The sequence below is a fragment of the Mesoplodon densirostris genome, chromosome 2 (genome assembly GCF_025265405.1).
Source record: "Mesoplodon densirostris isolate mMesDen1 chromosome 2, mMesDen1 primary haplotype, whole genome shotgun sequence".
Taxonomy (NCBI): Eukaryota; Metazoa; Chordata; class Mammalia; order Artiodactyla; family Ziphiidae; genus Mesoplodon; species Mesoplodon densirostris.
Window position 1 is genome coordinate 141,885,144 of NC_082662.1, and position 142,775 is coordinate 142,027,918.

The following is a 142,775-nucleotide window of genomic DNA, read 5'->3' on the forward strand; positions in this document are numbered from 1 at the left end:
ATTGGTTGATGATCCTGAGTTTTATTTGGCAGTGTATAACAGGTACCTGGCCCACGGTTGAAACATTCTGGGGTGTGTGGGGGTGGGCTGGCTGAAAAACAATGGGGTTTGCTCAGTTTAAAGACACTGAGCGGTCTGGGCTGAGTAGTTTGGTAAGAAGCTGATCTGACTCCTTTCCTCAGTTTGGCTGCCTTCATAGAATTTGTCAGGATAAAAGTGAAGATGTTACATGAGAGCTTTGCTCCAAAGAAGAGGGACAAGACTCCTCCTGGTCAGTTAGAGCTTTCTCAGGCAACTGAGATATGTATGGGAGTGGTGGAGGCAGAGTCCTCATACCGTGCAATGGTCCCACAGGGCAATCCACACATTAATTAAAAGACTTGTTCATCCAGGAATCATGTATAAGAATTGTCCATTCAGTGATCCGAGCACTCACAGTGGTCTTAGACCACTGAAGGGTGAAACTGAGCCACATAAGAGGGCTGAAACGACTCTAGGGTGATGCCTGGAGGAGTTAAGCTCACAAGCCGCACACTGGCCCATCACACAATTTCATTAGTAAGTTTTACCCCTGACAAATTCAACTTTAAAATGGGATATAGAGCCCCTCAAACAGAGACACGAGGAGCATCAGAAAGCCAGCCTCTGACTAACACCCCTGCCAGGTTTATGTATGTACAAAACTTATATTTACAAGTACTTACTTATTTGGAATTAAAGGGAAACTTTGCCCTGAAAATAGCCAATATGGGCTCTTTTATTTTGTATGCAGTTGTTAGAGAAAGCTGGCTTAATAAAACATCTTTTCAGAATTCTGACCCTTGAGGGAACAGGTCCTTCTAGGAGAACATGCTTTTCTCTCCCTGTGCCTTGAGACCAGGGCTCTCAGGAACAGTTATCTAGACCATCTCTAATTCCAGAGACTGAGGAGAAAAACAGGGAGGAAAGAGGCCTTTTGAAATTTGACTTATTCTAACTGTTACAAAGTAGTGAGTTTTATATTGTAACACCTGATTCATGACTAAGTTTTAAAATAAAATGATGAGATCTCTGATTGTGTCTGTCTATATGTCCATGTGTGCACATATATCTTTACCTTTGGATGGTATTATCAAAATTAATTTGCAAATGAGCTCTACTTAATTGGCTTAAAGTAAATTAAGCATTTATAAAAATTCTCAGAAATAAAAAAGGAAACTATCCAGAATGAATTTCAAGTTCATGTCAACTGGGAAATATTCAGCATTCAATTAATACCTGGTATTAAGGTTTGTCTGTAGATTTAATTAATACAGACATGTCTTAGAGTCATCAACATTAAGTATACTTTTATTGTACCTAGGTTTAATAAAAGTCAAATAAGATCTTATTATATCTGTTGCAAATTTGTCCACAAGAAAAATAACTTGGTATAATGAAATGTTTTATTACTAAATTAAATGTAAATGAGAAAAGAGGTTTTGGGTGAACTCTTTAGGAAAATTGTTTTAGGAATATCTACTTAAAAATATTCTCTCCAGATACTTGGCAACTTTAAATTTTAGAGTTGTTCTAAATTAAGCTAAATGATGGAAGTTTATTGAATGACTAGGTCATTCCCAAATAAAATAAGATAATGAAACCTTAGGTACTGAACACTGGCCTCCTTTTACAGGGAAACTAAAGGCATTAAGTACTATTAATAAACATGTCTGGGGCCACACTGAGATATTTTCTATTAAAAAACATGTTTTTCAGAAATTATTACTGGTATTTATGTTTGCCAATCTATGGAATGAAAATGTAAACAACAGTTCATAATTGCATACTTCTTAGTCTTCACTAGAAAGTAAGGTTTTAAGAGTTGTGAATTCTAATTTAAATATGTAATTAAAGCTACTAGAAATAATAAAGGAAACATTTCAGCATATAGTAGCAAAGTAGGATGTGTTTCTTCAGTAAAAGAAGGTATGAGGAATGAAATTGCATTTTATTAAGGGAAAAAAAGTAATTTTGTTCTACAGCTGGTTGTTTATGGATGGGAAAAATAAGGGACAAACTAGTATGCATACAGAAAGTTACAGAAGGTTTATGGAAAAGGAATCCTGAGAAAAGAGTTCTGTGCATGGTCAGGATTGGCTAAGTATAGAATAAATTTAATTGAGTAAATGAATTTTAGAAATAAGCTGGTGCAAAACCTGAATTTGGTTTTTCTCTCTGTTAAGATGACACAGTTTTCTTAGAATATTGATCCACATTTGATAACAGATTGTAAAGTTTCTTTTACCTTTAACTGGTAATATGTTATAACTGTGTGTAATTGCCTTTGAAATCTTTTTGTCACTTTGGTTAAGTGGATAAGCATTGTTTCACAGTGACCTATGATCCTATTTGACCAAGAGTTTTAAAACCTTTTTGATATTTTTTGACAAAGTTCCCAAATCAAATTCTAAAGATGTTCCTTTGACCTCTAGCTAACTTGACCTATAGCTAGCTTCAAAGGGCTCCTTGAAACATCCCAAAGAGAGGTATTAAACTAATTAGGTTCATTTAGTATGTTAAATTACATGGGAACTATTGTCAAATGAGTAATAAATCTTCTTAGGTTGTATTGTATGGGTAAATATCATTAATATACATAGTCTAGAAATTATCTAAAATTCCTAAAAATCTGGTATGTCCTGGTAAAATTTATCCGTCATAATTCTGGTTATTATCCTAAAATGTCACAGCAGTAACCAAGTTTCTTTGTCAATAGCATTGTAATCAGGTCTTTAACTGTGCCTTAATAAGTCTTTTGTCATTCATAGACAGTTATTGTCTTACACTTATGCCTTTGCAAAAATGCTTCCTCTTGGGCTTCCCTGGTGGCGCAGTGGTTGAGAGTCCGCCTGCCGATGCAGGGGACACGGGTTCGTGCCCCGGTCTGGGAAGATCCCACATGCCGTGGAGCGGCTGGGCCCGTGAGCCATGGCTGCTGAGCCTGTGCGTCCGGAGCCTGTGCTCCGCAACGGGAGAGGCCACAACAGTGAGAGGCCCGGGTACCACAAAAATAAAATAAAATAATATAAAAAATGCTTCCTCTTCAAGAAGATTCATAGCAAGGACTTTTGGACAAGTACAGATTTCTGATAACTTTTAGAGCATTTTGCTGAACTGGGTAAGAAATTTAAAAATTCTAGTGGAAAACCGGATGGCTTCATGAAACTATTAACAGAAACGAGTAGTTACATAGGACTGAGTGAACTGATGAATGTGGTTATAATTTTTATGGTTTCTGTCTAAAACATTACTGGCTTTTAATCTGTGTTTTCCAGACATAAGCAGACCCTTCCCTCAAGCTAGTTATGACTTACAGCAATTTGGTAAGTTGTACCTCTGTAAACAGAATTGAAACATTTATCTTTTCTGTCTACCTGATTCCTTCAGAAATTGGAAACTCATAGGTTCCCAGTAGCCTTATCAGGTAAATAAGGAAGGCAACCTCCTGGCTGGTGATATTGTGGGGATCTTGAAAAGGGAGTAATTCACCCAAATCTGTAAGGCAAAATCTGTGACAAGCCTTTGGCATTGCTTTCCTTGACCTTGAGGTCTTTTGTTTTTTTAATATTCATTTACTTTATTTTATTTATTTATTTTCTTCATTTTTTTGGCTGTGCTGGGTCTTCGTTGCAGCACGCAGGCTTCTCTCTAGTTGTGGTGCGTGGGCTTTCTCTCTCTAGTTGTGGTGCTCAGGCTCAGTAGTTTTGGTGCACAGGCTTAGTTGCCCTGTGGCATGTGGGACCTTAGTTCCCCAACCAGGGATCAAACCCGTGTCCCCTGCATTGGAAGGCAGATTTCGTACCACTGGACCACCAGGGAAGTCCCTGAGAGGGCTTTTTTAAAGAAATCTTCAGTCCGAGACTCCTAATGAAAAGTTCCCCACGGCCAATATAAAAGACCCTATATGATCAATTACACTTACCTAAGTAATCAGGCCAAGGTTACTGAAATTAGACTTAATATGCAAACAAATTAATCTTAATTTGTCTATATTTGGTAAAAATGAGGGTAATTTTAGAGAGAAAAATTTATGTTTTAGTGGATATCAAATTCTAGTTTTGTTAATTGAGGTCTGTATTTACTGCTTAAGCCTCACTTCCGATTCAGCTCCTTGCTATTATGTTATATTATTGTAAAGTTTAATTGAATTATTAAAAGGACACTCTAATTTGTTTCTGAAGTTTATCTCAGTAATCTATCTTTGGATGAAGATCAGATGCCTCATGACCTGTAGCCAGGGATTATGCATACTGGAAAATACATCATTTAAAGGACTATCTCCAACCTAGATGGAAAGACCCTTATCAGGTACTCTTAACTAGCTCATGCACAGCGAAACTGAAAGGAATTGACTCTTGGATTAATGTTTCCAAAAGTGTCCCTGCACTGGACTGGCCTAGAGAGAGGATTGCTGACCTTAAAATCACCTTAAAACAAGACTCAAACAGAGGAGAAACTTTCAGACTAGGATGAGAAGACGACATCTGAAATAGACATCTGACCCAAGATGCTGGACCAGGCCTGTCTACCAATTACTTTGATAATTGCTCACAACTTTGCTTATGAACCGAATGTATTTCACAATCTTATACTGCGTTTAAAGTTAATCCAATTGTTGGCTTTATGGCTATTTACCTATATCCAGTTCTTCTGGATTACTTTGGTGGATTTCTCCACTCCAAGGCTCTAATTGGATAGCCCTTAGGAAATTTATTCTAGAAGAAAGAAATTATAGTTCTCTTTAGGCCACTATTGATATTACTAGGTGATATCCCTCACCTGGCCAATTAATAATACCTGCTCCGACTCTGACCATAAATATGAATTTTCTTGTAGGGTCACTCAAGCTCAGTCAGAACACCAAGCGGAATCACAGTCAAAAACCATAACCTCCTGTTTCTGACAAGGAAACCTCACACAGTTCTGGTATGTATCTATGTGGCTAACACCAGGCTATGCTCAAGTTTAAAGGCTCCTTTAGTATATTAAATCATACAAAGGATAACCAGCTAGTAACAGTAGGAAATTGGGTCGGGCGCCTTATAAACAATACCAATATATAATTTCCTTTAAAGATAAGAACTGGTATAGAACAGGCTAAGTCAGATGACCTGGGGATATACTGGGCTGCACCTAATAGAAGTTCTAGGCTTAAATTCTTATTTATAACCTTACTAATACTACTAGCTATATCATTTGTATTTTGCCTGTTTTACAAAATCTTTTTTGTAATAAATTTATTTATTTAATTTATTTATTTTTGGCTGTGTTGGGTCTTCGTCACTGCTCGCAGGCTTTCTCTAGTTGCGGCGAGCAGGGGCTACTCTTCGTTGCGGTGCACAGGTTTCTCATTGCAGTGGCTTCCCTTGTTGAGGTGCACAGGCTTTAGTAGCTGTGGCACGTGGGCTCAGTAGTTGTGGCTAGCGGGCTCTAGAGTGCAGGCTCAGTAGTTGTGGTGCACAGGCTTAGTTGCTCCGTGGCATGGGGGATCTTCCCAGACCAGGGCTCGAACCCATGTCACCTGCATTGGCAGGCAGAGTCTTAACCACTGTGCCACCAGGGAAGCCCTAAAATTGTTGTTTTTTGCATTATCAAATGTGTGACTGAGACTTTGATAAAATGATGACTAGGTGAACTTGAAACAGTTGACCAGATACATAGTTCTATATCACATCAATGACCATAATCGTGTAACTCTAGATATGGGAAAAGGTAACAAGAGGGAATCATTTGCTGTACCATAACAGACTAGTGAGACTGTCTTGTGGTCCAGAGACTTTGGCTACTGTTAATAGGGCCTAGCCCAGTAACAGCACATTGAGTTGCCTATCGACGAAACCCTCACCTGGCACAGGAATGTCTTAGCACTCTGGGACAAAATGATCACGAAGTGCCTCCCAAACCATGGTCAAATTTATGACCGTGATCGGGCACTGCCAACTAAAAATTGTCACTTGCCATCTGGTACCACAAGAATGAAGTCACTGGCCACTGCAGTGGCTGACCTTCAACACACCCTGAAAGGAGTTCGGGGGAGAGATCAGGGATGAGGCATTCTGTGCTCTGGGAAAAACTGGCAGAACAGGCCTTCAGAAAGATATTTTTAGGGTAAGATTTTACGAGCCCCATTTCTTGCATCTTCTCAAATCTAGAAAAACACTAAAATCATTAGTGGAGACATTTGTTCCTTGTGACTAGCAGCAACCCTCTACCAAAATGTGTGCTTGATTGCATGTATCCTCCTTCACCAAAATCACATATATACTGACCTCCCCCCTTACTTCTTCAGAGCAGTTCCTCAGAGTTATCTCAGAGGCTGTCTCTTGGGATATAGTCTTCATTTTGCCCCCAATAAAACTTAATCACAACTCTCACGTTGTGTACTTTTTTTCAGTTGACAGTGGTGAACTGGAATTCAAACCTTGGTCTGCTTGAATCTAAAGCCCAGTCCTGGGGCTTCCCTGGTGGTCCAGTGGTTAAGACTCCATGCTCCCAGTGCAGGGGCCTGGGTTCAATCCCTGGTCAGGGAACTAGATCCCACATGCTGCAACTAAAAGATCCTGCACACCACAATGAAGATCCTGCATGCGGCAACGAAGATCCCACGTGTCACAACTAAGACCTGGTGCAGCCAAATAAACAAATAAATATTAAAAAAAAAAAATGGAGCCCAGTCCTTTGACTGCCTGTACGCTGCCTGAGCATGCAGAGCCTGTCAGGGTAACCCAGACTAGATCACTGGATCCTTTGAATTATGTGACAGTTTCCCTTGATCTAAGATTCCCAAATGTGGTAACAGAATAATCATCCTCCAAAGATGTCCGTGTCCTAATCTCCAGAACCTGTCAGTATGTCACCTTAAATGGCGAAAGGGACTTTGCAGTGTGATTAAGGATCTTAAATTCGGGAGATTATCTTAAATTATCAGGATGGGCCCAGTGTAACCATAAGCGTCTTTATAAAATGGAAGAGGGAGGCAGGAGGGTCAGAGAAGAAGATGTGACAATGGAAGCAGAAGTCGGGGAGGTGGGGAGATCTGATGCTTGGTTTTGGTCTTAAAGCTTGAGGAGGGGGCTGCAAAACAAGGAATGAAGGTGGCTTCTAGAAGCTGAAAAAAGTAAGGAAACAGATTCTCCCCTAGCGCCTCCAGAAAGAACACAGCTCTGCCAACAAATTGATTTTAGGACTTCTGACTTCCAGAATTGTAAGATATTAAATCTGTGTTGTTTTACTCCATTAAGTTTGTGGTATTTGTTACATTAAAGCTTAAGAAGCTTGGGTACTATGGTAGATTAGACACGGCCACATATTCTTTGCAGCTTCTCCTATTAGGTGGTGGAGATTAGTTTCCCAGTTCCTGACTTTGGCTAGCCATGTGACTTGCTTTGACCAGTAGAATGGGATGGAATTGGCCTTGTGTGATCATGAGTTTAGGCCTCAGAGACCTTACAGTTTCTCTCTCTCTCTCTCTCTTATCTGCTGCCACCATATGGACAAGTTGCAGCTAGATTGGTGGAGAATCCTCAGCCAACATCAACTGCTAGCACTTGAGACAGGAGATGAGTTGCCACATGACAGCAGCCACATGAGGGTCCCAAGCAAATCTAACAGAAGAACCAAGTCAGCAGCCCCTTGAGAACTGTGAGCAAATAGGTATTGTTATTTTAAGCCATTAAGGTTTGGGGTGCTGCAATAGATAAATGATACGGGTGCTTTTGAAAAATATCCATTTCTGCCTATCCTCCATTTCACCAGATAGAGTGATCAAGAATTCCTTGGTAAGGAGCTCCACTGATATTTTTGTTGTGTCTGTTGGTCATCAATAAGGTTTGGAACTCACTAGTGTGGACCTTGGAGACTAAGTTCTACTGGGTCACCTGTACTTTGGAAGCCTACTAAGTCTGCTCTACTCATGGCGCGTGGGCCAAGGAAACCAATTCTCTATCACCTAGTGTACAGGTCAGGACTTTTTCTATTGCAAGTATCAAAAAACCCAACTAAAACTGCTTAAAGAAGATGTATTATAAACTTTTTTCTTTTTTTTTTTACAATTTTTAAAAGCAGTAGGGCTTAATTCAGGTATGGTGTATGTTCTGTTCTCTCCCCATCGCTTGTCTCACACTGGCTTCATTCTCAGGCTTCTTCTGTGCAAACAAGATGCGTACCAGCGGTTCCAGGATCAACTCCGTGGAAAAGCTGTCTCAGTGGTTTCCACAAAGTCTCACGATATATTGTGGGCTTTGATTGGGTCGATCCTTGAAACAGATCTCTGGCCAGGAAAATGCAGTACTCTGATTGGTCAGGCTAGAGCCACCTGGAGCAAAAAGCAGTGTCATCTGAAGTACATTAGACAAGGAGTTAGGGAGACAGCAATTCTCCAGAGAAAAATTGCTATAGTAGATTCCAGAAAAGGGATGAATGGATGTTGGGCAGCAAAACTCGCTGATATTTACTAGCTGGACGTTGGAGATCAGCTTTACTGGTGTCACTTAAATCCTGATAATCCACATTGAGTCACCTGGCTACTGGAAATCTTCACCTTCCCAATCTCAAATGCCTGGACACCAGGCTTTGAAATGCATCTCACCTGTCACCTGAATGAGGGAAGCAGGTTGCCCTCTCCATCAGAAATGCCCCCTATGCTCTGTAAAACAACTCGTGAAGTACTTCTCATGTGAGATAATTTAATCCCAACTCTAAGGGCCCTACCAATATGTCTCAATGTTCATAACCCTCTAATTTCATGTACCTCTTTGTATTACACTAAAAGCTGGATTAAGGGATGTTGTAGTCAAACATTTTCCCAGGGAGTTAGTCCATTAGGAGGGTTAAAATTAACCAGAAATGTACAAAGATGGAGAATATTGTTTTTATCTGGATTTCTCTTATGGAGACAACCATACGTGCCTGGAAGAAATTCTTGGATAAGTGCCTTGTGGGGACAGTTGGGGGACAAAGGTAGGACTCCCAAGAGACCTTCAGAAAACCGTGATGTCGAAACTGCCTTCTGTGGAGGGTGGGTTCAGTGGTCTGCAGGGATTTTAGGTCTGAAAGCTGTTCTTCTCTGCCCTTTTCCCTGACCAGCTCAGTCCCTCTCTCCTCTAAACAAATAAGCACATATCTGGGTTTGAGGAAAATCCGGGTATTTCCACTGGCCCTGATCATAATGATGTGTGCATGGGTCTGTCTCACTCCCTGAGACGGGCACTTTGTTTTATTGATAATCTTCATATTCCCCACATCAAGTACAGTGCCTGGCATATAGCAGGCTCTCAGCAAAGATGTCAATGTCACCAGAATTTTAGAAACCACTCCCTGAAAGATGGAAATCTGTCTTAATATCCACTACTCCCTTCAAAATAGTACTTGCTGGTCACCCTGATGCTGGGGAGTCTTCACTTTTGTTTGTTTGCTTGCTTTTTTTAAAAAATTAATTAATTAATTAATTTTTGGCTGTGTTGGGTCTTCGAATGTGTGCAAGGGCTTTCTCAAGTTGCAGCAAGCGGGGGCCAGTCTTCATCACGGTGCGCAGGCCTCTCACTGTCGCGGCCTGTCTTGTTGCGGAGCACAGGCTCCAGACGCACAGGCTCAGTAGTTGCGGCTCATGGGACCAGTTGTACCACGACATGTGGGATCTTCCCAGACCAGGGCTCGAACCTGTGTCCCCTGCATAGGCAGGCAGACTCTCAACCACTGCGCCACCAGGGAAGCCCCTGTGTACGGATCTTTTTGTGAGCATATGTTTTTACTCCTCTTGTATTAGTTTCACAGGGCTTGTATTAGTTTCTCTTGTATTTGTTTGCGGTTAACAAATTACCACAAATTGGGTGGCTGAAAACAACAGAAATTTATTCTCTCACAGTTCAGGAGGCCAGAAGTCTAAACTCAAAGTGTCAGCAGGGTTGGTTCCTTCTGGAGGCTCTGAGGGAGGCTATGTTCCATGTCTCTCTCCTAGCTTCTGGTGGCTGCTGGCAACCCTTGACATTCCTTGGCTGGTGGCTGCATTCCTCCAGTCTCTGCCTCCATTGTCACACGGTGTTCTTCCCTGTCATTAATCCTGTGTAGCCTGAGGGACAGTGGAGTTGGTAGATAAGCAGGGCAATGGGGCATTGTGACTAGTTGTAAGGGATACTTTTGGGTCAAATCCTGTCCCCACCCTTAATGTACAGGCTCTCTGAAGGCTGGACCTGAACCCTAGGCTGGGCTGACATCACTGACCCGAGCAAAGATGTTCATCTGCTTCTTTCCAAAGCAAAGGAAGCAGACATCAGCGCTTGCAGACGTGAAGCCCATGTTCCTGCCCTTCCTCCCCAGAGTTGCCCCTCTCTGGATATCCACCCCTAAACATCCAGCCTTCCCATACTCCAGAAGTGTTGCCCAATCCCAGATTCTAGAAATTCTCTTGCCTTCAAGTCCTCTAGAAATGAAATGATAGACAAAACCCAGCCTGTCTGGGCTTGGCTTGGCCGTGGACAGCACAGAACCAGAGGAACTGTGACATTCAGCAATATACCTGCAGCACTTGTCCCCTGAGCCTCTTTCATCTACAGCCTCTGCTGTGTGATCTGGGCAGTTCTAGCTCTAGGTTTGATCACAGGATCCAGAAGTACATTAGGCATCAGTTACAAAGGAACATTTCTCTAAGGGTCTGGTACTATGTGAAATCCTGACTTTGAAGTTAAGGAAGCATCTTGACTCAGCCCCAGGGCTTTGCCTCTAGACTTTGCCTGTGCCCTGCCTGGTCTTCCCTCTTACAGCCACAATAAGAAGCCCACAGCTGGCTGCAGGGCTTCCATTCCTCCTCAGTCAACCCATGCCCTTGGCTTTTCCTTCCTCCTCACCACAGACATCCAGCTCCGAGCTCAAAGGTCCCTGGGAATGCAGGTCATCTGTGGTGTTTTCCCAGAGTCTATTAGGTTCTGAGAGTTTCCAACGACAGGTTTCTGCAACAGAAACCTTAGATCAGTCCCTTCCAGATCTATCCCAGGCAAGGAAATAACTGTAACTTTCTGAGATGTAAAAGATTTTACTTCTGAGCAGCTATACAACTCTTGTTTTGCCCAATTGCCAGTGTCTGACGGTTCCTACAGGCCTCACCTGGGATCGCGCAGGTTCATTAGCTTTTGGGTGTGTGAGTTTGGGGGAGGCAATGAAGAGGAAAGGGGATTTTCAAAAGCCCAGCTGAATATCTAGCTTGAGCAGTCCCAAGAAAAGAGAAAGGACAGGTGGGCATCAAACTCACAAAGAAAGTCCTCACCCTGCTGAAGCAGGGGGCAGCTAAGGGCTCCCAGGGCATGTGTGGCAGGCTGGCTGGGAAGTGGATGCAGCTGTTCTCAGACTGGGTGCTCTGGTCTTGGCTGGCACCCACCTATCCCTGAATACCAGGCAACATATCAGTGCTGAGCTGGGCAAAGTGGAACTCTGCCTTCTTCAAATTTGCCTTGTGGTTTTATTTTGCAAGTGCAAGCATCCGATGTGCATATCTTTGCCTCCTGTGTCCCCCTTTTATATTGTGAGTTCAACATCTTAGGCTTTTAGGTTTTCAATTTCCACATCGTAAGCAAAAGAGCCAGTGGAGGATGATTTCCTGGGAGAACAGCTGCACTGTACACAGTTGTGGCTTCAATCACAGTGACATGAACCAACTGGCTATCTCAGGATGCACTGGGAGTGAGAAATGCTTGGGTTCCTGTATTAGTTATCCAGTGCATCATAACAAACCATCCCCAAACTTAATGACTTAAAACAGCAATTATTTACCATCTCATGACTTCTGTGGATCAGGACTTCAGACAGGGCATAGTGGAATGGCTAGTCTCTGATCCCTGGTGGCTGGGGCCTCAGCTGGAAGGCTTGAAAGCATGTGGGATGGGACGACTTGCCCAGGGCTGGAGGCTGTGCTTCCAAGGTGGCTCAATCACATGGCTGGCAAGTTGGTGCTAGGAGACGGGTTTCTCTCCACACGGACCTTTTGACAGGGCTTCCTGAGTGTCCTTTCAAGATGGTGGGGGGTTTCCCCCAGAGCAAGAAATCTAGGAGACCAAGGTAGAAATGGCAATGACTTAGCCATAAGGAGTCACACAATATCACTTTGGCCATATGCTAATGGTCTCAGAAGTCAGCCCTGGTCTCATGTGGGAGGGGACCACATAAGCACATGAAGACCACTGAGAGCCCTCTTGGAGTCTGGCTACCATCATCTACCCTCTGCCCTTCAATGACGCATGTGCCTCTTAAATGCAAAACATATTAACTTCTTCCCCAGGTCCCCTCAAATTTCACTCCTTTATCTGTTCAAAATGAAGGATCTCATCATCTAAATCAGGTCCAGCTGTGGCTAACGAGCCTCAGGTGTATTTCCTTGAGTATAGCTGCTTGAGTACAGTTCTTGATCTGAAGATCTGTGAACAAAAGACACAAGCTTTCTGCCCCAAACAAATTCGACATACAGTGTTGGGACAGGCATATTATAACCACCTCTAACCATTGTAGACACTCCTCAAAGGGGAGAAAAATGGGAGGCACACAGGAGTCACTGATTATAGCTAATATGAAATCCATCAAGGCATGTTTTGCCGGTTCCTTGATTATGGCTGAAGTCTTGTGAATGACAGTTCTTGGCTCTACCCTCTGGACTCTAACTTCTACCTTTCCTTTTATACAAATCATAAATCAAAGAGGGCCTGTGTTTGCAGCTTACCCAAGAGTGGGCAGCAGGTTGGTAGCCCTGTGAGGCTGTACTGGAGCCACAAAGGGAAAGTTAAAGAATCTAGGCTTGCTGGACTCAGGGTTCAGCCAGCTTGCCTAGCAACAGGGCCACCGGCAGGGAGCACACAGGTCCCTGATGCAGGCAGAGAAGTTGGGATGGCACCCTCCTGGGGAAAGGGAGATCTTGCTCTGCCAATAGGGAGGCAGGATGCTGTGTACAGCATCCCCTTGGGTCTTGGCTCCTACTTGTCAACCATGAATTAATTTTTAGGCTGCTAATCTGTGCCTTCTTAGCCAGGACATATGGTGTGTACAATAGTTTTCACAGCTTGAAATTTCTAGTATGCCCTTGAATAACCTTCCTCGGCTCCTTGGTCAGAGACAGATTGCACCATGGCTGTACTGCAACAGGCCTGGTCAACAGCTCAGAGTCTGGCATCACACCCCCCCGAGTGTGGCTGGGTGGGGGCCCAAGCGGAGAAGGATCTGTGGCACTCTCCTCCTCTGGGCTCCTCTGACGTTGGCTTTATGGCTGGGGTGGTTCAGAATAAAGGCATGGTGGGTCAGAAGTGCAGGAGGAGATGGAGCTGTGGCTGACCTCAGATTAAGGGCAGAGATGGTGGTGGACAGAGACTGTGCAAGGCCTCATCTTTGTTATAGCCCAGATGGACTTCTCCTCTGTGTGACTATATCACCAAATTAAAGCAATCAGGATTTTTTTTTTTCTTGGTGGATGGACACTCTGCTCTGAAATTTTCATTAGCAAAATTAAGTTTAGTAGGGGCCAGGACCCCAGGTAATTAAATCCTTGTCTCCAGGGTACACAGCAGTCCCTTTCAGGGAAACCCAATCCCTCAACCCTGCCTGAGACTGTTTTTTGTTTGTTTGTTTTGGACTAATATCTACCATTTATGGGAAAATTTCAAAGCACCCTGCAATATATCACATGCGTTATCTCAGTGGTTTCTCACAGAAGCCCAGTGAAGTAGGTATTACCTCCACATCTTACAGAGAATGTAAGAGTTTCAGAAAGGATAAGGCATTGGCCCAAGATCAAACTGCTAGGGAGAAGCCAAACCATAATTTGATTTCACTATGCCTCAAAATTATTTTTTTATAAGCACTCTGAGTTTTTAAAATTGCTTTGGAAACAAAATCCCCTCAAATAATGCCTGAATGCAAAAGGAACCTTAAAATGTCCCAAAATGTGTGGATTTTTAACCAGAAGTGTTTTAGGGCTTCCCTGGTGGTGCAGTGGTTGAGCGTCTGCCTGCTGATGGAGAGAACACAGGTTCGTGCCCCGGTCCGAGAAGATCCCACATGCCGCGGAGCGTCTGGGCCGCTGAGCCTGAGTCATGGCCGCTGAGCCTGCGCGTCCGGAGCCTGTGCTCCGCAACGGGAGAGGCCACAGCAGTGAGAGGCCCGCATACCGCAAAAAAAAAAAAAAAAAAAAAAAGTTTTAAATAACACATTTGAAGCTCATTTGTATAGTTTCTTCCTCTTAACAGGAGGTCAAACCTCGGACTAAAGTGGATTCCTTGTTATTGTTATTATCACCTCATGTAAATTAAAAAACAGGAAGGAGAAAATCTCGGAAAGAATTCTAGCTGAGGCCCCAAGTGTGCAATAAAATGTAAAGATCTTAATAAACAAAAGCCCTGAAGAAAACCATTCAAGAGGCCTGCAAGTTTAAGAAAACACGAGTTCAATTAATTTTGTGCAGCTGAACTAAACTGCATGGAATGAGAGCTGGCAGAGCTCCTACTCAACACACTAGAACGCTGATGGAGTAAAAATGAACGGAATCGCTGTTGGCCCCAGAGATACTACAGACGCGCCCGCTCAAGCCACTCGCCTCGGCGCAGAGCCCGGCAGAAGGGGTGAGGCGAAAGGGTGCACCGCTCCGCGCAGGGATCCGCCCCGCCTTCTCCGGCCCCGCCCCCCATGCTTCAGTTCCCAGCCTTGCCACTAGGGGTGGCCGCGAAGCTGCGCGGCCCCGGTTTCCAGCCGGGCCCTTTTCCCAGCCGGGCCCAAGCATGGCTGCCCCCAGGGCTGCGGGTTGGGAAGCTGCCGTGCTCGCGCTTTCCTAACAGTCCCTGGCTGCTGTGGTCTCCTTCTCTTCCCCAGGCCCCTCCAGCAGACATGTTTGCCAAGGCCTTTCGGGTCAAGTCCAACACGGCCATCAAGGGGTCGGAGAGGTGAGGGAGAGAAGAGCCTGCTCTGCCCACCAGGGCACCCGGACATCTCTCAAGCTCGGCTGGCTCACAGCCTTTTGTGGGCTGCGTCAGCCGACTTGGGGTGGAGGCCGAGGGGTACAGCCGGAGAAGGGACCCCGGGGGGCGGGCAAGGGTGAGTGAGACGTGTTTTGAGAGTGAAGATGGAGAGGAGGCCTGATTTATCTCCCAGGCTGTCTTTTAGATATTTTAGTGAGTTTACGAGAAAGCGTATAATTCAATCAGCGCGTATTGACTGCAGTCTGTTTAAGGTGTCGTGGAGGCTGCCAAACTGTAGGAAAACGGGGTCCCTGCCCTACCAAGAGCTTTGAGTCCCTTGGGAGAGATTAGATGGGGCACAGAGAACTACAAGTAAACGAGAAGAAGTGTCTAGTGATTACCACTGGCAGGAGAGACAGGTGGAGGGTGAGGTGAGAGGGGATAAGGCATATGTGGTAAGAACTGTATCTGTTCAGTTTTGCAAATGAAGGTGTCACCTTGGGAATTTTGGAGGCAGTGTTCTATAGTTGTCATTCTTGGTGCCCTAGCAGAGCTGTTTAATCATAAGTTGACAGATTTGGCAAGCATAGATGAGAAAGGAGTGGGTCCAGGAGCTATGTGTGGAGTCAGGAAGGCAGGGCTTAGTTTCCAGTGGCAGGCTAACTTGGGTCGCTTACCGGATCTCAGTTTTTTCCTCTCTTTGTGAAATGGAAAGACACGCCCCAGGAACATGTGAAAATAGATGAGACATTGGATGAGAAAGAGAATGGGATGTTTTGGAAGAGTGAGAATAAGGCATCGTCAACCAGTCTTTTTCTTGGGCCTCGTGATTTTATAGTAAGTCTTGAGTCCTCAATATTTATTAAAATCCATCCAGGCAGCATACATACCAGGTATGTGTGCTCTCTGCAGGAGGAAGCTTCGGGCCGATGTGACAGCTGTTTTCCCCACTCTTGGAACGGATCAGGTCTCTGAGGTAGTACCTGGAAAGGAAGAACTCAACATTGTGAAGTTGTATGCTCACAGAGGGGATGCAGTGACTGTGTACGTGAGTGGTGGTAACCCCATCCTATTTGAACTGGAGAAAAATCTATATCCGACAGGTATGGCAATGGGATGGAGATGGCCATTACTATGGTCCTTGCCTAACATCTGTTTCTTCCATTAATCTGTCTTCCTTAAAACAAATAAATGCAAAATCTCCCTAAGAATCTTTTTGGATTTAGTGTCCCTAGAATTGGGTCTTTCAAGATCAGAAACTGCTATAGAAGTGAGGGGAGAAAAGGGTTAACACAAAAGGAGGGTGGTTGCCAAGGGAAATTCTGAGGTGAAGAAACACTGGTTTCTAGTGGGTTAAGTCGGGATTGGAGCCGAGGTCGTGAAAAGGGTGGAGTTTCAGGGCATGTAAAAAATGCTTCTTAAAACTTCCACGAGTGGAATTTTCTTAAGATACTGAAGAGATACTGTGATGGGAAAGAAGCTGGGTTAGTTAAACTCCATACCCAGCTGTCTTAGTGGTGGACTTTGGTTGCGATGTCTCACAGGGATTCTTTCTTAGGCTCTTGTCTGGCTCTCAGGATACTTTGCTTGCTTTCTTTGTCACAGATCTCAGAGAGGCAGTGTCCTTTTCTCTTTTCCATGGCTGCTGACACCGACTTTGTCATTTGGGGGCTTTTCTTCCTCCCAGCTTGGCTGCAGCAGTGCAGTGCAGTCTCCTACCCCAGGCCACCCCTACCCCCACCCTGCTTTGCTGCTGTACACATACAAGCCCTTTTTGATCTAAGGGTTTTACTGCTAATCCCTGTGGAAACAGAGAGAATAAAAATAATAAACATGGGAAAGTTTCAGAATTTCTTACAGGCTGGTGCCCTGGTTTCGGATTACTTGCTTCTGAGGACATAAAAGGAATCCTCGTTGGGGCTCTGTCCCTACTTTTATCCACTATGGCCATGTTTGGCTGCTGCCGTCCAGGTGGAACAATAGGTGCCTCCAAGTCTCAAGTGACACCCAGTTTCTTAAGTCTCCGCCTTCTTCAAGACTGCAGCCTCTTTGAGAAGGGAGTCAGCCTGATGTAAACTATATGGAATGTGTTTCCCACAGGAAAAGGGGCACTCAGTTCCCAGAGAGGGGAAAAGGGATACTGGACAGGCAAAAGCAGATGTTCACTTCATCACTTGTTTTAGCCTTACACATAAATATCCAACTTTGGCAGCTAAACAGACTCTTAGAGCTGTAGCTCACTTCATGTGTCTTCCGACCAGTAAAAGTGATAACTTCTCAAGATCATAGATTGAGAGAAACTACTGCAAAGAGCTCAGTATAAATATGTAAAGAATGCAGGTCTCTAAGGCTAAAGGAAGCAAGGATTCTCAAGTAAATAGCATATAACATATAAACCGCTTCACAAACTTGGGGTAACCTAATAAAAAAAAAAGAATGCAGCTTTTTTGGGCATCCCCTTACAACCTTCTCTCTAGCTTTGACTTGAGTTTCTTTTCTACATGTTGATTAATGTGGCCTTAGTGCTTGGCTTTGCCATCCCCCAGGGGGTTGACTTTTGGGCAGTAAGTGTTTTCTGGCTCTCTTCTTGGACAGTGTACACCCTGTGGTCTTATCCTGATCTTCTAGCAACATTTACAACATGGCCCCTGGTGCTTGAAAAACTGGTGGGGGGGAGCAGGTAAGAGTATTTTCCTATATTCTGGATAGTGGCTGAAACCTACTTAGTAAAGGCCAACTACTTTAATAAATGTACCCATTTTGTGCATTCATATGATTGAAAAATAGAATTTTCCCCTCATGTCTGTTGCATCTCTTACTTGGCTGCTTCCATAAGCTCTCTGACCCTGCTGTAAGGCTTAAATAAGATAAGTGACATGAAAGTGCTTTTTGAACTGCCATATGCTATACTTTAGATTAATAAACTGAATTTAGGAAACCAGAATAAGATAAATCATGGAACTGGACCCTCAGCTTGGTGCTTCAGTTTGACCACTAGTCTCCCAGAAGGAAAAGGTCTGATCCTCAGTTTGCCACTTTTTATTTTCATTATGAATAATGTAGTTGATGCTTAACAAATGTATGTTTGTTGAGCAAATGAGTAAATGATGAAGTAAACTGTGGAGTTAGTTGCAATGCTTTTGTTTCCTGCAGATTTGATGCCGCCAGGGCTAGTGGTGCCCCCTGCTGGTCTGCCTCAGGTACAGAAGGGTGACCTCTGTGCCATTGCCTTGGTGGGGAACAGGTACTGTGCCAGTCAGCTGTGCCTATGGGGAAAAAACTTAGGGAAAACTTGGGAGGGGTGGGAATGACAACTTCACAGCATATGGATAAAGGATTAAAAGAAAAAACATATTCTTCCTGAGCAATCAGAGAGTGGGGAATGGCAGTGAGCCTGTGGGGTGTCCATACATCTGGGCCAAGTGTATTTGCTCCTGCTGCTGCTTCTTCCTTTTTAAAATTTATTTGTTTTTTTTCTCCTTTAAAAATTTTTTTCTTAGATTTACAGAAGAGTTGCAAGTATAGTACAGAGTCCTGAAATACTCCTTACCCAGCTTCCTGTAATGATAACATCTTGTATAACCTCGGTACAGTTATCAACACTAAGGAATTAACATTGGTACAGTCCTTGTGACACTATTACAGACTTTATGCGTATTTCCCCAGTTTTCCCACGATGTCTTTTTTTTCTTTTTTTGTGTTCAAGAATCCAGTCCAGGGTACCACATTGCATTTAGTTGTCATGTCTTCTTAGTCTCCTGTCTGTGACATTTTCTTGGTCTTTCCTGCCTTGCATGACTTCAACATTATTTTTGTCGAACATCCACATCATCATCCTCATCTTTTAATTATTTTTAATAGATTTATTGAGATATAGTTTTCATACTATAAAATTCACCTGTTTCAAATGTACGACTCAGTGATTTTTTTTAGTATATTTACAGGGTTGTTCAGCCATCACCACAGTGTCTCTTTTTTAAAATAAATTAGGAAGTAATGGTATGAACAGTTGTGAAAAATCAAAACCCTCTCACCCCATAATCCTTTTCTCCTAGAAGTAACCATTATCATTCTGATGCATGTCCTTGTCAGCCTTCTTCAATGCATATATACACGTGCATATAAAATGTATGGTTTGGGGTGTGTATGTTTAAAAATACAAATAAACAAACTTTATCCCTATTACTTTTTCACTTCAGGTAGTGGGGACATGTTCCATGTCAGCAAGCACAGATAAGCTGAATCTTTTTACCCACTGTGGGGTGATGGGAAAAGTCCTCTTCTAGTGGACATTGTGGTTGCCTCTACTTCGTCTCTATCACAGACAAGATCTTCCTGAGGCCTCTAGGGACACTAGTGCCAAGATTTTTCTAAAGTAGATACTAGGGAGCAGAACTGTTTGGCTGAAGATCGTGCATATTTTCTGTTGCCCTATAAAAATGCTGTGTCAGTTTTCCCTCCTACCTACAGGGTATATGGAGCCTGTTTCCTTACATGCTCACCGACACTGGATATGATGGGTCATTTTCATTTGTATCATCCTGAATGAAAAATGACATCTTATTATTTTACTCATTGCTTCTTTGAGAGGGAAACATGGTAGGCATGGGAGGGGTCAGTGTTTAAAGATCTTATTTTTGTTGCTCATATTCTCCCATTTTCCTTGAACCTTTGGGAACCAAGCACCTAGAAATGTTTCCTTCCTTGTTTACCTGTAGCAAAACTTGAAGTTGAAAAGAATGGTGAAATTATTGTTTTTTCCCCCCAGTATTCTATCCAAGATAGGAGAAAACTACATAAATGTGTATTTGGCCTCTGAGTTTGGCATTTAGAATGTATGTGGGAATGAATCCTAGGTGGTTTATGGAAGGGGGTGAGGGTACAAGGGAGTTTACTAAAACTACAAGACAGGTTCGAGACCGAAGTTCTTGAGCTATTGACGATTCCAAGGGTGGAAGACAAAGACCCGTCTTTTAGGAACTGGGAAAGAAGCCAAATTCAAAGATTCTGTGGCAGGAACTGACCCATGGGCACAGGAAGTGGAGCCACCGGATTAGCAAACGTTTTTTTTTGAAGTTCAGGTGTTGGGAAATCTGCCCTTGAATCGTCTCCCTTGGGTCCAGGCAACGTTGCCAGGCTTGTATATTCCCCTCCTGTTAGCCAGCTGGACACCAATCCTTACAGGCAATGTGTGAGCATTGCTAAGTAACAGTGGGCTGACAGAGATTTCCCATTTGGGCTTTGGAAGTTTTTTGTAGTTATTGTAAATGTGGTTGTTTCTGATATTTTGGACACATCCAGTTCTTAGACAGATGTTATACAGAGCAAGGCCTGTTATAAAGAACCAACTCAGAAGGAACCTTTCGTTGGTACCACTGTATCTCTCTTCTCTCTTCCCTCTGGCATCCCTCAGCCTAATTTATGGCATATGAATGGCCTCCCTTCTGAATTTCCATATAGGATGGCTATGCCTTTTTTAAGATAGGGGAGATAATTTATATTTTTGAAATTAAAGAAAGGGAACTTTAAATATCCTTCTGAGTCCTGGCTGGGTTTGGTTCATAATAAGAATATAAGAATGATAACATCAGTAGAGGAGTTACTTACACAGAAGGGAATATTTGGTCAAGGAATTTTTTTTTTTTTTTTTTTTTTTTAATTTATGGCTGGCTGGCTGGCTGTGTTGGGTCTTCGTTTCTGTGCGAGGGCTTTCTCTAGTCGCGGCAAGCGGGGGCCACTCCTCATCGCGGTGCACGGGCCTCTCACTATCGTGGCCTCTCTTGTTGCAGAGCACAGGCTCCAGACGCGCAGGCTCAGTAATTGTGGCTCACGGGGCTAGTTGCTCCGTGGCATGTGGGATCTTCCCGGACCGGGGCACGAACCCGTGTCCCCTGCATCGGCAGGCAGACTCTCAACCACTGTGCCACCAGGGAAGCCCTGGTCAAGGAATTTTTGAAAGTCATATGTGTAGGTAATTTGAATAAGATTGAGACTGCACCGAGTTTTAGCTCTGTGATACAAGTGGATGCTTCAGATTTGCAACCGTGGTGCTTTGAACACATGTGTAGAAACCTGGTCCTGACATGTGCCCTCCTGGAAGACTTTCCCTGACCCTCGTCTCTGACCTCCTCCTTCTCAGAGCCCCCATTGCCATCGGAGTTGCTGCCATGTCACAGCCGAGATGCTGACCTCAGGTCTGAAGGGAAGGGGCTTCTCTGTGCTCCACACCTACCAGGACCACTTGTGGTGGGTTCCATGCTTTTTCTGTTTTATAGGGAGCTGGGTGGGCGGAGGGAGCACAGGGCCTGGATTGAGAAGCGAGAGTTTTGATCCCTGCTGTGTCCTTAGTCAAGTTGCTGACCCTAGACATTAATTTCCTTGCAAAATGTGGAGAAAAGATTTTTTTTTTTTGGCCTGTTTAGAAAAGAAATTACAGAGAACTTTATTTATTTAGGTGAATTATAGAATCCTAGGGCTGGAAGAAGGCCTTAGGGATTGTCTTCTCTGCCTCTCAGTACAGTGATATTCTTTATTTTTATGGCACTGGTCGATCTGGCCTTTTCTGCCGTGTACATTTAGGCATTTTCTGACCCCATGATGAGTGCTCGGGAATTCTCACATCTGAATCCAAATCAAAGTAGAGTAGGTCCTCAGGCACCAGGGTGACAACCTGATGACTTTCCTGTTGTTCAAGTTCCACATTTAGGATCTCCTCCTCATTACGGAACTTGCGCTTTCTCACTGTGACGGGTGCTCTCTGGAACTGTATGTGAGTTTATTTTCTGGTTATTTTCTTGTCATTTAACCAAAATAGTAAGTAGTGCTTTTCTCGAAAGCAGTATACCTGGTCTTCTGGCCAAGTGTTGTGTGGCCTGTTGGTATAGATTTACCCTTACGTTTTTAGTCAGTCTTGGAGTTACTTATTTTACAAGTATTGGCCAAGCCCTGCTTTGCTGGAGGTACAGCCTCATCAGTGTGGGTTTCAGCAGGCATTTGAGGGCTGCTTACTCACGTACTCCCAGCACCTTGTTTTCTGACTGTTAGTCTGGGCAGTTAAGGTCCTGTTGTCTAAATTGTTTTATCAGTGGCTGCCTCAGTCTCCCGTCCTCCCGCCCTTTGAAAACACTTATGGTATTTACCTGATCAGAATAGCCTAAACATACGCTCTGGCCTCACTAGTAGCCATACTTAATAAGCCTTGCTGCGGCTGTTAGTAAAACTTTGTTTGACTTGCATAATCTTAGTTAACATAATGCTTTTTGTTTTTACCGCTCTTGCTATGTGGCGTCCCTTTTCTTCCTGTCTTCATAAGGCTTAGTGGCATAAAGCCATTGTAATCTCTACTCTGCAGGTTAGATTGCATTCTTTTTTTTCAGTTGAGGTATAGTTGATGTACAATGTTGTGTTAGTTTCAGGTGTACAGCCAAGTGATTCTAGTGACCAATAGTATATCTAGTGATTCTAGATATAGATATATACATATATGTTCTTTCTCGGATTCTTTTCCATTAAAGGTTATTACAAGGTATTGAATATAGTTCCCTGTGCTATACAGTTGGTCCTTGTCATTTATCTATTTTAGATTGCATTCTGATTTAACACAGAAGCAGTCTTGAGCAGTCTTGAGCAGTCCAGGTGTTTGTAATTTGTTCCATACGCTCAACCTTGGGTTTGTATTTCACCAACCTGGTACTACAGATGTGTTTGCAATCTTCATTTGGTTATTTAATTCAAAATGGTTTTATTTTTAATTTCTATGAAGGGAATACTTTGGAAGGGGAGCTCCACTTTAACTATGTTGTCTTTAATTTTTCTCTGTCCCTGAATTTCTGTTTGGGTTAAGGAGGAGGCAAGAATTACTCTCCCCATTTCAAAGATGAGGAAACTGAGGCATGGGACTTCTCTGGGCCCAGAATTGGAAACAGAGTTGAGAGGCACACCCAGGTTCTCTGGCCTCTCCTGGACACCCCTGCCTGTGGGTCTTACTCTCTCTGGACCCCCGCTGACCCCCTGACCGGGGCTGGAGAGTGTTGTGGCTGCTGCTCAGTGTTTCTGACATGAGGTTTTTGCAGGTGATCTGGAGACAAGTCCTCTCCACCATCCATTGCTCCACTGGCCCTGGATCCCCCAGATCTCAGTGAAGAGAAGGGGTCTGTCCAGGCAGACACCACCTTGCAGGGAGACATGAGGCGCCTGACCCTGGAGGGAGAGGAGGAGGAGGGGGAGGTTCAGCAGAGGTGTGGGGAGAAGTCCCCGTCGGAAGCTACAGAAGACCCCAGTGTCGGGGGCCTGAGCCCAGAGCTCACGGACAGCAAGACCCTTCAAGGTACAGCTCTGGCAGGAGCAGGGCGCTCGCCTCTCAGTGTGGGGACTGAAGCGCTCGGCTCTGCTTCCGCCCAGAGCGGCGCCACGGCTCCGGGAGGGGCGGGGAAAGGCCTTAGTGTTGGTGAGGGTGGTGCCACAGCCCTTTGCCATCTTACCTGGGAGTCTTGCGCATATGTCGCGTTTCCCTGGATACCCGTCGACTCTGCTATTTGGACTGTTCCCAGCTACACGGCCCTCTTAGTTTTCTTCTGGCTCTGACTTCTCTATCAGAGAAGCATCTGCGCCTGTCTGGGTGGGACTTTGTGGCCTGACCCCCTCTGTGGGGTCAGACCTCTGTAAAGGCTCAGTGTTCTAGAGAGTCTGGGAGCTTTGGTGCCTGGGAATGGGCTCCTTCAGAGCTGAGGGGTGAGGTACGGATGTCACCGTGCGGGGAGTTATCTTGTGCTGCGCGGGCCTTCTGCGGCCCTCAGGAAGGATGTGATTCTTGTCTTCTCCTTGCAGAGCAAATGGACGAACTGTTGCAGAGATGCTTCTTGCGTGCTTTGAAGTACTGCGTCAAAAAAGCTGACCTCCCTTTACTCACCAGCACTCTCCTGGGCAGCCACATGTTCTCCTGCTGGTATGGAATGCATGGTGTGGGCTGGGGGCCGGGCAGTGGGTCTGTCTCCTGCTCTTTGGTGGTAGAATGGGACAAGGCTGATGGGGGAATTGTTTTAGGGACATGATGTGGAAAGAGCGAAGTGGAGGGTTGATCTAGCAAATACTGAGTTTTAAAGACTTAAGTTTTAGCCAGTGAAAGGATGTTGAGGAAATGAAGGTTAAAATGCGCAAGGCGCTTTGAGCACTACCTCTGCTGTGGTGATTCTGGGCTCTTTTACGGATTGGGCAGCATGTCCGGCCCCGGAAGGGCCCTGGGGCAGCCTGTTTGTTCTGGAGGCTTCAGTCCCCTCACATCTTTCTGAAGAGTAGGTGTGCCAGATTAGGTTGTGTCAGCAGGAAGAATCGGTGTGAACCCCCCCACCTGACCCGCACACACAGCCACCAGCAGAGGGAGTGTTACATGTGGGTTGAACCTGGACTTTGAAGACTGAGCCATCTGGGCTCAAAAGCCAGCTCCCCAGGGTGTTGGAGCAAAGGTGTATTTGAGCCCATTACCAGGCTTCTCTGAGCCCTGATTTCTAACACTTGTAAGATTGCTGTCAAGATCGAATAACCTGACATTTAATAAGCACCCAGTAGATATTATCATGTCAGGAGATTTGCTTATTGATTTTCACCTCAAGTCTGAACTTCTTTCTTTTTGAGAATTTTGCTCTGTTTTTTAAAAAAGTGGTTTTAATGTAATTCTCTTCCTCTACATGTGAGCTTCTTTAAGGCATTCTATACACATGTGGGGTCTGGAGTGCACAGCAGATCTAGTTTTCAGTCTCATCTCTAACTACGGCCATGTCCCAAATTAAGCCTCTGGAACAGATGCCGAGGGAGACTAGAAGTGAATGTTCAGGATATACTTTCTGGTATATCGTCTACCTTGAGAGAAAAGGATTTAAACCCACAGAATAATACACAGGTTGGTGAACACCTGACAATAAGAACAAAAGATGCACTGACTTATAAAAAGTCTTTTACTATGTATCCCAGGATGGCCAATACAAGCTGGTTAGGTAATTAGCCCTTCAAGAGTTCTTTTACAGTCATATAAAAATGCTTTGCCTTGTTAAAAAAAGATATCTAGTCTACCAAAAACATATCCATTAATGGGCTTGGTGTTGTTTCTTTTTTTCCATTTTCAGGTTTGCAAGATAATTAAAAATACCTACATATCATCTCTGAGCACACCAGCTGTCCATTAGCTAATCAGTTTTGGCAATACAGTGCACAGAGGTATACCACCACTGGTTTCTGACATTAAGTTAGCTTTAAGCTTATTGGCTATTCGTACAATTGGAGGCAGCTTGGAACCCAGGCCCTGGAAAGCATTTGCAGGGTTTACTACCCTTTTGCCTGACACCTTTTCAATGGTGAGAGGTCTGGGCACAGACTTGCTAATCCAAGGGTGTCTTAGTGCTTGAGCTGGGGTCAGGCGGGCAGAGGGGTCCCAGGTAAGACACCTTTTCAAAAAGTCTATGAAGAAGTAATCATCACACCCCTTCAGTGCTGTCCGCCAGTCTTTGCTGCCTGGGGGACCCCGCTTCTTACCCCTCCGTGAACGACCGCCCACAAACACAACCCTCCCATCTGCCTGACTGGTCACAAAACAGTAGCGAGGTAGGCCCCTGGAGTTAATAAAGTACTTGGCACGTTTGGATTGCTCCAGGAGTTTTGGTGGTGGCATCCCTAGAAGCTCCATCATACAGGCCAGCTGGTCTCCTTCATCCTCTCCAGGGAAGAGAGGATGTCCTGTTAAAAGTTCTGCAAGGATGCAGCCAAAACTCCACATGTCAATGGACGTGCTGTAGCGGCTTCCTAAGATGATCTCTGGAGCTCTGTAGAACCGAGACTGGATATAGGTGTAAAGCTTCCGGTACTCAAAACAGCTGGACCCAAAGTCAATGACCTTAGTCGCACTGTGCCCATAGTGTTTCAGGAGAATGTTTTCTGGCTTCAGGTCACAGTGAATGATCTTGTTTCTGTGGAGAGCATCCAAGGATTGCAAGATGGATTGAGCAAACTTGCGAACCAACTGGATACTAAAACCCTGGAACTTGTTTTTTTTCATGAGCTCATAAAGGTCTACGCTCAGTAACTCAAAGGCCATGCAAACATGGTTCCGGAACGTGAAACTTTCCAGCATATGAATAACGTTCATGCTACCGGTTTTATCCCGCTTTTTAAGATGCTCCAAAATCCGGATCTCCTCGGCTGCTTGGCGATGGAAGTGCTTTTCATTGCGTACCATCTTCAGGGCCACGTACTGTCGAAGTTTGTGATCATAGACCCGGGCTACCTGCCCAAAACTGCCCTTGCCAATAATTTTCAGCACCTCGTATCGATAAGCTAGATGGTCTCGAGGCACGTGAATGTAGGCCCCATCTGCATCATCATAACCCCCATTATTGGGACCACCGATAACTCCATGTCTTTTTTTGGCATTTGGACCCACAAAGTAAATTTCTGGATAATTGATGATTTCCAGCTTCTCATAAGCAGTGAGGTGGTGTTTATACTGCTTCAGTGCTTGTTCTGGAGTCAGAGGCAACACTTTGGATGCTTTGGATGAACTGCTGGATTTTACTGTATTCACACGATCTGAACTTTTACCCTGAGAAACTGTAGGAGAGCATTTTTCAGAGTCGTTGATGCCATCTGACTGAAAAGTATCAGATCTTCTGTTGCCAAATTCTTGAAATAGTTGTTCTACCTTCATCTCACCTCCATTCAGGAAGCACTGAGTAGGATCTCTTGTTAAATGCTCAGTGGTGATCTACGGCAAAGAGAAGTGAATCTATGTTAAAGTCACTAAAAACGGTGGAAGAACGAAAGAATCGTCCCCCTGACTGAACAAAAGAACAAAACATGCCAGTTGTGTAGTTAAAAGGCCCAAAAGTGAGATAAGAAAAGCAGGAGTCTCTAGAAACTCATGTTATGTTAATCCTTAGGTTCCCTGACTGCTGTGGCCACCCCAGCCCCACTACGTAGGCCTCCCTTTGTTCAAAACAAGACGGTCATTTTACCATACCCGAAACATGCTAGATTCCTTCTAACTGGTATGTCTTCCTACCGAGAATCTTTTCACCCCATCCACTCAAATCCTACGCTCTTTCAAAGCCCAATGCTAGTCCTCCCTCTTCCACTTAGAACTACTCCAAGCCCATACTAACTACGGCTCCACTCACATCTTAGCTGCAGCTTTTCGAGTCTACCACGTAATCTGGCCCTTGTTATATATATACTGTCCTATATTGTTCACAAACTGTTTCAAGTATCTTCCCAAATCTTAAGGGCATGTACCAGGAGCAAATGAATACATATTAAAGTGTTCTGTAAATGATAAAGGGACAGAGGCAGGATGTGATCCCCAGGTCTTCTGAATCTGGGTCCAGAACATTAACATAACCTGGTACCAGCTTCTCCTAGTGCCTGTACTATTCTCCAGTAGGGCTGAATGTTGACCTTGGCCTGGAATCAACCAAGGCCTCATCATCTACTCCTGGGTCCCCAAATAAATGATCGCATCTTTCTATCTCAGTTCATTGAATCACAAAATTTCTAATCCAGAGAACTCTTGAGATCACCAAGGCCAATTCTTTATGTATCTGGTGAGTAGCAGTGAGAATCTAAGGCCCCAGGGTGCTTCTTGTAAAACTCTCCTAAAGACAGAGAGTCTCCTTTCTCTCTCCTTCCCTTGCTCATAGACACATACACTAGTCTCCCTCAGCAAACGCCTACGTGACAAAGGCATACAACTCTTTTTACTTGATTTGGCATCACCTTTTCCTGCAAGGAACAATAACCCACAAAAGAAAACTCTGCTTATTAAATACCTCTGAAATGAAATAAGATTCTTTGAAACTCGATGGAGGGAAAGACAATGAAAAAGCCAAATGCTAAAAAAAATACTAAGAAAAATATAAGAATGTGCTAGAAGGAAAGAAGAAAAAAAGTGCTAAATCTGTTGTTTAAAAAAAAAGTCTGGGATACTTCAAAGAACAACTATTTTTCTTAACAGACCCTGAAGAACTTTACCCCCGATCTGTATGATTGAGAGCCTCTATGATCAGGGGTAGATAATTCCAGAGAAGCTCTGAGCTATCTTTATGATCTCTTAAAATATAACGCAAATTATAAGGTAATGATCCAAAGTGGCCAACCATTTAAAAAAGAGAATTTTAATATAACCTAAGCAAACAACACCTGACCCATCACCTATATAAATAAAAATATAAAAGATGTGAATATAAAAAACAAAAAAGGGATGAAAAAAAAATTAAGTGTTGGCATACTTTAGACAGCCCCTAATTTAGTTATAAAAGCACGACATTAGTTCCTGCCTGCTTCTTTTAGGTCATTTAATCAATTTAAACATTTATATAGTACTACAGTTACAAAAATGAGGCACTGCACCATCTTACATATAAGCGAAGCAGCCAGTACAACGGTAGCCATACTTTGGCATTGAGTTTCTAAATAAAGAGGCAAGATACGGACCAGGAGAGATCTCTGATACCAAAATAGAGAACTATCACTAGTCAAGAAAATAAAACAGGCTGGCAGACAGAACCTAAATACCTTGCTAAGATGTAAATATAATGCAACGTTTTGTTTATCAGCAATTAAGTCAAATAACCATTCCTGTTTTTAGGGATGGAAAAAAAAAGGTCTCATCCATCCATCTAACATTCACATGAGCACTAATTGTTCACAATTATAAAAGTGCCAAAAAACAGGTTACCTCAAGGCACTACAATCTATTAGGAGATAGGTTTGGCTGAACTAGGGAATTACAATTATTTGGTTTTAGGTAGATTTACATAACAAAACCAAATATTTGCATGCATCTAAACCAGTTTTCCTTAAGTTTTTACTACCTAACCTAAATGCATCTAAATATTTACTGCTAAAATCTTGGGGACACGTTCTGAAGAAATGTGAAGTCAGAAGGCCTAGGTTGGGGTCCTGGCTACACTGCTCAAAAACTGTAGGTCCCAGGGTAGGCTTAACCTTTAGCCCAGTTTCTTAGCCTCAATTTCTTTATCTTTAAAGTGTGGATAATAATACCTCCTTGCAGGATGTTGTGTGAATCAAATTATAATTAATAATATATGTGAAAGACCCTCAGAAACTATAAAACATGTTAAAAACACTGGTAACAATTAGGCAAAATTCTCAATATATTGTTTAAACTCCAATACACCCTCCCTTTCCCCTTTCAGCTTATCTTTTCTCTCCGTGGTGCCTTCCTCTGCAGTTCCAGACTCCCTCCACCAGACATCTGGCATTAACTATGCCTTCTGCTCCGTGAAGGCCTGCACAATCAGCCTTCCCTTAGGATGCATGGAAACACCTCACCCACTTTCTCCCCCACATAAAACCTCCTTTCAACTTGCCATGCAATTTAATGGGTTATCTCTCCAGACATATTTGACCTTTAAAAAGAGCAATGCCTTAACCCAAGGGAATGACTCTCTAGGACCCGCGGTCATCAATGACAAGCTGGTAGGAAAGGTATTTGTGGTCCAGGGTCTACCCCTGGGCATTTCACCTACTCTACCTACATGTAAGGCTGTGCTGGCTCTGGAGGTATTCATTTCTGTTTGTGGTAAAGAGAGGGTCTCAGGTACAGACTGTTAATAAGAACAGAGATTTAACTTCCACAGAACTATTACAATAAGATTAAGGATGTCATTTGGATTTCCTGACTCATGGTTTTTCCTTAAAGTGAGCCTAAATCTCTCTCTCTGCAAATTAAGTCTTATTTTGCCCTCCGGAACTACACAGGAGTGTCCAAATTTCCATGTTAAAGCCCTTCAGATACCTAAAAGGGGCTGTCCTGCCTTCACCATTTTTTCTCGAGGCTCATCATCCCCATCACATCCTCCACCTCACACAGCCTGGGTCAGGCTGCCTTACTATATCCTATTCACGTTCTCAACACGTTATGGGCTGCACGTTATATCTCTCTGCAAGTGTGGCTTCCAGAACAGAACAAGACACTTCAGGTCTAGTCCCCTGTAGACTGTCAAGGTTTGAACCTGCAATGAATCTGAAGAATTCCAGAAAGAAATTTTTCCACACAGGGAGGGGTTCTCGCCTTAGCTTTCTTTCCTTTCCTGTAATAACTCAAATACTGGTCTGAATCAATTATGTATCAAGTCTGCTGTGCTATAAATAAAATCTTCCTTCCATTGTTCTAGGAGAATCTAGAATTTTCACACATATTAAAGTAGTTACAAAACACTATATATTTCTAGTCTAGGGTTATAATCACAATAACTGACTAATGTCTGCAATCGACTTCAAATATTTTAACTATGTAATTATATCCAGAGAGTCAAATAATGCCAGATTAATCATGTTTTATTTAAGAATGCTTCATGTACATTGTTAATTTGGAGAGCTCTTTTTTTTTTTTTTTAACACCCTTGTATTGGAGTATAATTGCTTTACAATGGTGTGTTAGTTTCTGCTTTATAACAAAGCGAATCAGCCATACATATACATATGTCCCCATATCTCCTCCCTCTTGCGTCTCCCATCCTCCCTATCCCACCCCTCTAGGTGGTCACAAAGCACCGAGCTGATCAATTTGGAGCACTCTTGACATTTCAAATAGAATCTTCAACTGCGTTAATCAAGTCTTAAACATCGTGTTGAGAAATTCAGAAAAGGAACATCCTTCTCGTCCAGATATAAAACACCCCCCCTCCATCGTTCTCGACCCTAAATCTCTGCAACACAAGGCTAACCCAATAAAAGCCTATGAGCAGATGATTTATAGTTTACAACAAGAATGTAAGGGCATCTTGGATAAACAATGAAGCCAAAGCACTTTGTGAAATGAGCAATAGCGTCTCGCAATGGAGTCATGGCATAATGAACTATAAGTGTTACTAAGAGGTCAAAAGCACTTTTTTCAGCAAAATTTGCAAAGACACCATTGTTTTAGAATCTAAAATCTTGTGTTTTGCAAGCTGTGTTACTCTGAATACCATACAGTAAAAAAATTCATTTTGATCCTGAAACATACAATTTAATTGCCCTACTATATGGTGATTAACATTGGTCAACTCTGAAGTAAAGTTAAAATAGACTTTAAGTCACATGATGACGGACTGTAAAAGTTTCCCAGAGAGATGTGCTAATTGTCAGCAAGTAACCACGAAATCTGAGAGTCAACACACGAGTATATAGGTGGTTCTGGAGCTCTTAGAGGTTTTTACATATTAAAAACAATAAGCTTGTGGAGAATGGAAACTTACTGCACTTTAGAATGGAGATTAAAAATTGGGTGACCATACTTCCAAATATATGTAGCCCGTATTTTGTAATATTATTAGCCTTGAAAGTAGTGAAGGGGTTGATTTTTAATGGCAAAAGCTGACAAACCGTTGGGAAGGACTATGAAAAATGCAAGCAGTGTTTTACATAGAAATAATTTTAGGTCTTAAACAGAAATATGAAGGAGAATTATTGATAAATTAGTCTACTCAATTATTCAGTTTGTTTGTTGATGATATATGCAGCAAATTTTAAAGTCACAGGATAGATTCTCCCTGTCATGGAACTTGTCCAAAACCCTGCTCTCCCTACCACTCTATGAGTGCTGAGGGAATGGGAATTAATTTATTCTCTTAAACATAAAACTGTGTCAAAAGCTAAATGTCTGCAAGCTCCAAAATGATTAAATGCATCGAAACCAAAATGTATTGCTCAAGTTTCATTTATGATCTCTAAAATGGTTCTCTTAAGCATACTAATAAGCTAGGACTGCATTTCTACCGTGCAGGAAAAATCTGCAGATCTGTAAGTTCAGAGGTATTTTCTGTTTCTTGTTCTTGTTAAAATGAGCCATCATAATATACTGTACATATCATTCTATCAAAAAAAAATAACTACTATCTAGGGCTTCCCTGGTGGCGCAGTGGTTGAGAGTCCGCCTGCCGATGCAGGGGACACGGGTTCGTGTCCCGGTCCGGGAAGATCGCACATGCCGCGGAGTGGCTGGGCCCGTCAGCCGTGGCCGCTGAGCCTGCGCTCCGCAACGGGAGAGGCCACAACGGTGAGAGGCCCGCGTACCGCAGAAAAAAAAAACAAAACAAACACTATCTAGATAAAAGTAGCATGTCGTTTTTTTCCCTATTTACCCCAGTGATTGAAAGGGATAGGTGGGCTCCAAATCAAAATCATTCTGAAAAGCTGAACTTGGACCACAGAAATTGTTATTTCAAAGTCAAGAGAAACCAAAAGTGAATAAAAAAGAGCCTGGGTTACCAGTGACATGTAACTGTACCTTGACCATTTAAAGTAGCACTTCCTCCTTTCCAGGCCCATTAGAGCTCAAAGAATTACTTCATTTACTTACATTTAGTCTTCTGGGTAGAGGTGGTTCAGGAGGATTGCAGAGTGCATTTGAACAGGGTGAGCCTTTGGTTTCATCTATTATCACGACACTGTCATAGACAAAATCATCCAATCTAGTTGAAAGGATTACAGATAAAATCTGTCAGTAACTGAAGTATATAAATTTGTATTTCCAAAACACCCTTTAACTGCTTCATATCTGCTACAAAGAATAATTAATACAAACAAATGTCCACACTACATTTTGGCACTGAATACACACCACAGGGGTATTTGGCAGAGGAAGGGAGGAAACCCAACTTTTCCTCCTTTTTTTTATTTTTAAAGAAAGGACAGCATTTCTAGGTTTATAGTTTGAAATTGTTAAAATAAGTCTTACTTTCTGAATGTTGTTAACAATAGGGACCATCAAAAGAATCTCATTTAACCTACTACTTGAAAACGAAGGCTAGTTGAAATCTGAAGCCTAAAAGCTAACCAGAACAAACAAACAAGACAGAGAACTGTATTTTCAAGTCGGAGACTTGGATTCTAATCTCAGCTCTACCACTGGCTACTCTACCTTCCTCTCTGAGCCGTTGGCCACATGTTGTAAAGGGAAGAATAGTTCCAGTCTACGCACTTCTGGGTCTCACAAGCAAGAAATAAAAGGCCTTCTTAGGGCTTTCTCTATATTTATTTATTTACTTTCCTACTTAACATCTATCTAACTTGTAGAAAACTACAGTGAATTCTACAGCAAATACTATAGGGATTCTCTAAATTACAAAACGTACTGGATTTCACATCTTTACCCACTTAATTTTCGGGTGGATGGTGGAAGCTAAATGCCAAATGATAATTTCTCTGCTCTTTAACGCTGTGCCTCCCTCCACCGCTGTAAGGGAACACAAAAGACGGAGAGGATTTATTTAATCCACAAGATGGCTCTGAATAATGTATTTCATCTGCCACCAAGAACATGGATTTGCCAGTAACACACATCAGCATTTCATTGTATCATTGTTACATGATATACTATGAATACAATGATAATGAGCCAGCTGCAAGGGAAGAATTTTTTTTAATCTTTAAAACTATGCTGGAATATTTTAGTGGCTTATAAAAACTGTTTTGTAAAATTCTAGAGTTTTCTTAATCGATGTGTTATAGGAGTACAAAGAGAAAAAAAAAACGAAAAACAAAAACCAAACAGAAAACCCACTACAAATTATTTTTGGAATGTTCTCTTTTTAAAAAACATGCTTACATTCTGATAAAATTATACCTTTAGATGCATGGGGGAGGGGATGTGGGAACAGATGTATATGTATGACTGATTCACTTTGTTATAAAGCAGAAACTAATAAAAAAAATAGAAAAAAAATTATACCTTTAACGGGAACTGCTTCATTGACAAGAACCAAAAATTCTGGATGTGACTGATTCTTTGCCAACAGCACGAATAAAACAAACAAAATGGGACAGACGTCCACATTTACAAAGAAAAAGACAGACTGAAGACCTACAAGATTTCCTATAAAGAGCCAAAGGAAATTACCCAAAGGTAGTCTCCATGCAAATGAGGTGGGCAGGTGGTCCCTACTCTCCGTTAAGGTGTAAAATCCTATGAAAGGTGGAGAATCTCTCAAAACACGATCCACAAAAAGTCCTACTCGGCAGAGCCCCTCACCTACACCCCTCACGGCAAAGCCCTTGGTTATCTGCTCTGAGCAACAGGGCTTATTTGAAAAGGTATTGCTCCCTGACTCCCCCAGTTTGCTAAAAAGCCCCACCAAAAAATCCCAGCTTCTCAGAGTTCCTACCATATACCCCTGATGTAGGACTTCAGAAATAATCCCCAGGGTTGGAATTCTTCTTTCCCTAACTCCTTTCTAGCCCACTCCCGCGCTGGGCTGGGAGCAGGGGAGCTGATGGAGAGGAAGAGGGTGGGCCAGTCCCGGAGAGGGAGTCAGACCCCTTCCCTAGTCCTTACTGCTTGGGGGCTCGCTCAACCTGCAGCCCAGTCCATCCACGCCCCCCGACCTCGCCTGCCAGCTGCAGCGGCTCCTTCGGGAGCCCCAGCGCGTTATCCCCCGGCGCCGTTACCTCCGCGGCTGGGGCGGGAGTCCGACTCCTGGCGGCCCCGCATCTTTCCGCCCGGGCCCGCGAGCTGTGCCTCCCATCCGTTAGCTCCGGACCCCCCGGAGGGAGGGGCGGCGTTTGGACGGTCAGGCGAGCAGCGTCCACCTGAGCTGGGGCGGCTGCCTCCCAGGCCGCGACGTTTCCTCGTTAACTGTCTTCCACACAGTGCAGCTCCGAGCGCGTCCGCTCGGGACTGGCTGGGGTCGACAACTGCCGGAGGAGCAGCAGGGGCGTGGTGTGGTCGCCTAGCAACCGCGACACGCCCCTTGAAACGCCTCGGAGCAACAATGTGGCCACGCACAGGGGCGGGGCCGAGGCCACTCCCCACTGAGCGGCGCGTGTCTCGGAAGCTCTCGCTGGCCCCGGAAGGTGGGAGGCGGGAGGCTGGGAACCCGCCGCCTGAGGTTTTCTGGTCGCTGGCTGAGGCCTGAGGGCCGCGGCTGTGGAGGTAGAAGGGCCCTGACGGAGGGTTTGTGAAATAGCAGCCCCCGATTTCTGCCTCAGAAGTGGCAGCCGGCACCTCACGGTCAGCTAGCTATCTCTTAGCAAGTTGCAGCCTAGAGTTCTAACACCTCCCTTGATTATGAATAAAATGAGAACGAAAGACGTGGGTAATTTCTCAGACTTCTCCACTGAGGGGCGTCCCTCCGGAGGGTAATGAGTTAACAAAGGAAACCAATAATAATAAACCCATTTTGTGACACCACCGGCGCCACGAATCTTTTCATTTAACCTCGGTAACCATACTAGATGACATCCCTCTTTTATATAGATTTAACTAGGATCCGGAATTTACGCTGAGGTATGTCTGACTCCCCTGCAATGGGATGCCACGGATGGTAGGGCTCAGAGCCATTTTAAGGATGAGGAAAGTGAGGCCAGAGGAGATCTGTGGTTGGCAAAGCCTGAACTAAATGTCTCCAAATTCCCAGCCTTCGTCCTGCTGCACCAGACCCCCTGGAAAGAAGGCTCTTCCTGTCTTCTTCCTTGGAATGGGTGGGGGTTTTCCCTTTACTTTTCTGAAAAGTTAAGATGCCTCGGCAACACCAAGGGTAAGCGGATTTGGATAGTTGGAACGAAAGTGAAAGGGAAGGAGGTTAAAACAGAAGAACACAAGTGTTGTTTTCTTGAGCGTAACAGCCAGTCGGATTATCTAAACCTACAAAACACGAGGCAGGCTGTCTGACCCTTGAGGAGAGAACGAAACGTTATGGAAATGCCGAACACGGGCGCCACCTGGTGAGGCTTGGAGACTCATTGCCCCAAGCCTGCAGAGCATAGTCCAGAAACCTGAACATTTGCATCCAAGGCTCATTTCCGTGAGACTAAAAGTCAGAGTCCCTGTTCTCATGTCTTTAGTAAAAATGCCCTTAAAATCCAAAGGCTCTTCACTTTATAAATTACTAATGTGTCAGTTTGGGGAACTTTACACTCAATGTTTTCTTTAGCGTATGATAAAAATATAAATTCAAAGATTTTCTTCCATGATGATTTAAAATTTTTTTCTAATCTTATGAATAAGCTTTTTTTTCCTAACCTCGCCCAGCCCCTCCCCCACCCTTCCCCAACCAGAACAATCCTGCTTTCATGTGGGTTTGTATTTAGACTCCTATGGAAGATTTTGTTTGAAGGAAGAGTTCCATGGCAGCGAAAGGTTTGGACTAGATTGTTGCTGAGGTCCTTTCCAGCTCTAAGGTTGCAAAATTGTATTAAATAATCATTGTTCTTAGTACTTATGTGGACCCCTCAGACCACTTTACTGCACTAAACGTTTCGATAGGACTTGCCCCCCCAAGTTTTCTTACCTCCTTCTGAATCACTGCTCTCTCCAAGTCTGCTTTAAGACATAGCTATGTAAGCCACCTTGAAGCATTCTGCTCCCCTTCCTGCCCCTGAGATAGGAAGCACAGAGGCCTCCTTTGTCTTTAGGCTATTGATCCCAAGGTCACGGGAGGGAGGATTACACGAGGATGCTGGCACTTCATGAGCCTCCGACCTTAGTGACCCAAGTAATTTCTTCAAAGAGCCCCTGTTTCATAACAGTGTGGCTGGATTAAAGCCCAATGAGGGATCTAGCAGGAGCCCCCACACCCCAGCAGAACTGCTGCCCTGTGCGCTCCAGCTCCTGAGCAGCTTCTACATCATTTACGCCCTTTCTTCCCTTCCCGTTACCAAGAAACTGGGTTTGCCTCTTGGTGGGTGTTGAGCCAAAAGATGCAATGAAATCAAAGAGTGAGAGAAGGAAGGATTTATTACTTGCAGCAAGTAAGGAGAACCCTGAGGATCTTTCCCAAAACAGTGTCTCCCAGAACTGTCAAACTGGAGAAGTTTTAAGCATATTCATGATTTGCAGAGCTCAAGCTTCAGTTGATTGAAGTCATGAAGTTCATAAAACGTCAACATCGTAAATAGGGCTGCTATGAACATTTTGAACTGTATGCTGACACATATATATGGAATTTAAGAGAAAAAAATGTCATGAAGAACAGAGGGGTAAGACAGGAATAAAGACACAGACCTACTAGAGAATGGACTTGAGGATATGGGGAGGGGGAAGGGTAAGCTGTGACAAAGTGAAAGAGCGGCATGGACATATATACACTGCCAAACGTAAGGTAGATAGCTAGTGGGAAGCAGCCGCAGAGCACAGGGAGATCAGCTCAGTGCTTTGTGACCGCCTGGAGGGGTGGGATAGGGAGGGTGGGAGGGAGACGCAAAAGGGAGGGGATATGGGAACATATGTATATGTATAACTGATTAAATTTGTTATAAAAAAAAGAAAGTCAACATCATTATCCCTTAGGTTCCAGTTGATCTGGTAGCTGAGCACTTCAGGCTAATCTTTGCCATTGAAAGAGAACTGGGACTCTTTAGAACTTCTCTTGCCTAATAACAGGTAATGTTTCTGCAATCTTTTCTTCCCTTAAGATCATTAATAACTGAGACCTGTGCAAGGGCAAGCATTGTGGCCAGGTTTAGATAACAAAATGGCTTCTGTCAAGAAAGCCATGCCTGGTTCTTTTTCTCCAAGGATCCCCTACCCTATCTGCTTATGCTCCCTAGCCCCACTCAAGAGTAGTTCAAAATTTCCATTGTCTCTCTCAGTGCAGCTAAAGCCAGATTTACCTATCGTGGATTAGCCAAATATCCTGTAAGATACCTGCTTGCTTGTTGAAGCCAGTTCTAATATATCTGCAAAATAAGGAACCCCTAAAAAATAAACAAGAAAAATGGGACTATTCCAGCCTCTTCAAAAATCATCAGAACATTCCGAATGTGATTATAACAGTTTCAAATGTAAAGATGAAGAAAATATTCCTATGGCCACATGCACCTGGAATTTTGTGATGAAACACCTGTTGGTGGGTTAAGTTTAAATTCTCTTCAATAACTATAAATTATTCTTTGCAGCATGATGTGCCGTAATGCATAGTATACCATATTAATCACAAAATTGGAATGCACTTTAAAAAATCATTTATAGAGAATTTATGAAACTCACCATTTTCCCCAAGCTATGTCGACCTCAAGTTCACCTGAGCTCCAGAAACATGTATAGCTATTTTCAGAAACAGAGATTTAACTCACTGAAACACTAAAACCATGTCATTTTTCTGAAGTTTCAGAAAGCTGTCTCTCTTCTGAACCTCATGGACTTCTGTTACCAAACTCAGGTTCAGCTGTTCACCACTCAAAAACCCATACTTGAGAGGCAAGTGTTGCTTGGAAAGGAAAGGTTGCTTTATTCAGGAGGCTGGCAACCTGGGGAGAAGGCAGACTTGTGTCCAAAAACCAACTCCAGAGATTCTGCTGGACCATGAATGTTTTCAGAAGGAGAATCATTTGGGGGGGGGGGGGGTCAGAGTCTTCATTATCTTCTACCTTGTACAGACTTCTGATTGGTTGGTGGTGAGGTAAGAGGGTGGTGTTCCCAGAATCTAGTGCTTAGCCTGAAGTTACCATCCTCCACCTGGGAGGGGGCCTTAGTTCCTGCAGAAGAACTCAAACATATATTGTTATGTATATTCCTTGAAGAGGAACCAGGAACCTGCCCCATGCTGCACTACTGTTTCTTGATTGCTCCTCCTTTCTTTCTGCAATCCCTCCCTTCCCTGATAAGCAACTGTTTGAATCTGCCCTTTGGAACTCAGGAAAGGTCAAGGAGGCTGAATGAAGACTATTTCCTACAGAGAAGAAACAGGGGACATGGAAAGGATTTATACCTTGGAGGGCCCCACAGGGTCCTGCAAGGTTTCACTTCCTGTACTTCTTCCCTCTCTCTCTCTTCCCCAAGCTTTGAAAGTTGCCCCATTAATGCTTCAGAATCTTGAAAACAACAACAACAGCAACAAATAAAATCCCTATGCTTCTTCCAATACTGTAGACACTTGGTTCGATGTCTCCTAAATCCTGAAGTTTGTCCTTATTAATCCCTAACCCCAGAAAGATTTATCTTTTCCCAAAATATCTGTCACCTCTTCTCACTCTTCCCAAGTCAACATGACCAGTTCCAGCGACAGACCTGAGGGGCCATGTGAAACTATGTTTCTGAAGTTTGAAAACCTAACCAGGACTCTTTCTAATATAATTACCGTTTTTAAAAAATATATTCATTTATTTATTTTGGCCGCACTGGGTCTTAGCTGCGGCACGCAGGATCCTCGTTGAGGCATGTGGGATCTTTAGTTACGGCATGCAGACTTTTAGTTGCAGCATGCATGCAGGGTCTAGTTCCCTGACCAGGGTTAGAAGCCGGCCCCCTGCATTGGGAGCGCAGAGTCTTACCCACTGGACCACTAGGGAAATCCCTAATTACCATTTATTAAGTCTATTATGTTCCAGGTACCATCAGAAGTGCTTTACATATATTTTCTCATTTAAAACTTATAACAGTCCTGTGAGATAGGTATTATCCCTATTTTACAATTCAGAAAACATTCTCAAAGATTACCAACTTGTCCAAGTTCACCCAGCTGGTGTGTGGTTCCAACTAAAAATTGTCACTTGCCATCGGAGTTTAGGGTAGAGATCAGGAATGAGGCCTTCTGTGCTCTGGGAAACATTGGCAGAACAGGCCTTCAGATAGTTGGATATTTTCAGAAGGTTTTATGAGCCCAGTTTCTTGCATCTTCTCATATCTAGAGAATCACTAAAATCATAAATGGAGACATCTGCTCCTCATGAGTAGCAACAACCTTCTGCCAAAATGTGTGCTTGACTGCATGTATCCCTCTTCACCAAAATCACATATATACTGACTTCCGCCCTTACCTCTTCAGAGCAGTTTATCAGAGTTATCTGAGAGGCTGTCTTCTGGGCTATAGTCCTCATTCGCCCCAAATAAAACTTAACTCACAACTCTCATGTTGTGCATATTTTTCCAGTCGACAGTTTTGGCGACCATGGTCAGGATTGGCTAAGTGTAGAATAACTTTAATTGAGTAAATGAATTTTAGAAATAAGCTGGTGCAAAACCTGAATTTGGTTTTTCTCTCTGTTAAGATGACACAGTTTTCTTAGAATATTGAGCCACTTTTGATAACAGATTGTAAAGTTTCTTTTACCTTTAACTGGTAATATGTTATAACTGTGTGTACTTGCCTTTGAAATCTTTTTGTCACTTTGGTTAAGTGGATAAGCATTGTTTCACAGTGACCTATGATCCTATTTGACCAAGAGTTTTAAAAACTTTTAGATATTTTTTGACAAAGTTCCCAAATCAAATTCTAAAGATGTTCCTTTGACCTCTAGCTAACTTTGACCTCTAGCTAGCTTCAAAGGGCACCCTGAAACATCCCAAAGAGAGGTATTAAACTATTTAGGTTCATTTGGTATGTTAAATTACATGGGAACTATTGTCAAATGAGTAATAAATCTTCTTAGGTTGTATTGCATGGGTAAATATCATTAATATACATAGTCTAGAAATTACCTACAATTCCTAAAAATCTGGTATGTCCTGGTAAAATTTATCCGTCGTAATTCTGGTTATTATCCTAAAGTGTCACAGCAGTAACCAAGTTTCTTTGTCAATAGCATTGTAATCAGGTCTTTAACTGTGCCTTCTTAAGTCTTTTGTCCTTCATAGACAGTTATTGTCTTACACTTATGCCTTTGCAAAAATGCTTCCTCTTCAAGAAGATTCATAGCAAGGACTTTTGGACAAGTACAGATTTCTGATAACTTTTAGAGCATTTTGCTGAACTGGGTAAGAAATTTAAAAATTCTAGTGGAAAACCGGATGGCTTCATGAAACTATTAACAGAAACGAGTAGTTACATAGGACTGAGTGAACTGATGAATGTGGTTATAATTTTTATGGTTTCTGTCTAAAACATTACTGGCTTTTAATCTGTGTTTTCCAGATATAAGCAGACCCTTCCCTCAAGCTAGTTATGACTTACAGCAATTTGGTAAGTTATACCTCTGTAAACAGAATTGAAACATTTATCTTTTCTGTCTACCTGATTCCTTCAGAAATTGGAAACTCATAGGTTCCCAGTAGCCTTATCAGGTAAATAAGGAAGGCAACCTCCTGGCTGGTGATATTGTGGGGATCTTGAAAAGGGAGTAATTCACCCAAATCTGTAAGGCAAAATCTGTGACAAGCCTTTGGCATTGCTTTCCTTGACCTTGAGGTCTTTTGTTTTTTTAATATTCATTTACTTTATTTAATTTATTTATTTTCTTCATTTTTTTGGCTGTGCTGGGTCTTCATTGCAGCACGCAGGCTTCTCTCTAGTTGTGGTGCGTGGGCTTTCTCTCTCTAGTTGTGGCACGCAGGCTCAGTAGTTGTGGTGCACAGGCTTAGTTGCCCTGTGGCACGTGGGATCTTAGTTCCCCAACCAGGGATCAAACCCGTGTCCCCTGCATTGGAAGGTGGATTTCGTACCACTGGACCACCAGGGAAGTCCCTGAGAGGGCTTTTTAAAAAAAAAATTCAGTCCGAGACTCCTAATGAAAAGTTCCCCACGGCCAATATAAAACATCCTACATGATCAATTACACTTACCTAAGTAATCAGGCCAAGTTTATTAAAATTAGACTTAATATGCAAACAAATTAATCTTCATTTGTCTATATTTGGTAAAAATGAGGGTAATTTTAGAGAGAAAATTTTATGTTTTAGTGGATATCAAATTCTAGTTTTGTTAATTGAGGTCTGTATTTACTGCTTAAGCCTCACTTCCGATTCAGCTCCTTGCTATTATGTTATATTATTGTAAAGTTTAATTGAATTATTAAAAGGACACTAATTTGTTTCTGAAGTTTATCTCAGTAATCTATCTTTGGATGAAGATCAGATGCCTCATGACCTGTAGCCAGGGATTATGCATACTGGAAAATACATCATTTAAAGGACTATCTCCAACCTAGATGGAAAGACCCTTATCAGGTACTCTTAACTAGCTCATGCACAGCGAAACTGAAAGGAATTGACTCTTGGATTAATGTTTCCAAAAGTGTCCCTGCACTGGACTGGCCTAGAGAGAGGATTGCTGACCTTAAAATCACCTTAAAACAAGACTCAAACAGAGGAGAAACTTCCAGACTAGGATGAGAAGATGACATCTGAAATAGACATCTGACCCAAGATGCTGGACCAGGCCTGTCTACCAATTACTTTGATAATTGCTCACAACTTTGCTTATGAACCGAATGTATTTCACAATCTTATACTGCGTTTAAAGTTAATCCAATTGTTGGCTTTATGGCTATTTACCTATATCCAGTTCTTCTGGATTACTTTGGTGGATTTCTCCACTCCAAGGCTCTAATTGGATAGCCCTTAGGAAATTTATTCTAGAAGAAAGAAATTATAGTTCTCTTTAGGCCACTATTGATATTACTAGGTGATATCCCTCACCTGGCCAATTAATAATACCTGCTCCGACTCTGACCATAAATATGAATTTTCTTGTAGGGTCACTCAAGCTCAGTCAGAACACCAAGCGGAATCACAGTCAAAAACCATAACCTCCTGTTTCTGACAAGGAAACCTCACACAGTTCTGGTATGTATCTATGTGGCTAACACCAGGCTATGCTCAAGTTTAAAGGCTCCTTTAGTATATTAAATCATACGAAGGATAACCAGCTAGTAACAGTAGGAAATTGGGTCGGGTGCCTTATAAACAATACCAATATATAATTTCCTTTAAAGATAAGAACTGGTATAGAACAGGCTAAGTCAGATGACCTGGGGATATACTGGGCTGCACCTAATAGAAGTTCTAGGCTTAAATTCTTATTTATAACCTTACTAATACTACTAGCTATATCATTTGTATTTTGCCTGTTTTACAAAATCTTTTTTGTAATAAATTTATTTATTTAATTTATTTATTTTTGGCTGTGTTGGGTCTTCGTCACTGCTCGCAGGCTTTCTCTAGTTGCGGCGAGCGGGGGCTACTCTTCGTTGCGGTGCACAGGCTTCTCATTGCGGTGGCTTCTCTTGTTGAGGTGCACAGGCTTTAGTAGTTGTGGCACGCGGGCTCAGTAGTTGTGGCTCGCGGGCTCTAGAGCCCAGGCTCAGTAGTTTTGGTGCACAGGCTTAGTTGCTCCGTGGCATGGGGGATCTTCCCAGACCAGGGCTCGAACCCGTGTCCCCTGCATTGGCAGGCAGATTCTTAACCACTGTGCCACCAGGGAAGCCCTAAAATTGTTGTTTTTTGCATTATCAATTGTGTGACTGAGACTTTGATAAAATGATGACTAGGTGAACTTGAAACAGTTGACCAGATACATAGTTCTATATCACATCAATGATCGTAATAGTGTAACTCTTGATAGGGGAAAAGGCAACAAGAGGGAATCATTTCCTGTACCATAACAGACTAGTGAGACTGTCTTGTGGTCCAGAGACTTTGGCTACTCTTAATAGGGCCTAGTCCAGTAACAGCACATTGAGTTGCCTATCGACGAAACCCTCACCTGGTGCAGGAATGTCTTAGCACTCTGGGACAAAATGGTCACGAAGTGCCTCCCAAACCATGGTCGAATTTATGACCATGATCGGGCACTGCCAACTAAAAATTGTCACTTGCCATCTGGCACCACAAGAATGAAGTCACTGGCCACTGCAGTGGCTGACCTTCAACACACCCTGAAAGGAGTTCGGGGGAGAGATCAGGGATGAGGCATTCTGTGCTCTGGGAAAAACTGGCAGAACAGGCCTTCAGAAAGATATTTTTAGGGTAAGATTTTATGAGCCCCATTTCTTGCATCTTCTCGTATCTAGAAAAACACTAAAATAATTAATGGAGACATTTGTTCCTTGTGACTAGCAGCAACCCTCTACCAAAATGTGTGCTTGATTGCACGTATCCTCCTTCACCAAAATCACATATATACTGACGTCCCCTCTTACTTCTTCAGAGCAGTTCCTCAGAGTTATCTCAGAGGCTGTCTCTTGGGATATAGTCTTCATTTTGCCCCCAATAAAACTTAATCACAACTCTCACGTTGTGTACTTTTTTTCAGTTGACAGTGGTGAACTGGAATTCAAACCTTGGTCTGCTTGAATCTAAAGCCCAAGCCTGGGGCTTCCCTGGTGGTCCAGTGGTTAAGATGCCATGCTCCCAATGCAGGGGGCCTGGGTTCAATCCCTGGTCAGGGAACTAGATCCCACATGCTGCAACTAAAAGATCCTGCACACCACAATGAAGATCCTGCATGCGGCAACGAAGATCCCACGTGTCACAACTAAGACCTGGTGCAGCCAAATAAACAAATAAATATTTTTAAAAAATGGAGCCCAGTCCTTTGACTGCCTGTATGCTGCCTGAGCATGCAGAGCCTGTCAGGGTAACCCAGACTAGATCACTGGATCCTTTGAATTATGTGACAGTTTCCCTTGATCTAAGATTCCCAAATGTGGTAACAGAATAATCATCCTCCAAAGATGTCCGTGTCCTAATCTCCAGAACCTGTCAGTATGTCACCTTAAATGGCGAAAGGGACTTTGCAGTGTGATTAAGGATCTTAAATTCGGGAGATTATCTTAAATTATCAGGATGGGCCCAGTGTAACCATAAGCGTCTTTATAAAATGGAAGAGGGAGGCAGGAGGGTCAGAGAAGAAGATGTGACAATGGAAGCAGAAGTCGGGGAGGTGGGGAGATCTGATGCTTGGTTTTGGTCTTAAAGCTTGAGGAGGGGGCTGCAAAACAAGGAATGAAGGTGGCTTCTAGAAGCTGAAAAAAGTAAGGAAACAGATTCTCCCCTAGCGCCTCCAGAAAGAACACAGCTCTGCCAACAAATTGATTTTAGGACTTCTGACTTCCAGAATTGTAAGATATTAAATCTGTGTTGTTTTACTCCATTAAGTTTGTGGTATTTGTTACATTAAAGCTTAAGAAGCTTGGGTACTATGGTAGATTAGACACGGCCACATATTCTTTGCAGCTTCTCCTATTAGGTGGTGGAGATTAGTTTCCCAGTTCCTGACTTTGGCTAGCCATGTGACTTGCTTTGACCAGTAGAATGGGATGGAATTGGTCTTGTGTGATCATGAGTTTAGGCCTCAGAGACCTTACAGTTTCTCTCTCTCTCTCTCTCTCTCTCTTATCTGCTGCCACCATATGGACAAGTTGCAGCTAGATTGGTGGAGAATCCTCAGCCAACATCAACTGCTAGCACTTGAGACAGGAGATGAGTTGCCACATGACAGCAGCCACATGAGGGTCCCAAGCAAATCTAACAGAAGAACCAAGTCAGCAGCCCCTTGAGAACTGTGAGCAAATAGGTATTGTTATTTTAAGCCATTAAGGTTTGGGGTGCTGCAATAGATAAATGATACGGGTGCTTTTGAAAAATATCCATTTCTGCCTATCCTCCATTTCACCAGATAGAGTGATCAAGAATTCCTTGGTAAGGAGCTCCACTGATATTTTTGTTGTGTCTGTTGGTCATCAATAAGGTTTGGAACTCACTAGTGTGGACCTTGGAGACTAAGTTCTACTGGGTCACCTGTACTTTGGAAGCCTACTAAGTCTGCTCTACTCATGGCGTGTGGGCCAAGGAAACCAATTCTCTATCACCTAGTGTACAGGTCAGGACTTTTTCTATTTCAAGTATCAAAAAACCCAACTAAAACTGCTTAAAGAAGATGTATTATAAACTTTTTTCTTTTTTTTTTACAATTTTTAAAAGCAGTAGTGCTTAATTCAGGTATGGTGTATGTTCTGTTCTCTCCCCATCGCTTGTCTCACACTGGCTTCATTCTCAGGCTTCTTCTGTGCAAACAAGATGCGTACCAGCGGTACCAGGATCAACTCCGTGGAAAAGCTCTCTCAGTGGTTTCCACAAAGTCTCACGATATATTGTGGGCTTTGATTGGGTCGATCCTTGAAACAGATCTCTGGCCAGGAAAATGCAGTACTCTGATTGGTCAGGCTAGAGCCACCTGGAGCAAAAAGCAGTGTCATCTGAAGTACATTAGACAAGGAGTTAGGGAGACGGCAATTCTCCAGAGAAAAATTGCTATAGTAGATTCCAGAAAAGGGATGAATGGATGTTGGGCAGCAAAACTCGCTGATATTTACTAGCTGGACATTGGAGATCAGCTTTACTGGTGTCACTTAAATCCTGATAATCCACATTGAGTCACCTGGCTACTGGAAATCTTCACCTTCCCAATCTCAAATGCCTGGACACCAGGCTTTGAAATGCATCTCACCTGTCACCTGAATGAGGGAAGCAGGTTGCCCTCTCCATCAAAAATGCCCCCTATGCTCTGTAAAACAACTCGTGAAGTACTTCTCATGTGAGATAATTTAATCCCAACTCTAAGGGCCCTACCAATATGTCTCAATGTTCATAACCCTCTAATTTCATGTACCTCTTTGTATTACACTAAAAGCTGGATTAAGGGATGTTGTAGTCAAACATTTTCCCAGGGAGTTAGTCCATTAGGAGGGTTAAAATTAACCAGAAATGTACAAAGATGGAGAATATTGTTTTTATCTGGATTTCTCTTATGGAGACAACCATACGTGCCTGGAAGAAATTCTGGGATAAGTGCCTTGTGGGGACAGTTTGGGGACAAAGGTAGGACTCCCAAGAGACCTTCAGAAAACCATGATGTCGAAACTGCCTTCTGTGGAGGGTGGGTTCAGTGGTCTGCAGGGATTTTAGGTCTGAAAGCTGTTCTTCTCTGCCCTTTTCCCTGACCAGCTCAGTCCCTCTCTCCTCTAAACAAATAAGCACATATCTGGGTTTGAGGAAAATCCGGGTATTTCCACTGGCCCTGATCATAATGATGTGTGCATGGGTCTGTCTCACTCCCTGAGACGGGCACTTTGTTTTATTGATAATCTTCATATTCCCCACATCAAGTACAGTGCCTGGCATATAGCAGGCTCTCAGCAAAGATGTCAGTGTCACCAGAATTTTAGAAACCACTCCCTGAAAGATGGAAATCTGTCTTAATATCCACTACTCCCTTCAAAATAGTACTTGCTGGTCACCCTGATGCTGGGGAGTCCTCACTTTTGTTTGCTTGCTTTTTTAAAATAATTAATTAATTAATTAATTAATTAATTTTTGGCTGTGTTGGGTCCTCGAATGTGTGCAAGGGCTTTCTCAAGTTGCAGCAAGCGGGGGCCACTCTTCATCGCGGAGCGCAGGTCTCTCACTGTCGCGGCCTGTCTTGTTGCGGAGCACAGGCTCCAGACGCACAGGCTCAGTAGTTGTGGCTCACGGGACCAGTTGTACCACGACATGTGGGATCTTCCCAGACCAGGGCTCGAACCCGTGTCCCCTGCACAGGCAGGCAGACTCTCAACCACTGCCCCACCAGGGAAGCCCCTGTGTACGGATCTTTTTGTGAGCATATGTTTTTACTCCTCTTGTGTTAGTTTCACAGGGCTTGTATTGGTTTCTCTTGTATTTGTTTGCGGTTAACAAATTACCACAAATTGGGTGGCTGAAAACAACAGAAATTTATTCTCTCACAGTTCAGGAGGCCAGAAGTCTAAACTCAAAGTGTCAGCAGGGTTGGTTCCTTCTGGAGGCTCTGAGGGAGGCTATGTTCCATGTCTCTCTCCTAGCTTCTGGTGGCTGCTGGCAACCCTTGACATTCCTTGGCTGGTGGCTGCATTCCTCCAGTCTCTGCCTCCATTGTCACACGGTGTTCTTCCCTGTCATTAATCCTGTGTAGCCTGAGGGACAGTGGAGTTGGTAGATAAGCAGGGCAATGGGGCATTGTGACTAGTTGTAAGGGATACTTTTGGGTCAAATCCTGTCCCCACCCTTAATTTACAGGCTCTCTGAAGGCTGGACCTGAACCCTAGGCTGGGCTGACATCACTGACCCGAGCAAAGATGTTCATCTGCTTCTTTCCAAAGCAGAGGAAGCAGACATCAGCGCTTGCAGACGTGAAGCCCATGTTCCTGCCCTTCCTCCCCAGAGTTGCCCCTCTCTGGATATCCACCCCTAAACATCCAGCCTTCCCATACTCCAGAAGTGTTGCCCAATCCCAGATTCTAGAAATTCTCTTGCCTTCAAGTCCTCTAGAAATGAAATGATAGACAAAACCCAGCCTGTCTGGGCTTGGCTTGGCCGTGGACAGCACAGAACCAGAGGAACTGTGACATTCAGCAATATACCTGCAGCACTTGTCCCCTGAGCCTCTTTCATCTACAGCCTCTGCTGTGTGATCTGGGCAGTTCTAGCTCTAGGTTTGATCACAGGATCCAGAAGTACATTAGGCATCAGTTACAAAGGAACATTTCTCTAAGGGTCTGGTACTATGTGAAATCCTGACTTTGAAGTTAAGGAAGCATCTTGACTCAGCCCCAGGGCTTTGCCTCTAGACTTTGCCTGTCCCCTGCCTGGTCTTCCCTCTTACAGCCACAATAAGAAGCCCACAGCTGGCTGCAGGGCTTCCATTCCTCCTCAGTCACCCCATGCCCTTGGCTTTTCCTTCCTCCTCACCACAGACATCCAGCTCCGAGCTCAAAGGTCCCTGGGAATGCAGGTCATCTGTGGTGTTTTCCCAGAGTCTATTAGGTTCTGAGAGTTTCCAACGACAGGTTTCTGCAACAGAAACCTTAGATCAGTCCCTTCCAGATCTATCCCAGGCAAGGAAATAACTGTAACTTTCTGAGATGTAAAAGATTTTACTTCTGAGCAGCTATACAACTCTTGTTTTGCCCAATTGCCAGTGTCTGAGGGTTCCTACGGGCCTCACCTGGGATCGCGCAGGTTCATTAGCTTTTGGGTGTGTGAGTTTGGGGGAGGCAATGAAGAGGAAAGGGGATTTTCAAAAGCCCTGCAGAATATCTAGTTTGAGCAGTCCCAAGAAAAGAGAAAGGACAGGTGGGCATCAAACTCACAAAGAAAGTCCTCACCCTGCTGAAGCAGGGGGCAGCTAAGGGCTCCCAGGGCATGTGTGGCAGGCTGGCTGGGAAGTGGATGCAGCTGTTCTCAGACTGGGTGCTCTGGTCTTGGCTGGCACCCACCTATCCCTGAATACCAGGCAACATATCAGTGCTGAGCTGGGCAAAGTGGAACTCTGCCTTCTTCAAATTTGCCTTGTGGTTTTATTTTGCAAGTGCAAGCATCTGATGTGCGTATCTTTGCCTCCTGTGTCCCCCTTTTATATTGTGAGTTCAACATCTTAGGCTTTTAGGTTGTCAATTTCCACATCGTAAGCAAAAGAGCCAGTGGAGGATGATTTCCTGGGAGAACAGCTGCACTGTACACAGTTGTGGCTTCAATCACAGTGACATGGACCAACTGGCTATCTCAGGATGCACTGGGAGTGAGAAATGCTTGGGTTCCTGTATTAGTTATCCAGTGCATCATAACAAACCATCCCCAAGCTTAATGACTTAAAACAGCAATTATTTACCATCTCATGACTTCTGTGGATCAGGACTTCAGACAGGGCGTAGTGGAATGGCTAGTCTCTGATCCCTGGTGGCTGGGGCCTCAGCTGGAAGGCTTGAAAGCATGTGGGATGGGACGACTTGCCCAGGGCTGGAGGCTGTGCTTCCAAGGTGGCTCAATCACATGGCTGGCAAGTTGGTGCTAGGAGATGGGTTCCTCTCCACACGGACCTTTTTACAGGGCTTCCTGAGTGTCCTTTCAAGATGGTGGGGGGTTTCCCCCAGAGCAAGAAATCTAGGAGACCAAGGTAGAAATGACAATGACTTAGCCATAAGGAGTCACACAATATCACTTTGGCCATATGCTAATGGTCACAGAAGTCAGCCCTGGTCTCATGTGGGAGGGGACCACATAAGCACATGAAGACCACTGAGAGCCCTCTTGGAGTCTGGCTACCATCATCTACCCTCTGCCCTTCAATGACGCATGTGCCTCTTAAATGCAAAACATATTAACTTCTTCCCCAGGTCCCCTCAAATTTCACTCCTTTATCTGTTCAAAATGAAGGAGCTCATCATCTAAATCAGGTCCAGCTGTGGATAATGAGCCTCAGGTGTATTTCCTTGAGTATAGCTGCTTGAGTACAGTTCTTGATCTGAAGATCTGTGAATAAAAGACACAAGCTTTCTGCCCCAAACAAATTTGACATACAGTGTTGGTACAGGCATATTATAACCACCTCTAACCATTGTAGACACTCCTCAAAGGGGAGAAAAATGGAGTCACTGATTATAGCTAATACGAAATGCATCAAGGCATGTGTTGCCAGTTCCTTGATTATGGCTGAAGTCTTGTGAATGACAGTTCTTGGCTCTACCCTCTGGACTCTAACTTCTACCTTTCCTTTTATACAAATCATAAATCAAAGAGAGCCTGTGTTTGCAGCTTACCCAAGAGTGGGCAGCAGGTTGGTAGCCCTGTGGGGCTGTACTGGAGCCACAAAGGGAAAGTTAAAGAATCTAGGCTTGCTGGACTCAGGGTTCAGCCAGCTTGCCTAGCAACAGGGCCACCGGCAGGGAGCACACAGGTCCCTGATGCAGGCAGAGAAGTAGGGATGGCACCCTCCTGGGGAAAGGGAGATCTTGCTCTGCCAATAGGGAGGCAGGATGCTGTGTACAGAATCCCCTTGGGTCTTGGCTCCTACTTGTCAACCATGAATTAATTTTTAGGCTGCTAATCTGTGCCTTCTTAGCCAGGACATATGGTGTGTACAATAGTTTTCACAGCTTGAAATTTCTAGTATGCCCTTGAATAACCTTCCTCGGCTCCTTGGTCAGAGACAGATTCCACCATGGCTGTACTGCAACAGGCCTGGTCAACAGCTCAGAGTCTGGCATCACACCCCCCCGAGTGTGGCTGGGTGGGGGCCCAAGCGGAGAAGGATCTGTGGCACTCTCCTCCTCTGGGCTCCTCTGACGTTGGCTTTATGGCTGGGGTGGTTCAGAATAAAGGCATGGTGGGTCAGAAGTGCAGGAGGAGATGGAGCTGTGGCTGACCCCAGATTAAGGGCAGAGATGGTGGTGGACAGAGACTGTGCAAGGCCTCATCTTTGTTATAGCCCAGATGGACTTCTCCTCTGTGTGACTGTATCACCAAATTAAAGCAATCAGGATTTTTTTTTTTCTTGGTGGATGGACACTCTGCTCTGAAATTTTCATTAGCAAAATTAAGTTTAGTAGGGGCCAGGACCCCAGGTAATTAAATCCTTGTCTCCAGGGTACACAGCAGTCCCTTTCAGGGAAACCCAATCCCTCACCCCTGCCTGAGACTGTTTTTTGTTTGTTTGTTTTGGACTAATATCTACCATTTATGGGAAAATTTCAAAGCACCCTGCAATATATCACATGCGTTATCTCAGTGGTTTCTCACAGAAGCCCAGTGAAGTAGGTATTACCTCCACATCTTACAGAGAATGTAAGAGTTTCAGAAAGGATAAGGCATTGGCCCAAGATCAAACTGCTAGGGAGAAGCCAAACCATAATTTGATTTTACTGTGCCTCAAAAATTTTTTTTAATAAGCACTCTGAGTTTTTAAAATTGCTTTGGAAACAAAATCCCCCCAAATAATGCCTGAATGCAAAAGGTACCTAAAAAGGTCCAAAAATGTGGGGTTTCTTAACCAAAAATGTTTTAGGGCTTCCCTGGTGGCACAGTGGTTGAGCGTCTGCTTGCCGATGCAGAGAACACAGGTTCGCGCCCCGGTCCGAGAAGATCCCACATGCCGCGGAATGGCTGGGCTCCTGAGCTATGGCCGCTGAGCCTGCGCGTCCGGAGCCTGTGCTCCGCAACGGGAGAGGCCACAGCAGTGAGAGGCCCGCATACCGCAAAAAAAAAAAAAAAAAAAAAAGTTTTGAATAACACATTTGAAGCTCATTTGTATAGTTTTTTCCTCTTAACAGGAGGTCAAACCTCGGACTAAAGTGGATTCCTTGTTATTGTTATTATCACCTCATGTAAATTAAAAAACAGGAAGGAGAAAATCTCGGAAAGAATTCTAGCTGAGGCCCCAAGTGTGCAATAAAATGTAAAGATCTTAATAAACAAAAGCCCTGAAGAAAACCATTCAAGAGGCCTGCAAGTTTAAGAAAACACGAGTTCAATTAATTTTGTGCAGCTGAACTAAACTGCATGGAATGAGAGCTGGCAGAGCTCCTACTCAACACACTAGAACGCTGATGGAGTAAAAATGAACGGAATCGCTGTTGGCCCCAGAGATACGACAGACGCGCCCGCTCAAGCCACTCGCCTCGGCGCAGAGCCCGGCAGAAGGGGTGAGGCGAAAGGGTGCACCGCTCCGCGCAGGGATCCGCCCCGCCTTCTCCGGCCCCGCCCCCCATGCTTCAGTTCCCAGCCTTGCCACTAGGGGTGGCCGCGAAGCTGCGCGGCCCCGGTTTCCAGCCGGGCCCTTTTCCCAGCCGGGCCCAAGCATGGCTGCCCCCAGGACTGCGGGTTGGGAAGCTGCCGTGCTCGCGCTTTCCTGACAGTCCCTGGCTGCTGTGGTCTCCTTCTCTTCCCCAGGCCCCTCCAGCAGACATGTTTGCCAAGGCCTTTCGGGTCAAGTCCAACACGGCCATCAAGGGGTCGGAGAGGTGAGGGAGAGAAGAGCCTGCTCTGCCCACCAGGGCACCCGGACATCTCTCAAGCTCGGCTGGCTCACAGCCTTTTCTGGGCTGCGTCAGCCGACTTGGGGTGGAGGCCGAGGGGTACAGCCGGAGAAGGGACCCCGGGGGGCGGGCAAGGGTGAGTTAGACGTGTTTTGAGAGTGAAGATGGAGAGGAGGCCTGATTTATCTCCCAGGCTGTCTTTTGGATATTTTGGTGAGTTTACGAGAAAGCGTATAATTCAATCAGCGCGTATTGACTGCAGTCTGTTTAAGGTGTCGTGGAGGCTGCCAAACTGTAGGAAAACGGGGTCCCTGCCCTACCAAGAGCTTTGAGTCCCTTGGGAGAGATTAGATGGGGCACAGAGAACTACAAGTAAACGAGAAGAAGTGTCTAGTGATTACCACTGGCAGGAGAGACAGGTGGAGGGTGAGGTGAGAGGGGATAAGGCATATGTGGTAAGAACTGTATCTGTTCAGTTTTGCAAATGAAGGTGTCACCTTGGGAATTTTGGAGGCAGTGTTCTATAGTTGTCATTCTTGGTGCCCTAGCAGAGCTGTTTAATCATAAGTTGACAGATTTGGCAAGCATAGATGAGAAAGGAGTGGGTCCAGGAGCTATGTGTGGAGTCAGGAAGGCAGGGCTTAGTTTCCAGTGGCAGGCTAACTTGGGTCGCTTACCGGATCTCAGTTTTTTCCTCTCTTTGTGAAATGGAAAGACACGCCCCAGGAACATGTGAAAATAGATGAGACATTGGATGAGAAAGAGAATGGGATGTTTTGGAAGAGTGAGAATAAGGCATCGTCAACCAGTCTTTTTCTTGGGCCTCGTGATTTTATAGTAAGTCTTGAGTCCTCAATATTTATTAAAATCCATCCAGGCAGCATACATACCAGGTATGTGTGCTCTCTGCAGGAGGAAGCTTCGGGCCGATGTGACAGCTGTTTTCCCCACTCTTGGAACGGATCAGGTCTCTGAGGTAGTACCTGGAAAGGAAGAACTCAACATTGTGAAGTTGTATGCTCACAGAGGGGATGCAGTGACTGTGTACGTGAGTGGTGGTAACCCCATCCTATTTGAACTGGAGAAAAATCTATATCCGACAGGTATGGCAATGGGATGGAGATGGCCATTACTATGGTCCTTGCCTAACATCTGTTTCTTCCATTAATCTGTCTTCCTTAAAACAAATAAATGCAAAATCTCCCTAAGAATCTTTTTGGATTTAGTGTCCCTAGAATTGGGTCTTTCAAGATCAGAAACTGCTATAGAAGTGAGGGGAGAAAAGGGTTAACACAAAAGGAGGGTGGTTGCCAAGGGAAATTCTGAGGTGAAGAAACACTGGTTTCTAGTGGGTTAAGTCGGGATTGGAGCCGAGGTCGTGAAAAGGGTGGAGTTTCAGGGCATGTAAAAAATGCTTCTTAAAACTTCCACGAGTGGAATTTTCTTAAGATACTGAAGAGATACTGTGATGGGAAAGAAGCTGGGTTAGTTAAACTCCATACCCAGCTGTCTTAGTGGTGGACTTTGGTTGCGATGTCTCACAGGGATTCTTTCTTAGGCTCTTGTCTGGCTCTCAGGATACTTTGCTTGCTTTCTTTGTCACAGATCTCAGAGAGGCAGTGTCCTTTTCTCTTTTCCATGGCTGCTGACACCGACTTTGTCATTTGGGGGCTTTTCTTCCTCCCAGCTTGGCTGCAGCAGTGCAGTGCAGTCTCCTACCCCAGGCCACCCCTACCCCCACCCTGCTTTGCTGCTGTACACATACAAGCCCTTTTTGATCTAAGGGTTTTACTGCTAATCCCTGTGGAAACAGAGAGAATAAAAATAATAAACATGGGAAAGTTTCAGAATTTCTTACAGGCTGGTGCCCTGGTTTCGGATTACTTGCTTCTGAGGACATAAAAGGAATCCTCGTTGGGGCTCTGTCCCTACTTTTATCCACTATGGCCATGTTTGGCTGCTGCCGTCCAGGTGGAACAATAGGTGCCTCCAAGTCTCAAGTGACACCCAGTTTCTTAAGTCTCCGCCTTCTTCAAGACTGCAGCCTCTTTGAGAAGGGAGTCAGCCTGATGTAAACTATATGGAATGTGTTTCCCACAGGAAAAGGGGCACTCAGTTCCCAGAGAGGGGAAAAGGGATACTGGACAGGCAAAAGCAGATGTTCACTTCATCACTTGTTTTAGCCTTACACATAAATATCCAACTTTGGCAGCTAAACAGACTCTTAGAGCTGTAGCTCACTTCATGTGTCTTCCGACCAGTAAAAGTGATAACTTCTCAAGATCATAGATTCAGAGAAACTACTGCAAAGAGCTCAGTATAAATATGTAAAGAATGCAGGTCTCTAAAGCTAAAGGAAGCAAGGATTCTCAAGTAAATAGCATATAACATATAAACCGCTTCACAAACTTGGGGTAACCTAATAAAAAAAAAAGAATGCAGCTTTTTTGGGCATCCCCTTACAACCTTCTCTCTAGCTTTGACTTGAGTTTCTTTTCTACATGTTGATTAATGTGGCCTTAGTGCTTGGCTTTGCCATCCCCCAGGGGGTTGACTTTTGGGCAGTAAGTGTTTTCTGGCTCTCTTCTTGGACAGTGTACACCCTGTGGTCTTATCCTGATCTTCTAGCAACATTTACAACATGGCCCCTGGTGCTTGAAAAACTGGTGGGGGGGAGCAGGTAAGAGTATTTTCCTATATTCTGGATAGTGGCTGAAACCTACTTAGTAAAGGCCAACTACTTTAATAAATGTACCCATTTTGTGCATTCATATGATTGAAAAATAGAATTTTCCCCTCATGTCTGTTGCATCTCTTACTTGGCTGCTTCCATAAGCTCTCTGACCCTGCTGTAAGGCTTAAATAAGATAAGTGACATGAAAGTGCTTTTTGAACTGCCATATGCTATACTTTAGATTAATAAACTGAATTTAGGAAACCAGAATAAGATAAATCATGGAACTGGACCCTCAGCTTGGTGCTTCAGTTTGACCACTAGTCTCCCAGAAGGAAAAGGTCTGATCCTCAGTTTGCCACTTTTTATTTTCATTATGAATAATGTAGTTGATGCTTAACAAATGTATGTTTGTTGAGCAAATGAGTAAATGATGAAGTAAACTGTGGAGTTAGTTGCAATGCTTTTGTTTCCTGCAGATTTGATGCCGCCAGGGCTAGTGGTGCCCCCTGCTGGTCTGCCTCAGGTACAGAAGGGTGACCTCTGTGCCATTGCCTTGGTGGGGAACAGGTACTGTGCCAGTCAGCTGTGCCTATGGGGAAAAAACTTAGGGAAAACTTGGGAGGGGTGGGAATGACAACTTCACAGCATATGGATAAAGGATTAAAAGAAAAAACATATTCTTCCTGAGCAATCAGAGAGTGGGGAATGGCAGTGAGCCTGTGGGGTGTCCATACATCTGGGCCAAGTGTATTTGCTCCTGCTGCTGCTTCTTCCTTTTTAAAATTTATTTGTTTTTTTTCTCCTTTAAAAATTTTTTTCTTAGATTTACAGAAGAGTTGCAAGTATAGTACAGAGTCCTGAAATACTCCTTACCCAGCTTCCTGTAATGATAACATCTTGTATAACCTCGGTACAGTTATCAACACTAAGGAATTAACATTGGTACAGTCCTTGTGACACTATTACAGACTTTATGCGTATTTCCCCAGTTTTCCCACGATGTCTTTTTTTTCTTTTTTTGTGTTCAAGAATCCAGTCCAGGGTACCACATTGCATTTAGTTGTCATGTCTTCTTAGTCTCCTGTCTGTGACATTTTCTTGGTCTTTCCTGCCTTGCATGACTTCAACATTATTTTTGTCGAACATCCACATCATCATCCTCATCTTTTAATTATTTTTAATAGATTTATTGAGATATAGTTTTCATACTATAAAATTCACCTGTTTCAAATGTACGACTCAGTGATTTTTTTTAGTATATTTACAGGGTTGTTCAGCCATCACCACAGTGTCTCTTTTTTAAAATAAATTAGGAAGTAATGGTATGAACAGTTGTGAAAAATCAAAACCCTCTCACCCCATAATCCTTTTCTCCTAGAAGTAACCATTATCATTCTGATGCATGTCCTTGTCAGCCTTCTTCAATGCACATATACACGTGCATATAAAATGTATGGTTTGGGGTGTGTATGTTTAAAAATACAAATAAACAAACTTTATCCCTATTACTTTTTCACTTCAGGTAGTGGGGACATGTTCCATGTCAGCAAGCACAGATAAGCTGAATCTTTTTACCCACTGTGGGGTGATGGGAAAAGTCCTCTTCTAGTGGACATTGTGGTTGCCTCTACTTCGTCTCTATCACAGACAAGATCTTCCTGAGGCCTCTAGGGACACTAGTGCCAAGATTTTTCTAAAGTAGATACTAGGGAGCAGAACTGTTTGGCTGAAGATCGTGCATATTTTCTGTTGCCCTATAAAAATGCTGTGTCAGTTTTCCCTCCTACCTACAGGGTATATGGAGCCTGTTTCCTTACATGCTCACCGACACTGGATATGATGGGTCATTTTCATTTGTATCATCCTGAATGAAAAATGACATCTTATTATTTTACTCATTGCTTCTTTGAGAGGGAAACATGGTAGGCATGGGAGGGGTCAGTGTTTAAAGATCTTATTTTTGTTGCTCATATTCTCCCATTTTCCTTGAACCTTTGGGAACCAAGCACCTAGAAATGTTTCCTTCCTTGTTTACCTGTAGCAAAACTTGAAGTTGAAAAGAATGGTGAAATTATTGTTTTTTCCCCCCAGTATTCTATCCAAGATAGGAGAAAACTACATAAATGTGTATTTGGCCTCTGAGTTTGGCATTTAGAATGTATGTGGGAATGAATCCTAGGTGGTTTATGGAAGGGGGTGAGGGTACAAGGGAGTTTACTAAAACTACAAGACAGGTTCGAGACCAAAGTTCTTGAGCTATTGACGATTCCAAGGGTGGAAGACAAAGACCCGTCTTTTAGGAACTGGGAAAGAAGCCAAATTCAAAGATTCTGTGGCAGGAACTGACCCATGGGCACAGGAAGTGGAGCCACCGGATTAGCAAACGTTTTTTTTTGAAGTTCAGGTGTTGGGAAATCTGCCCTTGAATCGTCTCCCTTGGGTCCAGGCAACGTTGCCAGGCTTGTATATTCCCCTCCTGTTAGCCAGCTGGACACCAATCCTTACAGGCAATGTGTGAGCATTGCTAAGTAACAGTGGGCTGACAGAGATTTCCCATTTGGGCTTTGGAAGTTTTTTGTAGTTATTGTAAATGTGGTTGTTTCTGATATTTTGGACACATCCAGTTCTTAGACAGATGTTATACAGAGCAAGGCCTGTTATAAAGAACCAACTCAGAAGGAACCTTTCGTTGGTACCACTGTATCTCTCTTCTCTCTTCCCTCTGGCATCCCTCAGCCTAATTTATGGCATATGAATGGCCTCCCTTCTGAATTTCCATATAGGATGGCTATGCCTTTTTTAAGATAGGGGAGATAATTTATATTTTTGAAATTAAAGAAAGGGAACTTTAAATATCCTTCTGAGTCCTGGCTGGGTTTGGTTCATAATAAGAATATAAGAATGATAACATCAGTAGAGGAGTTACTTACACAGAAGGGAATATTTGGTCAAGGAATTTTTTTTTTTTTTTTTTTTTTTTTTTTTTTTATTTATGGCTGGCTGGCTGGCTGTGTTGGGTCTTCGTTTCTGTGCGAGGGCTTTCTCTAGTCGCGGCAAGCGGGGGCCACTCCTCATCGCGGTGCACGGGCCTCTCACTATCGTGGCCTCTCTTGTTGCAGAGCACAGGCTCCAGACGCGCAGGCTCAGTAATTGTGGCTCACGGGGCTAGTTGCTCCGTGGCATGTGGGATCTTCCCGGACCGGGGCACGAACCCGTGTCCCCTGCATCGGCAGGCAGACTCTCAACCACTGTGCCACCAGGGAAGCCCTGGTCAAGGAATTTTTGAAAGTCATATGTGTAGGTAATTTGAATAAGATTGAGACTGCACCGAGTTTTAGCTCTGTGATACAAGTGGATGCTTCAGATTTGCAACCGTGGTGCTTTGAACACATGTGTAGAAACCTGGTCCTGACATGTGCCCTCCTGGAAGACTTTCCCTGACCCTCGTCTCTGACCTCCTCCTTCTCAGAGCCCCCATTGCCATCGGAGTTGCTGCCATGTCACAGCCGAGATGCTGACCTCAGGTCTGAAGGGAAGGGGCTTCTCTGTGCTCCACACCTACCAGGACCACTTGTGGTGGGTTCCATGCTTTTTCTGTTTTATAGGGAGCTGGGTGGGCGGAGGGAGCACAGGGCCTGGATTGAGAAGCGAGAGTTTTGATCCCTGCTGTGTCCTTAGTCAAGTTGCTGACCCTAGACATTAATTTCCTTGCAAAATGTGGAGAAAAGATTTTTTTTTTTTTGGCCTGTTTAGAAAAGAAATTACGGAGAACTTTATTTTCTAGGTGAATTATAGAATCCTAGGGCTGGAAGAAGGCCTTAGGGATTGTCTTCTCTGCCTCTCAGTACAGTGATATTCTTTATTTTTATGGCACTGGTCGATCTGGCCTTTTCTGCCGTGTACATTTAGGCATTTTCTGACCCCATGATGAGTGCTCGGGAATTCTCACATCTGAATCCAAATCAAAGTAGAGTAGGTCCTCAGGCACCAGGGTGACAACCTGATGACTTTCCTGTTGTTCAAGTTCCACGTTTAGGATCTCCTCCTCATTACGGAACTTGCGCTTTCTCACTGTGACGGGTGCTCTCTGGAACTGTATGTGAGTTTATTTTCTGGTTATTTTCTTGTCATTTAACCAAAATAGTAAGTAGTGCTTTTCTCGAAAGCAGTATACCTGGTCTTCTGGCCAAGTGTTGTGTGGCCTGTTGGTATAGATTTACCCTTACGTTTTTAGTCAGTCTTGGAGTTACTTATTTTACAAGTATTGGCCAAGCCCTGCTTTGCTGGAGGTACAGCCTGATCAGTGTGGGTTTCAGCAGGCATTTGAGGGCTGCTTACTCACGTACTCCCAGCACCTTGTTTTCTGACTGTTAGTCTGGGCAGTTAAGGTCCTGTTGTCTAAATTGTTTTATCAGTGGCTGCCTCAGTCTCCCCTTCTCCCACCCTTTGAAAGTACTTATGGTATTTACCTGATCAGAATAGCCTAAACATACGCTCTGGCCTCACTAGTAGCCATACTTAATAAGCCTTGCTGCGGCTGTTAGTAAAACTTTGTTTGACTTGCATAATCTTAGTTAACATAATGCTTTTTGTTTTTACCGCTCTTGCTATGTGGCGTCCCTTTTCTTCCTGTCTTCATAAGGCTTAGTGGCATAAAGCCATTGTAATCTCTACTCTGCAGGTTAGATTGCATTCTTTTTTTTCAGTTGAGGTATAGTTGATGTACAATGTTGTGTTAGTTTCAGGTGTACAGCCAAGTGATTCTAGTGACCAATAGTATATCTAGTGATTCTAGATATAGATATATACATATATGTTCTTTCTCGGATTCTTTTCCATTAAAGGTTATTACAAGGTATTGAATATAGTTCCCTGTGCTATACAGTTGGTCCTTGTCATTTATCTATTTTACATTGCATTCTGATTTAACACAGAAGCAGTCTTGAGCAGTCTTGAGCAGTCCAGGTGTTTGTAATTTGTTCCATACGCTCAACCTTGGGTTTGTATTTCACCAACCTGGTACTACAGATGCATTTGCAATCTTCATTTGGTTATTTAATTCAAAATGGTTTTATTTTTAATTTCTATGAAGGGAATACTTTGGAAGGGGAGCTCCACTTTAACTATGTTGTCTTTAATTTTTCTCTGTCCCTGAATTTCTGTTTGGGTTAAGGAGGAGGCAAGAATTACTCTCCCCATTTCAAAGATGAGGAAACTGAGGCATGGGACTTCTCTGGGCCCAGAATTGGAAACAGAGTTGAGAGGCACACCCAGGTTCTCTGGCCTCTCCTGGACACCCCTGCCTGTGGGTCTTACTCTCTCTGGACCCCCGCTGACCCCCTGACCGGGGCTGGAGAGTGTTGTGGCTGCTGCTCAGTGTTTCTGACATGAGGTTTTTGCAGGCGATCTGGAGACAAGTCCTCTCCACCATCCATTGCTCCACTGGCCCTGGATCCCCCAGATCTCAGTGAAGAGAAGGGGTCTGTCCAGGCAGACACCACCTTGCAGGGAGACATGAGGCGCCTGACCCTGGAGGGAGAGGAGGAGGAGGGGGAGGTTCAGCAGAGGTGTGGGGAGAAGTCCCCGTCGGAAGCTACAGAAGACCCCAGTGTCGGGGGCCTGAGCCCAGAGCTCACGGACAGCAAGACCCTTCAAGGTACAGCTCTGGCAGGAGCAGGGCGCTCGCCTCTCAGTGTGGGGACTGAAGCGCTCGGCTCTGCTTCCGCCCAGAGCGGCGCCACGGCTCCGGGAGGGGCGGGGAAAGGCCTTAGTGTTGGTGAGGGTGGTGCCACAGCCCTTTGCCATCTTACCTGGGAGTCTTGCGCATATGTCGCGTTTCCCTGGATACCCGTCGACTCTGCTATTTGGACTGTTCCCAGCTACACGGCCCTCTTAGTTTTCTTCTGGCTCTGACTTCTCTATCAGAGAAGCATCTGCGCCTGTCTGGGTGGGACTTTGTGGCCTGACCCCCTCTGTGGGGTCAGACCTCTGTAAAGGCTCAGTGTTCTAGAGAGTCTGGGAGCTTTGGTGCCTGGGAATGGGCTCCTTCAGAGCTGAGGGGTGAGGTACGGATGTCACCGTGCGGGGAGTTATCTTGTGCTGCGCGGGCCTTCTGCGGCCCTCAGGAAGGATGTGGTTCTTGTCTTCTCCTTGCAGAGCAAATGGACGAACTGTTGCAGAGATGCTTCTTGCGTGCTTTGAAGTACCGCGTCAAAAAGGCTGACCTCCCTTTACTCACCAGCACTCTCCTGGGCAGCCACATGTTCTCCTGCTGGTATGGAAGGCATGGTGTGGGCTGGGGGCCGGGCAGTGGGTCTGTCTCCTGCTCTTTGGTGGTAGGATGGGACAAGGCTGATGGGGGAATTGTTTTAGGGACATGATGTGGAAAGAGCGAAGTGGAGGGTTGATCTAGCAAATACTGAGTTTTAAAGACTTAAGTTTTAGGCAGTGAAAGGATGTTGAGGAAATGAAGGTTAAAATGCGCAAGGCGCTTTGAGCACTACCTCTGCTGTGGTGATTCTGGGCTCTTTTACGGATTGGGCAGCATGTCCGGCCCCGGAAGGGCCCTGGGGCAGCCTGTTTGTTCTGGAGGCTTCAGTCCCCTCACATCTTTCTGAAGAGTAGGTGTGCCAGATTAGGTTGTGTCAGCAGGAAGAATCGGTGTGAACCCCCCCACCCGACCCGCACACACAGCCACCAGCAGAGGGAGTGTTACATGTGGGTTGAACCTGGACTTTGAAGACTGAGCCATCTGGGCTCAAAAGCCAGCTCCCCAGGGTGTTGGAGCAAAGGTGTATTTGAGCCCATTACCAGGCTTCTCTGAGCCCTGATTTCTAACACTTGTAAGATTGCTGTCAAGATCGAATAACCTGACATTTAATAAGCACCCAGTAGATATTATCATGTCAGGAGATTTGCTTATTGATTTTCACCTCAAGTCTGAACTTCTTTCTTTTTGAGAATTTTGCTCTGTTTTTTAAAAAAGTGGTTTTAATGTAATTCTCTTCCTCTACATGTGAGCTTCTTTAAGGCATTCTATACACATGTGGGGTCTGGAGTGCACGGCAGATCTAGTTTTCAGTCTCATCTATAACTACGGCCATGTCCCAAATTAAGCCTCTGGAACAGATGCCGAGGGAGACTAGAAGTGAATGTTCAGGATATACTTTCTGGTATATCGTCTACCTTGAGAGAAAAGGATTTAAACCCACAGAATAATACACAGGTTGGTGAACACCTGACAATAAGAACAAAAGATGCACTGACTTATAAAAAGTCTTTTACTATGTATCCCAGGATGGCCAATACAAGCTGGTTAGGTAATTAGCCCTTCAAGAGTTCTTTTACAGTCATATAAAAATGCTTTGCCTTGTTAAAAAAAGATATCTAGTCTACCAAAAACATATCCATTAATGGGCTTGGTGTTGTTTCTTTTTTTCCATTTTCAGGTTTGCAAGATAATTAAAAATACCTACATATCATCTCTGAGCACACCAGCTGTCCATTAGCTAATCAGTTTTGGCAATACAGTGCACAGAGGTATACCACCACTGGTTTCTGACATTAAGTTAGCTTTAAGCTTATTGGCTATTCGTACAATTGGAGGCAGCTTGGAACCCAGGCCCTGGAAAGCATTTGCAGGGTTTACTACCCTTTTGCCTGACACCTTTTCAATGGTGAGAGGTCTGGGCACAGACTTGCTAATCCAAGGGTGTCTTAGTGCTTGAGCTGGGGTCAGGCGGGCAGAGGGGTCCCAGGTAAGACACCTTTTCAAAAAGTCTATGAAGAAGTAATCATCACACCCCTTCAGTGCTGTCCGCCAGTCTTTGCTGCCTGGGGGACCCCGCTTCTTACCCCTCCGTGAACGACCGCCCACAAACACAACCCTCCCATCTGCCTGACTGGTCACAAAACAGTAGCGAGGTAGGCCCCTGGAGTTAATAAAGTACTTGGCACGTTTGGATTGCTCCAGGAGTTTTGGTGGTGGCATCCCTAGAAGCTCCATCATACAGGCCAGCTGGTCTCCTTCATCCTCTCCAGGGAAGAGAGGATGTCCTGTTAAAAGTTCTGCAAGGATGCAGCCAAAACTCCACATGTCAATGGACGTGCTGTAGCGGCTTCCTAAGATGATCTCTGGAGCTCTGTAGAACCGAGACTGGATATAGGTGTAAAGCTTCCGGTACTCAAAACAGCTGGACCCAAAGTCAATGACCTTAGTCGCACTGTGCCCATAGTGTTTCAGGAGAATGTTTTCTGGCTTCAGGTCACAGTGAATGATCTTGTTTCTGTGGAGAGCATCCAAGGATTGCAAGATGGATTGAGCAAACTTGCGAACCAACTGGATACTAAAACCCTGGAACTTGTTTTTTTTCATGAGCTCATAAAGGTCTACGCTCAGTAACTCAAAGGCCATGCAAACATGGTTCCGGAACGTGAAACTTTCCAGCATATGAATAACGTTCATGCTACCGGTTTTATCCCGCTTTTTAAGATGCTCCAAAATCCGGATCTCCTCGGCTGCTTGGCGATGGAAGTGCTTTTCATTGCGTACCATCTTCAGGGCCACGTACTGTCGAAGTTTGTGATCATAGACCCGGGCTACCTGCCCAAAACTGCCCTTGCCAATAATTTTCAGCACCTCGTATCGATAAGCTAGATGGTCTCGAGGCACGTGAATGTAGGCCCCATCTGCATCATCATAACCCCCATTATTGGGACCACCGATAACTCCATGTCTTTTTTTGGCATTTGGACCCACAAAGTAAATTTCTGGATAATTGATGATTTCCAGCTTCTCATAAGCAGTGAGGTGGTGTTTATACTGCTTCAGCGCTTGTTCTGGAGTCAGAGGCAACACTTTGGATGCTTTGGATGAACTGCTGGATTTTACTGTATTCACACGATCTGAACTTTTACCCTGAGAAACTGTAGGAGAGCCTTTTTCAGAGTCGTTGATGCCATCTGACTGAAAAGTATCAGATCTTCTGTTGCCAAATTCTTGAAATAGTTGTTCTACCTTCATCTCACCTCCATTCAGGAAGCACTGAGTAGGATCTCTTGTTAAATGCTCAGTGGTGATCTACGGCAAAGAGAAGTGAATCTATGTTAAAGTCACTAAAAACGGTGGAAGAACGAAAGAATCGTCCCCCTGACTGAACAAAAGAACAAAACATGCCAGTTATGTAGTTAAAAGGCCCAAAAGTGAGATAAGAAAAGCAGGAGTCTCTAGAAACTCGTGTTATGTTAATCCTTAGGTTCCCTGACTGCTGTGGCCACCCCAGCCCCACTACGTAGGCCTCCCTTTGTTCAAAACAAGACGGTCATTTTACCATACCCGAAACATGCTAGATTCCTTCTAACTGGTATGTCTTCCTACCGAGAATCTTTTCACCCCATCCACTCAAATCCTACGCTCTTTCAAAGCCCAATGCTAGTCCTCCCTCTTCCACTTAGAACTACTCCAAGCCCATACTAACTATGGCTCCACTCACATCTTAGCTGCAGCTTTTCGAGTCTACCACGTAATCTGGCCCTTGTTATATATATACTGTCCTATATTGTTCACAAACTGTTTCAAGTATCTTCCCAAATCTTAAGGGCATGTACCAGGAGCAAATGAATACATATTAAAGTGTTCTGTAAATGATAAAGGGACAGAGGCAGGATGTGATCCCCAGGTCTTCTGAATCTGGGTCCAGAACATTAACATAACCTGGTACCAGCTTCTCCTAGTGCCTGTACTATTCTCCAGTAGGGCTGAATGTTGACCTTGGCCTGGAATCAACCAAGGCCTCATCATCTACTCCTGGGTCCCCAAATAAATGATCGCATCTTTCTATCTCAGTTCATTGAATCACAAAATTTCTAATCCAGAGAACTCTTGAGATCACCAAGGCCAATTCTTTATGTATCTGGTGAGTAGCAGTGAGAATCTAAGGCCCCAGGGTGCTTCTTGTAAAACTCTCCTAAAGACAGAGAGTCTCCTTTCTCTCTCCTTCCCTTGCTCATAGACACATACACTAGTCTCCCTCAGCAAACGCCTACGTGACAAAGGCATACAACTCTTTTTACTTGATTTGGCATCACCTTTTCCTGCAAGGAACAATAACTCACAAAAGAAAACTCTGCTTATTAAATACCTCTGAAATGAAATAAGATTCTTTGAAACTCGATGGAGGGAAAGACAATGAAAAAGCCAAATGCTAAAAAAAATACTAAGAAAAATATAAGAATGTGCTAGAAGGAAAGAAGAAAAAAAGTGCTAAATCTGTTGTTTAAAAAAAAAGTCTGGGATACTTCAAAGAACAACTATTTTTCTTAACAGACCCTGAAGAACTTTACCCCCGATCTGTATGATTGAGAGCCTCTATGATCAGGGGTAGATAATTCCAGAGAAGCTCTGAGCTATCTTTATGATCTCTTAAAATATAACGCAAATTATAAGGTAATGATCCAAAGTGGCCAACCATTTAAAAAAGAGAATTTTAATATAACCTAAGCAAACAACACCTGACCCATCACCTATATAAATAAAAATATAAAAGATGTGAATATAAAAAACAAAAAAGGGATGAAAAAAAAATTAAGTGTTGGCATACTTTAGACAGCCCCTAATTTAGTTATAAAAGCACGACATTAGTTCCTGCCTGCTTCTTTTAGGTCATTTAATCAATTTAAACATTTATATAGTACTACAGTTACAAAAGTGAGGCACTGCACCATCTTACATATAAGCGAAGCAGCCAGTACAACGGTAGCCATACTTTGGCATTGAGTTTCTAAATAAAGAGGCAAGATACGGACCAGGAGAGATCTCTGATACCAAAATAGAGAACTATCACTAGTCAAGAAAATAAAACAGGCTGGCAGACAGAACCTAAATACCTTGCTAAGATGTAAATATAATGCAACATTTTGTTTATCAGCAATTAAGTCAAATAACCATTCCTGTTTTTAGGGATGGAAAAAAAAAGGTCTCATCCATCCATCTAACATTCACATGAGCACTAATTGTTCACAATTATAAAAGTGCCAAAAAACAGGTTACCTCAAGGCACTACAATCTATTAGGAGATAGGTTTGGCTGAACTAGGGAATTACAATTATTTGGTTTTAGGTAGATTTACATAACAAAACCAAATATTTGCATGCATCTAAACCAGTTTTCCTTAAGTTTTTACTACCTAACCTAAATGCATCTAAATATTTACTGCTAAAATCTTGGGGACACGTTCTGAAGAAATGTGAAGTCAGAAGGCCTAGGTTGGGGTCCTGGCTACACTGCTCAAAAACTGTAGGTCCCAGGGTAGGCTTAACCTTTAGCCCAGTTTCTTAGCCTCAATTTCTTTATCTTTAAAGTGTGGATAATAATACCTCCTTGCAGGATGTTGTGTGAATCAAATTATAATTAATAATATATGTGAAAGACCCTCAGAAACTATAAAACATGTTAAAAACACTGGTAACAATTAGGCAAAATTCTCAATATATTGTTTAAACTCCAATACACCCTCCCTTTCCCCTTTCAGCTTATCTTTTCTCTCCGTGGTGCCTTCCTCTGCAGTTCCAGACTCCCTCCACCAGACATCTGGCATTAACTATGCCTTCTGCTCCGTGAAGGCCTGCACAATCAGCCTTCCCTTAGGATGCATGGAAACACCTCACCCACTTTCTCCCGCACATAAAACCTCCTTTCAACTTGCCATGCAATTTAATGGGTTATCTCTCCAGACATATTTGACCTTTAAAAAGAGCAATGCCTTAACCCAAGGGAATGACTCTCTAGGACCCGCGGTCATCAATGACAAGCTGGTAGGAAAGGTATTTGTGGTCCAGGGTCCACCCCTGGGCATTTCACCTACTCTACCTACATGTAAGGCTGTGCTGGCTCTGGAGGTATTCATTTCTGTTTGTGGTAAAGAGAGGGTCTCAGGTACAGACTGTTAATAAGAACAGAAATTTAACTTCCACAGAACTATTACAATAAGATTAAGGATGTCATTTGGATTTCCTGACTCATGGTTTTTCCTTAAAGTGAGCCTAAATCTCTCTCTCTGCAAATTAAGTCTTATTTTGCCCTCCGGAACTACACAGGAGTGTCCAAATTTCCATGTTAAAGCCCTTCAGATACCTAAAAGGGGCTGTCCTGCCTTCACCATTTTTTCTCGAGGCTCATCATCCCCATCACATCCTCCACCTCACACAGCCTGGGTCAGGCTGCCTTACTATATCCTATTCACGTTCTCAACACGTTATGGGCTGCACGTTATATCTCTCTGCAAGTGTGGCTTCCAAAACAGAACAAGACACTTCAGGTCTAGTCCCCTGTAGACTGTCAAGGTTTGAACCTGCAATGAATCTGAAGAATTCCAGAAAGAAATTTTTCCACACAGGGAGGGGTTCTCGCCTTAGCTTTCTTTCCTTTCCTGTAATAACTCAAATACTGGTCTGAATCAATTATGTATCAAGTCTGCTGTGCTATAAATAAAATCTTCCTTCCATTGTTCTAGAAGAATCTAGAATTTTCACACATATTAAAGTAGTTACAAAACACTATATATTTCTAGTCTAGGGTTATAATCACAATAACTGACTAATGTCTGCAATCGACTTCAAATATTTTAACTATGTAATTATATCCAGAGAGTCAAATAATGCCAGATTAATCATGTTTTATTTAAGAATGCTTCATGTACATTGTTAATTTGGAGCGCTCTTTTTTTTTTTTTTAACACCCTTGTATTGGAGTATAATTGCTTTACAATGGTGTGTTAGTTTCTGCTTTATAACAAAGCGAATCAGCCATACATATACATATGTCCCCATATCTCCTCCCTCTTGCGTCTCCCATCCTCCCTATCCCACCCCTCTAGGTGGTCACAAAGCACCGAGCTGATCAATTTGGAGCACTCTTGACATTTCAAATAGAATCTTCAACTGCGTTAATCAAGTCTTAAACATCTTGTTGAGAAATTCAGAAAAGGAACATCCTTCTCGTCCAGATATAAAACACCCCCCCTCCATCGTTCTCGACCCTAAATCTCTGCAACACAAGGCTAACCCAATAAAAGCCTATGAGCAGATGATTTATAGTTTACAACAAGAATGTAAGGGCATCTTGGATAAACAATGAAGCCAAAGCACTTTGTGAAATGAGCAATAGCGTCTCGCAATGGAGTCATGGCATAATGAACTATAAGTGTTACTAAGAGGTCAAAAGCACTTTTTTCAGCAAAATTTGCAAAGACACCATTGTTTTAGAATCTAAAATCTTGTGTTTTGCAAGCTGTGTTACTCTGAATACCACACAGTAAAAAAATTCATTTTGATCCTGAAACATACAATTTAATTGCCCTACTATATGGTGATTAGCACTGGCCAACTCTGAAGTAAAGTTAAAATGGACTTTAAGTCACATGATGACGGACTGTAAAAGTTTCCCAGAGAGATGTGCTAATTGTCAGCAAGTAACCACGAAATCTGATAGTCAACACACGAGTATATCGGTGGTTCTGGAGCTCTTAGAGGTTTTTACATATTAAAAACAATAAGCTTGTGGAGAATGGAAACTTACTGCACTTTGGAAAGGAGATTAAAAATTGGGTGACCAGCCTTCCAAATATATGTAGCCCGTATCTTGTAATATTATTAGCCTTGAAAGTAGTGAAGGGGTTGCTTTTTAATGGCAAAAGCTGACAAAGCGTTGGGAAGGACTATGAAAAATGCAAGCAGTGTTTTACATAGAAATAATTTTAGGTCTTAAACAGAAATATGAAGGAGAATTATTGATAAATTAGTCTACTCAATTATTCAGTTTGTTCGTTGATGATATATGCAGCAAATTTTAAAGTCACAGGATAGATTCTCCCTGTCATGGAACTTGTCCAAAACCCTGCTCTCCCTACCTCTCTATGAGTGCGGAGGGAATGGGAATTAATTTATTCTCTTAAACATAAAACGGTGTCAAAAGCTAAATGTCTGCAAGCTCCAAAATGATTAAATGCATCGAAACCAAAATGCATTGCTCAAGTTTCATTTATGATCTCTAAAATGGTTCTCTTAAGCATACTAATAAGCTAGGACTGCATTTCTACCGTGCAGGAAAAATCTGCAGATCTGTAAGTTCAGAGGTATTTTCTGTTTCTTGTTCTTGTTAAAATGAGCCATCATAATATACTGTACATATCATTCTATCAAAAAAAAATAACCACTATCTAGGGCTTCCCTGGTGGCGCAGTGGTTGAGAGTCCGCCTGCCGATGCAGGGGACACGGGTTCGTGTCCCGGTCCGGGAAGATCGCACATGCCGCGGAGTGGCTGGGCCCGTCAGCCGTGGCCGCTGAGCCTGCGCTCCGCAACGGGAGAGGCCACAACGGTGAGAGGCCCGCGTACCGCAGAAAAAAAAACAAAACAAACACTATCTAGATAAAAGTAGCATGTCGTTTTTTTCCCTATTTACCCCAGTGATTGAAAGGGATAGGTGGGCTCCAAATCAAAATCATTCTGAAAAGCTGAACTTGGACCACAGAAATTGTTATTTCAAAGTCAAGAGAAACCAAAAGTGAATAAAAAAGAGCCTGGGTTACCAGTGACATGTAACTGTACCTTGACCATTTAAAGTAGCACTTCCTCCTTTCCAGGCCCATTAGAGCTCAAAGAATTTACTTACATTTACTTCATTTACTTACATTTAGTCTTCTGGGTAGAGGTGGTTCAGAAGGATTGCAGAGTGCATTTGAACAGGGTGAGCCTTTGGTTTCATCTATTATCACGACACTGTCATAGACAAAATCATCCAATCTAGTTGAAAGGATTACAGATAAAATCTGTCAGTAACTGAAGTATATAAATTTGTATTTCCAAAACACCCTTTAACTGCTTCATATCTGCTACAAAGAATAATTAATACAAACAAATGTCCACACTGCATTTTGGCACTGAATACACACCACAGGGGTATTTGGCAGAGGAAGGGAGGAAACCCAACTTTTCCTCCTTTTTTTTATTTTTAAAGAAAGGACAGCACTTCTAGGTTTATAGTTTGAAATTGTTAAAATAAGTCTTACTTTCTGAATGTTGTTAACAATAGGGACCATCAAAAGAATCTCATTTAACCTACTACTTGAAAACGAAGGCTAGTTGAAATCTGAAGCCTAAAAGCTAACCAGAACAAACAAACAAGACAGAGAACTGTATTTTCAAGTCGGAGACTTGGATTCTAATCTCAGCTCTACCACTGGCTACTCTACCTTCCTCTCTGAGCCGTTGGCCACATGTTGTAAAGGGAAGAATAGTTCCAGTCTACGCACTTCTGGGTCTCACAAGCAAGAAATAAAAGGCCTTCTTAGGGCTTTCTCTATATTTATTTATTTACTTTCCTACTTAACATCTATCTAACTTGTAGAAAACTACAGTGAATTCTACAGCAAATACTATAGGGATTCTCTAAATTACAAAACGTACTGGATTTCACATCTTTACCCACTTAATTTTCGGGTGGATGGTGGAAGCTAAATGCCAAATGATAATTTCTCTGCTCTTTAACGCTGTGCCTCCCTCCACCGCTGTAAGGGAACACAAAAGACGGAGAGGATTTATTTAATCCACAAGATGGCTCTGAATAATGTATTTCATCTGCCACCAAGAACATGGATTTCCCAGTAACACACATCAGCATTTCATTGTATCATTGTTACATGATATACTATGAATACAATGATAATGAGCCAGCTGCAAGGGAAGAATTTTTTTTAATCTTTAAAACTATGCTGGAATATTTTAGTGGCTTATAAAAACTGTTTTGTAAAATTCTAGAGTTTTCTTAATCGATGTGTTATAGGAGTACAAAGAGAAAAAAAAAAACCGAAAAACAAAAACCAAACAGAAAACCCACTACAAATTATTTTTGGAATGTTCTCTTTTTAAAAAACATGCTTACATTCTGATAAAATTATACCTTTAACGGGAACTGCTTCATTGACAAGAACCAAAAATTCTGGATGTGACTGATTCTTTGCCAACAGCACGAATAAAACAAACAAAATGGGACAGACGTCCACATTTACAAAGAAAAAGACAGACTGAAGACCTACAAGATTTCCTATAAAGAGCCAAAGGAAATTACCCAAAGGTAGTCTCCATGCAAATGAAGTGGGCAGGTGGTCCCTACTCTCCATTAAGGTGTAAAATCCTATGAAAGGTGGAGAATCTCTCAAAACACGATCCACAAAAAGTCCTACTCGGCAGAGCCCCTCACCTACACCCCTCACGGCAAAGCCCTTGGTTATCTGCTCTGAGCAACAGGGCTTATTTGAAAAGGTATTGCTCCCTGTCTCCCCCAGTTTGCTAAAAAGCCCCACCAAAAAAATCCCAGCTTCTCAGAGTTCCTACCATATACCCCCGATGTAGGACTTCAGAAATAATCCCCAGGGTGGGAATTCTTCTTTCCCTAACTCCTTTCTAGCCCACTCCCGCGCTGGGCTGGGAGCAGGGGAGCTGATGCAGAGGAAAAGGGTGGGCCAGTCCCGGAGAGGGAGTCAGACCCCTTCCCTCGTCCTTACTGCTTGGGGGCTCGCTCAACCTGCAGCCCAGTCCATCCACGCCCCCCGACCTCGCCTGCCAGCTACAGCGGCTCCTTCGGGAGCCCCAGCGCGTTATCCCCCGGCGCCGTTACTTCCGCGGCTGGGGCGGCAGTCCGTCTCCTGGCGGCCCCGCATCTTTCCGCCCGGACCCGCGAGCTGTGCCTCCCATCCGTTAGCTCCGGACCCCCCGGAGGGAGGGGCGGCGTTTGGACGGTCAGGCGAGCAGCGTCCACCTGAGCTGGGGCGGCTGCCTCCCGGGCCGCGACGTTTCCTCGGTACCTCTCTTCCACACAGTGCAGCTCCGAGCGCGTCCGCTCGGGACTGGCTGGGGTCGACAACTGCCAGAGGCGCAGCAGGGGCGGGAAGGGGAGTGGTGTGGTCGCCTAGCAACCGCGGTACGCCCCTTGAAACACCTGGGCGCAACAATGTGGCCACGCACGGGGGCGGGGCCGAGGCCACTCCCCACTGAGCGGCGCGCGTCTCGGAAGCTCTCGCTGGCCCAGGAAGGTGAGAGGCGGGAGGCTGGGAACCCGCCGCCTGAGGTTCTCTGGTCGCTGGCCGAGGCCTGAGGGCCGCGGTTGGGGAGGTAGAAGGGCCCTGACGGAGGGTTTGCCGGAATTTAAGCTGAGGTATGTCTGACTCCCCTGCAATGGGATGCCACGGATGGTAGGGCTCAGAGCCATTTTAAGGATGAGGAAAGTGAGGCCAGAGGAGATCTGTGGTTGGCAAAGCCTGAACTAAATGTCTCCAAATTCCCAGCCTTCGTCCTGCTGCACCAGACCCCCTGGAAAGAAGGCTCTTCCTGTCTTCTTCCTTGGAATGGGTGGGGGTTTTCCCTTTACTTTTCTGAAAAGTTAAGATGCCTCGGCAACACCAAGGGTAAGCGGATTTGGATAGTTGGAACGAAAGTGAAAGGGAAGGAGGTTAAAACAGAAGAACACAAGTGTTGTTTTCTTGAGCGTAACAGCCAGTCGGATTATCTAAACCTACAAAACACGAGGCAGGCTGTCTGACCCTTGAGGAGAGAACGAAACGTTATGGAAATGCCGAACACGGGCGCCACCTGGTGAGGCTTGGAGACTCATTGCCCCAAGCCTGCAGAGCATAGTCCAGAAACCTGAACATTTGCATCCAAGGCTCATTTCCGTGAGACTAAAAGTCAGAGTCCCTGTTCTCATGTCTTTAGTAAAAATGCCCTTAAAATCCAAAGGCTCTTCACTTTATAAATTACTAATGTGTCAGTTTGGGGAACTTTACACTCAATGTTTTCTTTAGCGTATGATAAAAATATAAATTCAAAGATTTTCTTCCATGATGATTTAAAATTTTTTTCTAATCTTATGAATAAGCTTTTTTTTCCTAACCTCGCCCAGCCCCTCCCCCACCCTTCCCCAACCAGAACAATCCTGCTTTCATGTGGGTTTGTATTTAGACTCCTATGGAAGATTTTGTTTGAAGGAAGAGTTCCATGGCAGCGAAAGGTTTGGACTAGATTGTTGCTGAGGTCCTTTCCAGCTCTAAGGTTGCAAAATTGTATTAAATAATCATTGTTCTTAGTACTTATGTGGACCCCTCAGACCACTTTACTGCACTAAACGTTTCGATAGGACTTGCCCCCCCAAGTTTTCTTACCTCCTTCTGAATCACTGCTCTCTCCAAGTCTGCTTTAAGACATAGCTTGAAGTAAGCCACCTTGAAGCATTCTGCTCCCCTTCCTGCCCCTGAGATAGGAAGCACAGAGGCCTCCTTTGTCTTTAGGCTATTGATCCCAAGGTCACGGGAGGGAGGATTACACGAGGATGCTGGCACTTCATGAGCCTCCGACCTTAGTGACCCAAGTAATTTCTTCAAAGAGCCCCTGTTTCATAACAGTGTGGCTGGATTAAAGCCCAATGAGGGATCTAGCAGGAGCCCCCACACCCCAGCTGAACTGCTGCCCTGTGCGCTCCAGCTCCTGAGCAGCTTCTACATCATTTACTCCCTTTCTTCCCTTCCCGTTACCAAGAAACTGGGTTTGCCTCTTGGTGGGTGTTGAGCCAAAAGATGCAATGAAATCAAAGAGTGAGAGAAGGAAGGATTTATTACTTGCAGCAAGTAAGGAGAACCCTGAGGATCTTTCCCAAAACAGTGTCTCCCAGAACTGTCAAACTGGAGAAGTTTTAAGCATATTCATGATTGACAGAGCTCAAGCTTCAGTTGATTGAAGTCATGAAGTTCATAAAACGTCAACATCGTAAATAGGGCTGCTATGAACATTTTGAACTGTATGCTGACACATATATATGGAATTTAAGAAAAAAAATGTCATGAAGAACAGAGGGGTAAGACAGGAATAAAGACACAGACCTACTAGAGAATGGACTTGAGGATATGGGGAGGGGGAAGGGTAAGCTGTGACAAAGTGAAAGAGCGGCATGGACATATATACACTACCAAACGTAAGGTAGATAGCTAGTGGGAAGCAGCCGCATAGCACAGGGAGATCAGCTCGGTGCTTTGTGACCGCCTGGAGGGGTGGGATAGGGAGGGTGGGAGGGAGACGCAAAAGGGAGGGGATATGGGAACATATGTATATGTATAACTGATTAAATTTGTTATAAAAAAAAAGTCAGGGGCTTCCCTGGTGGCGCAGTGGTTGAGAGTCCGCCTGCCGATGCAGGGGACACGGGTTCGTGCCCCGATCCCGGAAGATCCCACATGCCGCGGAGCGGCTGGGCCCGCGAGCCATGGCCGCGGAGCCTGTGTGTCCGGAGCCTGTGCTCCGCAACGGGAGAGGCCACAGCAGTGAGAGGCCCGCGTACAGCAAAAAAAAAAAAAAAAAAGTCAACGTCATTATCCCTTAGGTTCCAGTTGATCTGGTAGCTGAGCACTTCAGGCTAATCTTTGCCATTGAAAGAAACTGGGACTCTTTAGAACTTCTCTTGCCTAATAACAGGTAATGTTTCTGCAATCTTTTCTTCCCTTAAGATCATTAATAACTGAGACCTGTGCAAGGGCAAGCATTGTGGCCAGGTTTAGATAACAAAATGGCTTCTGTCAAGAAAGCCATGCCTGGTTCTTTTTCTCCAAGGATCCCCTACCCTATCTGCTTATGCTCCCTAGCCCCACTCAAGAGTAGTTCAAAATTTCCATTGTCTCTCTCAGTGCAGCTAAAGCCAGATTTACCTATCGTGGATTAGCCAAATATCCTGTAAGATACCTGCTTGCTTGTTGAAGCCAGTTCTAATATATCTGCAAAATAAGGAACCCCTAAAAAATAAACAAGAAAAATGGGACTATTCCAGCCTCTTCAAAAATCATCAGAACATTCCGAATGTGATTATAACAGTTTCAAATGTAAAGATGAAGAAAATATTCCTATGGCCACATGCACCTGGAATTTTGTGATGAAACACCTGTTGGTGGGTTAAGTTTAAATTCTTTTCAATAACTATAAATTAGTCTTTGCAGCATGATGTGCCATAATGCATAGTATACCACATTAATCACAAAATTGGAATGCACTTTAAAAAATCATTTATAGAGAATGTATGAAACTCACCATTTTCCCCAAGCTGTGTCGACCTCAAGTTCACCTGAGCTCCAGAAACATGTATAGCTATTTTCAGAAACAGAGATTTAACTCACTGAAACACTAAAACCATGTCATTTTTCTGAAGTTTCAGAAAGCTATCTCTCTTCTGAACCTCATGGACTTCTGTTACCAAAAACTCAGGTTCAGCTGTTCACCACTCAAAAACCCATACTTGAGAGGCAAGTGTTGCTTGGAAAGGAAAGGTTGCTTTATTCAGGAGGCTGGCAACCTGGGGAGAAGGCAGACTTGTGTCCAAAAACCAACTCCAGAGATTCTGCGGGACCATGAAAGTTTTCAAAAGGAGAATCATTTGGGGAGGGGGTCAGAGTCTTCATTATCTTCTACCTTGTACAGACTTCTGATTGGTTGGTGGTGAGGTAAGAGGGTGGTGTTCCCAGAATCTAGTGCTTAGCCTGAAGTTGCCATCCTCCACCTGGGAGGGGGCCTTAGTTCCTGCAGAAGAACTCAAACATATATTGTTATGTATATTCCTTGAAGAGGAACCAGGAACCTGCCCCATGCTGCACTACTGTTTCTTGATTGCTCCTCCTTTCTTTCTGCAATCCCTCCCTTCCCTGATAAGCAACTGTTTGAATCTGCCCTTTGGAACTCAGGAAAGGTCAAGGAGGCTGAATGAAGACTATTTCCTACAGAGAAGAAACAGGGGACATGGAAAGGATTTATACCTTGGAGGGCCCCACAGGGTCCTGCAAGGTTTCACTTCCTGTACTTCTTCCCTCTCTCTCTCTTCCCCAAGCTTTGAAAGTTGCCCCATTAATGCTTCAGAATCTTGAAAACAACAACAACAGCAACAAATAAAATCCCTATGCTTCTTCCAATACTGTAGACACTTGGTTCGATGTCTCCTAAATCCTGAAGTTTGTCCTTATTAATCCCTAACCCCAGAAAGATTTATCTTTTCCCAAAATATCTGTCACCTCTTCTCACTCTTCCCAAGTCAACATGACCAGTTCCAGCGACAGACCTGAGGGGCCATGTGAAACTATGTTTCTGAAGTTTGAAAACCTAACCAGGACTCTTTCTAATATAATTACCGTTTTTAAAAAATATATTCATTTATTTATTTTGGCCGCACTGGGTCTTAGCTGCGGCCCGCAGGATCCTCGTTGAGGCATGTGGGATCTTTAGTTACGGCATGCAGACTTTTAGTTGCAGCATGCATGCAGGGTCTAGTTCCCTGACCAGGGTTAGAAGCCGGCCCCCTGCATTGGGAGCGCAGAGTCTTACCCACTGGACCACTAGGGAAATCCCTAATTACCATTTATTAAGTCTATTATGTTCCAGGTACCATCAGAAGTGCTTTACATATATTTTCTCATTTAAAACTTATAACAGTCCTGTGAGATAGGTATTATCCCTATTTTACAATTCAGAAAACATTCTCAAAGATTACCAACTTGTCCAAGTTCACCCAGCTGGTGTGTGGTTCCAACTAAAAATTGTCACTTGCCATCGGAGTTTAGGGTAGAGATCAGGAATGAGGCCTTCTGTGCTCTGGGAAACATTGGCAGAACAGGCCTTCAGATAGTTGGATATTTTCAGAAGGTTTTATGAGCCCAGTTTCTTGCATCTTCTCATATCTAGAGAATCACTAAAATCATAAATGGAGACATCTGCTCCTCATGAGTAGCAACAACCTTCTGCCAAAATGTGTGCTTGACTGCATGTATCCCTCTTCACCAAAATCACATATATACTGACTTCCACCCTTACCTCTTCAGAGCAGTTTATCAGAGTTATCTGAGAGGCTGTCTTCTGGGCTATAGTCCTCATTCGCCCCAAATAAAACTTAACTCACAACTCTCATGTTGTGCATATTTTTCCAGTCGACAGTTTTGGCGACCATGGTCAGGATTGGCTAAGTGTAGAATAACTTTAATTGAGTAAATGAATTTTAGAAATAAGCTGGTGCAAAACCTGAATTTGGTTTTTCTCTCTGTTAAGATGACACAGTTTTCTTAGAATATTGAGCCACTTTTGATAACAGATTGTAAAGTTTCTTTTACCTTTAACTGGTAATATGTTATAACTGTGTGTACTTGCCTTTGAAATCTTTTTGTCACTTTGGTTAAGTGGATAAGCATTGTTTCACAGTGACCTATGATCCTATTTGACCAAGAGTTTTAAAAACTTTTAGATATTTTTTGACAAAGTTCCCAAATCAAATTCTAAAGATGTTCCTTTGACCTCTAGTTAACTTTGACCTCTAGCTAGCTTCAAAGGGCTCCCTGAAACATCCCAAAGAGAGGTATTAAACTATTTAGGTTCATTTGGTATGTTAAATTACATGGGAACTATTGTCAAATGAGTAATAAATCTTCTTAGGTTGTATTGCATGGGTAAATATCATTAATATACATAGTCTAGAAATTACCTACAATTCCTAAAAATCTGGTATGTCCTGGTAAAATTTATCCGTCGTAATTCTGGTTATTATCCTAAAGTGTCACAGCAGTAACCAAGTTTCTTTGTCAATAGCATTGTAATCAGGTCTTTAACTGTGCCTTCTTAAGTCTTTTGTCCTTCATAGACAGTTATTGTCTTACACTTATGCCTTTGCAAAAATGCTTCCTCTTCAAGAAGATTCATAGCAAGGACTTTTGGACAAGTACAGATTTCTGATAACTTTTAGAGCATTTTGCTGAACTGGGTAAGAAATTTAAAAATTCTAGTGGAAAACCGGATGGCTTCATGAAACTATTAACAGAAACGAGTAGTTACATAGGACTGAGTGAACTGATGAATGTGGTTATAATTTTTATGGTTTCTGTCTAAAACATTACTGGCTTTTAATCTGTGTTTTCCAGACATAAGCAGACCCTTCCCTCAAGCTAGTTATGACTTACAGCAATTTGGTAAGTTATACCTCTGTAAACAGAATTGAAACATTTATCTTTTCTGTCTACCTGATTCCTTCAGAAATTGGAAACTCATAGGTTCCCAGTAGCCTTATCAGGTAAATAAGGAAGGCAACCTCCTGGCTGGTGATATTGTGGGGATCTTGAAAAGGGAGTAATTCACCCAAATCTGTAAGGCAAAATCTGTGACAAGCCTTTGGCATTGCTTTCCTTGACCTTGAGGTCTTTTGTTTTTTTAATATTCATTTACTTTATTTAATTTATTTATTTTCTTCATTTTTTTGGCTGTGCTGGGTCTTCATTGCAGCACGCAGGCTTCTCTCTAGTTGTGGTGCGTGGGCTTTCTCTCTCTAGTTGTGGCACGCAGGCCAGTAGTTGTGGTGCACAGGCTTAGTTGCCCTGTGGCACGTGGGATCTTAGTTCCCCAACCAGGGATCAAACCCGTGTCCCCTGCATTGGAAGGTGGATTTCGTACCACTGGACCACCAGGGAAGTCCCCGAGAGGGCTTTTTAAAAAAAAAATTCAGTCCGAGACTCCTAATGAAAAGTTCCCCACGGCCAATATAAAAGATCCTACATGATCAATTACACTTACCTAAGTAATCAGGCCAAGTTTATTAAAATTAGACTTAATATGCAAACAAATTAATCTTCATTTGTCTATATTTGGTAAAAATGAGGGTAATTTTAGAGAGAAAAATTTATGTTTTAGTGGATATCAAATTCTAGTTTTGTTAATTGAGGTCTGTATTTACTGCTTAAGCCTCACTTCCGATTCAGCTCCTTGCTATTATGTTATATTATTGTAAAGTTTAATTGAATTATTAAAAGGACACTAATTTGTTTCTGAAGTTTATCTCAGTAATCTATCTTTGGATGAAGATCAGATGCCTCATGACCTGTAGCCAGGGATTATGCATACTGGAAAATACATCATTTAAAGGACTATCTCCAACCTAGATGGAAAGACCCTTATCAGGTACTCTTAACTAGCTCATGCACAGCGAAACTGAAAGGAATTGACTCTTGGATTAATGTTTCCAAAAGTGTCCCTGCACTGGACTGGCCTAGAGAGAGGATTGCTGACCTTAAAATCACCTTAAAACAAGACTCAAACAGAGGAGAAACTTTCAGACTAGGATGAGAAGACGACATCTGAAATAGACATCTGACCCAAGATGCTGGACCAGGCCTGTCTACCAATTACTTTGATAATTGCTCACAACTTTGCTTATGAACCGAATGTATTTCACAATCTTATACTGCGTTTAAAGTTAATCCAATTGTTGGCTTTATGGCTATTTACCTATATCCAGTTCTTCTGGATTACTTTGGTGGATTTCTCCACTCCAAGGCTCTAATTGGATAGCCCTTAGGAAATTTATTCTAGAAGAAAGAAATTATAGTTCTCTTTAGGCCACTATTGATATTACTAGGTGATATCCCTCACCTGGCCAATTAATAATACCTGCTCCGACTCTGACCATAAATATGAATTTTCTTGTAGGGTCACTCAAGCTCAGTCAGAACACCAAGCGGAATCACAGTCAAAAACCATAACCTCCTGTTTCTGACAAGGAAACCTCACACAGTTCTGGTATGTATCTATGTGGCTAACACCAGGCTATGCTCAAGTTTAAAGGCTCCTTTAGTATATTAAATCATACGAAGGATAACCAGCTAATAACAGTAGGAAATTGGGTCGGGTGCCTTATAAACAATACCAATATATAATTTTCTTTAAAGATAAGAACTGGTATAGAACAGGCTAAGTCAGATGACCTGGGGATATACTGGGCTGCACCTAATAGAAGTTCTAGGCTTAAATTCTTATTTATAACCTTACTAATACTACTAGCTATATCATTTGTATTTTGCCTGTTTTACAAAATCTTTTTTGTAATAAATTTATTTATTTAATTTATTTATTTTTGGCTGTGTTGGGTCTTCGTCACTGCTCGCAGGCTTTCTCTAGTTGCGGCGAGCGGGGGCTACTCTTCGTTGCGGTGCACAGGCTTCTCATTGCGGTGGCTTCTCTTGTTGAGGTGCACAGGCTTTAGTAGTTGTGGCACGCGGGCTCAGTAGTTGTGGCTCGCGGGCTCTAGAGCCCAGGCTCAGTAGTTTTGGTGCACAGGCTTAGTTGCTCCGTGGCATGGGGGATCTTCCCAGACCAGGGCTCGAACCCGTGTCCCCTGCATTGGCAGGCAGATTCTTAACCACTGTGCCACCAGGGAAGCCCTAAAATTGTTGTTTTTTGCATTATCAATTGTGTGACTGAGACTTTGATAAAATGATGACTAGGTGAACTTGAAACAGTTGACCAGATACATAGTTCTATATCACATCAATGACCGTAATAGTGTAACTCTTAATAGGGGAAAAGGCAACAAGAGGGAATCATTTCCTGTACCATAACAGACTAGTGAGACTGTCTTGTGGTCCAGAGACTTTGGCTACTCTTAATAGGGCCTAGTCCAGTAACAGCACATTGAGTTGCCTATCGACGAAACCCTCACCTGGTGCAGGAATGTCTTAGCACTCTGGGACAAAATGGTCACGAAGTGCCTCCCAAACCATGGTCGAATTTATGACCATGATCGGGCACTGCCAACTAAAAATTGTCACTTGCCATCTGGCACCACAAGAATGAAGTCACTGGCCACTGCAGTGGCTGACCTTCAACACACCCTGAAAGGAGTTCGGGGGAGAGATCAGGGATGAGGCATTCTGTGCTCTGGGACAAACTGGCAGAACAGGCCTTCAGAAAGATATTTTTAGGGTAAGATTTTATGAGCCCCATTTCTTGCATCTTCTCGTATCTAGAAAAACACTAAAATAATTAATGGAGACATTTGTTCCTTGTGACTAGCAGCAACCCTCTACCAAAATGTGTGCTTGATTGCACGTATCCTCCTTCACCAAAATCACATATATACTGACATCCCCTCTTACTTCTTCAGAGCAGTTCCTCAGAGTTATCTCAGAGGCTGTCTCTTGGGATATAGTCTTCATTTTGCCCCCAATAAAACTTAATCACAACTCTCACGTTGTGTACTTTTTTTCAGTTGACAGTGGTGAACTGGAATTCAAACCTTGGTCTGCTTGAATCTAAAGCCCAGTCCTGGGGCTTCCCTGGTGGTCCAGTGGTTAAGATGCCATGCTCCCAATGCAGGGGGCCTGGGTTCAATCCCTGGTCAGGGAACTAGATCCCACATGCTGCAACTAAAAGATCCTGCACACCACAATGAAGATCCTGCATGCGGCAACGAAGATCCCACGTGTCACAACTAAGACCTGGTGCAGCCAAATAAACAAATAAATATTTTAAAAAAATGGAGCCCAGTCCTTTGACTGCCTGTATGCTGCCTGAGCATGCAGAGCCTGTCAGGGTAACCCAGACTAGATCACTGGATCCTTTGAATTATGTGACAGTTTCCCTTGATCTAAGATTCCCAAATGTGGTAACAGAATAATCATCCTCCAAAGATGTCCGTGTCCTAATCTCCAGAACCTGTCAGTATGTCACCTTAAATGGCGAAAGGGACTTTGCAGTGTGATTAAGGATCTTAAATTCGGGAGATTATCTTAAATTATCAGGATGGGCCCAGTGTAACCATAAGCGTCTTTATAAAATGGAAGAGGGAGGCAGGAGGGTCAGAGAAGAAGATGTGACAATGGAAGCAGAAGTCGGGGAGGTGGGGAGATCTGATGCTTGGTTTGGGTCTTAAAGCTTGAGGAGGGGGCTGCAAAACAAGGAATGAAGGTGGCTTCTAGAAGCTGAAAAAAGTAAGGAAACAGATTCTCCCCTAGCGCCTCCAGAAAGAACACAGCTCTGCCAACAAATTGATTTTAGGACTTCTGACTTCCAGAATTGTAAGATATTAAATCTGTGTTGTTTTACTCCATTAAGTTTGTGGTATTTGTTACATTAAAGCTTAAGAAGCTTGGGTACTATGGTAGATTAGACACGGCCACATATTCTTTGCAGCTTCTCCTATTAGGTGGTGGAGATTAGTTTCCCAGTTCCTGACTTTGGCTAGCCATGTGACTTGCTTTGACCAGTAGAATGGGATGGAATTGGTCTTGTGTGATCATGAGTTTAGGCCTCAGAGACCTTACAGTTTCTCTCTCTCTCTCTCTCTCTTATCTGCTGCCACCATATGGACAAGTTGCAGCTAGATTGGTGGAGAATCCTCAGCCAACATCAACTGCTAGCACTTGAGACAGGAGATGAGTTGCCACATGACAGCAGCCACATGAGGATCCCAAGCAAATCTAACAGAAGAACCAAGTCAGCAGCCCCTTGAGAACTGTGAGCAAATAGGTATTGTTATTTTAAGCCATTAAGGTTTGGGGTGCTGCAATAGATAAATGATACGGGTGCTTTTGAAAAATATCCATTTCTGCCTATCCTCCATTTCACCAGATAGAGTGATCAAGAATTCCTTGGTAAGGAGCTCCACTGATATTTTTGTTGTGTCTGTTGGTCATCAATAAGGTTTGGAACTCACTAGTGTGGACCTTGGAGACTAAGTTCTACTGGGTCACCTGTACTTTGGAAGCCTACTAAGTCTGCTCTACTCATGGCGCGTGGGCCAAGGAAACCAATTCTCTATCACCTAGTGTACAGGTCAGGACTTTTTCTATTTCAAGTATCAAAAAACCCAACTAAAACTGCTTAAAGAAGATGTATTATAAACTTTTTTCTTTTTTTTTTACAATTTTTAAAAGCAGTAGTGCTTAATTCAGGTATGGTGTATGTTCTGTTCTCTCCCCATCGCTTGTCTCACACTGGCTTCATTCTCAGGCTTCTTCTGTGCAAACAAGATGCGTACCAGCGGTACCAGGATCAACTCCGTGGAAAAGCTCTCTCAGTGGTTTCCACAAAGTCTCACGATATATTGTGGGCTTTGATTGGGTCGATCCTTGAAACAGATCTCTGGCCAGGAAAATGCAGTACTCTGATTGGTCAGGCTAGAGCCACCTGGAGCAAAAAGCAGTGTCATCTGAAGTACATTAGACAAGGAGTTAGGGAGACAGCAATTCTCCAGAGAAAAATTGCTATAGTAGATTCCAGAAAAGGGATGAATGGATGTTGGGCAGCAAAACTCGCTGATATTTACTAGCTGGACATTGGAGATCAGCTTTACTGGTGTCACTTAAATCCTGATAATCCACATTGAGTCACCTGGCTACTGGAAATCTTCACCTTCCCAATCTCAAATGCCTGGACACCAGGCTTTGAAATGCATCTCACCTGTCACCTGAATGAGGGAAGCAGGTTGCCCTCTCCATCAGAAATGCCCCCTATGCTCTGTAAAACAACTCGTGAAGTACTTCTCATGTGAGATAATTTAATCCCAACTCTAAGGGCCCTACCAATATGTCTCAATGTTCATAACCCTCTAATTTCATGTACCTCTTTGTATTACACTAAAAGCTGGATTAAGGGATGTTGTAGTCAAACATTTTCCCAGGGAGTTAGTCCATTAGGAGGGTTAAAATTAACCAGAAATGTACAAAGATGGAGAATATTGTTTTTATCTGGATTTCTCTTATGGAGACAACCATACGTGCCTGGAAGAAATTCTGGGATAAGTGCCTTGTGGGGACAGTTTGGGGACAAAGGTAGGACTCCCAAGAGACCTTCAGAAAACCATGATGTCGAAACTGCCTTCTGTGGAGGGTGGGTTCAGTGGTCTGCAGGGATTTTAGGTCTGAAAGCTGTTCTTCTCTGCCCTTTTCCCTGACCAGCTCAGTCCCTCTCTCCTCTAAACAAATAAGCACATATCTGGGTTTGAGGAAAATCCGGGTATTTCCACTGGCCCTGATCATAATGATGTGTGCATGGGTCTGTCTCACTCCCTGAGACGGGCACTTTGTTTTATTGATAATCTTCATATTCCCCACATCAAGTACAGTGCCTGGCATATAGCAGGCTCTCAGCAAAGATGTCAGTGTCACCAGAATTTTAGAAACCACTCCCTGAAAGATGGAAATCTGTCTTAATATCCACTACTCCCTTCAAAATAGTACTTGCTGGTCACCCTGATGCTGGGGAGTCCTCACTTTTGTTTGCTTGCTTTTTTAAAATAATTAATTAATTAATTAATTAATTAATTTTTGGCTGTGTTGGGTCCTCGAATGTGTGCAAGGGCTTTCTCAAGTTGCAGCAAGCGGGGGCCACTCTTCATCGCGGAGCGCAGGTCTCTCACTGTCGCGGCCTGTCTTGTTGCGGAGCACAGGCTCCAGACGCACAGGCTCAGTAGTTGTGGCTCACGGGACCAGTTGTACCACGACATGTGGGATCTTCCCAGACCAGGGCTCGAACCCGTGTCCCCTGCACAGGCAGGCAGACTCTCAACCACTGCCCCACCAGGGAAGCCCCTGTGTACGGATCTTTTTGTGAGCATATGTTTTTACTCCTCTTGTGTTAGTTTCACAGGGCTTGTATTGGTTTCTCTTGTATTTGTTTGCGGTTAACAAATTACCACAAATTGGGTGGCTGAAAACAACAGAAATTTATTCTCTCACAGTTCAGGAGGCCAGAAGTCTAAACTCAAAGTGTCAGCAGGGTTGGTTCCTTCTGGAGGCTCTGAGGGAGGCTATGTTCCATGTCTCTCTCCTAGCTTCTGGTGGCTGCTGGCAACCCTTGACATTCCTTGGCTGGTGGCTGCATTCCTCCAGTCTCTGCCTCCATTGTCACACGGTGTTCTTCCCTGTCATTAATCCTGTGTAGCCTGAGGGACAGTGGAGTTGGTAGATAAGCAGGGCAATGGGGCATTGTGACTAGTTGTAAGGGATACTTTTGGGTCAAATCCTGTCCCCACCCTTAATTTACAGGCTCTCTGAAGGCTGGACCTGAACCCTAGGCTGGGCTGACATCACTGACCCGAGCAAAGATGTTCATCTGCTTCTTTCCAAAGCAAAGGAAGCAGACATCAGCGCTTGCAGACGTGAAGCCCATGTTCCTGCCCTTCCTCCCCAGAGTTGCCCCTCTCTGGATATCCACCCCTAAACATCCAGCCTTCCCATACTCCAGAAGTGTTGCCCAATCCCAGATTCTAGAAATTCTCTTGCCTTCAAGTCCTCTAGAAATGAAATGATAGACAAAACCCAGCCTGTCTGGGCTTGGCTTGGCCGTGGACAGCACAGAACCAGAGGAACTGTGACATTCAGCAATATACCTGCAGCACTTGTCCCCTGAGCCTCTTTCATCTACAGCCTCTGCTGTGTGATCTGGGCAGTTCTAGCTCTAGGTTTGATCACAGGATCCAGAAGTACATTAGGCATCAGTTACAAAGGAACATTTCTCTAAGGGTCTGGTACTATGTGAAATCCTGACTTTGAAGTTAAGGAAGCATCTTGACTCAGCCCCAGGGCTTTGCCTCTAGACTTTGCCTGTCCCCTGCCTGGTCTTCCCTCTTACAGCCACAATAAGAAGCCCACAGCTGGCTGCAGGGCTTCCATTCCTCCTCAGTCACCCCATGCCCTTGGCTTTTCCTTCCTCCTCACCACAGACATCCAGCTCCGAGCTCAAAGGTCCCTGGGAATGCAGGTCATCTGTGGTGTTTTCCCAGAGTCTATTAGGTTCTGAGAGTTTCCAACGACAGGTTTCTGCAACAGAAACCTTAGATCAGTCCCTTCCAGATCTATCCCAGGCAAGGAAATAACTGTAACTTTCTGAGATGTAAAAGATTTTACTTCTGAGCAGCTATACAACTCTTGTTTTGCCCAATTGCCAGTGTCTGAGGGTTCCTACGGGCCTCACCTGGGATCGCGCAGGTTCATTAGCTTTTGGGTGTGTGAGTTTGGGGGAGGCAATGAAGAGGAAAGGGGATTTTCAAAAGCCCTGCAGAATATCTAGTTTGAGCAGTCCCAAGAAAAGAGAAAGGACAGGTGGGCATCAAACTCACAAAGAAAGTCCTCACCCTGCTGAAGCAGGGGGCAGCTAAGGGCTCCCAGGGCATGTGTGGCAGGCTGGCTGGGAAGTGGATGCAGCTCTTCTCAGACTGGGTGCTCTGGTCTTGGCTGGCACCCACCTATCCCTGAATACCAGGCAACATATCAGTGCTGAGCTGGGCAAAGTGGAACTCTGCCTTCTTCAAATTTGCCTTGTGGTTTTATTTTGCAAGTGCAAGCATCTGATGTGCGTATCTTTGCCTCCTGTGTCCCCCTTTTATATTGTGAGTTCAACATCTTAGGCTTTTAGGTTGTCAATTTCCACATCGTAAGCAAAAGAGCCAGTGGAGGATGATTTCCTGGGAGAACAGCTGGACTGTACACAGTTGTGGCTTCAATCACAGTGACATGGACCAACTGGCTATCTCAGGATGCACTGGGAGTGAGAAATGCTTGGGTTCCTGTATTAGTTATCCAGTGCATCATAACAAACCATCCCCAAGCTTAATGACTTAAAACAGCAATTATTTACCATCTCATGACTTCTGTGGATCAGGACTTCAGACAGGGCATAGTGGAATGGCTAGTCTCTGATCCCTGGTGGCTGGGGCCTCAGCTGGAAGGCTTGAAAGCATGTGGGATGGGACGACTTGCCCAGTGCTGGAGGCTGTGCTTCCAAGGTGGCTCAATCACATGGCTGGCAAGTTGGTGCTAGGAGATGGGTTCCTCTCCACACGGACCTTTTGACAGGGCTTCCTGAGTGTCCTTTCAAGATGGTGGGGGGTTTCCCCCAGAGCAAGAAATCTAGGAGACCAAGGTAGAAATGACAATGACTTAGCCATAAGGAGTCACACAATATCACTTTGGCCATATGCTAATGGTCACAGAAGTCAGCCCTGGTCTCATGTGGGAGGGGACCACATAAGCACATGAAGACCACTGAGAGCCCTCTTGGAGTCTGGCTACCATCATCTACCCTCTGCCCTTCAATGACGCATGTGCCTCTTAAATGCAAAACATATTAACTTCTTCCCCAGGTCCCCTCAAATTTCACTCCTTTATCTGTTCAAAATGAAGGAGCTCATCATCTAAATCAGGTCCAGCTGTGGATAATGAGCCTCAGGTGTATTTCCTTGAGTATAGCTGCTTGAGTACAGTTCTTGATCTGAAGATCTGTGAATAAAAGACACAAGCTTTCTGCCCCAAACAAATTTGACATACAGTGTTGGTACAGGCATATTATAACCACCTCTAACCATTGTAGACACTCCTCAAAGGGGAGAAAAATGGAGTCACTGATTATAGCTAATACGAAATGCATCAAGGCATGTGTTGCCAGTTCCTTGATTATGGCTGAAGTCTTGTGAATGACAGTTCTTGGCTCTACCCTCTGGACTCTAACTTCTACCTTTCCTTTTATACAAATCATAAATCAAAGAGAGCCTGTGTTTGCAGCTTTCCCAAGAGTGGGCAGCAGGTTGGTAGCCCTGTGGGGCTGTACTGGAGCCACAAAGGGAAAGTTAAAGAATCTAGGCTTGCTGGACTCAGGGTTCAGCCAGCTTGCCTAGCAACAGGACCACCGGCAGGGAGCACACAGGTCCCTGATGCAGGCAGAGAAGTAGGGATGGCACCCTCCTGGGGAAAGGGAGATCTTGCTCTGCCAATAGGGAGGCAGGATGCTGTGTACAGAATCCCCTTGGGTCTTGGCTCCTACTTGTCAACCATGAATTAATTTTTAGGCTGCTAATCTGTGCCTTCTTAGCCAGGACATATGGTGTGTACAATAGTTTTCACAGCTTGAAATTTCTAGTATGCCCTTGAATAACCTTCCTCGGCTCCTTGGTCAGAGACAGATTCCACCATGGCTGTACTGCAACAGGCCTGGTCAACAGCTCAGAGTCTGGCATCACACCCCCCCGAGTGTGGCTGGGTGGGGGCCCAAGCGGAGAAGGATCTGTGGCACTCTCCTCCTCTGGGCTCCTCTGACGTTGGCTTTATGGCTGAGGTGGTTCAGAATAAAGGCATGGTGGGTCAGAAGTGCAGGAGGAGATGGAGCTGTGGCTGACCCCAGATTAAGGGCAGAGATGGTGGTGGACAGAGACTGTGCAAGGCCTCATCTTTGTTATAGCCCAGATGGACTTCTCCTCTGTGTGACTGTATCACCAAATTAAAGCAATCAGGATTTTTTTTTTTCTTGGTGGATGGACACTCTGCTCTGAAATTTTCATTAGCAAAATTAAGTTTAGTAGGGGCCAGGACCCCAGGTAATTAAATCCTTGTCTCCAGGGTACACAGCAGTCCCTTTCAGGGAAACCCAATCCCTCACCCCTGCCTGAGACTGTTTTTTGTTTGTTTGTTTTGGACTAATATCTACCATTTATGGGAAAATTTCAAAGCACCCTGCAATATATCACATGCGTTATCTCAGTGGTTTCTCACAGAAGCCCAGTGAAGTAGGTATTACCTCCACATCTTACAGAGAATGTAAGAGTTTCAGAAAGGATAAGGCATTGGCCCAAGATCAAACTGCTAGGGAGAAGCCAAACCATAATTTGATTTTACTGTGCCTCAAAAATTTTTTTTAATAAGCACTCTGAGTTTTTAAAATTGCTTTGGAAACAAAATCCCCCCAAATAATGCCTGAATGCAAAAGGTACCTAAAAAGGTCCAAAAATGTGGGGTTTCTTAACCAAAAATGTTTTAGGGCTTCCCTGGTGGCACAGTGGTTGAGCGTCTGCTTGCCGATGCAGAGAAGACAGGTTCGCGCCCCGGTCCGAGAAGATCCCACATGCCACGGAATGGCTGGGCTCCTGAGCTATGGCCGCTGAGCCTGCGCGTCCGGAGCCTGTGCTCCGCAACGGGAGAGGCCACAGCAGTGAGAGGCCCGCATACCGCAAAAAAAAAAAAAAAAAAAAAGTTTTGAATAACACATTTGAAGCTCATTTGTATAGTTTTTTCCTCTTAACAGGAGGTCAAACCTCGGACTAAAGTGGATTCCTTGTTATTGTTATTATCACCTCATGTAAATTAAAAAACAGGAAGGAGAAAATCTCGGAAAGAATTCTAGCTGAGGCCCCAAGTGTGCAATAAAATGTAAAGATCTTAATAAACAAAAGCCCTGAAGAAAACCATTCAAGAGGCCTGCAAGTTTAAGAAAACACGAGTTCAATTAATTTTGTGCAGCTGAACTAAACTGCATGGAATGAGAGCTGGCAGAGCTCCTACTCAACACACTAGAACGCTGATGGAGTAAAAATGAACGGAATCGCTGTTGGCCCCAGAGATACGACAGACGCGCCCGCTCAAGCCACTCGCCTCGGCGCAGAGCCCGGCAGAAGGGGTGAGGCGAAAGGGTGCACCGCTCCGCGCAGGGATCCGCCCCGCCTTCTCCGGCCCCGCCCCCCATGCTTCAGTTCCCAGCCTTGCCACTAGGGGTGGCCGCGAAGCTGCGCGGCCCCGGTTTCCAGCCGGGCCCTTTTCCCAGCCGGGCCCAAGCATGGCTGCCCCCAGGACTGCGGGTTGGGAAGCTGCCGTGCTCGCGCTTTCCTAACAGTCCCTGGCTGCTGTGGTCTCCTTCTCTTCCGCAGGCCACTCCAGCAGACATGTTTGCCAAGGCCTTTCGGGTCAAGTCCAACACGGCCATCAAGGGGTCGGAGAGGTGAGGGAGAGAAGAGCCTGCTCTGCCCACCAGGGCACCCAGACATCTCTCAAGCTCGGCTGGCTCACAGCCTTTTCTGGGCTGCGTCAGCCGACTTGGGGTGGAGGCCGAGGGGTACAGCCGGAGAAGGGACCCCGGGGGGCGGGCAAGGGTGAGTTAGACGTGTTTTGAGAGTGAAGATGGAGAGGAGGCCTGATTTATCTCCCAGGCTGTCTTTTGGATATTTTGGTGAGTTTACGAGAAAGCGTATAATTCAATCAGCGCGTATTGACTGCAGTCTGTTTAAGGTGTCGTGGAGGCTGCCAAACTGTAGGAAAACAGGGTCCCTGCCCTACCAAGAGCTTTGAGTCCCTTGGGAGAGATTAGATGGGGCACAGAGAACTACAAGTAAACGAGAAGAAGTGTCTAGTGATTACCACTGGCAGGAGAGACAGGTGGAGGGTGAGGTGAGAGGGGATAAGGCATATGTGGTAAGAACTGTATCTGTTCAGTTTTGCAAATGAAGGTGTCACCTTGGGAATTTTGGAGGCAGTGTTCTATAGTTGTCATTCTTGGTGCCCTAGCAGAGCTGTTTAATCATAAGTTGACAGATTTGGCAAGCATAGATGAGAAAGGAGTGGGTCCAGGAGCTATGTGTGGAGTCAGGAAGGCAGGGCTTAGTTTCCAGTGGCAGGCTAACTTGGGTCGCTTACCGGATCTCAGTTTTTTCCTCTCTTTGTGAAATGGAAAGACATGCCCCAGGAACATGTGAAAATAGATGAGACATTGGATGAGAAAGAGAATGGGATGTTTTGGAAGAGTGAGAATAAGGCATCGTCAACCAGTCTTTTTCTTGGGCCTCGTGATTTTATAGTAAGTCTTGAGTCCTCAATATTTATTAAAATCCATCCAGGCAGCATACATACCAGGTATGTGTGCTCTCTGCAGGAGGAAGCTTCGGGCCGATGTGACAGCTGTTTTCCCCACTCTTGGAACGGATCAGGTCTCTGAGGTAGTACCTGGAAAGGAAGAACTCAACATTGTGAAGTTGTATGCTCACAGAGGGGATGCAGTGACTGTGTACGTGAGTGGTGGTAACCCCATCCTATTTGAACTGGAGAAAAATCTATATCCGACAGGTATGGCAATGGGATGGAGATGGCCATTACTATGGTCCTTGCCTAACATCTGTTTCTTCCATTAATCTGTCTTCCTTAAGACAAATAAATGCAAAATCTCCCTAAGAATCTTTTTGGATTTAGTGTCCCTAGAATTGGGTCTTTCAAGATCAGAAACTGCTATAGAAGTGAGGGGAGAAAAGGGTTAACACAAAAGGAGGGTGGTTGCCAAGGGAAATTCTGAGGTGAAGAAACACTGGTTTCTAGTGGGTTAAGTCGGGATTGGAGCCGAGGTCGTGAAAAGGGTGGAGTTTCAGGGCATGTAAAAAATGCTTCTTAAAACTTCCACGAGTGGAATTTTCTTAAGATACTGAAGAGATACTGTGATGGGAAAGAAGCTGGGTTAGTTAAACTCCATACCCAGCTGTCTTAGTGGTGGACTTTGGTTGCGATGTCTCACAGGGATTCTTTCTTAGGCTCTTGTCTGGCTCTCAGGATACTTTGCTTGCTTTCTTTGTCACAGATCTCAGAGAGGCAGTGTCCTTTTCTCTTTTCCATGGCTGCTGACACCGACTTTGTCATTTGGGGGCTTTTCTTCCTCCCAGCTTGGCTGCAGCAGTGCAGTGCAGTCTCCTACCCCAGGCCACCCCTACCCCCACCCTGCTTTGCTGCTGTACACATACAAGCCCTTTTTGATCTAAGGGTTTTACTGCTAATCCCTGTGGAAACAGAGAGAATAAAAATAATAAACATGGGAAAGTTTCAGAATTTCTTACAGGCTGGTGCCCTGGTTTCGGATTACTTGCTTCTGAGGACATAAAAGGAATCCTCGTTGGGGCTCTGTCCCTACTTTTATCCACTATGGCCATGTTTGGCTGCTGCCGTCCAGGTGGAACAATAGGTGCCTCCAAGTCTCAAGTGACACCCAGTTTCTTAAGTCTCCGCCTTCTTCAAGACTGCAGCCTCTTTGAGAAGGGAGTCAGCCTGATGTAAACTATATGGAATGTGTTTCCCACAGGAAAAGGGGCACTCAGTTCCCAGAGAGGGGAAAAGGGATACTGGACAGGCAAAAGCAGATGTTCACTTCATCACTAGTTTTAGCCTTACACATAAATATCCAACTTTGGCAGCTAAACAGACTCTTAGAGCTGTAGCTCACTTCATGTGTCTTCCGACCAGTAAAAGTGATAACTTCTCAAGATCATAGATTGAGAGAAACTACTGCAAAGAGCTCAGTATAAATATGTAAAGAATGCAGGTCTCTAAGGCTAAAGGAAGCAAGGATTCTCAAGTAAATAGCATATAACATATAAACCGCTTCACAAACTTGGGGTAACCTAATGAAAAGAAAAGAATGCAGCTTCTTTGGGCATCCCCTTACAACCTTCTCTCTAGCTTTGACTTGAGTTTCTTTTCTACATGTTGATTAATGTGGCCTTAGTGTTTGGCTTTGCCATCCCCCAGGGGGTTGACTTTGGGGCAGTAAGTGTTTTCTGGCTCTCTTCTTGGACAGTGTACACCCTGTGGTCTTATCCTGATCTTCTAGCAACATTTACAACATGGCCCCTGGTGCTTGAAAAACTGGTGGGGGGGAGCAGGTAAGAGTATTTTCCTATATTCTGGATAGTGGCTGAAACCTACTTAGTAAAGGCCAACTACTTTAATAAATGTACCCATTTTGTGCATTCATATGATTGAAAAATAGAATTTTCCCCTCATGTCTGTTGCATCTCCTACTTGGCTGCTTCCATAAGCTCTCTGACCCTGCTGTAAGGCTTAAATAAGATAAGTGACATGAAAGTGCTCTGTGAACTGCCATATGCTATACTTTAGATTAATAAACTGAATTTAGGAAACCAGAATAAGATAGATCATGGAACTGGACCCTCAGCTTGGTGCTTCAGTTTGACCACTAGTCTCCCAGAAGGAAAAGGTCTGATCCTCAGTTTGCCACTTTTTATTTTTCATTATGAATAATGTAGTTGATGCTTAACAAATGTATGTTTGTTGAGCAAATGAGTAAATGATGAAGTAAACTGTGGAGTTAGTTGCAATGCTTTTGTTTCCTGCAGATTTGATGCCGCCAGGGCTAGTGTTGCCCCCTGCTGGTCTGCCTCATGTACAGAAGGGTGACCTCTGTGCCATTGCCTTGGTGGGGAACAGGTACTGTGCCAGTCAGCTGTGCCTATGGGGAAAAAACTTAGGGAAAACTTGGGAGGGGTGGGAATGACAACTTCACAGCATATGGATAAAGGATTAATAGAAAAAACATATTCTTCCTGAGCAATCAGAGAGTGGGGAATGGCAGTGAGCCTGTGGGGTGTCCATACATCTGGGCCAAGTGTATTTGCTCCTGCTGCTGCTTCTTCCTTTTTAAAATTTGTTTGTTTTTTTTCTCCTTTAAAAATTTTTTTCTTAGATTTACAGAAGAGTTGCAAGTATAGTACAGAGTCCTGAAATACTCCTTACCCAGCTTCCTGTAATGATAACATCTTGTATAACCACAGTACAGTTATCAACACTAAGGAATTAACATTGGTACAGTCCTTGTGACACTGTTACAGACTTTATGCATATTTCCCCAGTTTTCCCACGATGTCTTTTTTTTCTTTTTTTGTGTTCAAGAATCCAGTCCAGGGTACCACATTGCATTTATTTTTTTATTTTTTTTTATTTTACAAATTTAATCAGTTATACATATACATATGTTCCCATATCCCCTCCCTTTTGCGTCTCCCTCCCACCCTCCCTATCCCACCCCTCCAGGTGGTCACAAAGCACCGAGCTGATCTCCCTGTGCTATGCGGCTGCTTCCCACTAGCTATCTACCTTACGTTTGGTAGTGTATATATGTCCATGCCGCTCTTTCACTTTGTCACAGCTTACCCTTCCCCCTCCCCATATCCTCAAATCCATGCTCTAGTAGGTCTGTGTCTTTATTCCTGTCTTACCCCTATGTTCTTGATGACATTTTTTTCTTAAATTCCATATATATGTGTCAGCATACAGTATTTGTCTTTCTCTTTCTGACTTACTTCACTCTGTATGACAGACTCTAGGTCCATCCACCTCATTACAAATAGCTCAATTTCATTTCTTTTTATGGCTGAGTAATATTCCATTGTATATATGTGCCACATCTTCTTTATCCATTCATCCGATGATGGACACTTAGGTTGTTTCCATCTCCGGGCTATTGTAAATAGGGCTGCTATGAACATTTTGGTACATGTCTCTTTTTGAATTATGGTTTTCTCAGGGTATATGCCCAGTAGTGGGATTGCTGGGTCATATGGTAGTTCTATTTGTAGTTTTTTAAGGAACCTCCATACCGTTCTCCATAGTGGCTGTACCAATTCACATTCCCACCAGCAGTGCAAGAGTGTTCCCTTTTTTCCACACCCTCTCCAGCATTTATTGTTTCTAGATTTTTTGATGATGGCCATTCTGACTGGTGTGAGATGATATCTCATTGTAGTTTTGATTTGCATTTCTCTAATGAGTAAAGATGTTGAGCATCCTTTCATGTGTTTGTTGGCTGTCTGTATATCTTCTGTGGAGAAATGTCTATTTAGGTCTTCTGCCCATTTTTGGATTGGGTTGTTTGTTTTTTTGCTATTGAGCTGCATGAGCTGCTTATAAATTTTGGAGATTAATCCTTTGTCAGTTGCTTCATTTGCAAATATTTTCTCCCATTCTGAGGGTTGTCTTTTCGTCTTGTTTATGGTTTCCTTTGCTGTGCAAAAGCTTTGAAGTTTCATTAGGTCCCATGTGTTTATTTTTGTCTTTATTTCCATTTCTCTAGGAGGTGGGTCAAAAAGGATTTTGCTGTGATTTATGTCATAGAGTGTTCTGCCTATGTTTTCCTCTAGGAGTTTGATAGTGTCTGGCCTTACATTTAGGTCTTTAATCCATTTTGAGCTAATTTTTGTGTATGGTGTTAGGGAGTGATCTAATCTCATACTTTTACATGTCCCTGTCCAGTTTTCCCAGCACCACTTATTGAAGAGGCTGTCCTTTCTCCACTGTACATTCCTGCCTCCTTTATCAAAGATAAGGTGACCATATGTCCGTGGGTTTATCTCTGGGCTTTCTATCCTGTTCCATTGATCTATCTTTCTGTTTTTGTGCCAGTACCATACTGTCTTGATTACTGTAGCTTTGTAGTATAGTCTGAAGTCAGGGAGCCTGATTCCTCCAGCTCCGTTTTTCGTTCTCAAGATTGCTTTGGCTATTCGGGGTCTTTTGTGTTTCCATACAAATTGTGAAATTTTTTGTTCTAGTTCTGTGAAAAATGCCATTGGTAGTTTGATAGGTATTGCATTGAATCTGTAGATTGCTTTGGGTAGTAGAGTCATTTTCACAATGTTGATTCTTCCAATCCAAGAACATGGTACATCTCTCCATCTGTTTGTATCATCTTTAATTTCTTTCATCAGTGTCTTATAATTTTCTGCATACAGGTCTTTTGTCTCCTTAGGTAGGTTTATTCCTAGATATTTTATTCTTTTTGTTGCAATGGTAAATGGGAGTGTTTCCTTGATTTCACTTTCAGATTTTTCATCATTAGTATATAGGAATGCCAGAGATTTCTGTGCATTAATTTTGTATCCTGCAACTTTACCAAATTCATTGATTAGCTCTAGTAGTTTTCTGGTAGCATCTTTAGGATTCTCTATGTATAGTATCATGTCATCTGCAAACAGTGACAGCTTTACTTCTTCTTTTCCGATTTGGATTCCTTTTATTTCCTTTTCTTCTCTGATTGCTGTGGCTAAAACTTCCAAAACTATGTTGAATAAGAGTGGTGAGAGTGGGCAACCTTGTCTTGTTCCTGATCTTAGTGGAAATGGTTTCAGTTTTTCACCATTGAGGACGATGCTGGCTGTGGGTTTGTCATATATGGCCTTTATTATGTTGAGGAAAGTTCCCTCTATGCCTACTTTCTGCAGGGTTTTTATCATAAATGGGTGTTGAATTTTGTCAAAAGCTTTCTCTGCATCTATTGAGATGATCATATGGTTTTTCTCCTTCAGTTTGTTAATATGGTGTATCACATTGATTGATTTGCGTATATTGAAGAATCCTTGCATTCCTGGAATAAACCCCACTTGATCATGGTGTATGATCCTTTTAATGTGCTGTTGGATTCTGTGTGCTAGTATTTTGTTGAGGATTTTTGCATCTATGTTCATCAGTGATATTGGCCTGTAGTTTTCTTTCTTTGTGACATCCTTGTCTGGTTTTGGTATCAAGGTGATGGTGGCCTCGTAGAATGAGTTTGGGAGTGTTCCTCCCTCTGCTATATTTTGGAAGAGTTTGAGAAGGATAGGTGTTAGCTCTTCTCTAAATGCTTGATAGAATTCGCCTGTGAAGCCATCTGGTCCTGGGCTTTTGTTTGTTGGAAGATTTTTAATCACAGTTTCAATTTCAGTGCTTGTGATTGGTCTGTTCATATTTTCTATTTCTTCCTGAGCCAGTCTTGGCAGGTTGTGCATTTCTAAGAATTTGTCCATTTCTTCCAGGTTGTCCATTTTATTGGCATAGAGTTGCTTATAGTAATCTCTCATGATCTTTTGTATTTCTGCAGTGTCAGTTGTTACTTCTCCTTTTTCATTTCTAATTCTATTGATTTGAGTCTTCTCCCTTTTTTTCTTGATGAGTCTGGCTAATGGTTTATCAATTTTGTTTATCTTCTCAAAGAACCAGCTTTTAGTTTTATTGATCTTTGCTATCGTTTCCTTCATTTCTTTTTCATTTATTTCTGATCTGATTTTTATGATTTCTTTCCTTCTGCTAACTTTGGGATGTTTTTGTTCTTCTTTCTCTAATTGCTTTAGGTGCAAGGTTAGGTTGTTTATTCGAGATATTTCCTGTTTCTTAAGGTGGGATTGTATTGCCATAAACTTCCCTCTTAGAACTGCTTTTGCTGCATCCCATAGGTTTTGGGTCGTCGTGTCTCCATTGTCATTTGTTTCTAGGTATTTTTTAATTTCCTCTTTGATTTCTTCAGTGATCACTTCGTTATTAAGTAGTGTATTGTTTAGCCTCCATGTGTTTGTATGTTTTACAGCTCTTTTCCTGTAATTGATATCTAGTCTCATAGCATTGTGGTCGGAAAAGATACTTGATACAATTTCAATTTTCTTAAATTTACCAAGGCTTGATTTGTGACCCAAGATATGATCTATCCTGGAGAATGTTCCATGAGCACTTGAGAAAAATGTGTATTCTGTTGTTTTTGGATGGAATGTCCTATAAATATCAGTTAAGTCCATCTTGTTTAATGTATCATTTAAAGCTTGTGTTTCCTTATTTATTTTCATTTTGGATGACCTGTCCATTGGTGAAAGTGGGGTGTTAAAGTCCCCTACTATGATTGTGTTACTGTCGATTTCTCCTTTTATGGCTGTTAATATTTCCCTTATGTATTGAGGTGCTCCTATGTTTGGTGCATAAATATTTACAATTGTTATATCTTCTTCTTGGATTGATCCCTTGATCATTATGTAGTGTCCTTCTTTGTCTCTTCTAGTAGTCTTTATTTTAAAGTCTATTTTGTCTGATATGAGAATTGCTACTCCAGCTTTCTTTTGGTTTCCATTTGCATGGAATATCTTTTTCCATCCCCTTACTTTCAGTCTGTATGTGTCTCTAGGTCTGAAGTGGGTCTCTTGTAGACAGCATATATATGGGTCTTGTTTTTGTATCCATTCAGCCAGTCTGTGTCTTTTGGTGGGAGCATTTAGTCCATTTACATTTAAGGTAATTATTGATATGTATGTTCCTATTCCCATTTTCTTAATTGTTTTGGGTTCGTTATTGTAGTTCTTTTCCTTCTGTTGTGTTTCTTGCCTAGAGAAGTTCCTTTAGCATTTGTTGTAAAGCTGGTTTGGTGGTGCTGAACTCTCTCAGCTTTTGCTTGTCTGTAAACGTTTTAATTTCTCCATCAAATCTGAATGAGATCTTTGCTGGGTAGAGTAATCTTGGTTGCAGGTTTTTCTCCTTCATCACTTTAAGTATGTCCTGCCACTCCCTTCTGGCTTGTAGAGTTTCTGCTGAGAGATCAGCTGTTATCCTGATGGGGATTCCCTTGTGTGTTATTTGTTGTTTTTGCCTTGCTGCTTTTAATATGATTTCTTTGTGTTTAATTTTTGACAGTTTGATTAATATGTGTCTTGGTGTATTTCTCCTTGGATTTATTCTGTATGGGACTCTCTGTGCCTCCTGGACTTGATTAACTATTTCCTTTCCCATATTAGGGAAGTTTTCAACTATAATCTCTTCAAATATTTTCTCAGTCCCTTTCTTTTTCTCTTCTTCTTCTGGAACCCCTATAATTCGAATGTTGGTGCGTTTAATGTTGTCCCAGAGGTCTCTGAGACTGTCCTCTGTTCTTTTCATTCTTTTTTCTTTATTTTGCTGTGCAGCAGTTATTTCCACTATTTTATCTTCCACCTCACTTATCCGTTCTTCTGCCTCAGTTATTCTGCTATTGATCCCATCTAGAGTATTTTTTATTTCATTTATTGTGTTTTTAATCGATGCTTGATTCATCTTTAGTTCTTCTAGGTCCTTGTTAACTGTTTCTTGCATTTTGTCTATTCTATTTCCAAGATTTTGGATCATCTTTACCATCATTATTCTGAATTCTTTTTCAGATAGACTGCCTATTACCTCTTCATTTGTTAGGTCTGGTGGGTTTTTATCTTGCTCCTTCTCCTGCTGTGTGTTTTTCTGTCTTCTCATTTTGCTTATGTTACTGTGTTTGGGGTCTCCTTTTTGCAGGCTGCAGGTTCGTAGTTCCCGTTGTTTTTGGTGTCTGTCCCCAGTGGCTAAGGTTGGTTTAGTGGGTTGTGTAGGCTTCTTGGTGGAGGGGACTACTGCCTGTGTTCTGGTGGATGAGGCTGGATCTTGTCTTTCTGGTGGGCAGGTCCACGCCTGGTGGTGTGTTTTGGGGTGTTTGCGGACTTTTTATGAATTGAGGCAGCCTCTCTGCTAATGGGTGGCGTTGTGTTCCTGTCTTGCTAGTTGTTTGGCATAGGTTGTCCAGCACTGTAGCTTGCTGGTCGTTGAGTGAAGCTGGGTGCTGGTGTTGAGATGGAGATCTCTGGAAGATTTTCGCCGTTTGATATTATGTGGAGCTGGGAGGTCTCTTGTGGACCAGTGTCCTGAAGTTCGCTCTCCCACCTCAGAGGCACAGCACTGACTCCTGGCTACTCAATTTGGGATGATTTGTTGTCTATTCATGTATTCCACAGATGCAGGGTACATGGAGTTGATTGTGGAGCTTTAATCCGCTGCTTCTGAGGCTGCTGGGAGAGGTTTCCCTTTCTCTTCTTTGTTCTCACAGCTCCTGGGTCTCAGCTTTGGATTTGGCCCCGCCTCTGCGTGTAGGTCGCCGGAGGGCGTCTGTTCTTCGCTCAGACAGGACAGGGTTAAAGGAGCAGCCTCTTCGGGGACTCTGGCTCACTCAGGCCGGGCGGGAGGGTGGGGCACGGAGTGCGGGGCGAGCCTGCAGCGGCAGAGGTCGGCGTGACGTTGCACCAGCCCGAGGCGCGCCGTGCGTTCTCCCAGGGAAGCCGCCCCTGGATCCCGGGACCCCGGCAGTGGCAGGCTGCACAGGCTCCCGGAAGGGCGGTGTGGACAGTGACCTGCGCTCGCACACAGGCTTCTTGGCGGCGGCAGCAGCAGCCCCAGCGTCCCACGCCCGTCTCTGGGCTCCGTGCTTTCAGCCGCGACTCGCGCCCGTCTCTGGAGCTCCTTTACGCGGCGCTCTTAATCCCCTCTCCTCGCGCACCAGGAAACCAAGAGGGAAGAAAAAGTCTCCTGCCTCTTTGGCAGCTCCAGAGTTTTCCCGGACTCCCTCCCGGCTAGCTGTGGCACATTAGCCCCCTTCAGGCTGAGTTCTCGCCTCCAGCCCCAGTCCTCTCCCTGCGCTCTGACCGAAGCCCGAGCCTCAGCTCCAGCGCCGTCCGCCCCGGCGGGGGAGCAGACAAGCCTCTCGGGCTGGTGAGTGCCGCTCGGCACCGCTCCTCTGTGCGGGAATCTCTCTGCTTTGCCCTACCCAGGTATGTGGGGAGTTTCTTGCCTTTTGGGAGGTCTGGGGTCTTCTGCCAGCGTTCAGTAGGTGTTCTGTAGGAGTTGTTCCACGTGTAACTGTATTTCTGGTGTATCTGTGGGGAGGAAGGTGATCTCCGCGTCTTACTCTTCCGCCATCTTACCCGGAAGTCCCCACATTGCATTTAGTTGTCATGTCTTCTTAGTCTCCTGTCTGTGACATTTTCTTGGTCTTTCCTGCCTTGCATGACTTCAACATTATTTTTGTCGAACATCCACATCATCATCCTCATCTTTTAATTATTTTTAATAGATTTATTGAGATATAGTTTTCATACTATAAAATTCACCTGTTTCAAATGTACGTACGATTCAGTGATTTTTTTTAGTATATTTACAGGGTTGTTCAGCCATCACCACAGTGTCTCTTTTTTAAAATAAATTAGGAAGTAATGGTATGAACAGTTGTGAAAAATCAAAACCCTCTCACCCCATAATCCTTTTCTCCTAGAAGTAACCATTATCATTCTGATGCATATCCTTGTCAGCCTTCTTCAGTGCATATATACACGTGCATATAAAATGTATGGTTTGGGGTGTGTATGTTTAAAAATACAAATAAACAAACTTTATCCCTATTACTTTTTCACTTCAGGTAGTGGGGACATGTTCCATGTCAGCAAGCACAGATAAGCTGAATCTTTTTACCCACTGTGGGGTGATGGGAAAAGTCCTCTTCTAGTGGACATTGTGGTTGCCTCTACTTCGTCTCTATCACAAACAAGATCTTCCTGAGGCCTCTAGGGACACTAGTGCCAATATTTTTTTAAAGTAGATACTAGGAAGCAGAACTGTTTGGCTGAAGATCGTACATATGTTCTGTTGCCCTATAAAAATGCTGTGTCAGATTTTCCTCCTACCTACAGGGTATATGGAGCCTGTTTCCTTACATGCTCACCGACACTGGATATGATGGGTCATTTTCATTTGTATCATCCTGAATGAAAAATGACATCTTATTATTTTACTCATTGCTTCTTTGAGAGGGAAACATGGTAGGCATGGGAGGGGTCAGTGTTTAAAGATCTTATTTTTGTTGCTCATATTCTCCCATTTTCCTTGAACCTTTGGGAACCAAGCACCTAGAAATGTTTCCTTCCTTGTTTACCTGTAGCAAAACTTGAAGTTGAAAAGAATGGTGAAATTATTGTTTTTTCCCCCCAGTATTCTATCCAAGATAGGAGAAAACTACATAAATGTGTATTTGGCCTCTGAGTTTGGTATTTAGAATGTACGTGGAAATGAATCCTAGGTGGTTTATGGAAGGGGGTGAGGGTACAAGGGAGTTTACTAAAACTACAAGACAGGTTCGAGACCGAAGTTCTTGAGCCATTGACGATTCCAAGGGTGGAATACAAAGACCCGTCTTTTAGGAACTGGGAAAGAAGCCAAATTCAAAGATTCTGTGGCAGGAACTGACCCATGGGCACAGGAAGTGGAGCCACCGGATTAGCAAACGTTTTTTTGAAGTTCAGGTGTTGGGAAATCTGCCCTTGAATCGTCTCCCTTGGGTCCAGGCAACGTTGCCAGGCTTGTATATTCCCCTCCTGTTAGCCAGCTGGACACCAATCCTTACAGGCAATGTGTGAGCATTGCTAAGTAACAGTGGGCTGACAGAGATTTCCCATTTGGGCTTTGGAAGTTTTTTGTAGTTATTGTAAATGTGGTTGTTTCTGATATTTTGGACACATCCAGTTCTTAGACAGATGTTATACAGAGCAAGGCCTGTTATAAAGAACCAACTCAGAAGGAACCTTTCGTTGGTACCACTGTATCTCTCTTCTCTCTTCCCTCTGGCATCCCTCAGCCTAATTTATGGCATATGAATGGCCTCCCTTCTGAATTTCCATATAGGATGGCTATGCCTTTTTTAAGATAGGGGAGATAATTTATATTTTTGAAATTAAAGAAAGGGAACTTTAAATATCCTTCTGAGTCCTGGCTGGGTTTGGTTCATAATAAGAATATAAGAATGATAACATCAGTAGAGGAGTTACTTACACAGAAGGGAATATTTGGTCAAGGAATTTTTTTTTTTTTTTTTTTTTTTTTTTTTTATTTATGGCTGGCTGGCTGGCTGTGTTGGGTCTTCGTTTCTGTGCGAGGGCTTTCTCTAGTCGCGGCAAGCGGGGGCCACTCCTCATCGCGGTGCACGGGCCTCTCACTATCGTGGCCTCTCTTGTTGCAGAGCACAGGCTCCAGACGCGCAGGCTCAGTAATTGTGGCTCACGGGGCTAGTTGCTCCGTGGCATGTGGGATCTTCCCGGACCGGGGCACGAACCCGTGTCCCCTGCATCGGCAGGCAGACTCTCAACCACTGTGCCACCAGGGAAGCCCTGGTCAAGGAATTTTTGAAAGTCATATGTGTAGGTAATTTGAATAAGATTGAGACTGCACCGAGTTTTAGCTCTGTGATACAAGTGGATGCTTCAGATTTGCAACCGTGGTGCTTTGAACACATGTGTAGAAACCTGGTCCTGACATGTGCCCTCCTGGAAGACTTTCCCTGACCCTCGTCTCTGACCTCCTCCTTCTCAGAGCCCCCATTGCCATCGGAGTTGCTGCCATGTCACAGCCGAGATGCTGACCTCAGGTCTGAAGGGAAGGGGCTTCTCTGTGCTCCACACCTACCAGGACCACTTGTGGTGGGTTCCATGCTTTTTCTGTTTTACAGGGAGCTGGGTGGGCGGAGGGAGCACAGGGCCTGGATTGAGAAGCGAGAGTTTTGATCCCTGCTGTGTCCTTAGTCAAGTTGCTGACCCTAGACATTAATTTCCTTGCAAAATGTGGAGAAAAGATTTTTTTTTTTTGGCCTGTTTAGAAAAGAAATTACGGAGAACTTTATTTTCTAGGTGAATTATAGAATCCTAGGGCTGGAAGAAGGCCTTAGGGATTGTCTTCTCTGCCTCTCAGTACAGTGATATTCTTTATTTTTATGGCACTGGTCGATCTGGCCTTTTCTGCCGTGTACATTTAGGCATTTTCTGACCCCATGATGAGTGCTCGGGAATTCTCACATCTGAATCCAAATCAAAGTAGAGTAGATCCTCAGGCACCAGGGTGACAACCTGATGACTTTCCTGTTGTTCAAGTTCCACGTTTAGGATCTCCTCCTCATTACGGAACTTGCGCTTTCTCACTGTGACGGGTGCTCTCTGGAACTGTATGTGAGTTTATTTTCTGGTTATTTTCTTGTCATTTAACCAAAATAGTAAGTAGTGCTTTTCTCGAAAGCAGTATACCTGGTCTTCTGGCCAAGTGTTGTGTGGCCTGTTGGTATAGATTTACCCTTACGTTTTTAGTCAGTCTTGGAGTTACTTATTTTACAAGTATTGGCCAAGCCCTGCTTTGCTGGAGGTACAGCCTCATCAGTGTGGGTTTCAGCAGGCATTTGAGGGCTGCTTACTCACGTACTCCCAGCACCTTGTTTTCTGACTGTTAGTCTGGGCAGTTAAGGTCCTGTTGTCTAAATTGTTTTATCAGTGGCTGCCTCAGTCTCCCGTCCTCCCGCCCTTTGAAAACACTTATGGTATTTACCTGATCAGAATAGCCTAAACATACGCTCTGGCCTCACTAGTAGCCATACTTAATAAGCCTTGCTGCGGCTGTTAGTAAAACTTTGTTTGACTTGCATAATCTTAGTTAACATAATGCTTTTTGTTTTTACCGCTCTTGCTATGTGGCGTCCCTTTTCTTCCTGTCTTCATAAGGCTTAGTGGCATAAAGCCATTGTAATCTCTACTCTGCAGGTTAGATTGCATTCTTTTTTTTCAGTTGAGGTATAGTTGATGTACAATGTTGTGTTAGTTTCAGGTGTACAGCCAAGTGATTCTAGTGACCAATAGTATATCTAGTGATTCTAGATATAGATATATACATATATGTTCTTTCTCGGATTCTTTTCCATTAAAGGTTATTACAAGGTATTGAATATAGTTCCCTGTGCTATACAGTTGGTCCTTGTCATTTATCTATTTTAGATTGCATTCTGATTTAACACAGAAGCAGTCTTGAGCAGTCTTGAGCAGTCCAGGTGTTTGTAATTTGTTCCATACGCTCAACCTCGGGTTTGTATTTCACCAACCTGGTACTACAGATGCGTTTGCAATCTTCATTTGGTTATTTAATTCAAAATGGTTTTATTTTTAATTTCTATGAAGGGAATACTTTGGAAGGGGAGCTCCACTTTAACTATGTTGTCTTTAATTTTTCTCTGTCCCTGAATTTCTGTTTGGGTTAAGGAGGAGGCAAGAATTACTCTCCCCATTTCAAAGATGAGGAAACTGAGGCATGGGACTTCTCTGGGCCCAGAATTGGAAACAGAGTTGAGAGGCACACCCAGGTTCTCTGGCCTCTCCTGGGCACCCCTGCCTGTGGGTCTTACTCTCTCTGGACCCCCGCTGACCCCCTGACCGGGGCTGGAGAGTGTTGTGGCTGCTGCTCAGTGTTTCTGACATGAGGTTTTTGCAGGCGATCTGGAGACAAGTCCTCTCCACCATCCATTGCTCCACTGGCCCTGGATCCCCCAGATCTCAGTGAAGAGAAGGGGTCTGTCCAGGCAGACACCACCTTGCAGGGAGACATGAGGCGCCTGACCCTGGAGGGAGAGGAGGAGGAGGGGGAGGTTCAGCAGAGGTGTGGGGAGAAGTCCCCGTCGGAAGCTACAGAAGACCCCAGTGTCGGGGGCCTGAGCCCAGAGCTCACGGACAGCAAGACCCTTCAAGGTACAGCTCTGGCAGGAGCAGGGCGCTCGCCTCTCAGTGTGGGGACTGAAGCGCTCGGCTCTGCTTCCGCCCAGAGCGGCGCCACGGCTCCGGGAGGGGCGGGGAAAGGCCTTAGTGTTGGTGAGGGTGGTGCCACAGCCCTTTGCCATCTTACCTGGGAGTCTTGCGCATATGTCGCGTTTCCCTGGATACCCGTCGACTCTGCTATTTGGACTGTTCCCAGCTACACGGCCCTCTTAGTTTTCTTCTGGCTCTGACTTCTCTATCAGAGAAGCATCTGCGCCTGTCTGGGTGGGACTTTGTGGCCTGACCCCCTCTGTGGGGTCAGACCTCTGTAAAGGCTCAGTGTTCTAGAGAGTCTGGGAGCTTTGGTGCCTGGGAATGGGCTCCTTCAGAGCTGAGGGGTGAGGTACGGATGTCACCGTGCGGGGAGTTATCTTGTGCTGCGCGGGCCTTCTGCGGCCCTCAGGAAGGATGTGATTCTTGTCTTCTCCTTGCAGAGCAAATGGACGAACTGTTGCAGAGATACTTCTTGCGTGCTTTGAAGTACCGCGTCAAAAAAGCTGACCTCACTTTACTCACCAGCACTCTCCTGGGCAGCCACATGTTCTCCTGCTGGTATGGAATGCATGGTGTGGGCTGGGGGCCGGGCAGTGGGTCTGTCTCCTGCTCTTTGGTGGTAGAATGGGACAAGGCTGATGGGGGAATTGTTTTAGGGACATGATGTGGAAAGAGCGAAGTGGAGGGTTGATCTAGCAAATACTGAGTTTTAAAGACTTAAGTTTTAGCCAGTGAAAGGATGTTGAGGAAATGAAGGTTAAAATGCGCAAGGCGCTTTGAGCACTACCTCTGCTGTGGTGATTCTGGGCTCTTTTACGGATTGGGCAGCATGTCCGGCCCCGGAAGGGCCCTGGGGCAGCCTGTTTGTTCTGGAGGCTTCAGTCCCCTCACATCTTTCTGAAGAGTAGGTGTGCCAGATTAGGTTGTGTCAGCAGGAAGAATCGGTGTGAACCCCCCCACCCGACCCGCACACACAGCCACCAGCAGAGGGAGTGTTACATGTGGGTTGAACCTGGACTTTGAAGACTGAGCCATCTGGGCTCAAAAGCCAGCTCCCCAGGGTGTTGGAGCAAAGGTGTATTTGAGCCCATTACCAGGCTTCTCTGAGCCCTGATTTCTAACACTTGTAAGATTGCTGTCAAGATCGAATAACCTGACATTTAATAAGCACCCAGTAGATATTATCATGTCAGGAGATTTGCTTATTGATTTTCACCTCAAGTCTGAACTTCTTTCTTTTTGAGAATTTTGCTCTGTTTTTTAAAAAAGTGGTTTTAATGTAATTCTCTTCCTCTACATGTGAGCTTCTTTAAGGCATTCTATACACATGTGGGGTCTGGAGTGCACGGCAGATCTAGTTTTCAGTCTCATCTATAACTACGGCCATGTCCCAAATTAAGCCTCTGGAACAGATGCCGAGGGAGACTAGAAGTGAATGTTCAGGATATACTTTCTGGTATATCGTCTACCTTGAGAGAAAAGGATTTAAACCCACAGAATAATACACAGGTTGGTGAACACCTGACAATAAGAACAAAAGATGCACTGACTTATAAAAAGTCTTTGACTATGTATCCCAGGATGGCCAATACAAGCTGGTTAGGTAATTAGCCCTTCAAGAGTTCTTTTACAGTCATATAAAAATGCTTTGCCTTGTTAAAAAAAGATATCTAGTCTACCAAAAACATATCCATTAATGGGCTTGGTGTTGTTTCTTTTTTTCCATTTTCAGGTTTGCAAGATAATTAAAAATACCTACATATCATCTCTGAGCACACCAGCTGTCCATTAGCTAATCAGTTTTGGCAATACAGTGCACAGAGGTATACCACCACTGGTTTCTGACATTAAGTTAGCTTTAAGCTTATTGGCTATTCGTACAATTGGAGGCAGCTTGGAACCCAGGCCCTGGAAAGCATTTGCAGGGTTTACTACCCTTTTGCCTGACACCTTTTCAATGGTGAGAGGTCTGGGCACAGACTTGCTAATCCAAGGGTGTCTTAGTGCTTGAGCTGGGGTCAGGCGGGCAGAGGGGTCCCAGGTAAGACACCTTTTCAAAAAGTCTATGAAGAAGTAATCATCACACCCCTTCAGTGCTGTCCGCCAGTCTTTGCTGCCTGGGGGACCCCGCTTCTTACCCCTCCGTGAACGACCGCCCACAAACACAACCCTCCCATCTGCCTGACTGGTCACAAAACAGTAGCGAGGTAGGCCCCTGGAGTTAATAAAGTACTTGGCACGTTTGGATTGCTCCAGGAGTTTTGGTGGTGGCATCCCTAGAAGCTCCATCATACAGGCCAGCTGGTCTCCTTCATCCTCTCCAGGGAAGAGAGGATGTCCTGTTAAAAGTTCTGCAAGGATGCAGCCAAAACTCCACATGTCAATGGACGTGCTGTAGCGGCTTCCTAAGATGATCTCTGGAGCTCTGTAGAACCGAGACTGGATATAGGTGTAAAGCTTCCGGTACTCAAAACAGCTGGACCCAAAGTCAATGACCTTAGTCGCACTGTGCCCATAGTGTTTCAGGAGAATGTTTTCTGGCTTCAGGTCACAGTGAATGATCTTGTTTCTGTGGAGAGCATCCAAGGATTGCAAGATGGATTGAGCAAACTTGCGAACCAACTGGATACTAAAACCCTGGAACTTGTTTTTTTTCATGAGCTCATAAAGGTCTACGCTCAGTAACTCAAAGGCCATGCAAACATGGTTCCGGAACGTGAAACTTTCCAGCATATGAATAACGTTCATGCTACCGGTTTTATCCCGCTTTTTAAGATGCTCCAAAATCCGGATCTCCTCGGCTGCTTGGCGATGGAAGTGCTTTTCATTGCGTACCATCTTCAGGGCCACGTACTGTCGAAGTTTGTGATCATAGACCCGGGCTACCTGCCCAAAACTGCCCTTGCCAATAATTTTCAGCACCTCGTATCGATAAGCTAGATGGTCTCGAGGCACGTGAATGTAGGCCCCATCTGCATCATCATAACCCCCATTATTGGGACCACCGATAACTCCATGTCTTTTTTTGGCATTTGGACCCACAAAGTAAATTTCTGGATAATTGATGATTTCCAGCTTCTCATAAGCAGTGAGGTGGTGTTTATACTGCTTCAGTGCTTGTTCTGGAGTCAGAGGCAACACTTTGGATGCTTTGGATGAACTGCTGGATTTTACTGTATTCACACGATCTGAACTTTTACCCTGAGAAACTGTAGGAGAGCATTTTTCAGAGTCGTTGATGCCATCTGACTGAAAAGTATCAGATCTTCTGTTGCCAAATTCTTGAAATAGTTGTTCTACCTTCATCTCACCTCCATTCAGGAAGCACTGAGTAGGATCTCTTGTTAAATGCTCAGTGGTGATCTACGGCAAAGAGAAGTGAATCTATGTTAAAGTCACTAAAAACGGTGGAAGAACGAAAGAATCGTCCCCCTGACTGAACAAAAGAACAAAACATGCCAGTTGTGTAGTTAAAAGGCCCAAAAGTGAGATAAGAAAAGCAGGAGTCTCTAGAAACTCGTGTTATGTTAATCCTTAGGTTCCCTGACTGCTGTGGCCACCCCAGCCCCACTACGTAGGCCTCCCTTTGTTCAAAACAAGACGGTCATTTTACCATACCCGAAACATGCTAGATTCCTTCTAACTGGTATGTCTTCCTACCGAGAATCTTTTCACCCCATCCACTCAAATCCTACGCTCTTTCAAAGCCCAATGCTAGTCCTCCCTCTTCCACTTAGAACTACTCCAAGCCCATACTAACTACGGCTCCACTCACATCTTAGCTGCAGCTTTTCGAGTCTACCACGTAATCTGGCCCTTGTTATATATATACTGTCCTATATTGTTCACAAACTGTTTCAAGTATCTTCCCAAATCTTAAGGGCATGTACCAGGAGCAAATGAATACATATTAAAGTGTTCTGTAAATGATAAAGGGACAGAGGCAGGATGTGATCCCCAGGTCTTCTGAATCTGGGTCCAGAACATTAACATAACCTGGTACCAGCTTCTCCTAGTGCCTGTACTATTCTCCAGTAGGGCTGAATGTTGACCTTGGCCTGGAATCAACCAAGGCCTCATCATCTACTCCTGGGTCCCCAAATAAATGATCGCATCTTTCTATCTCAGTTCATTGAATCACAAAATTTCTAATCCAGAGAACTCTTGAGATCACCAAGGCCAATTCTTTATGTATCTGGTGAGTAGCAGTGAGAATCTAAGGCCCCAGGGTGCTTCTTGTAAAACTCTCCTAAAGACAGAGAGTCTCCTTTCTCTCTCCTTCCCTTGCTCATAGACACATACACTAGTCTCCCTCAGCAAACGCCTACGTGACAAAGGCATACAACTCTTTTTACTTGATTTGGCATCACCTTTTCCTGCAAGGAACAATAACCCACAAAAGAAAACTCTGCTTATTAAATACCTCTGAAATGAAATAAGATTCTTTGAAACTCGATGGAGGGAAAGACAATGAAAAAGCCAAATGCTAAAAAAAATACTAAGAAAAATATAAGAATGTGCTAGAAGGAAAGAAGAAAAAAAGTGCTAAATCTGTTGTTTAAAAAAAAAGTCTGGGATACTTCAAAGAACAACTATTTTTCTTAACAGACCCTGAAGAACTTTACCCCCGATCTGTATGATTGAGAGCCTCTATGATCAGGGGTAGATAATTCCACAGAAGCTCTGAGCTATCTTTATGATCTCTTAAAATATAACGCAAATTATAAGGTAATGATCCAAAGTGGCCAACCATTTAAAAAAGAGAATTTTAATATAACCTAAGCAAACAACACCTGACCCATCACCTATATAAATAAAAATATAAAAGATGTGAATATAAAAAAAAAAAAGGGATGAAAAAAAAATTAAGTGTTGGCATACTTTAGACAGCCCCTAATTTAGTTATAAAAGCACGACATTAGTTCCTGCCTGCTTCTTTTAGGTCATTTAATCAATTTAAACATTTATATAGTACTACAGTTACAAAAATGAGGCACTGCACCATCTTACATATAAGCGAAGCAGCCAGTACAACGGTAGCCATACTTTGGCATTGAGTTTCTAAATAAAGAGGCAAGATACGGACCAGGAGAGATCTCTGATACCAAAATAGAGAACTATCACTAGTCAAGAAAATAAAACAGGCTGGCAGACAGAACCTAAATACCTTGCTAAGATGTAAATATAATGCAACGTTTTGTTTATCAGCAATTAAGTCAAATAACCATTCCTGTTTTTAGGGATGGAAAAAAAAAGGTCTCATCCATCCATCTAACATTCACATGAGCACTAATTGTTCACAATTATAAAAGTGCCAAAAAACAGGTTACCTCAAGGCACTACAATCTATTAGGAGATAGGTTTGGCTGAACTAGGGAATTACAATTATTTGGTTTTAGGTAGATTTACATAACAAAACCAAATATTTGCATGCATCTAAACCAGTTTTCCTTAAGTTTTTACTACCTAACCTAAATGCATCTAAATATTTACTGCTAAAATCTTGGGGACACGTTCTGAAGAAATGTGAAGTCAGAAGGCCTAGGTTGGGGTCCTGGCTACACTGCTCAAAAACTGTAGGTCCCAGGGTAGGCTTAACCTTTAGCCCAGTTTCTTAGCCTCAATTTCTTTATCTTTAAAGTGTGGATAATAATACCTCCTTGCAGGATGTTGTGTGAATCAAATTATAATTAATAATATATGTGAAAGACCCTCAGAAACTATAAAACATGTTAAAAACACTGGTAACAATTAGGCAAAATTCTCAATATATTGTTTAAACTCCAATACACCCTCCCTTTCCCCTTTCAGCTTATCTTTTCTCTCCGTGGTGCCTTCCTCTGCAGTTCCAGACTCCCTCCACCAGACATCTGGCATTAACTATGCCTTCTGCTCCGTGAAGGCCTGCACAATCAGCCTTCCCTTAGGATGCATGGAAACACCTCACCCACTTTCTCCCCCACATAAAACCTCCTTTCAACTTGCCATGCAATTTAATGGGTTATCTCTCCAGACATATTTGACCTTTAAAAAGAGCAATGCCTTAACCCAAGGGAATGACTCTCTAGGACCCGCGGTCATCAATGACAAGCTGGTAGGAAAGGTATTTGTGGTCCAGGGTCTACCCCTGGGCATTTCACCTACTCTACCTACATGTAAGGCTGTGCTGGCTCTGGAGGTATTCATTTCTGTTTGTGGTAAAGAGAGGGTCTCAGGTACAGACTGTTAATAAGAACAGAGATTTAACTTCCACAGAACTATTACAATAAGATTAAGGATGTCATTTGGATTTCCTGACTCATGGTTTTTCCTTAAAGTGAGCCTAAATCTCTCTCTCTGCAAATTAAGTCTTATTTTGCCCTCCGGAACTACACAGGAGTGTCCAAATTTCCATGTTAAAGCCCTTCAGATACCTAAAAGGGGCTGTCCTGCCTTCACCATTTTTTCTCGAGGCTCATCATCCCCATCACATCCTCCACCTCACACAGCCTGGGTCAGGCTGCCTTACTATATCCTATTCACGTTCTCAACACGTTATGGGCTGCACGTTATATCTCTCTGCAAGTGTGGCTTCCAGAACAGAACAAGACACTTCAGGTCTAGTCCCCTGTAGACTGTCAAGGTTTGAACCTGCAATGAATCTGAAGAATTCCAGAAAGAAATTTTTCCACACAGGGAGGGGTTCTCGCCTTAGCTTTCTTTCCTTTCCTGTAATAACTCAAATACTGGTCTGAATCAATTATGTATCAAGTCTGCTGTGCTATAAATAAAATCTTCCTTCCATTGTTCTAGGAGAATCTAGAATTTTCACACATATTAAAGTAGTTACAAAACACTATATATTTCTAGTCTAGGGTTATAATCACAATAACTGACTAATGTCTGCAATCGACTTCAAATATTTTAACTATGTAATTATATCCAGAGAGTCAAATAATGCCAGATTAATCATGTTTTATTTAAGAATGCTTCATGTACATTGTTAATTTGGAGTGCTCTTTTTTTTTTTTTTAACACCCTTGTATTGGAGTATAATTGCTTTACAATGGTGTGTTAGTTTCTGCTTTATAACAAAGCGAATCAGCCATACATATACATATGTCCCCATATCTCCTCCCTCTTGCGTCTCCCATCCTCCCTATCCCACCCCTCTAGGTGGTCACAAAGCACCGAGCTGATCAATTTGGAGCACTCTTGACATTTCAAATAGAATCTTCAACTGCGTTAATCAAGTCTTAAACATCGTGTTGAGAAATTCAGAAAAGGAACATCCTTCTCGTCCAGATATAAAACACCCCCCCTCCATCGTTCTCGACCCTAAATCTCTGCAACACAAGGCTAACCCAATAAAAGCCTATGAGCAGATGATTTATAGTTTACAACAAGAATGTAAGGGCATCTTGGATAAACAATGAAGCCAAAGCACTTTGTGAAATGAGCAATAGCGTCTCGCAATGGAGTCATGGCATAATGAACTATAAGTGTTACTAAGAGGTCAAAAGCACTTTTTTCAGCAAAATTTGCAAAGACACCATTGTTTTAGAATCTAAAATCTTGTGTTTTGCAAGCTGTGTTACTCTGAATACCATACAGTAAAAAAATTCATTTTGATCCTGAAACATACAATTTAATTGCCCTACTATATGGTGATTAACATTGGTCAACTCTGAAGTAAAGTTAAAATAGACTTTAAGTCACATGATGACGGACTGTAAAAGTTTCCCAGAGAGATGTGCTAATTGTCAGCAAGTAACCACGAAATCTGAGAGTCAACACACGAGTATATAGGTGGTTCTGGAGCTCTTAGAGTTTTTTACATATTAAAAACAATAAGCTTGTGGAGAATGGAAACTTACTGCACTTTAGAATGGAGATTAAAAATTGGGTGACCATACTTCCAAATATATGTAGCCCGTATTTTGTAATATTATTAGCCTTGAAAGTAGTGAAGGGGTTGATTTTTAATGGCAAAAGCTGACAAACCGTTGGGAAGGACTATGAAAAATGCAAGCAGTGTTTTACATAGAAATAATTTTAGGTCTTAAACAGAAATATGAAGGAGAATTATTGATAAATTAGTCTACTCAATTATTCAGTTTGTTTGTTGATGATATATGCAGCAAATTTTAAAGTCACAGGATAGATTCTCCCTGTCATGGAACTTGTCCAAAACCCTGCTCTCCCTACCACTCTATGAGTGCTGAGGGAATGGGAATTAATTTATTCTCTTAAACATAAAACGGTGTCAAAAGCTAAATGTCTGCAAGCTCCAAAATGATTAAATGCATCGAAACCAAAATGTATTGCTCAAGTTTCATTTATGATCTCTAAAATGGTTCTCTTAAGCATACTAATAAGCTAGGACTGCATTTCTACCGTGCAGGAAAAATCTGCAGATCTGTAAGTTCAGAGGTATTTTCTGTTTCTTGTTCTTGTTAAAATGAGCCATCATAATATACTGTACATATCATTCTATCAAAAAAAAATAACCACTATCTAGGGCTTCCCTGGTGGCGCAGTGGTTGAGAGTCCGCCTGCCGATGCAGGGGACACGGGTTCGTGTCCCGGTCCGGGAAGATCGCACATGCCGCGGAGTGGCTGGGCCCGTCAGCCGTGGCCGCTGAGCCTGCGCTCCGCAACGGGAGAGGCCACAACGGTGAGAGGCCCGCGTACCGCAGAAAAAAAAAACAAAAGAAACACTATCTAGATAAAAGTAGCATGTCGTTTTTTTCCCTATTTACCCCAGTGATTGAAAGGGATAGGTGGGCTCCAAATCAAAATCATTCTGAAAAGCTGAACTTGGACCACAGAAATTGTTATTTCAAAGTCAAGAGAAACCAAAAGTGAATAAAAAAGAGCCTGGGTTACCAGTGACATGTAACTGTACCTTGACCATTTAAAGTAGCACTTCCTCCTTTCCAGGCCCATTAGAGCTCAAAGAATTACTTCATTTACTTACATTTAGTCTTCTGGGTAGAGGTGGTTCAGGAGGATTGCAGAGTGCATTTGAACAGGGTGAGCCTTTGGTTTCATCTATTATCACGACACTGTCATAGACAAAATCATCCAATCTAGTTGAAAGGATTACAGATAAAATCTGTCAGTAACTGAAGTATATAAATTTGTATTTCCAAAACACCCTTTAACTGCTTCATATCTGCTACAAAGAATAATTAATACAAACAAATGTCCACACTGCATTTTGGCACTGAATACACACCACAGGGGTATTTGGCAGAGGAAGGGAGGAAACCCAACTTTTCCTCCTTTTTTTTATTTTTAAAGAAAGGACAGCATTTCTAGGTTTATAGTTTGAAATTGTTAAAATAAGTCTTACTTTCTGAATGTTGTTAACAATAGGGACCATCAAAAGAATCTCATTTAACCTACTACTTGAAAACGAAGGCTAGTTGAAATCTGAAGCCTAAAAGCTAACCAGAACAAACAAACAAGACAGAGAACTGTATTTTCAAGTCGGAGACTTGGATTCTAATCTCAGCTCTACCACTGGCTACTCTACCTTCCTCTCTGAGCCGTTGGCCACATGTTGTAAAGGGAAGAATAGTTCCAGTCTACGCACTTCTGGGTCTCACAAGCAAGAAATAAAAGGCCTTCTTAGGGCTTTCTCTATATTTATTTATTTACTTTCCTACTTAACATCTATCTAACTTGTAGAAAACTACAGTGAATTCTACAGCAAATACTATAGGGATTCTCTAAATTACAAAACGTACTGGATTTCACATCTTTACCCACTTAATTTTCGGGTGGATGGTGGAAGCTAAATGCCAAATGATAATTTCTCTGCTCTTTAACGCTGTGCCTCCCTCCACCGCTGTAAGGGAACACAAAAGACGGAGAGGATTTATTTAATCCACAAGATGGCTCTGAATAATGTATTTCATCTGCCACCAAGAACATGGATTTGCCAGTAACACACATCAGCATTTCATTGTATCATTGTTACATGATATACTATGAATACAATGATAATGAGCCAGCTGCAAGGGAAGAATTTTTTTTAATCTTTAAAACTATGCTGGAATATTTTAGTGGCTTATAAAAACTGTTTTGTAAAATTCTAGAGTTTTCTTAATCGATGTGTTATAGGAGTACAAAGAGAAAAAAAAAACGAAAAACAAAAACCAAACAGAAAACCCACTACAAATTATTTTTGGAATGTTCTCTTTTTAAAAAACATGCTTACATTCTGATAAAATTATACCTTTAGATGCATGGGGGAGGGGATGTGGGAACAGATGTATATGTATGACTGATTCACTTTGTTATAAAGCAGAAACTAATAAAAAAAATAGAAAAAAAATTATACCTTTAACGGGAACTGCTTCATTGACAAGAACCAAAAATTCTGGATGTGACTGATTCTTTGCCAACAGCACGAATAAAACAAACAAAATGGGACAGACGTCCACATTTACAAAGAAAAAGACAGACTGAAGACCTACAAGATTTCCTATAAAGAGCCAAAGGAAATTACCCAAAGGTAGTCTCCATGCAAATGAGGTGGGCAGGTGGTCCCTACTCTCCGTTAAGGTGTAAAATCCTATGAAAGGTGGAGAATCTCTCAAAACACGATCCACAAAAAGTCCTACTCGGCAGAGCCCCTCACCTACACCCCTCACGGCAAAGCCCTTGGTTATCTGCTCTGAGCAACAGGGCTTATTTGAAAAGGTATTGCTCCCTGACTCCCCCAGTTTGCTAAAAAGCCCCACCAAAAAATCCCAGCTTCTCAGAGTTCCTACCATATACCCCTGATGTAGGACTTCAGAAATAATCCCCAGGGTTGGAATTCTTCTTTCCCTAACTCCTTTCTAGCCCACTCCCGCGCTGGGCTGGGGGCAGGGGAGCTGATGGAGAGGAAGAGGGTGGGCCAGTCCCGGAGAGGGAGTCAGACCCCTTCCCTAGTCCTTACTGCTTGGGGGCTCGCTCAACCTGCAGCCCAGTCCATCCACGCCCCCCGACCTCGCCTGCCAGCTGCAGCGGCTCCTTCGGGAGCCCCAGCGCGTTATCCCCCGGCGCCGTTACCTCCGCGGCTGGGGCGGGAGTCCGACTCCTGGCGGCCCCGCATCTTTCCGCCCGGGCCCGCGAGCTGTGCCTCCCATCCGTTAGCTCCGGACCCCCCGGAGGGAGGGGCGGCGTTTGGACGGTCAGGCGAGCAGCGTCCACCTGAGCTGGGGCGGCTGCCTCCCAGGCCGCGACGTTTCCTCGTTAACTGTCTTCCACACAGTGCAGCTCCGAGCGCGTCCGCTCGGGACTGGCTGGGGTCGACAACTGCCGGAGGAGCAGCAGGGGCGTGCTGTGGTCGCCTAGCAACCGCGACACGCCCCTTGAAACGCCTCGGAGCAACAATGTGGCCACGCACAGGGGCGGGGCCGAGGCCACTCCCCACTGAGCGGCGCGTGTCTCGGAAGCTCTCGCTGGCCCCGGAAGGTGGGAGGCGGGAGGCTGGGAACCCGCCGCCTGAGGTTTTCTGGTCGCTGGCTGAGGCCTGAGGGCCGCGGCTGTGGAGGTAGAAGGGCCCTGACGGAGGGTTTGTGAAATAGCAGCCCCCGATTTCTGCCTCAGAAGTGGCAGCCGGCACCTCACGGTCAGCTAGCTATCTCTTAGCAAGTTGCAGCCTAGAGTTCTAACACCTCCCTTGATTATGAATAAAATGAGAACGAAAGACGTGGGTAATTTCTCAGACTTCTCCACTGAGGGGCGTCCCTCCGGAGGGTAATGAGTTAACAAAGGAAACCAATAATAATAAACCCATTTTGTGACACCACCGGCGCCACGAATCTTTTCATTTAACCTCGGTAACCATACTAGATGACATCCCTCTTTTATATAGATTTAACTAGGATCCGGAATTTACGCTGAGGTATGTCTGACTCCCCTGCAATGGGATGCCACGGATGGTAGGGCTCAGAGCCATTTTAAGGATGAGGAAAGTGAGGCCAGAGGAGATCTGTGGTTGGCAAAGCCTGAACTAAATGTCTCCAAATTCCCAGCCTTCGTCCTGCTGCACCAGACCCCCTGGAAAGAAGGCTCTTCCTGTCTTCTTCCTTGGAATGGGTGGGGGTTTTCCCTTTACTTTTCTGAAAAGTTAAGATGCCTCGGCAACACCAAGGGTAAGCGGATTTGGATAGTTGGAACGAAAGTGAAAGGGAAGGAGGTTAAAACAGAAGAACACAAGTGTTGTTTTCTTGAGCGTAACAGCCAGTCGGATTATCTAAACCTACAAAACACGAGGCAGGCTGTCTGACCCTTGAGGAGAGAACGAAACGTTATGGAAATGCCGAACACGGGCGCCACCTGGTGGGGTGGGGCTTGGGGACTCATTGCCCCAAGCCTGCAGAGCATAGTCCAGAAACCTGAACATTTGCATCCAAGGCTCATTTCCGTGAGACTAAAAGTCAGAGTCCCTGTTCTCATGTCTTTAGTAAAAATGCCCTTAAAATCCAAAGGCTCTTCACTTTATAAATTACTAATGTGTCAGTTTGGGGAACTTTACACTCAATGTTTTCTTTAGCGTATGATAAAAATATAAATTCAAAGATTTTCTTCCATGATGATTTAAAATTTTTTTCTAATCTTATGAATAAGCTTTTTTTTCCTAACCTCGCCCAGCCCCTCCCCCACCCTTCCCCAACCAGAACAATCCTGCTTTCATGTGGGTTTGTATTTAGACTCCTATGGAAGATTTTGTTTGAAGGAAGAGTTCCATGGCAGCGAAAGGTTTGGACTAGATTGTTGCTGAGGTCCTTTCCAGCTCTAAGGTTGCAAAATTGTATTAAATAATCATTGTTCTTAGTACTTATGTGGACCCCTCAGACCACTTTACTGCACTAAACGTTTCGATAGGACTTGCCCCCCCAAGTTTTCTTACCTCCTTCTGAATCACTGCTCTCTCCAAGTCTGCTTTAAGACATAGCTTGAAGTAAGCCACCTTGAAGCATTCTGCTCCCCTTCCTGCCCCTGAGATAGGAAGCACAGAGGCCTCCTTTGTCTTTAGGCTATTGATCCCAAGGTCACGGGAGGGAGGATTACACGAGGATGCTGGCACTTCATGAGCCTCCGACCTTAGTGACCCAAGTAATTTCTTCAAAGAGCCCCTGTTTCATAACAGTGTGGCTGGATTAAAGCCCAATGAGGGATCTAGCAGGAGCCCCCACACCCCAGCTGAACTGCTGCCCTGTGCGCTCCAGCTCCTGAGCAGCTTCTACATCATTTACGCCCTTTCTTCCCTTCCCGTTACCAAGAAACTGGGTTTGCCTCTTGGTGGGTGTTGAGCCAAAAGATGCAATGAAATCAAAGAGTGAGAGAAGGAAGGATTTATTACTTGCAGCAAGTAAGGAGAACCCTGAGGATCTTTCCCAAAACAGTGTCTCCCAGAACTGTCAAACTGGAGAAGTTTTAAGCATATTCATGATTTGCAGAGCTCAAGCTTCAGTTGATTGAAGTCATGAAGTTCATAAAACGTCAACATCGTAAATAGGGCTGCTATGAACATTTTGAACTGTATGCTGACACATATATATGGAATTTAAGAAAAAAAAATGTCATGAAGAACAGAGGGGTAAGACAGGAATAAAGACACAGACCTACTAGAGAATGGACTTGAGGATATGGGGAGGGGGAAGGGTAAGCTGTGACAAAGTGAAAGAGCGGCATGGACATATATACACTGCCAAACGTAAGGTAGATAGCTAGTGGGAAGCAGCCGCAGAGCACAGGGAGATCAGCTCAGTGCTTTGTGACCGCCTGGAGGGGTGGGATAGGGAGGGTGGGAGGGAGACGCAAAAGGGAGGGGATATGGGAACATATGTATATGTATAACTGATTAAATTTGTTATAAAAAAAAGAAAGTCAACATCATTATCCCTTAGGTTCCAGTTGATCTGGTAGCTGAGCACTTCAGGCTAATCTTTGCCATTGAAAGAGAACTGGGACTCTTTAGAACTTCTCTTGCCTAATAACAGGTAATGTTTCTGCAATCTTTTCTTCCCTTAAGATCATTAATAACTGAGACCTGTGCAAGGGCAAGCATTGTGGCCAGGTTTAGATAACAAAATGGCTTCTGTCAAGAAAGCCATGCCTGGTTCTTTTTCTCCAAGGATCCCCTACCCTATCTGCTTATGCTCCCTAGCCCCACTCAAGAGTAGTTCAAAATTTCCATTGTCTCTCTCAGTGCAGCTAAAGCCAGATTTACCTATCGTGGATTAGCCAAATATCCTGTAAGATACCTGCTTGCTTGTTGAAGCCAGTTCTAATATATCTGCAAAATAAGGAACCCCTAAAAAATAAACAAGAAAAATGGGACTATTCCAGCCTCTTCAAAAATCATCAGAACATTCCGAATGTGATTATAACAGTTTCAAATGTAAAGATGAAGAAAATATTCCTATGGCCACATGCACCTGGAATTTTGTGATGAAACACCTGTTGGTGGGTTAAGTTTAAATTCTCTTCAATAACTATAAATTATTCTTTGCAGCATGATGTGCCGTAATGCATAGTATACCATATTAATCACAAAATTGGAATGCACTTTAAAAAATCATTTATAGAGAATTTATGAAACTCACCATTTTCCCCAAGCTATGTCGACCTCAAGTTCACCTGAGCTCCAGAAACATGTATAGCTATTTTCAGAAACAGAGATTTAACTCACTGAAACACTAAAACCATGTCATTTTTCTGAAGTTTCAGAAAGCTGTCTCTCTTCTGAACCTCATGGACTTCTGTTACCAAACTCAGGTTCAGCTGTTCACCACTCAAAAACCCATACTTGAGAGGCAAGTGTTGCTTGGAAAGGAAAGGTTGCTTTATTCAGGAGGCTGGCAACCTGGGGAGAAGGCAGACTTGTGTTCAAAAACCAACTCCAGAGATTCTGCTGGACCATGAATGTTTTCAAAAGGAGAATCATTTGGGGGGGGGGGGGGTCAGAGTCTTCATTATCTTCTACCTTGTACAGACTTCTGATTGGTTGGTGGTGAGGTAAGAGGGTGGTGTTCCCAGAATCTAGTGCTTAGCCTGAAGTTACCATCCTCCACCTGGGAGGGGGCCTTAGTTCCTGCAGAAGAACTCAAACATATATTGTTATGTATATTCCTTGAAGAGGAACCAGGAACCTGCCCCATGCTGCACTACTGTTTCTTGATTGCTCCTCCTTTCTTTCTGCAATCCCTCCCTTCCCTGATAAGCAACTGTTTGAATCTGCCCTTTGGAACTCAGGAAAGGTCAAGGAGGCTGAATGAAGACTATTTCCTACAGAGAAGAAACAGGGGACATGGAAAGGATTTATACCTTGGAGGGCCCCACAGGGTCCTGCAAGGTTTCACTTCCTGTACTTCTTCCCTCTCTCTCTCTTCCCCAAGCTTTGAAAGTTGCCCCATTAATGCTTCAGAATCTTGAAAACAACAACAACAGCAACAAATAAAATCCCTATGCTTCTTCCAATACTGTAGACACTTGGTTCGATGTCTCCTAAATCCTGAAGTTTGTCCTTATTAATCCCTAACCCCAGAAAGATTTATCTTTTCCCAAAATATCTGTCACCTCTTCTCACTCTTCCCAAGTCAACATGACCAGTTCCAGCGACAGACCTGAGGGGCCATGTGAAACTATGTTTCTGAAGTTTGAAAACCTAACCAGGACTCTTTCTAATATAATTACCGTTTTTAAAAAATATATTCATTTATTTATTTTGGCCGCACTGGGTCTTAGCTGCGGCACGCAGGATCCTCGTTGAGGCATGTGGGATCTTTAGTTACGGCATGCAGACTTTTAGTTGCAGCATGCATGCAGGGTCTAGTTCCCTGACCAGGGTTAGAAGCCGGCCCCCTGCATTGGGAGCGCAGAGTCTTACCCACTGGACCACTAGGGAAATCCCTAATTACCATTTATTAAGTCTATTATGTTCCAGGTACCATCAGAAGTGCTTTACATATATTTTCTCATTTAAAACTTATAACAGTCCTGTGAGATAGGTATTATCCCTATTTTACAATTCAGAAAACATTCTCAAAGATTACCAACTTGTCCAAGTTCACCCAGCTGGTGTGTGGTTCCAACTAAAAATTGTCACTTGCCATCGGAGTTTAGGGTAGAGATCAGGAATGAGGCCTTCTGTGCTCTGGGAAACATTGGCAGAACAGGCCTTCAGATAGTTGGATATTTTCAGAAGGTTTTATGAGCCCAGTTTCTTGCATCTTCTCATATCTAGAGAATCACTAAAATCATAAATGGAGACATCTGCTCCTCATGAGTAGCAACAACCTTCTGCCAAAATGTGTGCTTGACTGCATGTATCCCTCTTCACCAAAATCACATATATACTGACTTCCGCCCTTACCTCTTCAGAGCAGTTTATCAGAGTTATCTGAGAGGCTGTCTTCTGGGCTATAGTCCTCATTCGCCCCAAATAAAACTTAACTCACAACTCTCATGTTGTGCATATTTTTCCAGTCGACAGTTTTGGCGACCATGGTCAGGATTGGCTAAGTGTAGAATAACTTTAATTGAGTAAATGAATTTTAGAAATAAGCTCGTGCAAAACCTGAATTTGGTTTTTCTCTCTGTTAAGATGACACAGTTTTCTTAGAATATTGAGCCACTTTTGATAACAGATTGTAAAGTTTCTTTTACCTTTAACTGGTAATATGTTATAACTGTGTGTACTTGCCTTTGAAATCTTTTTGTCACTTTGGTTAAGTGGATAAGCATTGTTTCACAGTGACCTATGATCCTATTTGACCAAGAGTTTTAAAAACTTTTAGATATTTTTTGACAAAGTTCCCAAATCAAATTCTAAAGATGTTCCTTTGACCTCTAGCTAACTTTGACCTCTAGCTAGCTTCAAAGGGCTCCCTGAAACATCCCAAAGAGAGGTATTAAACTATTTAGGTTCATTTGGTATGTTAAATTACATGGGAACTATTGTCAAATGAGTAATAAATCTTCTTAGGTTGTATTGCATGGGTAAATATCATTAATATACATAGTCTAGAAATTACCTACAATTCCTAAAAATCTGGTATGTCCTGGTAAAATTTATCCGTCGTAATTCTGGTTATTATCCTAAAGTGTCACAGCAGTAACCAAGTTTCTTTGTCAATAGCATTGTAATCAGGTCTTTAACTGTGCCTTCTTAAGTCTTTTGTCCTTCATAGACAGTTATTGTCTTACACTTATGCCTTTGCAAAAATGCTTCCTCTTCAAGAAGATTCATAGCAAGGACTTTTGGACAAGTACAGATTTCTGATAACTTTTAGAGCATTTTGCTGAACTGGGTAAGAAATTTAAAAATTCTAGTGGAAAACCGGATGGCTTCATGAAACTATTAACAGAAACGAGTAGTTACATAGGACTGAGTGAACTGATGAATGTGGTTATAATTTTTATGGTTTCTGTCTAAAACATTACTGGCTTTTAATCTGTGTTTTCCAGATATAAGCAGACCCTTCCCTCAAGCTAGTTATAACTTACAGCAATTTGGTAAGTTATACCTCTGTAAACAGAATTGAAACATTTATCTTTTCTGTCTACCTGATTCCTTCAGAAATTGGAAACTCATAGGTTCCCAGTAGCCTTATCAGGTAAATAAGGAAGGCAACCTCCTGGCTGGTGATATTGTGGGGATCTTGAAAAGGGAGTAATTCACCCAAATCTGTAAGGCAAAATCTGTGACAAGCCTTTGGCATTGCTTTCCTTGACCTTGAGGTCTTTTGTTTTTTTAATATTCATTTACTTTATTTAATTTATTTATTTTCTTCATTTTTTTGGCTGTGCTGGGTCTTCATTGCAGCAGGCAGGCTTCTCTCTAGTTGTGGTGCGTGGGCTTTCTCTCTCTAGTTGTGGCACGCAGGCTCAGTAGTTGTGGTGCACAGGCTTAGTTGCCCTGTGGCACGTGGGATCTTAGTTCCCCAACCAGGGATCAAACCCGTGTCCCCTGCATTGGAAGGTGGATTTCGTACTACTGGACCACCAGGGAAGTCCCTGAGAGGGCTTTTTAAAAAAAAAATTCAGTCCGAGACTCCTAATGAAAAGTTCCCCACGGCCAATATAAAACATCCTACATGATCAATTACACTTACCTAAGTAATCAGGCCAAGTTTATTAAAATTAGACTTAATATGCAAACAAATTAATCTTCATTTGTCTATATTTGGTAAAAATGAGGGTAATTTTAGAGAGAAAATTTTATGTTTTAGTGGATATCAAATTCTAGTTTTGTTAATTGAGGTCTGTATTTACTGCTTAAGCCTCACTTCCGATTCAGCTCCTTGCTATTATGTTATATTATTGTAAAGTTTAATTGAATTATTAAAAGGACACTAATTTGTTTCTGAAGTTTATCTCAGTAATCTATCTTTGGATGAAGATCAGATGCCTCATGACCTGTAGCCAGGGATTATGCATACTGGAAAATACATCATTTAAAGGACTATCTCCAACCTAGATGGAAAGACCCTTATCAGGTACTCTTAACTAGCTCATGCACAGCGAAACTGAAAGGAATTGACTCTTGGATTAATGTTTCCAAAAGTGTCCCTGCACTGGACTGGCCTAGAGAGAGGATTGCTGACCTTAAAATCACCTTAAAACAAGACTCAAACAGAGGAGAAACTTTCAGACTAGGATGAGAAGACGACATCTGAAATAGACATCTGACCCAAGATGCTGGACCAGGCCTGTCTACCAATTACTTTGATAATTGCTCACAACTTTGCTTATGAACCGAATGTATTTCACAATCTTATACTGCGTTTAAAGTTAATCCAATTGTTGGCTTTATGGCTATTTACCTATATCCAGTTCTTCTGGATTACTTTGGTGGATTTCTCCACTCCAAGGCTCTAATTGGATAGCCCTTAGGAAATTTATTCTAGAAGAAAGAAATTATAGTTCTCTTTAGGCCACTATTGATATTACTAGGTGATATCCCTCACCTGGCCAATTAATAATACCTGCTCCGACTCTGACCATAAATATGAATTTTCTTGTAGGGTCACTCAAGCTCAGTCAGAACACCAAGCGGAATCTCAGTCAAAAACCATAACCTCCTGTTTCTGACAAGGAAACCTCACACAGTTCTGGTATGTATCTATGTGGCTAACACCAGGCTATGCTCAAGTTTAAAGGCTCCTTTAGTATATTAAATCATACGAAGGATAACCAGCTAGTAACAGTAGGAAATTGGGTCGGGTGCCTTATAAACAATACCAATATATAATTTCCTTTAAAGATAAGAACTGGTATAGAACAGGCTAAGTCAGATGACCTGGGGATATACTGGGCTGCACCTAATAGAAGTTCTAGGCTTAAATTCTTATTTATAACCTTACTAATACTACTAGCTATATCATTTGTATTTTGCCTGTTTTACAAAATCTTTTTTGTAATAAATTTATTTATTTAATTTATTTATTTTTGGCTGTGTTGGGTCTTCGTCACTGCTCGCAGGCTTTCTCTAGTTGCGGCGAGCGGGGGCTACTCTTCGTTGCGGTGCACAGGCTTCTCATTGCAGTGGCTTCTCTTGTTGAGGTGCACAGGCTTTAGTAGTTGTGGCATGCGGGCTCAGTAGTTGTGGCTCGCGGGCTCTAGAGCCCAGGCTCAGTAGTTTTGGTGCACAGGCTTAGTTGCTCCGTGGCATGGGGGATCTTCCCAGACCAGGGCTCGAACCCGTGTCCCCTGCATTGGCAGGCAGATTCTTAACCACTGTGCCACCAGGGAAGCCCTAAAATTGTTGTTTTTTGCATTATCAATTGTGTGACTGAGACTTTGATAAAATGATGACTAGGTGAACTTGAAACAGTTGACCAGATACATAGTTCTATATCACATCAATGATCGTAATAGTGTAACTCTTGATAGGGGAAAAGGCAACAAGAGGGAATCATTTCCTGTACCATAACAGACTAGTGAGACTGTCTTGTGGTCCAGAGACTTTGGCTACTCTTAATAGGGCCTAGTCCAGTAACAGCACATTGAGTTGCCTATCGACGAAACCCTCACCTGGTGCAGGAATGTCTTAGCACTCTGGGACAAAATGGTCACGAAGTGCCTCCCAAACCATGGTCGAATTTATGACCATGATCGGGCACTGCCAACTAAAAATTGTCACTTGCCATCTGGCACCACAAGAATGAAGTCACTGGCCACTGCAGTGGCTGACCTTCAACACACCCTGAAAGGAGTTCGGGGGAGAGATCAGGGATGAGGCATTCTGTGCTCTGGGAAAAACTGGCAGAACAGGCCTTCAGAAAGATATTTTTAGGGTAAGATTTTATGAGCCCCATTTCTTGCATCTTCTCGTATCTAGAAAAACACTAAAATAATTAATGGAGACATTTGTTCCTTGTGACTAGCAGCAACCCTCTACCAAAATGTGTGCTTGATTGCACGTATCCTCCTTCACCAAAATCACATATATACTGACGTCCCCTCTTACTTCTTCAGAGCAGTTCCTCAGAGTTATCTCAGAGGCTGTCTCTTGGGATATAGTCTTCATTTTGCCCCCAATAAAACTTAATCACAACTCTCACGTTGTGTACTTTTTTTCAGTTGACAGTGGTGAACTGGAATTCAAACCTTGGTCTGCTTGAATCTAAAGCCCAGTCCTGGGGCTTCCCTGGTGGTCCAGTGGTTAAGATGCCATGCTCCCAATGCAGGGGGCCTGGGTTCAATCCCTGGTCAGGGAACTAGATCCCACATGCTGCAACTAAAAGATCCTGCACACCACAATGAAGATCCTGCATGCGGCAACGAAGATCCCACGTGTCACAACTAAGACCTGGTGCAGCCAAATAAACAAATAAATATTAAAAAAAAATGGAGCCCAGTCCTTTGACTGCCTGTATGCTGCCTGAGCATGCAGAGCCTGTCAGGGTAACCCAGACTAGATCACTGGATCCTTTGAATTATGTGACAGTTTCCCTTGATCTAAGATTCCCAAATGTGGTAACAGAATAATCATCCTCCAAAGATGTCCGTGTCCTAATCTCCAGAACCTGTCAGTATGTCACCTTAAATGGCGAAAGGGACTTTGCAGTGTGATTAAGGATCTTAAATTCGGGAGATTATCTTAAATTATCAGGATGGGCCCAGTGTAACCATAAGCGTCTTTATAAAATGGAAGAGGGAGGCAGGAGGGTCAGAGAAGAAGATGTGACAATGGAAGCAGAAGTCGGGGAGGTGGGGAGATCTGATGCTTGGTTTTGGTCTTAAAGCTTGAGGAGGGGGCTGCAAAACAAGGAATGAAGGTGGCTTCTAGAAGCTGAAAAAAGTAAGGAAACAGATTCTCCCCTAGCGCCTCCAGAAAGAGCACAGCTCTGCCAACAAATTGATTTTAGGACTTCTGACTTCCAGAATTGTAAGATATTAAATCTGTGTTGTTTTACTCCATTAAGTTTGTGGTATTTGTTACATTAAAGCTTAAGAAGCTTGGGTACTATGGTAGATTAGACACGGCCACATATTCTTTGCAGCTTCTCCTATTAGGTGGTGGAGATTAGTTTCCCAGTTCCTGACTTTGGCTAGCCATGTGACTTGCTTTGACCAGTAGAATGGGATGGAATTGGTCTTGTGTGCTCATGAGTTTAGGCCTCAGAGACCTTACAGCTTCTCTCTCTCTCTCTCTTATCTGCTGCCACCATATGGACAAGTTGCAGCTAGATTGGTGGAGAATCCTCAGCCAACATCAACTGCTAGCACTTGAGACAGGAGATGAGTTGCCACGTGACAGCAGCCACATGAGGATCCCAAGCAAATCTAACAGAAGAACCAAGTCAGCAGCCCCTTGAGAACTGTGAGCAAATAGGTATTGTTATTTTAAGCCATTAAGGTTTGGGGTGCTGCAATAGATAAATGATACGGGTGCTTTTGAAAAATATCCATTTCTGCCTATCCTCCATTTCACCAGATAGAGTGATCAAGAATTTCTTGGTAAGGAGCTCCACTGATATTTTTGTTGTGTCTGTTGGTCATCAATAAGGTTTGGAACTCACTAGTGTGGACCTTGGAGACTAAGTTCTACTGGGTCACCTGTACTTTGGAAGCCTACTAAGTCTGCTCTACTCATGGTGCGTGGGCCAAGGAAACCAATTCTCTATCACCTAGTGTACAGGTCAGGACTTTTTCTATTTCAAGTATCAAAAAACCCAACTAAAACTGCTTAAAGAAGATGTATTATAAACTTTTTTCTTTTTTTTTTTACAATTTTTAAAAGCAGTAGTGCTTAATTCAGGTATGGTGTATGTTCTGTTCTCTCCCCATTGCTTGTCTCACACTGGCTTCATTCTCAGGCTTCTTCTGTGCAAACAAGATGCATACCAGCGGTTCCAGGATCAACTCCGTGGAAAAGCTCTCTCAGTGGTTTCCACAAAGTCTCACGATATATTGTGGGCTTTGATTGGATCCATCCTTGAAACAAATCTCTGGCCAGGAAAATGCAGTACTCTGATTGGTCAGGCTAGAGCCACCTGGAGCAAAAAGCAGTGTCATCTGAAGTACATTAGACAAGGAGTTAGGGAGACAGCAATTCTCCAGAGAAAAATTGCTATAGTAGATTCCAGAAAAGGGATGAATGGATGTTGGGCAGCAAAACTCGCTGATATTTACTAGCTGGACGTTGGAGATCAGCTTTACTGGTGTCACTTAAATCCTGATAATCCACATTGAGTCACCTGGCTACTGGAAATCTTCACCTTCCCAATCTCAAATGCCTGGACACCAGGCTTTGAAATGCATCTCACCTGTCACCTGAATGAGGGAAGCAGGTTGCCCTCTCCATCAAAAATGCCCCCTATGCTCTGTAAAACAACTCGTGAAGTACTTCTCATGTGAGATAATTTAATCCCAACTCTAAGGGCCCTACCAATATGTCTCAATGTTCATAACCCTCTAATTTCATGTACCTCTTTGTATTACAGTAAAAGCTGGATTAAGGGATGTTGTAGTCAAACATTTTCCCAGGGAGTTAGTCCATTAGGAGGGTTAAAATTAACCAGAAATGTACAAAGATGGAGAATATTGTTTTTATCTGGATTTCTCTTATGGAGACAACCATACGTGCCTGGAAGAAATTCTTGGATAAGTGCCTTGTGGGGACAGTTGGGGGACAAAGGTAGGACTCCCAAGAGACCTTCAGAAAACCATGATGTCGAAACTGCCTTCTGTGGAGGGTGGGTTCAGTGGTCTGCAGGGATTTTAGGTCTGAAAGCTGTTCTTCTCTGCCCTTTTCCCTGACCAGCTCAGTCCCTCTCTCCTCTAAACAAATAAGCACATATCTGGGTTTGAGGAAAATCCGGGTATTTCCACTGGCCCTGATCATAATGATGTGTGCATGGGTCTGTCTCACTCCCTGAGACGGGCACTTTGTTTTATTGATAATCTTCATATTCCCCACATCAAGTACAGTGCCTGGCATATAGCAGGCTCTCAGCAAAGATGTCAGTGTCACCAGAATTTTAGAAACCACTTCCTGAAAGATGGAAATCTGTCTTAATATCCACTACTCCCTTCAAAATAGTACTTGCTGGTCACCCTGATGCTGGGGAGTCTTCACTTTTGTTTGTTTGATTGTTTTTTTTTAATTAATTAATTAATTAATTAATTTTTGGCTGTGTTGGGTCTTCGAATGTGTGCAAGGGCTTTCTCAAGTTGCAGCAAGCGGGGGCCACTCTTCATCGCGGTGCGCAGGCCTCTCACTGTCGCGGCCTGTCTTGTTGCGGAGCACAGGCTCCAGACACACTGGCTCAGTAGTTGTGGCTCACGGGACCAGCCACTCCACGGCATGTGGGATCTTCCCAGACCAGGGCTCGAACCCGTGTCCCCTGCATAGGCAGGCAGACTCTCAACCACTGCGCCACCAGGGAAGCCACTGGGTACGGATCTTTTTGTGAGCATATGTTTTTACTCCTCTTGTGTTAGTTTCACAGGGCTTGTATTAGTTTCTCTTGTATTTGTTTGCGGTTAACAAATTACCACAAATTGGGTGGCTGAAAACAACAGAAATTTATTCTCTCACAGTTCAGGAGGCCGGAAGTCTAAACTCAAAGTGTCAGCAGGGTTGGTTCCTTCTGGAGGCTCTGAGGGAGGCTATGTTCCATGTCTCTCTCCTAGCTTCTGGTGGCTGCTGGCAACCCTTGACATTCCTTGGCTGGTGGCTGCATTCCTCCAGTCTCTGCCTCCATTGTCACACGGTGTTCTTCCCTGTCATTAATCCTGTGTAGCCTGAGGGACAGTGGAGTTGGTAGATAAGCAGGGCAATGGGGCATTGTGACTAGTTGTAAGGGATACTTTTGGGTCAAATCCTGTCCCCACCCTTAATTTACAGGCTCTCTGAAGGCTGGACCTGAACCCTAGGCTGGGCTGACATCACTGACCCGAGCAAAGATGTTCATCTGCTTCTTTCCAAAGCAAAGGAAGCAGACATCAGCGCTTGCAGACGTGAAGCCCATGTTCCTGCCCTTCCTCCCCAGAGTTGCCCCTCTCTGGATATCCACCCCTAAACATCCAGCCTTCCCATACTCCAGAAGTGTTGCCCAATCCCAGATTCTAGAAATTCTCTTGCCTTCAAGTCCTCTAGAAATGAAATGATAGACAAAACCCAGCCTGTCTGGGCTTGGCTTTGCCGTGGACAGCACAGAACCAGAGGAACTGTGACATTCAGCAATATACCTGCAGCACTTGTCCCCTGAGCCTCTTTCATCTACAGCCTCTGCTGTGTGATCTGGGCAGTTCTAGCTCTAGGTTTGATCACAGGATCCAGAAGTACATTAGGCATCAGTTACAAAGGAACATTTCTCTAAGGGTCTGGTACTATGTGAAATCCTGACTTTGAAGTTAAGGAAGCATCTTGACTCAGCCCCAGGGCTTTGCCTCTAGACTTTGCCTGTCCCCTGCCTGGTCTTCCCTCTTACAGCCACAATAAGAAGCCCACAGCTGGCTGCAGGGCTTCCATTCCTCCTCAGTCACCCCATGCCCTTGGCTTTTCCTTCCTCCTCGCCACAGACATCCAGCTCCGAGCTCAAAGGTCCCTGGGAATGCAGGTCATCTGTGGTGTTTTCCCAGAGTCTATTAGGTTCTGAGAGTTTCCAACGACAGGTTTCTGCAACAGAAACCTTAGATCAGTCCCTTCCAGATCTATCCCAGGCAAGGAAATAACTGTAACTTTCTGAGATGTAAAAGATTTTACTTCTGAGCAGCTATACAACTCTTGTTTTGCCCAATTGCCAGTGTCTGACGGTTCCTACAGGCCTCACCTGGGATCGCGCAGGTTCATTAGCTTTTGGGTGTGTGAGTTTGGGGGAGGCAATGAAGAGGAAAGGGGATTTTCAAAAGCCCAGCTGAATATCTAGTTTGAGCAGTCCCAAGAAAAGAGAAAGGACAGGTGGGCATCAAACTCACAAAGAAAGTCCTCACCCTGCTGAAGCAGGGGGCAGCTAAGGGCTCCCAGGGCATGTGTGGCAGGCTGGCTGGGAAGTGGATGCAGCTGTTCTCAGACTGGGTGCTCTGGTCTTGGCTGGCACCCACCTATCCCTGAATACCAGGCAACATATCAGTGCTGAGCTGGGCATAGTGGAACTCTGCCTTCTTCAAATTTGCCTTGTGGTTTTATTTTGCAAGTGCAAGCATCCGATGTGCGTATCTTTGCCTCCTGTGTCCCCCTTTTATATTGTGAGTTCAACATCTTAGGCTTTTAGGTTGTCAATTTCCACATCGTAAGCAAAAGAGCCAGTGGAGGATGATTTCCTGGGAGAACACCTGGACTGTACACAGTTGTGGCTTCAATCACAGTGACATGGACCAACTGGCTATCTCAGGATGCACTGGGAGTGAGAAATGCTTGGGTTCCTGTATTAGTTATCCAGTGCATCATAACAAACCATCCCCAAACTTAATGACTTAAAACAGCAATTATTTACCATCTCATGACTTCTGTGGATCAGGACTTCAGACAGGGCATAGTGGAATGGCTAGTCTCTGATCCCTGGTGGCTGGGGCCTCAGCTGAAAGGCTTGAAAGCATGTGGGATAGGACGACTTGCCCAGGGCTGGAGGCTGTGCTTCCAAGGTGGCTCAATCACATGGCTGGCAAGTTGGTGCTAGGAGATGGGTCCCTCTCCACACGGACCTTTTGACAGGGCTTCCTGAGTGTCCTTTCAAGATGGTGGGGGGTTTCCCCCAGAGCAAGAAATCTAGGAGACCAAGGTAGAAATGACAATGACTTAGCCATAAGGAGTCACACAATATCACTTTGGCCATATGCTAATGGTCACAGAAGTCAGCCCTGGTCTCATGTGGGAGGGGACCACATAAGCACATGAAGACCACTGAGAGCCCTCTTGGAGTCTGGCTACCATCATCTACCCTCTGCCCTTCAATGACGCATGTGCCTCTTAAATGCAAAACATATTAACTTCTTCCCCAGGTCCCCTCAAATTTCACTCCTTTATCTGTTCAAAATGAAGGAGCTCATCATCTAAATCAGGTCCAGCTGTGGATAATGAGCCTCAGGTGTATTTCCTTGAGTATAGCTGCTTGAGTACAGTTCTTGATCTGAAGATCTGTGAACAAAAGACACAAGCTTTCTGCCCCAAACAAATTTGACATACAATGTTGGGACAGGCATATTATAACCACCTCTAACCATTGTAGACACTCCTCAAAGGGGAGAAAAATGGAGTCACTGATTATAACTAATCCGAAATGCATCAAGGCATGTGTTGCCAGTTCCTTGATTATGGCTGAAGTCTTGTGAATGACAGTTCTTGGCTCTACCCTCTGGACTCTAACTTCTACCTTTCCTTTTATACAAATCATAAATCAAAGAGAGCCTGTGTTTGCAGCTTACCCAAGAGTGGGCAGCAGGTTGGTAGCCCTGTGGGGCTGTACTGGAGCCACAAAGGGAAAGTTAAAGAATCTAGGCTTGCTGGACTCAGGGTTCAGCCAGCTTGCCTAGCAACAGGGCCACCGGCAGGGAGCACACAGGTCCCTGATGCAGGCAGAGAAGTTGGGATGGCACCCTCCTGGGGAAAGGGAGATCTTGCTCTGCCAATAGGGAGGCAGGATGCTGTGTACAGAATCCCCTTGGGTCTTGGCTCCTACTTGTCAACCATGAATTAATTTTTAGGCTGCTAATCTGTGCCTTCTTAGCCAGGACATATGGTGTGTACGATAGTTTTCACAGCTTGAAATTTCTAGTATGCCCTTGAATAAACTTCTTCGGCTCCTTGGACAGAGACTGCTTCCAGCATGGCTGTACTGCAATAGGCCTGGTCAACAGCTCAGAGTCTGGCATCACACCCCCCCGAGTGTGGCTGAGTGGGGGCCCAAGCGGACAAGGATCTGTGGCACTCTCCTCCTCTGGGCTCCTCTGACGTTGGCTTTATGGCTGGGGTGGTTCAGAATAAAGGCATGGTGGGTCAGAAGTGCAGGAGGAGATGGAGCTGTGGCTGACCCCAGACTAAGGGCAGAGATGGTGGTGGACAGAGACTGTGCAAGGCCTCATCTTTGTTATAGCCCAGATGGACTTCTCCTCTGTGTGACTGTATCACCAAATTAAAGCAATCAGGATTTTTTTTTTCTTGGTGGATGGACACTCTGCTCTGAAATTTTAATTAGCAAAATTAAGTTTAGTAGGGGCCAGGACCCCAGGTGATTAAATCCTTGTTTCCAGGGTACACAGCAGTCCCTTTCAGGGAAACCCAGTCCCTCACCCCTGCCTGAGACTGTTTTTTGTTTGTTTGTCTTGGACTAATATCTACCATTTATGGGAAAATTTCAAAGCACCCTGCAGTATATCACATGCGTTATCTCAGTGGTTTCTCACAGAAGCCCAGTGAAGTAGGTATTACCTCCACATCTTACAGAGAATGTAAGAGTTTCAGAAAGGATCAGCCATTGGCCCAAGATCAAACTGCTAGGGAGAAGCCAAACCATAATTTGATTTCACTATGCCTCAAATTTATTTTTTTATAAGCACTCTGAGTTTTTAAAATTGCTTTGGAAACAAAATCCCCTCAAATAATGCCTGAATGCAAAAGGAACCTAAAAATGTCCCAAAATGTGTGGATTTTTAACCAGAAGTGTGTTTTAGGGCTTCCCTGGTGGTGCAGTGGTTGAGCGTCTGCCTGCTGATGGAGAGAACACAGGTTCGCGCCCCGGTCCGGGTAGATCCCACATGCCGCGGAGCGTCTGGGCCGCTGAGCCTGAGTCATGGCCGCTGAGCCTGCGCGTCCGGAGCCTGTGCTCCGCAACGGGAGAGGCCACAGCAGTGAGAGGCCCGCATACCGCAAAAAAAAAAAAAAAAAAAAAAAGTTTTAAATAACACATTTGAAGCTCATTTGTATAGTTTTTTCCTCTTAACAGGAGGTCAAACCTCGGACTAAAGTGGATTCCTTGTTATTGTTATTATCACCTCATGTAAATTAAAAAACAGGAAGGAGAAAATCTCGGAAAGAATTCTAGCTGAGGCCCCAAGTGTGCAATAAAATGTAAAGATCTTAATAAACAAAAGCCCTGAAGAAAACCATTCAAGAGGCCTGCAAGTTTAAGAAAACACGAGTTCAATTAATTTTGTGCAGCTGAACTAAACTGCATGGAATGAGAGCTGGCAGAGCTCCTACTCAACACACTAGAACGCTGATGGAGTAAAAGTGAACGGAATCGCTGTTGGCCACAGAGATACTACAGACGCACCCGCTCAAGCCACTCACCTCGGCGCAGAGCCCGGCAGAAGGGGTGAGGCGAAAGGGTGCACCGCTCCGCGCAGGGATCCGCCCCGCCTTCTCCGGCCTCGCCCCCCATGCTTCAGTTCCCAGCCTTGCCACTAGGGGTGGCCGCGAAGCTGCGCGGCCCCGGTTTCCAGCCGGGCCTTTTTCCCAGCCGGGCCCAAGCATGGCTGCCCCCAGGGCTGCCGGTTGGGAAGCTGCCGTGCTCGCGCTTTCCTAACAGTCCCTGGCTGCTGTGGTCTCCTTCTCTTACCCAGGCCCCTCCAGCAGACATGTTTGCCAAGGCCTTTCGGGTCAAGTCCAACACGGCCATCAAGGGGTCGGACAGGTGAGGGAGAGAAGAGCCTGCTCTGCCCACCAGGGCACCCGGACATCTCTCAAGCTCGGCTGGCTCACAGCCTTTTCTGGGCTGCGTCAGCCGACTTGGGGTGGAGGCCGAGGGGTACAGACGGAGAAGGGACCCCGGGGGGCGGGCAAGGGTGACTTAGACGTGTTTTGAGAGTGAAGATGGAGAGGAGGCCTGATTTATCTCCCAGGCTGTCTTTTGGATATTTTAGTGAGTTTACGAGAAAGCGTATAATTCAATCAGCGCGTATTGACTGCAGTCTGTTTAAGGTGTCGTGGAGGCTGCCAAACTGAAGGAAAACGGGGTCCCTGCCCTACCAAGAGCTTTGAGTCCCTTGGGAGAGATTAGATGGGGCACAGAGAACTACAAGTAAACGAGAAGAAGTGTCTAGTGATTACCACTGGCAGGAGAGACAGGTGGAGGGTGAGGTGAGAGGGGATAAGGCATATGTGGTAAGAACTGTATCTGTTCAGTTTTGCAAATGAAGGTGTCACCTTGGGAATTTTGGAGGCAGTGTTCTATAGTTGTCATTCTTGGTGCCCTAGCAGAGCTGTTTAATCATAAGTTGACAGATTTGGCAAGCATAGATGAGAAAGGAGTGGGTCCAGGAGCTATGTGTGGAGTCAGGAAGGCAGGGCTTAGTTTCCAGTGGCAGGCTAACTTGGGTCGCTTACCGGATCTCAGTTTTTTCCTCTCTTTGTGAAATGGAAAGACACGCCCCAGGAACATGTGAAAATAGATGAGACATTGGATGAGAAAGAGAATGGGATGTTTTGGAAGAGTGAGAATAAGGCATCGTCAACCAGTCTTTTTCTTGGGCCTCGTGATTTTATAGTAAGTCTTGAGTCCTCAATATTTATTAAAATCCATCCAGGCAGCATACATACCAGGTATGTGTGCTCTCTGCAGGAGGAAGCTTCGGGCCGATGTGACAGCTGTTTTCCCCACTCTTGGAACGGATCAGGTCTCTGAGGTAGTACCTGGAAAGGAAGAACTCAACATTGTGAAGTTGTATGCTCACAGAGGGGATGCAGTGACTGTGTACGTGAGTGGTGGTAACCCCATCCTATTTGAACTGGAGAAAAATCTATATCCGACAGGTATGGCAATGGGATGGAGATGGCCATTACTATGGTCCTTGCCTAACATCTGTTTCTTCCATTAATCTGTCTTCCTTAAAACAAATAAATGCAAAATCTCCCTAAGAATCTTTTTGGATTTAGTGTCCCTAGAATTGGGTCTTTCAAGATCAGAAACTGCTATAGAAGTGAGGGGAGAAAAGGGTTAACACAAAAGGAGGGTGGTTGCCAAGGGAAATTCTGAGGTGAAGAAACACTGGTTTCTAGTGGGTTAAGTCGGGATTGGAGCCGAGGTCGTGAAAAGGGTGGAGTTTCAGGGCATGTAAAAAATGCTTCTTAAAACTTCCACGAGTGGAATTTTCTTAAGATACTGAAGAGATACTGTGATGGGAAAGAAGCTGGGTTAGTTAAACTCCATACCCAGCTGTCTTAGTGGTGGACTTTGGTTGCGATGTCTCACAGGGATTCTTTCTTAGGCTCTTGTCTGGCTCTCAGGATACTTTGCTTGCTTTCTTTGTCACAGATCTCAGAGAGGCAGTGTCCTTTTCTCTTTTCCATGGCTGCTGACACCTACTTTGTCATTTGGGGGCTTTTCTTCCTCCCAGCTTGGCTGCAGCAGTGCAGTGCAGTCTCCTACCCCAGGCCACCCCTACCCCCACCCTGCTTTGCTGCTGTACACATACAAGCCCTTTTTGATCTAAGGGTTTTACTGCTAATCCCTGTGGAAACAGAGAGAATAAAAATAATAAACATGGGAAAGTTTCAGAATTTCTTACAGGCTGGTGCCCTGGTTTCGGATTACTTGCTTCTGAGGACATAAAAGGAATCCTCGTTGGGGCTCTGTCCCTACTTTTATCCACTATGGCCATGTTTGGCTGCTGCCGTCCAGGTGGAACAATAGGTGCCTCCAAGTCTCAAGTGACACCCAGTTTCTTAAGTCTCCGCCTTCTTCAAGACTGCAGCCTCTTTGAGAAGGGAGTCAGCCTGATGTAAACTATATGGAATGTGTTTCCCACAGGAAAAGGGGCACTCAGTTCCCAGAGAGGGGAAAAGGGATACTGGACAGGCAAAAGCAGATGTTCACTTCATCACTTGTTTTAGCCTTACACATAAATATCCAACTTTGGCAGCTAAACAGACTCTTAGAGCTGTAGCTCACTTCATGTGTCTTCCGACCAGTAAAAGTGATAACTTCTCAAGATCATAGATTCAGAGAAACTACTGCAAAGAGCTCAGTATAAATATGTAAAGAATGCAGGTCTCTAAGGCTAAAGGAAGCAAGGATTCTCAAGTAAATAGCATATAACATATAAACCGCTTCACAAACTTGGGGTAACCTAATGAAAAAAAAAGAATGCAGCTTTTTTGGGCATCCCCTTACAACCTTCTCTCTAGCTTTGACTTGAGTTTCTTTTCTACATGTTGATTAATGTGGCCTTAGTGTTTGGCTTTGCCATCCCCCAGGGGGTTGACTTTTGGGCAGTAAGTGTTTTCTGGCTCTCTTCTTGGACAGTGTACACCCTGTGGTCTCGTCCTGATCTTCTAGCAACATTTACAACATGGCCCCTGGTGCTTGAAAAACTGGTGGTGGGGAGCAGGTAAGAGTATTTTCCTGGGCCTCCCTGGTGGCGCAAGTGGTTGAGAGTCCGCCTGCCGATGCAGGGGATGCGGGTTCGTGCCCCGGTCTGGGAGGATCCCATATGCCGCGGAGCGGCTGGGCCCGTGGGCCATGGCCGCTGAGCCTGCGCGTCCGGAGCCTGCGCGTCCGGAGCCTGTGCTCCGCAACGGGGGAGGCCACAGCAGTGAGAGGCCCGCATACCGGAAAAAAAAAAAAAAAAAAAAAAAAAAAAAAAAGAGTATTTTCCTATATTCTGGATAGTGGCTGAAACCTACTTAGTAAAGGCCAACTACTTTAATAAATGTACCCATTTTGTGCATTCATATGATTGAAAAATAGAATTTTCCCCTCATGTCTGTTGCATCTCTTACTTGGCTGCTTCCATAAGCTCTCTGACCCTGCTGTAAGGCTTAAATAAGATAAGTGACATGAAAGTGCTTTTTGAACTGCCATATGCTATACTTTAGATTAATAAACTGAATTTAGGAAATCAGAATAAGATAAATCATGGAACTGGACCCTCAGCTTGGTGCTTCAGTTTGACCACTAGTCTCCCAGAAGGAAAAGGTCTGATCCTCAGTTTGCCACTTTTTATTTTCATTATGAATAATGTAGTTGATGCTTAACAAATGTATGTTTGTTGAGCAAATGAGTAAATGATGAAGTAAACTGTGGAGTTAGTTGCAATGCTTTTGTTTCCTGCAGATTTGATGCCGCCAGGGCTAGTGGTGCCCCCTGCTGGTCTGCCTCAGGTACAGAAGGGTGACCTCTGTGCCATTGCCTTGGTGGGGAACAGGTACTGTGCCAGTCAGCTGTGCCTATGGGGAAAAAACTTAGGGAAAACTTGGGAGGGGTGGGAATGACAACTTCACAGCATATGGATAAAGGATTAAAAGAAAAAACATATTCTTCCTGAGCAATCAGAGAGTGAGGAATGGCAGTGAGCCTGTGGGGTGTCCATACATCTGGGCCAAGTGTATTTGCTCCTGCTGCTGCTTCTTCCTTTTTAAAATTTATTTGTTTTTTTTCTCCTTTAAAAATTTTTTTCTTAGATTTACAGAAGAGTTGCAAGTATAGTACAGAGTCCTGAAATACTCCTTACCCAGCTTCCTGTAATGATAACATCTTGTATAACCTCGGTACAGTTATCAACACTAAGGAATTAACATTGGTACAGTCCTTGTGACACTATTACAGACTTTATGCGTATTTCCCCAGTTTTCCCACGATGTCTTTTTTTTCTTTTTTTGTGTTCAAGAATCCAGTCCAGGGTACCACATTGCATTTAGTTGTCATGTCTTCTTAGTCTCCTGTCTGTGACATTTTCTTGGTCTTTCCTGCCTTGCATGACTTCAACATTATTTTTGTCGAACATCCACATCATCATCCTCATCTTTTAATTATTTTTAATAGATTTATTGAGATATAGTTTTCATACTATAAAATTCACCTGTTTCAAATGTACGACTCAGTGATTTTTTTTAGTATATTTACAGGGTTGTTCAGCCATCACCACAGTGTCTCTTTTTTAAAATAAATTAGGAAGTAATGGTATGAACAGTTGTGAAAAATCAAAACCCTCTCACCCCATAATCCTTTTCTCCTAGAAGTAACCATTATCATTCTGATGCATGTCCTTGTCAGCCTTCTTCAATGCACATATACACGTGCATATAAAATGTATGGTTTGGGGTGTGTATGTTTAAAAATACAAATAAACAAACTTTATCCCTATTACTTTTTCACTTCAGGTAGTGGGGACATGTTCCATGTCAGCAAGCACAGATAAGCTGAATCTTTTTACCCACTGTGGGGTGATGGGAAAAGTCCTCTTCTAGTGGACATTGTGGTTGCCTCTACTTCGTCTCTATCACAGACAAGATCTTCCTGAGGCCTCTAGGGACACTAGTGCCAAGATTTTTCTAAAGTAGATACTAGGGAGCAGAACTGTTTGGCTGAAGATCGTGCATATTTTCTGTTGCCCTATAAAAATGCTGTGTCAGTTTTCCCTCCTACCTACAGGGTATATGGAGCCTGTTTCCTTACATGCTCACCGACACTGGATATGATGGGTCATTTTCATTTGTATCATCCTGAATGAAAAATGACATCTTATTATTTTACTCATTGCTTCTTTGAGAGGGAAACATGGTAGGCATGGGAGGGGTCAGTGTTTAAAGATCTTATTTTTGTTGCTCATATTCTCCCATTTTCCTTGAACCTTTGGGAACCAAGCACCTAGAAATGTTTCCTTCCTTGTTTACCTGTAGCAAAACTTGAAGTTGAAAAGAATGGTGAAATTATTGTTTTTTCCCCCCAGTATTCTATCCAGGATAGGAGAAAACTACATAAATGTGTATTTGGCCTCTGAGTTTGGCATTTAGAATGTATGTGGGAATGAATCCTAGGTGGTTTATGGAAGGGGGTGAGGGTACAAGGGAGTTTACTAAAACTACAAGACAGGTTCGAGACCAAAGTTCTTGAGCCATTGACGATTCCAAGGGTGGAAGACAAAGACCCGTCTTTTAGGAACTGGGAAAGAAGCCAAATTCAAAGATTCTGTGGCAGGAACTGACCCATGGGCACAGGAAGTGGAGCCACCGGATTAGCAAACGTTTTTTTTTGAAGTTCAGGTGTTGGGAAATCTGTCCTTGAATCGTCTCCCTTGGGTCCAGGCAACGTTGCCAGGCTTGTATATTCCCCTCCTGTTAGCCAGCTGGACACCAATCCTTACAGGCAATGTGTGAGCATTGCTAAGTAACAGTGGGCTGACAGAGATTTCCCATTTGGGCTTTGGAAGTTTTTTGTAGTTATTGTAAATGTGGTTGTTTCTGATATTTTGGACACATCCAGTTCTTAGACAGATGTTATACAGAGCAAGGCCTGTTATAAAGAACCAACTGAGAAGGAACCTTTCGTTGGTACCACTGTATCTCTCTTCTCTCTTCCCTCTGGCATCCCTCAGCCTAATTTATGGCATATGAATGGCCTCCCTTCTGAATTTCCATATAGGATGGCTATGCCTTTTTTAAGATAGGGGAGATAATTTATATTTTTGAAATTAAAGAAAGGGAACTTTAAATATCCTTCTGAGTCCTGGCTGGGTTTGGTTCATAATAAGAATATAAGAATGATAACATCAGTAGAGGAGTTACTTACACAGAAGGGAATATTTGGTCAAGGAATTTTTTTTTTTTTTTTTTTTTTTTTTTTTTTTTTTTTTATGGCTGGCTGGCTGGCTGTGTTGGGTCTTCGTTTCTGTGCGAGGGCTTTCTCTAGTCGCGGCAAGCGGGGGCCACTCCTCATCGCGGTGCACGGGCCTCTCACTATCGTGGCCTCTCTTGTTGCAGAGCACAGGCTCCAGACGCGCAGGCTCAGTAATTGTGGCTCACGGGGCTAGTTGCTCCGTGGCATGTGGGATCTTCCCGGACCGGGGCACGAACCCGTGTCCCCTGCATCGGCAGGCAGACTCTCAACCACTGTGCCACCAGGGAAGCCCTGGTCAAGGAATTTTTGAAAGTCATATGTGTAGGTAATTTGAATAAGATTGAGACTGCACCGAGTTTTAGCTCTGTGATACAAGTGGATGCTTCAGATTTGCAACCGTGGTGCTTTGAACACATGTGTAGAAACCTGGTCCTGACATGTGCCCTCCTGGAAGACTTTCCCTGACCCTCGTCTCTGACCTCCTCCTTCTCAGAGCCCCCATTGCCATCGGAGTTGCTGCCATGTCACAGCCGAGATGCTGACCTCAGGTCTGAAGGGAAGGGGCTTCTCTGTGCTCCACACCTACCAGGACCACTTGTGGTGGGTTCCATGCTTTTTCTGTTGTATAGGGAGCTGGGTGGGCGGAGGGAGCACAGGGCCTGGATTGAGAAGCGAGAGTTTTGATCCCTGCTGTGTCCTTAGTCAAGTTGCTGACCCTAGACATTAATTTCCTTGCAAAATGTGGAGAAAAGATTTTTTTTTTTTGGCCTGTTTAGAAAAGAAATTACAGAGAACTTTATTTTCTAGGTGAATTATAGAATCCTAGGGCTGGAAGAAGGCCTTAGGGATTGTCTTCTCTGCCTCTCAGTACAGTGATATTCTTTATTTTTATGGCACTGGTCGATCTGGCCTTTTCTGCCGTGTACATTTAGGCATTTTCTGACCCCATGATGAGTGCTCGGGAATTCTCACATCTGAATCCAAATCAAAGTAGAGTAGGTCCTCAGGCACCAGGGTGACAACCTGATGACTTTCCTGTTGTTCAAGTTCCACATTTAGGATCTCCTCCTCATTACGGAACTTGCGCTTTCTCACTGTGACGGGTGCTCTCTGGAACTGTATGTGAGTTTATTTTCTGGTTATTTTCTTGTCATTTAACCAAAATAGTAAGTAGTGCTTTTCTCGAAAGCAGTATACCTGGTCTTCTGGCCAAGTGTTGTGTGGCCTGTTGGTATAGATTTACCCTTACGTTTTTAGTCAGTCTTGGAGTTACTTATTTTACAAGTATTGGCCAAGCCCTGCTTTGCTGGAGGTACAGCCTCATCAGTATGGGTTTCAGCAGGCATTTGAGGGCTGCTTACTCACGTACTCCCAGCACCTTGTTTTCTGACTGTTAGTCTGGGCAGTTAAGGTCCTGTTGTCTAAATTGTTTTATCAGTGGCTGCCTCAGTCTCCCGTCCTCCCGCCCTTTGAAAACACTTATGGTATTTACCTGATCAGAATAGCCTAAACATACGCTCTGGCCTCACTAGTAGCCATACTTAATAAGCCTTGCTGCGGCTGTTAGTAAAACTTTGTTTGACTTGCATAATCTTAGTTAACATAATGCTTTTTGTTTTTACCGCTCTTGCTATGTGGCGTCCCTTTTCTTCCTGTCTTCATAAGGCTTAGTGGCATAAAGCCATTGTAATCTCTACTCTGCAGGTTAGATTGCATTCTTTTTTTTCAGTTGAGGTATAGTTGATGTACAATGTTGTGTTAGTTTCAGGTGTACAGCCAAGTGATTCTAGTGACCAATAGTATATCTAGTGATTCTAGATATAGATATATACATATATGTTCTTTCTCGGATTCTTTTCCATTAAAGGTTACTACAAGGTATTGAATATAGTTCCCTGTGCTATACAGTTGGTCCTTGTCATTTATCTATTTTAGATTGCATTCTGATTTAACACAGAAGCAGTCTTGAGCAGTCTTGAGCAGTCCAGGTGTTTGTAATTTGTTCCATACGCTCAACCTTGGGTTTGTATTTCACCAACCTGGTACTACAGATGCGTTTGCAATCTTCATTTGGTTATTTAATTCAAAATGGTTTTGTTTTTAATTTCTATGAAGGGAATACTTTGGAAGGGGAGCTCCACTTTAACTATGTTGTCTTTAATTTTTCTCTGTCCCTGAATTTCTGTTTGGGTTAAGGAGGAGGCAAGAATTACTCTCCCCATTTCAAAGATGAGGAAACTGAGGCATGGGACTTCTCTGGGCCCAGAATTGGAAACAGAGTTGAGAGGCACACCCAGGTTCTCTGGCCTCTCCTGGACACCCCTGCCTGTGGGTCTTACTCTCTCTGGACCCCCGCTGACCCCCTGACCGGGGCTGGAGAGTGTTGTGGCTGCTGCTCAGTGTTTCTGACATGAGGTTTTTGCAGGCGATCTGGAGACAAGTCCTCTCCACCATCCATTGCTCCACTGGCCCTGGATCCCCCAGATCTCAGTGAAGAGAAGGGGTCTGTCCAGGCAGACACCACCTTGCAGGGAGACATGAGGCGCCTGACCCTGGAGGGAGAGGAGGAGGAGGGGGAGGTTCAGCAGAGGTGTGGGGAGAAGTCCCCGTCGGAAGCTACAGAAGACCCCAGTGTCGGGGGCCTGAGCCCAGAGCTCACGGACAGCAAGACCCTTCAAGGTACAGCTCTGGCAGGAGCAGGGCGCTCGCCTCTCAGTGTGGGGACTGAAGCGCTCGGCTCTGCTTCCGCCCAGAGCGGCGCCACGGCTCCGGGAGGGGCGGGGAAAGGCCTTAGTGTTGGTGAGGGTGGTGCCACAGCCCTTTGCCATCTTACCTGGGAGTCTTGCGCATATGTCGCGTTTCCCTGGATACCCGTCGACTCTGCTATTTGGACTGTTCCCAGCTACACGGCCCTCTTAGTTTTCTTCTGGCTCTGACTTCTCTATCAGAGAAGCATCTGCGCCTGTCTGGGTGGGACTTTGTGGCCTGACCCCCTCTGTGGGGTCAGACCTCTGTAAAGGCTCAGTGTTCTAGAGAGTCTGGGAGCTTTGGTGCCTGGGAATGGGCTCCTTCAGAGCTGAGGGGTGAGGTACGGATGTCACCGTG

At 43.9% G+C, this 142,775-nt stretch overlaps 4 protein-coding genes and 3 pseudogenes across 4 annotated transcripts in view; 4 read left to right on the forward strand and 3 right to left on the reverse strand.

The window, feature by feature from the left end:
* The first annotated feature begins 14,779 nt into the window (after positions 1–14,779).
* LOC132484461 (eukaryotic translation initiation factor 2D-like) lies at positions 14,780–30,949 on the forward strand (annotated as a pseudogene).
* On the reverse strand, positions 24,895–34,664 carry LOC132484460 (dual specificity tyrosine-phosphorylation-regulated kinase 3-like). Its single transcript, XM_060091010.1, has 3 exons — positions 34,377–34,664; positions 32,290–32,401; positions 24,895–26,691 (listed from the first exon to the last, which is right to left on the reverse strand). The coding sequence occupies exons 1-3, from the start codon at positions 34,451–34,453 to the stop codon at positions 25,117–25,119; spliced, it is 1,764 nt and encodes a 587-aa protein (XP_059946993.1). The 5' UTR covers positions 34,454–34,664; the 3' UTR covers positions 24,895–25,116.
* A 17,529-nt stretch (positions 34,665–52,193) lies between these two features.
* On the forward strand, positions 52,194–64,924 carry LOC132484462 (eukaryotic translation initiation factor 2D-like; annotated as a pseudogene).
* On the reverse strand, positions 62,369–87,883 carry LOC132476390 (dual specificity tyrosine-phosphorylation-regulated kinase 3-like). The gene is made up of 6 exons (XM_060078317.1): positions 87,847–87,883; positions 75,207–75,263; positions 72,105–72,262; positions 71,711–72,003; positions 69,773–69,884; positions 62,369–64,165 (listed from the first exon to the last, which is right to left on the reverse strand). Exons 1-6 carry the CDS (start codon positions 87,881–87,883, stop codon positions 62,591–62,593), a joined length of 2,232 nt encoding a protein of 743 aa, XP_059934300.1. The 3' UTR covers positions 62,369–62,590.
* Positions 87,884–89,489: 1,606 nt separating this feature from the next.
* On the forward strand, positions 89,490–111,467 carry LOC132484464 (eukaryotic translation initiation factor 2D-like; annotated as a pseudogene).
* LOC132484463 (dual specificity tyrosine-phosphorylation-regulated kinase 3-like) lies at positions 106,251–115,931 on the reverse strand. The gene is made up of 3 exons (XM_060091011.1): positions 115,726–115,931; positions 113,639–113,750; positions 106,251–108,042 (listed from the first exon to the last, which is right to left on the reverse strand). Exons 1-3 carry the CDS (start codon positions 115,800–115,802, stop codon positions 106,468–106,470), a joined length of 1,764 nt encoding a protein of 587 aa, XP_059946994.1. The 5' UTR covers positions 115,803–115,931; the 3' UTR covers positions 106,251–106,467.
* Positions 115,932–133,494: 17,563 nt separating this feature from the next.
* The window catches only part of LOC132476391 (eukaryotic translation initiation factor 2D-like), a 17,214-nt gene continuing 7,933 nt past the window's right edge, over positions 133,495–142,775 (forward strand). Inside the window, 6 exon segments of the mRNA XM_060078332.1 lie at positions 133,495–133,748; positions 134,676–134,866; positions 137,169–137,259; positions 140,164–140,192; positions 140,195–140,270; positions 142,096–142,349. Of these exon segments, the coding sequence (XP_059934315.1) occupies positions 133,495–133,748; positions 134,676–134,866; positions 137,169–137,259; positions 140,164–140,192; positions 140,195–140,270; positions 142,096–142,349 (895 nt within the window).

Excerpts from the sequence above, each read along its gene's own strand:
- LOC132484463 (XM_060091011.1), bottom strand. The coding sequence starts at position 115,802 with ATGGGAGGCACAGCTCGCGGGCCCGGGCGGAAAGATGCGGGGCCGCCA. Across the intron at positions 113,751-115,725 it reads CTCCCGCCCCAGCCGCGGAG|ATTGGATGATTTTGTCTATG; the intron begins GTAACGGCGCCG and ends CCTTTCAACTAG. Across the intron at positions 108,043-113,638 it reads CTCTACCCAGAAGACTAAAT|ATCACCACTGAGCATTTAAC; the intron begins GTAAGTAAATGA and ends TCTTTGCCGTAG.
- LOC132476390 (XM_060078317.1), bottom strand. The coding sequence starts at position 87,883 with ATGGTGGAATCTGTCTCTGACCAAGGAGCCGAGGAAG. Across the intron at positions 75,264-87,846 it reads TGACCAAGGAGCCGAGGAAG|CTATACATGTTTCTGGAGCT; the intron begins GTTATTCAAGGG and ends TTCTGAAAATAG. Across the intron at positions 72,263-75,206 it reads GACACAGCTTGGGGAAAATG|GGCCCTTCTACCTCCCCAAC; the intron begins GTGAGTTTCATA and ends ACCCTCCGTCAG.
- LOC132484460 (XM_060091010.1), bottom strand. The coding sequence starts at position 34,453 with ATGGGAGGCACAGCTCGCGGGCCCGGGCGGAAAGATGCGGGGCCGCCA. Across the intron at positions 32,402-34,376 it reads CTCCCGCCCCAGCCGCGGAG|ATTGGATGATTTTGTCTATG; the intron begins GTAACGGCGCCG and ends CCTTTCAACTAG. Across the intron at positions 26,692-32,289 it reads CTCTACCCAGAAGACTAAAT|ATCACCACTGAGCATTTAAC; the intron begins GTAAGTAAATGA and ends TCTTTGCCGTAG.